The sequence below is a fragment of the Oryzias latipes genome, chromosome 16 (assembly GCF_002234675.1).
Source record: "Oryzias latipes chromosome 16, ASM223467v1".
Classification (NCBI taxonomy): domain Eukaryota; kingdom Metazoa; phylum Chordata; class Actinopteri; order Beloniformes; family Adrianichthyidae; genus Oryzias; species Oryzias latipes.
The window spans coordinates 26,263,092-26,407,270 of NC_019874.2; the positions used below are offsets into that span (position 1 = coordinate 26,263,092).

At 40.2% G+C, this 144,179-nt stretch overlaps 1 protein-coding gene and 1 non-coding gene across 12 annotated transcripts; one reads left to right on the plus strand and one right to left on the minus strand.

Moving 5' to 3' along the window:
• Positions 1–2,854: 2,854 nt before the first annotated feature.
• On the minus strand, positions 2,855–110,118 carry LOC101174373 (myocyte-specific enhancer factor 2D homolog). Of its 11 annotated transcripts, none has more exons than XM_020710361.2 (15): positions 109,896–110,118; positions 67,490–67,586; positions 67,233–67,399; positions 58,632–58,835; positions 45,989–46,114; positions 45,726–45,863; positions 40,062–40,284; positions 36,070–36,126; positions 23,468–23,646; positions 21,896–21,925; positions 18,919–19,036; positions 18,307–18,469; positions 15,984–16,052; positions 12,068–12,118; positions 2,855–7,459 (listed from the first exon to the last, which is right to left on the minus strand). In XM_020710361.2, exons 3-15 carry the CDS (start codon positions 67,284–67,286, stop codon positions 7,027–7,029), a joined length of 1,845 nt encoding a protein of 614 aa, XP_020566020.1. In that variant the 5' UTR covers positions 67,287–67,399; positions 67,490–67,586; positions 109,896–110,118; the 3' UTR covers positions 2,855–7,026. The 11 variants fall into 11 exon arrangements, with proteins under 11 accessions (XP_020566020.1, XP_020566021.1, XP_020566019.1 ...); XM_020710362.2 differs by lacking the exon at positions 109,896–110,118 and adding an exon at positions 78,460–78,630 and having other exon boundaries at positions 21,905–21,925; XM_020710360.2 differs by lacking the exon at positions 109,896–110,118 and adding an exon at positions 78,460–78,629.
• Positions 110,119–135,442: 25,324 nt separating this feature from the next.
• Positions 135,443–135,550, plus strand: mir9a-1 (microRNA 9a-1). Its single transcript, NR_107179.1, has one exon. It is a non-coding gene; the product is annotated as a microRNA 9a-1 (primary transcript).
• Positions 135,551–144,179: the final 8,629 nt, after the last annotated feature.

Here is a 144,179-nt window from a genome sequence, read left to right on the forward strand (position 1 = left end):
CTGTGTGCAATCTGTTGATGACAGCTGCAAGCTGTTTTTAGTGATCAGGATGAGAGAACGGTCAACTTTGATCCTCCATCCGAGCATTCTTAGGTCACACTCATACCGAGCAGTTGAATGTTGAAACAAAAATTCAGAGAGATCTAAAACCCAAAAAAAACTCAACCTCTTCTGCTTCGTTCTGTGCTTTGGCATTTTCCGGTCTGCAGATGCTCACGCGGTAATTCAATCAGTGCAGAAATGAGGTTAGATGCAGACGGGCCACACCCACAGGAGAGGGCAAGCAGGACGACTATATCAGCAACATCATCACATGCTGAGCTGCTTTGTCGCTAAGCAACTGCAAAACAAGCTCATAACAATCCAGTCTGTAGATTTAAGAAATAAACTACTTTCAGGGCTCACATCTTCCTACCAGAGATGACATTTTTGTCCAGTCCTAAAGTCTTAATCCACGAAAACTACAATTCCCAGAACCCCACCCATTCATATTTGGTCTCAATGAAAAACCCTAAATGTTCTGACTTGGTTCAGTAATATGTGGTGGTTGGGAGATATTCATTTGCATAAGTCAGGAGGATATGGCATTAAAGAGTTTAAATCTAATTTGTACGGAAATATAATTTGTCGGCAGCAGCCGTCCACTCTCAGTAGCAGGAAACACACTGGTTTCAGGAAGCTGTTCTCCAACCAGATGACCACGGCAGGTGACGGCGTGAGGTCGCCTCAGGCGCTCCAGGGTGGGGCTGAATGAGACGTTCCACACAGTCCTAACCAGCAACCGCACCCTGTTCCAGAAAAATCCCCACAAAACGCAAAGTCATGCAGGATGCAAACAGAAATGTTTACTTTGGTGTGTTTTGTACCACATTGTTTTTTTCTAAATTGTTAATCTGACCCAAAAAAACAAAATAAAAAAACAGCTCAAGCTCCTCTAAAGGAACATCAGATGAAGAAACGATGAAAATCTAAAATAATTATGAAATAAGAACTTCAGAGTTTTGTGACATTAATTCAGTGGAAGAATTATAAGATTTCTGTGGAAGAGGTAAAATGTCTTTTTACACTATTTTAAGGCCCCATTTTAACCCATTCATGCCTGAATTTATTTCCAATTACTGTATGAAAAATATTTTTTACGTTCACAGTGATACTAAATTAAGTGGAGTCCTGGAATAAATGGTACATTGCAAATTAGTGACATGAAGGGGTTAAAAAAATAAATCGAAGTGACTAAATGATTTTAAAGCTCAGTGCACAACAGCTGAAAGTACTCTTTTAGTTTATTCTGCTTTTTAAACAGACTTATTTTAGCAGTTTAATTTTGATTTTAATGTTTTCATTGTGATTACTTTCTTTGTGCTTTTATTTTTATGTAAAGCATCTTTAATTACCCTTTGTGTGCTCTACAAATAAATCAGCTGTGCAAAAAGTTATTAAAAATATAGAAAATTTGAAGACAAAACAAGGACACAAAAGCATTGTGGTGAGAATATTACGAAGTAAAGTTTGAATTTGAAAAAGGTCAGAATGGAAAGACCTAATGATACGGTTAGAGCAGATGATCTGCTTCAGTCTGTTCAACAGGCAGACTTTCAGAATCACCATCAGAAAATGAGGATTCTTACCATTAAAAATGGTCAAACTTCAGGACACATCCGGACTGGAAGATTTAGAGAAATCTGCTTGAAGAAATGGAAAGTAGCTAGAGGCTAAAACTGCTACATTTGCAAAGAGTCATCTGAAAACATTTACACATTAGAGCTAAAATAGATTCAACCAAATACAGACAAGATTTAAGTCAACATGACTTTTGGAAGCTTGTAAAAAAATATTTTGCTTTTGCTAGTCTGAAAAAACTTGTTTAAAGCCAATGCACAAAAATCAATCCCATTTATGAAAGTTTTAGATCAAAGATAAGTTTAGTAGAAGAAAAACATTTGAAGGCCTGTCACTTTCTGTTAAAAATAAAATAAATTGAAAGCATAAATCATAACAAACTTACATCACCATCATCCGTATCTCTGAGAAGCCTTTAGCATTATATTATTTTTTTAAACTCTAAAATGGTAAACAGATAATTTAATATTACCATCACAAGTTTGTCTAACTATAGATTCCACTTCTTTATGAAGTGTAAAAAACCAAAACAAAACTAGTAATAGGATCGAAAAACAAACAAATAAATAAAGGCAGCTTAAAAAGTGATTTGAAAATATAGTTTAAAAAAATTCTGATTACATTTAGCCCAATATAATAAAAATAGAAGTTTAAATGTCTAGAGTCAGTTTCCGCTATTCTTAATCCTTAAAAAAAGAAAACAAAAGAAATACAAATAATTAACTTTCTTTTTAGTATAATTTTTTTTCCTTTTACAAATACATTTTGAGGTTTTGGGGAAGTGAAATATTTCACACGACTTTAAAAAATATTTCATAGCTGGTTAGCAGTGTTCACCTTATTAGACAAACTTTATGTTTTTGCAGCTAACAATCCATTAATTTATAACTTTTTTAAACTGTTTTAAGTATTTACAAAAATTCAATTAGAACAGTGTTATATTTATCTATAATTAACTATTTTAACTTCTGTTGTTTTAGATAGCAGCACATAACAGTTCCTTTCAAAATAAAATACACCCAATGAATCCATTTTTTTAAATAAATATTCTTAAAGTAAGTTTATTTAATAATAATGCTAAAAAGCTATGAGGAGGTCTTAGCACCTTTTCCTTTCCACTTCCGGTACTTACTCCAGTCAGATCATTGCCTGGAGTATAGACTAAAACACTGACCTCTAGTGGTCAGACAGTGGCAGTGCTCTGAAAAGCTCACAAAAGACAAACTCGCCTTGGTTTTTCTGTAGGTCAACTGGTCTATTTAATATATAAAATACGGTAAAACATACGCAAAAGGGGGAGTAGGGTAAGAGAGGACCAATGGATACTTTGGTACAATAACAAACACTTTTTTTTTGTAAAAGCAGTATAGAATTTGTAATAACATCAGTGCATACTTTATTTATGAAAATATACACAAATTGTATATCATTCTCCAAAACAACATAAAGAAAAAATCATCTTTACAACAAACAAAAAAAAGCTGACTAGCCAAACACAATATATTAGCTATGATTTACTTAAAACTTTTTTTTCCATTTGTCATTTATTTATTTAAATGTAATCCTGTGTGACGTGTTTGTGTCAAAAGTACATTTTACTTCCTATAACATGATTCACTCTGCTGTAGTTTTGTAACGGCCATGCACTGACATCTTGGTGTCTGGTCAGAAATAAGTTAGACAAGTCACGCTGCCCCCCCCACCACCACACACTCTCTCCAGCATATGTGGATTGGGGGGGGGGGTATTAAAGTATAACAAAATTGAAGCGTATCGTCAAAGTATACCGGCTCAGCGCCTCCACCCACAGCCACACTTCCTTCATCACTCTGCTTGTGTCGTGTCAGAAAATCCTCGTGCAACATTAGTAACACTTTTTTTTTTTACATTTTGTTTTTGTTTTGAAGGAAAACAAACCCCAAGAAAGAGGGAAAAAAAAACATTATCAAATAAAATCCAAAATAAAAACAAAAAAATATCTAAAACCTACACAAAAAGAAAAAAAAAACAACGCAGATTTCTATATCATCATGACATCTACCATCAGTGAAAGCTGTGGCAATGATGATAGCAAAGATATCAGTTCTTAGAGAACAAGTAAAACAGACTTTCACCAGCACAAATTAACACTGGAAAGTGAGTGCGACTTGTACACATCATTGTACAGGATGCTTTCAGGCGGCGGTAGGATGGTGGTAGGGGAGAAGTTCCTTGAAGTCATGTCACGATTGTCTTTCTGCTTTTGTGGTCAACAGTGCCCCCTAGTGTTGATCAGTGACCACTGCAGGGCCTCATGTTTTAAAGGAATTTAATGACTTCTCGTTTTGGAAAAAGACATGGCTTGGATGTGGGCGGAGTTTAAATTTGTGTCTGTTTTGTTCAAAGCTCGGAGCACAACAGTCTTTACAGTCAGTGTTTACATTTGGAGGGACGGGGTGGAGGGGGATTTATGGTGACTCTGTCACGCGCTCAGAAGCGCTTGGCAGACTTGTCGCAGAGGGAATGAGTGTGTGAGTGACAGACAGAGATAAAAAAAAAAAAGACAACTCGCTGAGGATGAGGATGAAAGTTGGACGGAGAGGAGGCGGGTGGGCCCAAATGACCCCGTGATAATTTAGCTTCATCCCCGGACGGAAGAGTGTTCTGATTGGGTTCGAGGGGCTTTGGGATTAATAAACTGAGTGACGGGGAGAGAGGGAGGGTGATGATGGGCTGTCCATGAAGAGGAAAAATAAAAAACGGTTGAGGGGTCTGTGCCGGCTTTGGGAGGTAGTCATTAAAAGATCAAAAATGACAGAAAAACCGCTAGATGGATGACAGAGGAACACTCAAAGTGTGTCCAAAGAGCTTTTCTGAAGCAAATGGATGGCGTAAAAGAGCTTCTAGAAAAAAAAACAAAAAAAACGGGCACTTTCTTTCAACCACCTCCATTTTAAAGTCACTAAACCCTATTTGACAATTTTATAAAATACAAAAATGACATCCACATTTTTTTTCTTCTTCATATATTTTTTTTAACTTCTATTATAAAATTTCAGCCGACCCGTAACAGACGAGGGAGAGCTCCTCTAATATAGACACATGGCTTTAGATACAGGAGGGAAAACAAAAACGCAGCGTACAAATTCCCTTGGCTTGTTCAAGATTTTTCTAAGTGATATGCTTTTTAAATGTATTTTTTTTTTAAATACAAGTTATACTAAAATATTGGGAAACATTTAAATAAAAACATTTGTGGGTGACATCATCCTATAGGCTAAAATTCATTCAGAAAAATGTTTTAGCTTCTCAATAAATAAATAATTAATTATACTGTGTTTTTTGAAAACCAAATACTTTTGGAAATGTTTTCATGGATCCTTATTACGGTACATTTTTCATCTTAAATATCTATCTTAAGTTAAAATACAGGGACACAATATTTCTAAAAAGATTTTTTACTTTACTTTTTTTTTTTAAACAAATATCTGTTGGCTTAATTTTATTTGAAGAGAAACTTTAAAGGCCCACTCCAATGGAAATCATGTTTTTGGTGTTTTTAAATCTGTTCTTGCGCCCTTTTTTTTGATGGTGAAGGACATTTGCAATACTCTGGGCGGGCGACAAGCACCCTGCTGCTCCGCTCTGCAACGGCGAAGGGAAGGGGGGTGTGGTTGCTTCGCGCCAACAGTCCCACCTCAGAGGAGAATTTCTAATGAACTCCTGTCGCTTTGCAGAAACGACGTCTCAGAAAACGTCCAGTTTTTTGGGGGATTTTGGCTAAAAACGACATAATCAAGATTAAAAAACTTCTGGGAACGCTTTGAAAAAAGATCAAAAGATGATCAGAGTGGGTCTTTAAACATGACTATCAATAGACTGATGCACAGTTTAACAAAAACAATCTAAAAACAGGATTAACAAAGCCTAAAACATATTTTATGCAGATATTCCGATTGAAACCCATGTAAATCATTCTTGCCCAGGTGTGTGTGTGTGTTGACCAGATGTGCGTTGCCAGAGGTGGGAGTTCAGGTAAAGTGCGCTCCATCAGTGACAGAGTCCAAACCGTTGCTCACTCAAAACAGTCCAAGTCGCTACTACATCTCCTTTTCTGCCTCTTCATCGCCCTCTCTTGGCTCGTCCACACATTACACTTTATATACACGCATAAATAATATATATTTATATTTTAAAAAACAAAACCAAAAAAAACAGACCCATCCACAGAGAATTTTTGTTTTCTCTGTTTTGTTGAGGGATAACCTGCTGAATATATGCCTCGTATGTACAATCCCTGTTGTCTGTCTAAGTCACTTGCTCCAGATGCAGAGATGCCTCAGCGACCATCTGAAGCTGTTTAAATATATAGTTGTATATGACCTACTTTTCAGCCTTAAAAACACCTTATATCCCTGTCACACAGACGGTTACAGATTGCTTATATACATGGTAACTCAGGACTCCGACCCCTTTGAACATCAGCTTTCACAAAAAACGATTTCCGCTGCTGCCATCGGTGTTTTCCAAGATGAAATTGAGAGTGAACCATTGTCTAAATCACCTACTGTGAAGAAAAAAACAAACATTGATTGAGGTAACAAATCCATATGAACACACACCAAACCCACACACAGCTTTGTCAGCTTTTGTAGTTGACAAGATTTTGGGAGAATCGAGGCTCTGCGTCACATTTTGAGCTGCTGCAGCTCGTCCCTGATTCGGAGAAAAGCAGTTTGTTACCAATAAGGTTGTGTTTTTTAGCCCGAATGTGGGCTCTGACTGGCTCATTGCTGTTGTACCGGACCGGGCCAAATAGGCCTGATGTGAACTGCTTTAGTGTCCTCAACCAAATCCAAAATTCAAACAGTCTAGACAAAAGCGCACACTTCAGGTCATCTTCAATCAAAAAACAAGCATGACTTAAACGCAGCAAGGTACAAAGGTCATCAGTAACCACAAACCAACTGCAAGGCATGCTGGGAAACCAAGACTGGTTGTCTGCACTGCCAGGACCTGTCAGAGAGTCCACACGGCCGAAATTAGGCCTGATTTAAAAATGTTCTCATTCATGTTTGAATAGAGGCCTACGAGATATTTGGCCTGAAAGGTCACCCCTGGTTTGGTTGATCGACCTGCTGGACCCCCGTCTGTGGGGGTCTGTGTGCATTACACTTCAAATGTGAATGCACGTCACCTTACAAGTGAGGCGGGGTGTCCACACGTGCGTCCTAAGGGTGCTTGCATGCTTTTGCTGAGTAAAAAGGTGTGGACAGGAGATTACTGAGGGGATGAGGGTTAATTTGTACGTGTGTGTGCGTGTGTGAAGGAGGGACATTTGGGGAAGCGGGGCAGGTGGGGGGGGCAATTACATAAGCCACACATCTCTATCCTCAACCTGTCCATCCCTCATTCCTGTCCATCTCCTTATGTCACCCAGGCGTCCAGTCTCATCCTCTTGACGTTTGTGGCGTCCTGTTCCTGGGGCTCAGCTGAGGAGGGTCGCAGGAGGACCATGGTGGGCTGCTGGGCTCCGACTCCGGCCTGGTGGTGGAAGTCCTGACCGGGGCCCCGGCCCTGGGTGCCGTCGTCCCTGTCCTCATACGAGCTGCCGTTGCTGCTGAGGCTGTCGACAGGCGAGCGGCCCTGGCGTCCCGCATCCAAGCGCAAGTCACCGGGATAGGCGACTGACACCAGACCCGGCCCCTGCCCTTGAACCCCGCCTCCTCCTGCTGCAGCAGTGTTGACGGTGATGGGAGTGCTGCGATCGCGGTTCGGGGAGACGGGCTCGGACTTGATGTTGACGTTGGGGTTAGTGTTGACTGTCAGTGCGGTGCTCTGAGGCACCGGGCTCAACGACCTGCACAGAAAGAGAGGAGAGAGGAGGAGTTCAAAGGTCAGGCAGCTGCAAAAGGTAGGAACTGCTGCACACGACACTGGAGCAACGCCTCATGAGACTGCGATGAAAACGAGTTCAGCCAACACTGTAAAAATGATAGGATGGTCAAATGAATGCATCATATAGTTCAGAAAAGCATCTACTGGACAGTAATAATACAAAAAAAACTCAAACACAGTTAAGACACCTGTGCAAACCAGACAGACACAGGTTTGAGTCAACCTGAGCACATGAAAGCAAGGACAGACATTTAGGACCAAACAAGAGGCCACAGAAAGCAGACTCCTTCAGCCATGCAGTCCAAACATGTTGGATTTGTTGATGATATGTTTGATTTGGATCACAGACCTTTCAGCTATGACCTCCAAATCTCAGTTATCCCACATTGAGCAAGCTCCTAAATGACCTCTACCGAGTCATCTCAGACTTTTGGCAAAGTAACCTGAAAACATTTAAAGACCCACATCTATTGACCTTTTTTCATTGCGTTCCCAGTGGTCTTTTATTTACGATTATAATAACAATGACCTGTGCCGTTATCTAGGACAGAGTGTCTGCAGAGCGGTCAGGACTTCATCAGGGTGGGTCTTTAAAGCTGAAAATACCAAGTTAGATCTTGTCATTCTGATTTTCCAGGCCTTCAGAAAAGCTTTTTGCGTTTTTGTATTCTACTCAGTCGAACTTTTTTCATTCTTACTCTGGCAATTTTGATTAGTTTCCTGCAGAGGTCATTAAAAAATAACCAAGATGACCCTGGGATATCAATTCGTTTTCACCTTTGTACACATTTATGCTATTTAGCAAACAGAGCACTACATGTGAAAACACGTTTTGGTCAAAAAGAGATCGACAACTTTAAATCTGGGTAAACATCTACATTTTTTATAAAAAATAAACTTCAAAATCAATCTCCTCTACGATCAAAGAAGCTTCATAAAGTTGTCATTAAGACAAACCTACAGGTTTCATTCCACATAAAGCTTAAAAGCTGGAAAAGTGTTTGGTGCTTCAATATGAATTATGAATCAAAAGCATTTCTTGGGAGATTTTTCTCTGAGATTTCTGCTGCCTGAGGTTTAATTTAATGTAAAAGGATTTTAGATAAAATACATATTTTCTACTCATTTTAGATTAAATAAGGTTAGGAGACTCTTGCAGATGAAAAGTAGATCAGGAAACATTTTGGAACAAAGTAAACCTCAAATCTACAGCTATTAAAAATGTAAAAAAGAAAAAGGGTAAGATGCAGTCTCTGAGCTTTTCCAAGTCTAAATTTAAGGAAGTTTCTTTAGCTTGATTGAGGAAAATGTTTTCAAACAAAGTCTCCTAAGGAGGACTGATTAAAACGTGTGAATGTCTTTGGAGAAATCTGCTTTTGCCCTGGTTTGAGCTGATCTAATGATCATTTCTGTAAACGTTTCCTGAGATGATGGGGACGAAAACGATGAGCCAGAGGAGCTTTGGTTGATGTGGCGTCTGCTCCAGCGCCTGCCATGGCGCTTTGATCAGATCTTGCTCCCTCACACGCAGCCTTCACCTCCTTCACCTTAAGGGTGATTCAGATCCGTCACTGAGGCTGACACCCGCTGTTGACGCATCACTTTCGCTCTCACCTTTGACGGTGTTGACATGATTTTTCAGATTGCGCTTTTCCCCCCATCTCTTCCTCTTCCCCCAGCATGACTTGGAAGATGTACATTTAAAGCTCCCAATTACTGCGTTAAGCCCCTCAGGTGTGTTCTAACATGTCATATCATGAACTGTCTGTCTCTAATATTCGCTCAATTACTGGCAGACTGAGAGGAATTAAAGATAGCTCTCCTCTGGGCGATCCTGGGCGCTCGAATGCGCTCGCTGTGCTCCTGTGTGTGACACACACACTCCAGGTTGTGGGCTTTTGCTGTCACGCATACAAATGGCTCCCCCGACTCGGCGCACACGCGCTGCTGTGTGTCAGCGGGGTCCGCTGCGTCTCTTCCTGCGCCACTTCATCAAACCTGCGGGACAAGGCCCGGGCTGCCGAAGGTAGATGGATGAGGATGCCACCGGGGCGCCGTTGCAATGGAGAGCAAAAAGGGCCGAGTCAGCGGGCCAGTGACAGTAATGAAGGTGAGAACAGTGGGCTCACCCCCCCCTTTCTGAACATGAACGACACGGCAAGCACAGCCAGGAGAAGACGACGACGAAAGGAGAGCTGCGGTGAGCAGCAGCCAAAACCAAACTGAAACGTGTTTGTTCCATTTCATTTCAAAACAGTGTGCTGTATGTAGTTAGCTATGAAAATGACTCTTTCTTAAAGGTCAGATCACTACAATTATCATATTTTTTGGAGTATAAGTCACAGTTTATTTTGCATAATTTGACCAGGGGTGCGACTTAAACTCAGGATCAATTTACATGGGATTTTTTAAAAACTAAATATTGGCTCATATATTACTTATTTTCCAACGAACAACCAGTTGCAGTTTAGCGGTTAGTTCCCACTGACAACGCTAGAAAGCACTGTAAATCTGTGTGTATCACTATTTGTTACTTAGAGCAACGCAGAAGAAGACACACGGCGGAGAATCTGTTCATTCTCTTTAACTTTATGACGTTTTTCTTATTTGCATGTGGACTTTATTCTTCTTGTTTTTATTCTTTCCTTCCTTTGACTAATGCGAGTCATTAAACTGGGTCGCAGAGACAAGGAGGTACCGCTGAAAGCGCCATCATTCAGATGGTAAAGATCAGTAGATGGTAAAGATTTGTAGAGCTTAAATAAGCCTGAGTTGTCTGCATCACCCGTGTATTAGGCATCAGATATACAGACAAAGCTTTCATTTAGAAATTAGGCTAAAAACTTGACAGTAGCTTCCCAAAAACGATTAACTCAACGTCCATTAAAACACATTTTTAAACAAGCATTGAGCAATGAATCTGACACATGTTTAAAAAGAAGCAGCGGACACCTATTTCATGCATGAATTGCGTTCGATGTGAACACAGCATTATGCCGGGATTGGTGGATTTGTTCAGAAGCATTGCCCTATTCTCCCCTCCCCAAAAAAGCATTTTTTGGGTGCTGCGACTTATACTCCGGAGCGAATTGTATCGGTAGTCCCAAAAAAACTGTAGGGCAGCAGGTGTAGGCAGCATTGGACACTTGTTTTGACAAAAATAGGCCTAGGTTTGATCACAAATCTCTCTTGGAGAATTTCTAAAGGGCAAATATCTGGAATGGAACAGACTCAGGAGCTTTTAAGTCTATAATATGCACCGCTAAACTGCAAATTAGCTTAGAAAGATCACACAAACACTACAAGTTACTCAGCTGCACCATCAATGGATTATAATTAAAACAAGCGTAAGCATAATGATATAATTTTAGGGCCTAATTATCTCATTAATAGTCTAAGATGAATGTATGCACACACACACACTGAAAGGTAAACAGGATCTCAGTATGAGACTGGAATACATTTGCATGTGCACTTGAAAGAACCAAAAAAAAAACAAAAAAACACTGTCGTTCATATTTTGGGTTTTCAGATGCAGCATCAGTTTAAACTCTGACACTTAAAATTCAAATTTAATCAGAAAACAGACAATATTCATTTTGAGCAAGAAATCCTATTTGCAATCCTATAAGCAATCCATGAATAATGCCTAGCCAGTTTTTATTTAGTTTTAATTTTTTTATTAAAAGGCATTTTAAGAAGGACTACACTTCCAGGTTGAAGCACGTTTGAAAACAAAAGTAACCGGAGCCAGGACACATTAACAAATTACTCGAGTTCATAGCAGTCAAATTTTACAACATAAGTGATTACATTTTTGAAAACTTGCTTTAAAGGGTGTGGCTACATTTGATAACTGTAAAAAAAAACAAATAATTAAGAATGTATTTTAAAAGCGTACCCTGTGGTCTTTTAATTATAATTATGCTGTTTTTAGCCAAAATTTTTTTTTGTAAAAAGTGTCAATTCCTAGGACATAATTTTTGCAGAGCCACAGGAGTTGAATAGAAATTTGCCTCTGAGTTGTGGGTGGGTACACCGCCCTTTCCCACCCTTTTGTAGAGCTTGGAGATGGGACCTACATAATGGACAAAATAATCAACGATCTAAATATAGAAATACTCAGACATGTAATCTAGCGTTATGACCCATCCTCTCCTTTGCTGCATCTGTTTGTCGTTGGGTTTAGCTGATCATCATCAAACTGTGCCGACGTGGCCGACTTGGATTTGTGGGTAAAATCAAACAAATAACTTGTGGCGTCTTCCGCTTTTGTCATGAGTTGTCATGTGATATTTTGTCGAACTATTTAAAGTTAAGAATTAAACTCTTCTGCTTTGTTGCCTGTTGAACACTGTCATGTACCTGATCAAGGTCATAAAGTTCTCCGTTAAGTCTTCTCCATCTTTTGGCTTTCTTAAAATTACTCAACCTTGTGGTTTTTTCAGTTTATTGATACAGTATAAACCTGACGTCTGTCTGATCAAAGCATAAAAACTATTTGGCCCCTGTCAGGGTCAAACCTTTGGAAAAAAGCAGCTTTGTGTCTAAAGTGTAAAGAATACAGTACCAGCAGAGGCCCTCCTCTCTGCCAAAGACCAAGTTGGACTGAGAAGCCAAGCTGTAAAGGGAGGTGGAAAAAAAACAGAAACAAGCAGATTTAACAAAGCTGAAACAGCAGGGAAACGTTGAGACGAAGGCCAGTCATGGTCGCTCCACACATGGAAACTAGAAAAAAACAAAGAGCTCAACGGCTGCTTCAGTCAGGCAGAGATGCTGTTGGAGACAAGAAACCCGTGAAGCCTGAAACTAATTTGATGAACTCTCGTGGATTGCCTTTTTACACAATTTTGTTCAAAATATGATGATTTTTTAGTGTTTTGTTTAAGTCATTCACAAGATTGAAATTCAGACATTTCTAGACTTTTAGATCCCCTTTTGACCCATTTTCACGTGCTGATTTAACTTGAAATTGCTCATCCCATAATGGCGAATTTGGGATAAATTACTGCTATGATTGGACTGTGACTGATCCCCTACTTTGTTCTGCCAGCTTTATGGTGTTAAGCAGAGATTTCTGAGCCTTCGGGTGAGGTTTCACTTATGCGTTCTGCCTAAACCACTTTTGGAGAAGGAGAAAAGAGAGACAGATGGCAGAAAAATAAAGTAAGTAGTTGTGGGCGGAACAGTGTGAGATGAGAATGAGTTGATATCAGGCACTAGTAATCTTTTTTTTTTTTTTTAAAACAATGTCCTTGAATGCGTTTAAGAAACATCCTTCCTCTGTTGTTTTTCTTGCTCCAGTGCCTCAAATGGAAACCATGTCTGCTGATAGCACATGGAGGAAACAACTAGTGACAACATGTTCTGGAACAACTGGGAGCACCTCTACATAAGCAGACAAACATTTGGAGAGCGCGGCTCTGCTGGGAGAGGGTTTAGGGGCCAGCCAGGTCATTAACATTTAGATTGGGTAGTTGGAGGGGGGGGGGCTGACGGAGGGAAGACGAGAGTCAACAGGTGTACACCAAATTAACCGAGCTTGACGAAACGGGGCAAGAAACACGCGACGAGGCGGAAGCACTAGAAAGGCATGATTAAAGGGGGGGGGCATCAAGATGACAGGAATAATTTCCTTGTGGAGCATTTGGCGAGGAAAAGCGTAGACGACAGCAAAGCCCAGGCTCTGAGCCAGGCCGTCAATCACCATTTGATTGGAAAGTCCTGTTTACGCGCTAAGAGGGCCGCTCCGCACTGACTCTAAAAAGCAACCCCAGCAGCGGAAGCCCCCACGTTTGACTAAGCCATCCTAGGACAGCATGGCTCTTGCTATTGAGCTGGGAGAACAGTTTGGCGTGCTGGGAAGGCGTCCCACATTTCTGTGGTACTCGCTTGTTTTTAGTGACAGCGATTCTGTTTTTCTGATCCAACACAGTAAACCTGCCCGGGGCTGAAGCGCTGCCACAATCAGCATCTGGGCCGCATGATCAGGGATAAAATGTAAATCCTGTTTATTCAGTGAAATCAGGTTTGTTCTCTGTGACACAGAGAATGTTTTGACTATTTTAAAGCAACAGAGGAAAAGAAAGGAGAGACTGCTTTAAGGTCAGGCTTTTTTATGATACTTCAAAGCTTATGAAAATCCAGACCGTTTCTCTAAGGCACTGACGTCAGGGTAGAAAATGCTTTGGAAAGTGACTGATCTGGATTTCCATCTTCTATCTGGTAACAAATATAGGTGACATGTTTAGGATCTTGTCAGCAAAAAAACTCATTTCTGACTTTATTTGTATTAAACTTTATTAAAATAACAGCAAGTTTCCGTTAGCGCATATTAATGTTGGGATTTATGGTCACCTAAAGTATAAAACGGGTAAATAAAAGGGAATTTTTTTTTATTGTTACAGTCATCCCATCTTCAACTCAAACATTATTTTCAATTTCAAAATATGAGTTTCAAAAGAAAAGTTGAAGCGAATTAGGCCAAAGTCACATCCACCCCCGTACAGGGGTTTTTGGGTTGTCAAGGTCGTTGGGGAGGGTCATAGAAAGAAGAGGCTGCTTCTCAAGGGGAGGGCAGGTGTGTCATGCTGTTCCCCTTGAGGCTCGTACAGACACCTTTAAGGGACTAAATGAATAGGAACGTACCATTGTCATGATTGTGGAGGTGTATCGTGACAAATTTGTAAAGATAATGTAAGTAATACGCACTTATGATGTACGGGTGATGCTGTTATAGGGTGCCCTAACGCTACACATAATGTGGAAGTACTGGCCCCTTACTGACCGTGCACAAATGCTGCACACATGGGGTGTGCACGTGATATCCAAGTGCCCGTAGGACGCCCATTAGACGTCCACACGAACTACGTTCTGTCTAATTTCCTGAATTCTAACGGTCAGGATGCCTGCAAGGAGCACGCACTTATCACTTGAACAGCTCCAACAGGCTCCTTGCGCTGTCGTGGGTTTTGGGGGATCTGTACGACACGTCTGACACACATGAAATATCTCAATGACTTCCCCCTTGCGTGTTGAAGTGTTTACCTGTCGGTTGCTGCATGCCCGTAGAGAAAACTGTGCATGAACATGAGTGGTCCCCAATCTTGATATTTAATGGTGTGTGCCCCATATGTTTGCCCATTTTTCGCCAGCAGATACCCGTATCCACACGTGAGGGCAGACAACAGTGTTTAGGCAACAACAGCTAAAGCTACTAAAGCTAACAACCACTAAACATTTCAATAACCAGATTATTTTTAAAGCCAAACAGCGAATGTCTTTAAACAAACCTTCATTTAAACTGAGAAATATAAATGATTTCTACAGTCAGTCCGGGCGCAGAAGAAGTCATAACGAGCATAAGAAATATTAAATTTAGCAGCCTTGCTTTATAATTAGGGCAAACACTTGGGGAAAGTAAGAGTTGGCTGCGTTTTTTTTCCTTTTCTTTGGTTCTTAGTGTTTTAAGAATTCCATGCAATCTGGACTCCCATTTGTTCTCACTTCCAAGGACCTTTGTGTGTATGAAAACAGTAGTGTGTGTTAACTATACAGATGCTCAAACCACTAAAGCCGCAGCTGTTCCATACAATAACAAACAGCCCATTGTAATTCTTCCAGACAGCCCTTAGTCTCTTTTAGACTGAGAAACAAATACCTCAGGCTTTCTTTTACTGACAGGCGGCATTGTGTCTCTGCTATTGTTTCCAAACTTAAGTGATCAAGAATTTATACATTTAAGCAAATGCAGAGATGAGTCTAAACAATTAGGGCTGTTTTTAAAATGTCAGATGTGTTTGTCTGTGCACACAATAATTGAGATGAGTGTTTCTGATTATTAGCTGATTAAAAGAAGTCAATGAGAGCTTTCTGTCATCTTAACTGACTTTGACAAGCTGCTTCGGATTGGGTCTTTTAACCATGCTGCTTCGGGAACTTCAGGTTTGTGCGGATCTGGGAAGTTGGATTTCATGTCTGTCAGCAGAGAGTGACAGCTAAACAGCAGGAAAGTACAATTCTAATGCAGGCAGCGTGTCGGAGGAGCACAGCTGTGCACCGGTTTGGAGTTTAGGAGTGAAAGCTGCACCCAGAGACTCCTTTGATTTAGGAGCAGAGCAAGGTGCTGCTGCTGTCACACGGAAGTTTCTGCTCTTTCTTCCTGACACTTCTAAGGAGCTTCAGATCGAAGCTTCAGGTGGCAGAAAAACTCCCGGAACCAAACTAGTTATTCGGTAATCTGAGAGGAGAAAAAACAGAATTGAAACGACAGAACTGCAAGACCACAGGCAGAGCAAAGCAACAGGCGTGACATCCAACCGTACAAATGAAGAGTGAGGAGGCTCTGATATCATTTCTGTCAGGTTTTTGTATTTGTTTGTCACTTGTTTGGAGTTCTTTTGGTCACGCTGGTGTGAGTGAAGGAGATAATAAACGGACAGGAGAACAGGAAGCTGCATAGTCATGGATTTTATCAAGCCATTCACCTCAGGTTAGCCGCGAAATTGGAGATGCAGTTAACCATCTCCGCATTCTGTTTGTCTGCACCCCACATGCTGTGGAGAGAAGGGGGGAGGAGAGGGGAAAAAAAGCACAGTTATAAACTGCTCCTCCAGGTTACAGAGAAGCAAGCCGCTCACACAAACATTTAGCCTCTTAACATCTAGACGGAAAAGTGATGAATTTGAGCAGAGTGAAGAGAAAAGGCTTTTGCTTTTTCTCACAGAGGATTAAAGAAAGAAGCACACATTTACTGGAGAACACTAGCAAAGTTGTCAAGTAACTTGTACTTCAGGGATAGGGTGCTTAGAGCTTGACTTTACCTTCAATTTTCCTTCAGAGGTTTTAGAGACGTCATAAAAACAAAAAGAAAAATGTATTACATAAGTGTTTTTTTTAAATGTTACCTAATTAGAATAACAGAATCTTTAATGTTTTTGTTCTATTTATTCTAATGACAGTAATCCCTCACTTTATCGCTGTTGACCTTCTGAAACTTTCCTTTTTTGCAGATCTTTGTCAGTGCAATTTTGCAGGCTTTTGGGTTTTTTTGACGGGCCACTGTGATCTGCATCCTGATTGGCTGTAGACTATTGTCAATCAACTCCTCCATGCAGTGTCTTCAGTACAGAATGCGTTTAGTTTGCATAATCTACATAAATCTTCTATTGTCTTCATTCTCCAATACTGGACTTAAATTTCTGTGAAGGTTTAAACTAATTATGTTTGTTTCTGTCTGAGAACAGTGTATATAAAGTGCGTAGTTTGGGGTTTTACAACCTCATAGCATCTACTTTGCTGATTTCACCTATTGCAGGTTGTTTCTAGAACGTAACCCCAGTGATAAACGAGGGAACACTGTGAGGAAAATTTGATAAGAACAACGGTTGAACTCTGACTATAAACTTCATGATGGAACATCAAAAACATCTGTCATGAGTTGTTATTCTTCTCATAAAAAAGATGCTTTATATGGAAGAAGATGGTGAACAGTCTGGAGGACAGAGGAGGAAGGAATGAAGCAGCTCTGTGGTCATGGCAGTGGAATCACAGCAGACAAAGTGAACCTCCCCAGCTCAATAAAAACTATTAAAGCTTGTGGTTTTGAAAAGTACCCAAAATGGTGACATGTGTGATGAGCAACCAAATGAACCAAATGGAGCAGTTCTTGTCTGAAGTGCACTTCAAAAGGCAAAAATGTGTTTTTGGGGGTTTGAAACCAGGCAGATTGAAAAGTACTGGACCAATGATCAGTCATTTTGAATTTTCAAATGTATTATAATGGTTATTCCTCACAAAAAGATCCCCAAAGCTGTTTTTAAATTCCTTTATGCATTTTTGAGCATTTCTCTAAAAATCTCCGCTCTCAGCACCAGCCCCTCCCAACCCACGAAAACGAGCGGGTTCTCACGAGCTGACGTAGATAAGTGAGAACGTCCAGGAAGAGTCTGCACTGCCAGCTCCGCCCCCAGGCTAACACACACGCCCACTTTCTCTGCGGAGCTGGCGGTGATTTGCAAAAAGGCTTTCCTTTTATGTGCACAACCTGCACATCCATCTTTGCAAAAGTTTGGATGGTGTTTGTTTTCGTGAGTGAGACACAGACACGCTGCCGAGGCTAACTCTAGATTTACGTCAAGAAATGGGCGACACCCACACGGAGAGAAAGCTGGTGCCTCCAAGATCGAGTCATTTCACTTTGGCCTGGAAAAGAACTCGGGAAAATCACTTCTACTTAATAAAAATGTTGTTCTTTTGTGTCCCAAAGGTATTATGCTATCATATACATGGATATAGTTGACTATAAAAGGCTTACGAACAGCACGGTACAGGTTCTCTAACCTTTTAACACTAAAGCTTTAGCTCCAGTGTTGAGAATCTACCGTAACTCTTCAACCCATTTATGTAATTCTGAAGCAGAGAAAAGCCGCCTTGCACGGATATACAACACCTTTTAATAGTGAAGCGACTACACAATTGACATAAATCCGTTGATTCTGTCGTGGAGAAAAGCAGTTATGCGATGCTATGCAACACTTTATGTTGGTTTTATGTTGGCATATAAAAAGCCGCTCTTCGCCGCGTCAGAATCAGCTGATTCTAGCTGATTGCGTAAAAAGTCGAAGAGCTGTCAAAGAGTCCAGTAAAATAACATGTGTTATTTAGGTGTTGGAGGGTTAAATGAGGTAACTGCCAAGAGGAATCAATCTATTTTTTTGTAGAAGGGGTATCTTTTGTAAAAGGTGTTCTGAGAGGAAAATCATCTGATGAGTCTGTCAAATGTAAAGAAGCAAGTCCAGCAAAACTTACACCAAGTTACTGAGTGATGCCAAAGTCAACTGTTGCTGCTGCTGCTGTTGCTGCGAGACGGCCGGTTGCTGTTGCTGTTGCCAGGCAGCCATGTTGCTAGGCACCAGCCCTGGTGGCGTGAACGTCTGGAGCGCTGTGAGATCTGCACTCGTCAGCTGGTACTCTGGGATTAGGGGATGGAGGGAGGGGAACAAAGAGGGAGGAAGGGGGAGAGAAAGACGGTGGGGAGGAGTGGGAAGGGTGGGGGGGGGATTGTTTTACATCATGCAACTTTCTAGTGCATCAATATTAATCATGAGTAATCCATATTAATGGAGACCTTTGAAGTGGAATGATTCCAGAAGCTCTCACACAATGAACAAAGTGAATATTCATAGTGGTTTGTGGCATTACTCTGCAAGCTTTTCACATTTTTCTACATGGCTCTAACAGTTTTCCATGACACAATATAGACTGTATCTTTTAATTAGCACTTGCTCCATTTCTTTAAATAATTCAGCTCTGGCGGCTGCGGTCTCTTTCCCCATCCTCGCACTAACAGACAGATTCAGCTTAAGCTGTGAAAACGTCCCGTCTCCATGTGTGGGGCCAGAGCAGCTTTCCACGTCTCACCAGTGTTGTAAGACGTCTGCATGCCTGGGAAGGGTGCGAGAAGACTGGGCGTTGCCACGGAGACGACCGGGGTGGTGAGCGACTGTGCCACCTGCGAACCTCCTAGCCGCTGAGCATTCTGGGAAGACAGGACAAAAGGACACAATAGCTTTGAGTAGCTGAGACTGGAGAAAAAAGCTTTCCGCTACCTCTGTTTCTTTCTTTTCTCAAAGATGGGGAGGGAGACAAATTAAATCTAATAAAAAAATACAAATCTCCACAACTCTGCCGTTCACAGCTTAGTGAATTCATGCAAAAAACATTATGTCCTGGGGTGAAGTGGCACTGATGTAACTTTAGGAGAACTTTTCTGTGGAAAAAGGGATTTTCCAACACCCCCTTTTTTCCTTATTGGACTGTGACCACGAGCCGGGTTCGTGTCGTGAGAGAACCTTGTCAGGTTTTTCAGCAAATCATGCCTTTTTTGTCCTTATATGGACGAAGCGTGGAAGTTCTCAGCACATGACTTCATCCATTTTTAACAGCAATAATGATAATGACTAACACGTGCCTGCCACTGCTCAGAAACCCTGCAGTGTGACCAGAAAACAATTCTATTACTACTGTAAAACTCCTCTATAAACGAGGCCGTTCTCCTTCCAGTAAAATGCTAACAGATTGAATCCTCGGCTTCACCAAAGACGTGCAGGAACTCCTTGCATTTTCAAAGTTCAACATAACAAAAGTAAAAGAAAACAAAGAAAATCAAACCAGAACTCAGCAAATACAACTCCATATTAGTGATCTTTTCATCTGTGTGGAGCTGAGACGGATGTTTAATTCATCGTGCCACAGTCAGAGACCTCTCGCCCCCCTGCGAGAACCTCACTTCTCTCTGTGGTGTTTAACTTTTCTGCGGCACCTAAACATCAGCGTGCAAAATGAGAATTTTCTCGCATCTCAAGGTGGCGTTGGCACGGCAACGCTTGTCACCAGGGCCAGGCGTTTGTTATCTGGAGTCACGGTGGAAGGTGTTGTGAGAGGTAGTGCTGTGCTGGAGAGTCATGCTGACAAAAAAACTCATGCATCGGCAAAGCTGACAGAAGAGGGAAGAGTGGGGATGAGTCTGAGTGCGAAAGAACGTGTTTTTGTGGAATAAGAATGTGAGCAGACAAGTATGCCAGGAATGAAAACCCAGTGTGAGGTGCATGTTTGTTCTGAGGTGTGTGTGTATTTATGCAAGGAAATCTGCGTTGCTGTGTGTGTGTTTGAAGGACTGAAGGGGTAAAGGGAGCCGAGTCGAACATGCCCATCTGTGTTCCAGGTTGGAGACTTTGTGAGCTTTCCTTTCTCTGATCCTCAGCGCATCGACACTCAGATGAAACCAAACATGCACATGCTGAGCAGCTTTCACACGCAGCAGAGAGTCAGCTGGTTGCTCCAGTTCCCTCAATATTTCCCAGCAATGGCTTATTTGTGCTGCACAAATGTCACCCCAGGCTGAGCTGCACTGTATCATAAATATTTGTTGGACTTTTGATTCAATTTAAAGGATTTAACAAAAAAACAATGATTTGCTGTGCTTGTTCCTAGAAGAAAATAGGAGTGACATTCTTTCCTAACATTTTCCAGCTTTAATTTGGTGTAAAAAACGCAAGAATTACCTAAATGCTTTGAATAATTTTACAAATTAAATACAAATAAAGCCACTATAAGCACTGAAACTGTTCCCAGTGGTCTTTTAATTATGGTTATGCTGTTTTTAGCCCACATCAAAAAACCCGTGTCGTTTTCTAGAGCATAGTTTCTGTAGAGCAGCAGTAGTAGTTTATTAGAAATTCATCTCTGAGTTGTGGGTGGGATCATTGGCACGGAGCATCTGTACCCCCCCTTACCACTGCTGAGAGCTCTCTGTCCACACACTTTCCAACTAGTTTACAGACTCTCACACCCCCAAACTAACAAAACCTGTGAAACCAACCTTGGAGCTATCCAGCCGTCCGGTTTGAGCCAGATTCCAACTCGGACAAGGAAAACGAAAACGTCCATAGATCTATTTGTCTACAACTGGATGCATCCAAATTTAGAGGAGTAGGGAGCATGTGGCCCTCCCGGTGTGTTTTCTACATCACAATTATGTTTTTTGTTTCAAAAAACGTTTTTACCTCTGCTCCTGATTCGCAATGATTTGAATTAAAAAAAAAATTCTGAAATGTGAGTTTGAGCTGAATTTTTTCATTTATGTTCTCCATCCTCAGAAAAATGCCACAAGAACATGTTAAAGACACCAAAAATACAAATTTTCATTGGGGTGGGTCGTTAAATCCTGTAAAAACCTATTCCTAGAGTTTTCTTTATTCCAGCAAAACACAATGGCAAAAGAGGTCTTACTAAACTTATTGTTTCTTATCAAAGCACTGGTGGCCCCTTTTGAAAATAATTACTAAAGTATGGAAAATTACATCTTATATGCAGGAATGTTTTGGAGTTAAGTCAGGTTGTTAAAAGAAAACAAGTACATTGATCACTGCAACAGTTTATGTCAATTCTTTTGATTTATTGCTCTTATTTTGCTGTTAATTTTTGGGGTGAGTCAATCAATTTTCTATGACCCCCTTTGATACGAGAAATATTTCGATGAAATTGCTGTAATTATAGCAAAATGTGGATTTCATAATTTGATTTCATTCGCAATTGAGCCTTAAAGTAGACTGGAAGTCCACCTTTTTGTGCTAGAAACTACAGCACAAAGCTCTGCTGGAGACATTACTGTAGAGGCTTTGCTGAACATCCATACATAAAGGAGCCGGGGCGACCAGCTGACACGTCCACTTTTGGTACATTACTGCGATGCTCCAAAGGCTTTCATTTAGTTGTCATCACAGCTGAGTTAACCCCGATAGGATGCGCGCAGTGACGGTGTCACACTCATGCTCAGTGAGATCACACAGAGTTTGACACCACATCTACAAGGCTGAAACTCTAGAAGTCTATTCACCTCACTCACCAACTCCAGCTCTTCCTCTGTCTGCACGGACGGTGAAAAAGGGGGAGTAAAGAACACAGGAAGTTACATTTCTTTAAACCAAATGTAGTCAAAGTGGATGAGTAAAAAAAAAAGTCAAAACGAAATCCTCTAAGCGTCCTTAAGTTTTTCAAAACTCTGTCACAAAAAACTTCATTAAATCAAACTGCATGTGAACAAAATGATATAAATGAAGCTATTGTATATAAATGTAAACAAGTAAGCCGTGTTTTTTTTTTGTCATTGACTGTTTATGATAACAGGAATGAGTGATCCCTCCACCCTGGCCTTCCAGACAGGAAGTACCTGCGAGTTCCAGAAAGCCAAAATCCTTCTATTGAGAAAAAGCTATTATTCAGTCACTCCATTGGTCACAATAACCATTCTTGCTTTGCTACCCATTTTTTTTAACAATCTTGCTAGTCCACTTTTTTCACATTTTTCTGTAGTGCAAGTTATTTAAGTTCTAAACTGGCCAATCAGATGCATCAATAAAAGTATGAAGAATGTGGAACGTTCAAAAGGTTTGATGGTGTGTGGACTTCTAACAAGCTCATTCCTGATTGGTGGGAATGGTTGCCATGGAAATTATGAATCAGACGGATTTGGACCAAACAGTGGTCACTGATCAACGTGGCGGCATCCGCATCATATCGTCAAAAATTCTCATTTACAGTCAATGTTTTTTATCTATAAAAGTCCTAAAGCTGATGCCATTTATTTGGTTTACTTTGAAAGCAATGGACTCACTACAAAAATACACATAAACAAAAATATTTGAAATATTACAGCTTAACGTTATTCCCTCATTCTGACCTACAAATGAGCCCAAAATGATCATAAAACAACACTTTGTTTGACATGGAAGATCCTGCGTTCATACTTAGGTTAGATAGAAACCTGCACAGAAGTGCTCCACTTCCATAAATGTTCACTTTCTCTCAGTGGGTGTCCTCCTCATTAGCATGATTTATGTGCATACATTTATGTTAAATATGACCCACTCAACTTTTTGAATATATATAAAAGTCATATCTTATAACTTTTACTTTTTCAAGGTCATCCAGTGTGCTCATGAGAACACTGCTAAAAAGGATTGGATGATGCTGAAATCCAAGTGGATTATTTTATATTTTGAACGAGTTTCAATGACAAGGCATGTTTTCAGATCCAGTTTAAATTGATTTAATCAGATTTGTTCTCTTTGTAGAAAATCTAAGCAGATTTTGAAGGAGCTAAACAATCAACAAAACTCCAACATCCTGCAGAAGGCCCATCTTACAAATGTTCAGAGTTCAAGACAACCTCAGAAGTAGAAGGAAATGAAAAGAATACCAATGAAAAAGAGATGAACTGGGATTTTTTAGCTGCAGTTGGAGAATTGACGACAGCACTCTAGGACTAATTCATCCAGCTGAAAGCCTGCACCCACTTCCTCCTTTTCAGCTAAAGTGTTGCTGAGGAAACTTGCCAGACACCAGCTAATCAATGACTTAATTTGAGTTAAACTCAAGTGTTGTTCCCATTTAGCTGCCTTCTCCTCACCAGCTGCATGAGGCTCTTGCCGCCATGCGAAGTGTTGACCCTCAGGTCCGGTTTGCGGTTGTTGACCATCTGAGGACTGGGTGGAGGTGGAGACTTAGCCGGGACTACTTTCCCCAGGCTGTTGCCGTTGGATACGGAGAGGAGGCCCGGAGAGGCCCTGGCACTGATGTAGCCATTAGCTGGAGAGACACAAATAAAGAGAGGGGTTTAGTGAAGAGGGAGGACAGGAGGAGGTTTTGTCTGTTCTGATGTTTTTCAGTATGTACCTGTTAACCGTCTGCGCTCGTCTGCCTTCGTGTGTGCGCTCGTGTGTTCTCATTAGCAACTTGGATCGCACGGTCGCACCACATGCTTCTCATTTCTGAGCTCAAACAATGTTTTTTTGGCGGAGTTCTGATTCTCTACAGCTCCTTCACATCAAAACCTTGTCACGCTCCCTGCAGAACTATTTTATGTCTGCGCTCGCTCTCTCTGCATCTCTCCTCTTTTGTTTCACTCGTCTCGACTTCGGTGTAAACAAAAACACACAAATGTCTCAGGGCTGTTTCCATCTTACATTGTAAAAAAAACAAAAAACTCACCCCTTATGAAGTTCACTGTCACTGATCTCTGGAAGAGCTGTTTCTTAATGTAAAACACTACAAGTCTCTGGTGTCGTACACATAATTACTAAAGGATCAATAGTGAGGTGCACCTCCATGCATACATGTGCTGAAAGTCATTAAAGTCGTCAAGATTCAGCTTTGATTGGTTTTTTGGTAGTTTCACAAATGAAAGACAATATATTTGTGAGATATTGTATATGTGTTGGGAGATCAAAAAGAAGAAATCCTTCATTGTTTAGATGTAAATGTAGATGTAAATGTTTTTGTAAACAGTTTTAAAGATCACTCTGATGAAAAATGTGGTTTGGAAGTTTTTTACATTTTCTCGTAGCATTTTTTTCATGATGAAGGACATATTTCAAGAAAATTAGGATTTAAATTGTGTATCTGAGTATGTATTTATTTAAATCGTTGGGAATCAGGAGCAGATGAAAAACTATTTGTCTGAAAAAGCTTGTAGTTGTTGTGTACAAACTACAATCGGCAGGCCACTCCATTCCGATGCATCCACCTACAGAAAAATACATTCGTGTACGTCTTCGGGAGAGAGTGTAAACAAAGGGATCATGGGTAATGAGCTGAGGCCAACAGTTCCACCCATAACTTGGAGACAAATTTTTGATGAACTCCTGGTGCTCTTCAGAATCTGTGTCCTAGAAAACGACACATGTTTTTGGATTTTGCCTAAAAACGGCATCATCATAATTAAAAGACTACTGGACACACTTTTACAATAGATCAAAAGATGATTGGAGTTACTCCTAATATTGTAGAATTAGAATTTAGGAGTCATTTATTTAATACAAAACAAGTATCATTATTTATCCATGATTTTCCTCTGCCTTTGAGTTCAACAAATCGTAACTTTGTGATGCCTAACAAAATAGACATTTGTAAAAATAAAAAAGCAAATGTGTTTCTTTTGAAACCCTTAAAAATTCTGTACATATTTGCCAAAAACACTTGTTATGACAAACAAGGTCAAGTAAAGGTTGCTGTGGAATGAAAAAAAAAAAGATTTTTCTTTCTATTTTTGTTTTGAAAGTTTTTTTTTCTAAACTGAGAAGAGAGAAACGAACAAAGGAAAGTGCATTTGCTTGGAGCTATGTTAAGTGGTGTATGATACATATTTGATGCACTTGTGGGATTGGGATAAGTGCAGCGAACATCTGACGAACGTTTCTCATCAACAATGTCTTCAGAACAGAAGAGTAACTGGACATTGATAATAGTTCACTCCACACGTTTGACTGCATTCTTGATTTCTGAGTCAAACTACAACAAAAACGGGAGATCAAACTAATATTTTTCTGCGGCTCTATGCCGCCTAAAGTTCAATGGGGACACGTCGAACTGCATTACAGACTATTACTGAACACACCCTCCTTTGAAACCTTACAACTGTCACATTCCAGCCGTCTGCAAACAACCACTGATGCATGACCTGATCAGATGCTGGAAAGCACAACTTAGTGTCTTTAACACTGACCTATCTACTTTTCTTTGACTCATTTTCTTTAACATTTTGAGCTTCTGGATGAAACCCGAACTGTGTTCATAATTAAAACACTTTCACGTAATTCTTGCTATAATTGCAGATAAAATTGTAAGAAAGAGGTGTGGTGTTTGGGTGTTGTGACAACAACATGACAGCAGACAGCAGTAATTCTGAAGTTAAAAAGACGGATTTAAACAGAACTCTGTCCAAAGAGTGCATCAAACCAGGCAGCAGGGACTTTCCCAAAGACAGAAAAACAGAGCAGAGTTTCCCCCTGGACCCGAGGAAAGAGGGCGTGTGTGTGTGTTGACAGCAGATAGCATTTCTCCATGACGTTGCCTTCAGACAGCATTGGCATGTGACTCTGCTACATCTCAGTCACACAAACACACGTCCCATAGTGCACCACTACAACGACAAGTAAACCTAATCTCTGCTATCAGTAGAAGAGGGAAACTGGACAGGAGGATGAAGGACAGATGGACAAAAGGAAGGAGGAAAAGGGCAAAACTCTCATTTAGAGGATGCAGCAAATTAAAGATAAGTCTGGTTTAACCTTTGTGTACCTTCGACAACAAAGGATCACAAAGAGACAAAAAAATAGTTTCTGTCCATCTTAAGCTATATAATAGTGGTGTAAAGCTCCAGGCTTCGGAGGCCGGTGTCCTGCATGTTTTCCAACCCACCCGTCATCGAAGCTCCTTATTAAACACACCTGATCCAGGTTTTCAGCACCAGACAAGGCAGGATTTCTGGAAAACCAGTGGGAGGTTGGGAGTTTGACACCCTTGCTATAGCATATGGTCTTTAATAAAACTCTTTATATGAAATAAAGGAGCCATTTGATCAGTTTATCAGTTTCTTTTCTTTTCTTTTTAAGCCATTCAGTTGGAGATTCTCTGGGATGACCCAAGACCCACTTTTGGCAATGATTGAGCCATGAATGAGAATGACTTCAAGAAGCTCAGGTTCAATCAATAGGAAAACCTATTGACTTCCTGGTCAAAGTTAATTAAAAACCTGAAGTAACTGGTGACGATTCAGCTCAACAGGTTATTAAGAGGCAGCATTTTCCTCAAGCAAAGCCATCCCCTCCCATAAACTACAATTATTAAATTGTTGAACTTCACATACTTATAACTTATACCAAAGCATTTAATTTTCTTATCTGACATGGAGATCATGGAAGAAATTGGGGTGTGGTCTTTCAAATGAAAGGGAACCATCTGATCCTCAGTGCTGCAGCAGCCTGAACAGGTGTGTTCAGCGACTGTCAGTCTTGTTTAACCTGCCTACTTGTCTACTTTCAGAGAGGCGGGGTCAATAACAAAGATGACCAAAACCACAAAGCTAATGAGCAGCTTTGCATCAGCTTAATAAAAAGCGATGGATCATGGGACCATATTCAAAACCCATTTATTTTGCAGTCTTTGGGTTGAACCTAAAGCACCCAAATTCCTCTGAGCGTCATAGTTGAATGAAATCTTAGTGTGTATATGGTTTCCCTTGAGTTTCTGCTTTTGCAGATCACTGGGCTCAACTTTTCCCATATTTATTATTGTATGTGCAAATACAGTGAAGCTGCAAAGCTGTCATCTTGCTGGTAGAGAGAAAATTAATTCTAACTTAAAAAAAAAAAAAATCTAGTCTTATGTTGGTTTTTTTTGTGTGAGTAATTTTCTGACATCCCGTTGCACTTTTTGACAGAATTACCACTGGGAAGAAGAAAATCATTTCATTAAAGTAACTTTTCTCAAAGTTTGAAAATGGTTTTATAAGCCTTTTTAGAGCTACATTCTTGTTTACAAGAGTTTCTCAAATCAGCAAAATGACATAAATTCTGCTTTACAGAGACTGTTGCGATTTCTTATGAATGTTTCCAAAATGTATTTGAGTAGCACAAAATAAAACGTCTTTCAGGTCTTTAAGTCTGCCGTTAATCATTTTAGATGGAAAAATTAAGTTTTGAGCAACAGCACCATTTACTAAATTATTTCAGTTTGGTGCTCAATTAGGAGTGTATTCATTAAATATTAAGAAAATGTTATAATGAAAAGAGGGGTAAAATGACTTGGAAAAAGCTGTAAAAAATGATGCAACAGCAGAGTAGCTGCTCACATGGATTAGCTGTCCCACTGAAATGTAATTAAAGTCAAGGCCTGTTCTATTTATATATAAATAAATATGCATTAAGGTCTTGCTTAGTTTTTACTGTGGTGGCCCGCACAAATCTTTCTCAAACAGTCTGAGCAATGGAAAGCTCATATCAGCACCACAGCAGGAAATTTGAAAAATGGCATAGAAATAAACCTAAGGAGGCCAAGATGAAGTGAGTCAAACGGCTAAGAAAAGCAGAGGGGATGACAAGACAGCAGGTAGGTGGTGGCAGGTTACCCATGGCAAGATGGGAAAGTTTTGGAGAGAATACAAAGGAGAGAAAGAAAAAAAAGGAAGATTTTGAAAACATCGGAGAGACGAGGCAAAGAATGAATTACACAATTGTGGCTAATCGTTTTAAATTGCTCATTAAAATGAGGTTGGGAAGGCAAACCCTCAGAAAAACAACACAGAGAAAGAGAGTGTGGTGATGGCAGAGCGAAATGTACGGATTGGGGAATGTCACAAGAATGAAATGATGTAAGGCAGGTGGGGGAAGTAGGAATGGAAAGGAGGTGGGAGGCAGAGCTGAACTCAAAATGGGAGGGGGGCAGAGAAACAAGGACTTCAGACCAAAGAAAAAGACATACATATACAGATTCAGAGAAGAGGTAAGAAGAAAGAAAAGAGGAAAGCAGAAGCCAAAAGAATTGGCAAGATGGCAAAACAGAAGGTATTTGTGATGATACAAGCAGTACCAGAAGAGAGGGTGCAAATAAGCAGGCATGGGTGGATTAAAGCAAAAAGTTTGAGGAAGGCAAAAGATAGAAGCGTAAAAGAAGCAGCAACCACATGACACTGAATTATAATGATGAGGTATGGAGTGAAGTATAGAGAAAGGGGAAAAAAATCAGATAGGAGGAGGGGGAGGAGAAGTGAAGGCATATGCAGATGAGACTGTGGAGGGATACAGAGTTTCTCATGCTGGTGTTATTCAGAAAATAGAGGAAAGCAGAGGAGAAGAGAATGGACATGAAAAGAGAAATTGGCACAGGTTTATTGGAGGGGAAAAAGAATGACCCCAAAGAGAAAGTGGACTCCCAGCAGGCATCTGACCGATGAGATCACCTGCATCCTGTTGACGCAGAGAGATTCTCCCTTCAATTGGCCCCATTTGGCAACTCCGTTGGCCCTTCATGTGTGTGTATTTGTGTTGCTGAGAACAATTGTGTGTCGCTGATTGATGGGAATCTGTCTGTGTTTCAATAGTTTTGTCTGAATTTCCAAAGCTGCTTTTTAAAGACCCACTCCGATGATAATCATGTTTTTGGTGTTTTTTTAACGTGTTCGTGTGGCATTTTTCTGACAATGGAGGATATTTATAAAGAAAATTAAGCTCAAATATGTATTTTTGAGTATTTCTTTATTCAAATCTTTTTAAATCAGGAGCAGAAAAAGAAAAAAAATCTGTTATAGCTATAGAGAGTTTTTGTGATGTAGAAAATACGGTGGGATGGGAGCTTGGGGCCGGCGCTCCATTTGTCCGAGCTGACATCTGGATCAAAACTGTACGGCTGGATATCTCCAATATTGCTCCCCATTTTTGTTGCGCCATTAAGGTTAAGTTGTGGGTATAGGGGATAAGCTAGCGGGAGAGTGTGTAAACAGAGAGCTCTCAGCAATGAACTACAGCCGCTCTGCAGAAACTGTCCTAGAAAACAACACAGGTTCTTAAATTTTGGCTAAAAACAGCATAATCATTAATAAAAGCCCACTTGAAATGATTTTAAAATAACTCAAAAGATGATCAGAGTGAGATTTTGATTTAAATATAAATCTAAATTATTTCTTAATACAGCACATTTAACAACCATAACATTTAAAATTTCCAGAATGAAAAAAAATGATTGCAGTTGATAGAGTGATGGAACATTGATGATAATAGTCTTAAATATGTCTTTACTTAACAACAAAAAGGAATTGATTGCATTAGTGTTTATGTTATGTTTTATGCAGCACTAAACACTTCCCCTGGACAATTTTTCGGCAGGAAAAAGTCCCTAATGATTCATATTTAAACCCAAATTTTTAACCTGATTTTACTATAATATAAAAAGATGCACTTAGATGTCTGCACTGCGCCCAAAAATGTATAATACTAGTTATTCCCATTGTGATTCACATCAAATCAACCACATTTCCAATGATGTTTAGCTGACGTGTTTCCCACCATTTTTTTCTTTTACCAAGGTGAAGATTTTGTGTGTATGGCAAATTACATATGGCAGCAACAAATACCAGAAAATAAATCAATACATTTCTAGCTTCTTTGCCATTTTGCTGCATTTTTTCTGTGCGTTTGCCTTTAATAGCTGCTGCTAAGCATTTAAGCACTTGATAATTCCTCCATGTAAATCTCTCATGTGACAGGCTAACATTACGTCCTGACAGACTTTGCCCAAGTGAAGCTGTCCCTGAACACAATAGACATGATGGATCCTCACCTGTCCATCTATTCATACTCCAGGGAGATGAAAGAACATCATCTACTGCTCCTTAAAGAAAAAAAAGAAAAAAATAACAATCGCTCTGCCTGCCTCGATCTTCTATATGTTTTTCCAAGACAGTCTCTGTCTTTCTAGACTTTCCCCATCTCATTCCCTGACATTGTGTCACCTGAAAAACTGCCTTAGCACATCTTGCAGCCTCTTCTTGCTCCTATATTTCATCTGCAACCAGCTCTCTTGTCAGCTGCAGATGCTCCACACCGTGACTGCTGGGATGGGTTTAGACCAAAGCCACCTCACCCATGTTGCACCTGCTCAACAACAACCTGCTGTTTTAAGTTAGCAAACTGCTCTTTATAATTGAAGATTGGATCATACCACTTCCTCTGACTTTAAATTGGCATTCTAACACAGTTGGGAAACATTCTCCATTCATTCAAAAACTCGTATCTTACAGAAAACAGTTTAATCTAAAATCTCCTAGATTTTTGTGGCTGAACAAGCATCCTAGTCCGTTATAAATCTGAATTCAACTTCTCTAAAAGCTCTCTGGTTCTTGGTGTTGTGGTGGTAATTGTTGTCGTTTCATCCATGAATGCTCTAATCCAGAGGGTGTCACACTCAAATTCACAGTAGGCCAAAAATTAAGCAGTGAAGTTAGCTCAGCACACAAGACAAACAGGTCTGTCCTTTATATTCGTGAACAGATAATAATAATGTGGCTGGAGCATGGCTATCAATGACTGTCAACAGAAAAAAGGAGCGCTTGCATGTTTCAACTGCGCGCCAACATATTAGCAAAGCATTGTGGGATTTGTAGTATTAGCGCTAAAGGATGTTCCGCTCTACTGCACATTTGATATGATCTTGCGGGCCAATTATGATTACACTGCGGGCCAAATTTTGCCCGCGGACCTGAGTTTGACACATTTACTCTAATGGGAGGGGGTCACTCCCCAGACCGAAGCCTCTCTCCTCCTACAACCCACTTTGAAGCTCTAATAATAAAGTCCATCGCCATTGTTTAAAAAAAACTGAGTAGATATTGTGCACCTTGCCATGATCACTACTTCCAACATCTGCCAGTTTATTGTAAATTCAGATGTCCTAAAACACAAATGAATATCTAGGAAATATTTTTTTCACCAACCCACTCACTGTGCTTGGCACTTCAAAATATTCCACAGCGTCCCACAGTAGACTACGTGGTGCCGAGCCAAACACATTTGCTAAATCTAGGTAAAACTCAGATCTCGCTTTTCCATCTTTGCTGACTGGATTTGAAGCCAGATCACGCTTGTATGTTCAAGAGACCTTGAAAAAACAGGTTTTCCTGCTTTTTCAAGGGATGTATATAACATTCAGGAAAATGGGTGTAAACCAGTAAACCTCGTGCATTCTTACAAACATTGTACGGAACATTGTTTGGCCCAGGGGAGAACGCTGACCTGCTGTTGGTTGTCATTAGAGCATCTGTTCGAGTTCCGCAATCAAATCTGATTTCAATATTATTTACAATATGATTTCCTGGATTCTTTTTTTACATTTTGCCTCTTCACGGTGTACCAATGATAAACATTACAGACATAACATTCTTGCAGAACTAGTGACTAAATACGTTTTTGTCCCACGCATTTATTGCATTCACACCAGTTCTTTTGTCTCTCGTAAAACCAAAAAAATGAGAAACCTCGGTTGCTTTCTAGAATGTACAGTGTCAAACACCCCTTAAAAGTTCTGTTCTACATAAACACAAAGAAAAAAAACACTGATCTCATTGGTAAAAATGTGGTTTTATCTGCAGATGTTTGGCCTTTATCCCAACAACAGTAACAGTGGATGAAAATGCTGCTGCTTTGAGCAGTAAAGACTAAGAGTCACTCTGAGCATGTGACGCATGTGAACTCTTTTCCTGAGAGGCAACAGGATTTTTCTCTTTCCACAGTAGCCGGGTAAAATTCATCAATATTCATGATAAAAGTGCGACCTGATTGGCCACGGAATTAGGCGTCAAGTCAAGGTCAGTGTAAAAAATTATATATTGTTATTCCTTGCTGTTCTAGCACTGAAATGGTGATGCTTCAATTTCCTTGTACAACGGACAATGACAATGAAGCAAATCTAATCTAAAAACAGTAGGCAGATCTAGAAACAAAGTCTGGCAGCAAACAAATAAGGAAAAAAATAAAGAAAGGCCATGTGTTACAGAGGGCATGAACTCCAAATGTAAGCCAGAGTGACATGTATTCTTTTTTACTCTGAAAAGACTAATTTAATACTGTACTAAATTCAAGATTTTACACAAATATGGTTTAACTGATTGTGAAATTCTGAAGTACTTCTATAGACAGGAGTTCTGGGTCTTTATTGAAGCACATGTTTAAGTGAGTGATCTTAATTCGAAAATGAAAATGTATCTTCACAGACACAAAAGAGGTTTATACAAATATAGACCTTCATAACCCCTAATGTAACAGTAACATCTGTCGAACATCAGAGGCCTTCAGCTCTCATCTGTTTGCTCAGCTGCTGGACAGGACACGTTATTTCTGGATATTTCAAACCAGAATCTGTTCAAGAATTCTGTCCAGAGGTCTGGTAAATGTGTCAAACCCAGACTTGAAAAGTTTGTAAAACATTGAAAATGAAGGTTAACAAATCGCGATGAATCAAGAACAGATGAAAACCCGCGGTTTGAAAAAGTTCAGGTCTGTGACAAAGCCACTGCTATGGGCAGGCCAAGGTCCCCCTGCTCCAGTCTGACTCTAAATCCTCCACTTGAAGACAAATGGATCCATTTACGTCTTCATACTCCTCATCCGAGCTGACATCTGGCTCAAAACTGGACAGCTCAGATTTTGTTTGCTGTTTTTATTTTCTATTACGCTAATGTTAGCTTGGGTTTGTGTGGAGCTGCAAGATAGCCGGAGAGAGTGTAAACAAAGATATGACATGAAACTAGTGCAGGCGTACTCCGTACCAAAAGTCCCGCCCACAACCCAGAAGCCAATTTCTAATGAGCTCCTGCTGTGCTGCAGAAAACATGTCTTAAAAAATGACACAGGTTTTCAGATTTTTTTTCTAAAAATTGCTTATTATAATTATAATACCACTGGAAATGATTTTAGAATAGATGAAAATATAGTTGGAGTGGCACTTTAAATGGTACAGTGAGCCTGTGCTGCAGATTTGACCAGGAAACAGATACATTCTGCTGTACATCCCAGCTTCAAGCGATCTGCACATATTACTTATGCGATGAAGCTTTGAGGACGATTGTGATAAACATGAATTCACCTTGCTGTTGACAGTTTGAACAGAGTGTACACTACAATCAGAATCCCAGTCGCCTCTGCAGTCCTGCTACAGGAGGAAGAATCTGGAGGCAATTGGGTCAAAAAAGACAAATATCTGCACTGACAGATGGCACCAGTGGTATCTGAAGTACCCACATGGTTACAACACATGCCACATTACTGCATCGTCCCTGGTTTCAGCTGAACCACTGACCCGTGTTGCATGTCACACTCCTGTCTTCCCTTCACCATTTCCTAACAGCCTCATCACCAGCAAGGTAGAAGATAAAAAACTCCTTTTTAAAAGTCCCTTTGATTCTGTAAATGTCTTCGATTCTTAGCATGTGTTCCTCTCTGCTCAGGAGTGTACAGGAGTTTGTAATATCGCTTTGTGAGAGCATGTGTGCGATGTCTCCTATTACGCGAGGCTGGGCCTGGGAATGTGTGGAATGCCGGGTGACGTCAATCGTGACATTCCCGGAGCTCTAACTCCCTGGACAACAGCCGAGACCGGCAGGTTGTGGAGAGGAGGAGGGCAGAAAGTGAAAGAAAAAAAAGTAATAGGAAAAATGAGTGAAATTGATGAAACCTGACCTCCATCACAAAAGAAAGTTAGAAAGAAAAGACTGTCAAGATACAAAAAGAGGAAGAAATGTGAGAAAGAATAAGAGAAGAGCAAAGGGAGAAAAAGAAGAAACAACAATAGACAGGAGCAAGATAAAAGATAAAGAATGGAGGAGGGATGAGTTTGGTCATCTGAGGGGGTTGGGTCACCCGAGATGAGTTCTGGGTCAACAGGGTCTAATGTTTCAATAGATAAAGGAACAGTGGTATGGAAATGTTCCTCAAGCTCCACCAAAAGTCTTAGGGTGAGAAGTACACTGTATCCCCAAGTAATGATTTGATTTTAGGAAAAAAAAATTTCTTTTGTTTTAGTAAGCTAAAACAAAGAATTCTAAAAATTGGCACAATACTTCCAAACAGCAAAGAGAAGTTCATATAAATGAATCGATTCATTTTGGCTCACTTTACCCTCGGGCAATATAATTATTGATTGACTACAGAAAAAAAAGGGCTTTCAAACCATATCTATTATTATGAACTCACTGGCAGTATCTAAACCAGCTAACAGGATTTAAGGAGCGAGCTCTGGCCTGTGTCAAAGTCACCTCTGAGAAAAGTCCCGTGCCAAGACAAAGGGCGTTTTGGAGAGCGGGGGTCGGGCGGGGTGGTAGATTATTCCAGAGAGAAGACGAGGGGCGACAGCTGACAGAGACGGGATGAAAGGGGGGAGGTGTAGAGATGGCATGGAGGAGCAGTCAAAAACGGGAAAAGAGTAAAACAGGCGAGGTCAAGGTGACAAATCCATCTTCACCCAGTCTGGTGGACAGGTTATGGGTCGGCCTATGTGACGATGGTCATAAACTGCAATTATAGACCACCTACTTCTGAGTTGATGATTATGAGTATGATGATTAGTTTATTCTATGATTTATTTCTATTTCTAATAAAAAATATTGGTAACATATTTACTGGTTATGGTTCAAAGATAACCAACTATTTGATTGCATTTATAGTCAATTCTTAGTTGTCCAATGAGCTGGTAAATAAATGCCATGTTTGGCATGTGACATATATACAGAGAAAAGACCAACACGGTCACTACCAATTTTCTGAACCCATTTGATTTAGACTCAAAAAGTCACAAGTTATCGACTCATTTTCACACTTACATTCAAAACCAATTGGCTACTTTTTAAACTACCGGTAGTTGTTTTAACTAAACCAGATGGATCCTTTGTTAACTTAGTTATGAATTCTCAGGTGAGAAAGAAATAATCCCAGTGGCAGACCAACACCTTTATAGACTTTTGGACATTTGCTAGAGGGGGTTAGACTACAGCGGTTTGCTCTTCTTTGAAATACATCAAAACACAAATAGATCTGGGAATTTTCTTTGTTGAATTCTTTCTTGTATATTGTACATTTTGAGCCCTGGCTGAGTGTTTTTGTGATTGTAGATGTCATTTATTCCCTCACACCAGGCAAAGGCAGATGGCTGCCCTGCCAGGGTCTGCTTCAAGTAAAGGTCCCTTCCATTTAAGGGGAGCTCTTTCTCCCATCTGCTCAGAGGGCCGAATTAAAGGAAAAACCTGACCTTAACTGTTTGACTTTTAATATTTTTATTGAAATTGACTGAGCCACATTTTAAAGATTTCTTTCGAAGAAGTTAAAAAACAAAATCACAAACCTTAGAAGTGGTTGTAAACTATTTAATATCTGGAATTATATCAAAAAGCTGGTAAGTCTATAAGGCAAATTTTATGGTAGCTTGTTTGTTTTTTGTCTTTTTAAACCTGTGGTTGCATTTCTTCCTCATGACATGAAACCACCTCTGTTATTTGGACTGTCTACAAGCAGCTTGTTCCGTGACCTGCAGCTGTCACCAGTCAACAGGTGTGCTCGTGCTTGTGTGACGGCGAGCACGCTGGCGAACACACATATACGCAGCTTCTCGCTCTCCATGAGTCAGATTCAAATATATTTCCCTCCAAAGAATTCCAGCTGAGACGCATCAGAACTGAGAAGATTCACTTACGGACTGGACTTGAGCATGCTCCGTTGGAGTTCCCCAAATCTCCTCCTAATAGAGCGCCTAGGAGCAAAAAAAGACACAATCTTAAGCACACGAATCCTAAAAATATCACAGATCTGATACATTTAATTAAAACCAAGAGAGTCATAAAAAGTGCTTTCAATCTCAGAAGAACCATAACTGGTTTCAATTATACATTAGAGGTTCAAATTTAAGTGCGGGGTTCATCAGTTCTCAATTATACTTGTGTTGCACTTTTAGTAGTAACACGGTGAGACTAATTAAACACCAAATAAAGTGGTTAAAAATACAAAACTGTTTTTGATGAATGGATGGGTGCTTTTTAAACGCCAACAACCTCGGTTTAACTTGGAGCTTCGAGTACATTCAAGCAACCATTAGATACTGTTTCAAAAGGCTTTTAGCGACTCAACTAAAACCAATGAATTCATCACAAGCAGCACTAAAATTATCATATTAGACTGAAGGTTCATAAATAAACCAAATATCGATCATACAAATCTGACTAGATGTCATTGCTTTGTTTGTTTGCTCTTTGTGCCAAAGTTCTGTTGGAAACCTTAGAATCAGTCTCCACAAAACGAATGCATTTTACAAAAGAAAATAGATACAATTTGCATTTCCAAAGCTTCTGGTGATTCAAAAGGACATTCAAGTGAGGGATAAAAGGTGAGCTCATGAATATCTGCACATCTTTTGTCACTTTTTTCTTATCATAATCTATAGTGAAAGTGTACACTGTTCTTATGTTAGCCTTTTCTCAACAACTACTACATTTTTTTTCATGTTTGAATCAAGTGTGTAAGAGAAACTTAAAGTCCCACTCTCATCATTTTTTGATCTATTTATTGTAAATGTATTTTCAAAGCGTTCCCATTGAAATTTTTAATTAGGATCAGATTAAAATGTTGTTTTCTAGGACATAGTTTCTGCAGAGGCCGTAGTTTATTATAAATTCCCTTCTGGTGGAACAAGAATTGCAAGCAATATTGGAGCTATCCAGCCATACAGTTTTGAGCCAGATGAGGAAAACGGAGACGTGCGTGGGTCTAGTGGTCTGCAAGTAGATGCATCGTAATGAAGCAGAGCAGGGAGCTTGTGGCTTGCCGTAGTGGCTTCCACATCATATTTACAAGCTCTTTTTAAACTGCATTTTATGACAACAATTTGAATAAAGACATACTCAGTAATGAAACTTTGGGCGTAATTTTCTCTAAATATGTCCTTCATTATAAAAAAAAAATACCATGAGAAAATGACACAAAAAACACAAATTTCCTGATAGTTTAATGTTGTCTCCGTCTTGGAAAAGCAAAGTTGTCTGCCTTTTTTTTTTTTTTTTGTAATGGGACATAAAACACTGGCCTGTGCAGAAATAATTTCAAATCATTCTTCCTGACCATACAGGCAATGGTTTAGTGGCCAGCTTCTGTTATTGCACTCTTATTGTACTTGAGCTTGGAGAAAAGATATTTCATCTCGAAATAATCTTCAATTTGCTTTTAATTAAAATGTTTCATTGCCAAGACAACCTATGCAGATGGTGGTCAACAATGAATGTGTCTTCTTATAAAAAAAAAGTGCCAATTAAAGGGAAAAATCTGTCATATAAAAGTATTTAGGTGTTTCTAGCATCTTCTGTTTTCTAAACTAAAACTGCTTTGCTGCTTCCCTTTAACACAAAAACACCTCTTCACACATTACAATGACAAACATTTCTTTTTAGTCCTGCAAATGATATTTATCTGCTCAGGCGTCCCCTTTCTTTGTTTTGGTTTTATGATCAAACTGCTTCTTTGACAAGCAACAACGTGGGGTCATTTGAGGTGAATGAAAATGTTTGGCTGCAACAATCCGTGGAGGAAAAAAACCCAATAAGATAAAAATGATAGGCTCAATACATCTCTGGTAATGAGGAGTTCATGGCAGAGCGCAGCAGAATTTGTGCTGCCGAGATTATGAGGAGAGAGGAGGGGAGCAGGCGCATCCATTACCGCTACGTGAAACTCACTTGCCTCAGAGAACGGCACGTTATGAAAGATGCTGTAATGCATTTGTTGCACGTTACATCACCTAATTCTGACTTAAAATGAGATTACGCTGGTTGGAACAAAGCTTGATAAGTAACCTAGTCTGAGAAGCAAAAATGGGGCACAAATCCTTTTAGTCAGTCGGTGGAAGAGTGGCCCCGTCAAAGAAATGACGAATGTCTGTCAGTATGGAGAGCATGCACTATCCGAGCACGCAGGAAAAAACAGAGAATGACAGAGCTTGGTGAAGAGTGCATCTAAACACTCACAGAGTTAGTTCTCTGGTCATTTTGCTGCTTGTTGACTCAGAAAACTCTCTGAAAAATCCCTGCTGTTACGTAAACTGTGCCTTCGCAGAGTCCACTTCATGAAGAAGGACTTTAAGTAGCCAGATTACCATGACAACCATTTCTGCAGCTCAAATAATTTCAATTACAACAGTCATTTGGATATCAGAACTCCATGCGTGTGTGGGAGATTGGACCTGCAAACTGTTTGCTTTGGGCAAAAAATGCCAAACAGAGGCATTAAGGGAATTAAGATATCAAACTGTACACAACGAATGCCAAACAAAGGATGTATGGCCCATATTAAGAGGAGTTTTAATATAAATACTAAGATTTTGCTTGTTGACTGACAAAAAAATTATATTTCCATGGACCCAACCATCACATGGCAATATAAACAATTAGATGTTGCATTAAGTTAATTTAATTACACACAATCAAAACAGCTCAGTGACTGGCCCGTCATCATTTCTATGACAACTACTCTAGCCAATCAGGAGTTAGCTTGTTGTAAATCCACACCCCTATGACTAGAAAGCGGGCTGGAGAGAATCTGTCAATCACACATTTCAATGGTTTGATGTGAGACTGCCTACTTTTATTGAGGCATCTGATTGGTCAGTTTATATCTTGAATTATTTGCACCACAGAAAGAATATCACGAAAATTAAAATTAGGATTATCAAGAACATGTTAAAAAAGTAGCAGAGCAAGAATATTCTGTGTATTTAACAATGGAAGTCTATAGACGTTTGGCTTCTTGGAACCAGTGGGTGTTTCCTATCTGGAACCCCATGGGGGGGGGGAATCCCTCAGTCCAGTTCTCATTTTCAGTCAAGGACTGAAACCAGCTTAGGCCATAACATGTGCCGGTCTGATGTGGGGGGGGGAGATCTCATGGATTGTTTCTTTAGTTTTGTGTTGTCCTTTGGTTGTCTTCACTTACCTTTTTGTGTCTCGGGTGGTTTTATCAAACCTTAAGAATCACCTTTTTATGTCTCTGTGCATTAAGTCAGACTGTTTTTGGTGAACAGTCCGAGTCGTTGCAGTTTTGAGTACACTTGTGTTATGTTGACCTCTATTACAGGTCTAGTGTTCATATTAGGTTGTGTTGCTGTTGCGTTTTTTGGGGAACAATACCCCCAAAAATGCCTTTCTGCTTCGCCTGTAACATAATAAATGTAGTATTTTAATTGAGCTTCACATTTAAACCTTTGCAGCACAAATGTTAAGAAAAAGCAATCTGAAAAAGCAACTCTTAGTAGTGAACTGGGGTTGTTCTATTTTTGCCAAAGAAGTTCTACCTTTCTGATAAGATTGCAGTTGCTGTCAGACAGAAATGCTAAATTAATTGGTTGCAATCCGTGATAGAAATTACCTTTTTAAATAAATGCTGTTGTTAATGCATTTTTTCTAGCAGCTATTTCAGTAACTGAATCTAGCTAAATAATCTAGCTAATTAAAGATTACAGATTTGATTGAAACATTTGGTCACATTAGTTACAAAAAAAGCTACAGTGGATTTTTTAGACAGATCAACAAAGTATTGAAAATAATGTTTACCTTTGCGAAAATGTCACAGATTATTGATTAATAGAACTTCAGAAGGGTACAAAGAAGCCAAAGCGTTCCTGCTGCGTTCTGCATGGCCCCTTACCTGCGCTGGCTGGTCGCTGAGGCAACCCAGGTGACATGGTGCTCCTCTGCAAAGCTGGTTGCTGTGGCGACAGAAGGCGGGGATCTGAGAGGGTGGAGGTGACAAAGGAGGTGGTGGTGACCAGGGAACCGCCGGGGTTGTTAGTGAACTGAAGGGCCGCGGCGTTCTGATTGGATACTGGCACGGTGACTGGCATGGAGAAAGTGGGCTGTGGGACTGTAGACTGACATAAAAAGAGGAAGAGGATCCAGCTTAGTGTGGCCACGTTTCCATCCCATAATGCTAGCACACATACCCAGAATCATTGTTTTGCGATCAGCAGCAGTGCAAACAAACCTGCAAGTGACACACAATCACAACTCAACCCAGAAAGAAGAGTTTTTCCACAAGATCACCAGATTAAGTAAAAATTCACATTTCAAACTTCAGTGTTCTTTAAACCTTTGCTTTTTGGGTTTATTACCTAATAACATTATAATATGACATTATGAATAGGGTGTAGACATAGTTTCAAAAGAACTTTACAGAAATGTCTTGCATGCGATCCATGTAACTATTGAAAAATACAGAATTGTGCATATTTCAAGTTCATTTTAGTTCAGTTTACATTTTTTCCAGTATAAAAAATTGACTTTGACAAAAATATCTTTAACTTTAAGGGTTAACCAATCAAAATCATTAAAAGCAATGTCAAAGTTTTGACTTTTGAACTTGAGAAACTTGAAAAAAAAAACATTTGGAGAAGTTCTCAGAAGTGAAAGGCTTTGGAAATGAACTCTTCAAACAGACTCCACACGTGTCAAAAGTGTCTGACACTCTCACACACACAAGCTCACCTAATTTCAGCATGCAAGGTGACTTGCTGGAAAGGCCAAAAAGCTGTGTCCCCTTCCACTTCTCATGCTGGGTTAAAACACTTGACGCAGTAGCAGGTTATTGCATCAGGTTATGGTGACATTTTATTGAGTGCATGTGGCATTCCAGAAGCTTCCAGCCTCCCTCTCTGACATGTTTATAGCAGGGAACTGTGGGAATTATCCTGCTGAGGCTCACTTAACAAAATATAGACTTGACTGGATGCTGTGTCATCAAATGAAGACTTTTCTATATATAGATGATCCATTTTGATATTTAAAATAAAAAAAGAAGACAGTATATAGTTTAAAAAAAAAAATCTTTCAAGGCCAACGGCCTGACGTTGTCCATCCATCCTCACCCTGTTCAAACTCAAGCTGAAATAGGGACTTCTATATATGGAATATGGGCCAGTGCTGCTCTGTACTGTGCTCATAATGCATGGGACCCAGTTTAAAGCTGGGAAGGACAAGGGCACCTTTCCACACTTGATCTTAACCTCCTTTAAATCCGCAGTGATTCAAACTTTTATTTTATGTGGAGTGAAAAGAAAAACAGTGCAATAACACGGCGTTAATAACTTTTATAAAATATTAGTCATTAATAATTATTAACAAGGAAATAGAAAGAGCCTTCCCTCTCAAAGGAGTAAAGCAATTTGGTTCGTTTGGTTGTTTTTGCAAAAACTTTGTTCTGTAAAACTTAACAAAGTTTAGCAGTGAGCTGTGATAAGCAGTTTGGGATGGTGAACAGCATTCAACAACACTGCACTAATGCACACTGGCCGATCCATAGATAAGGGGAACGGGTAAGTAACTGAAGAGGTGAGGGGAGGGGTTAAGACAGATGCTTGCAGATGAAGATGGTCCTAGGAGAGAAAAATCCTCCCTGAACTGCAGTTTGTATTTACCTAACCCCTTACTATGTAACATTCAGACTAATGAATATATATATATATATATATATATATATATATATATATATATATATATATATATATATATATATATATATATATATATATATATATATATATATAAGTGATTTTTAATAGGTTTGAGCTTCTTTTGAACTTCATTATTTTCCCAAATTTTAGACCCATTGTTTTGTAACTGCAGGTTCTGTCCTCTCACTAATATTTTATTACAAAAAAGGAAATGCCTTAGTAAATCTTATTAAAAAAGTGTTTGCTGCTGAAAATTACCTGCAAATCTAAGTACTGTGTTGTACTATCAAGTAATGACAGACCAACAGAATATACAGACAACAATCCACTTCAAGGTTTTAGACTACGTTCACACTGCAGACTGAAACGACCCAATTTTTTTGCCCCTCTGCGACCTGTATCTGATCTTTTATTGACAGTCTGAACGACACGGATCAAAACATCAACCATGGCGGACGATGCTGCTGAGACCAGTCAGTGGAAGGGAAGCGAGGTCACCGATTGGATTCATATTTGGGGTGACAGCTGTATTCAGACCAAACTCAAGGGCTCTTATCGCAACCAGGCGATTTTTTAAAGATTTCCAGCGAAATGGCCGAGCGTGGTGTTGCACCTTTCCCGCAATTACTTTTTTCCACATTCCGACTGTGGTCAGAAGCGCGGGGGACCAAAGGCGGATCCTCCTCCGGGGTTCACTTCCCTGTTTGGACCCTCAGATTCTCGAGTTGAATTTATGAAGAGACAATTATAGCAATTTTTCTGGGGGAACTCCTTCCTCCATAACACACAACATAAATGCGCTCCCCACTGCCCACCTAATTCCCTACCTCGCTCCACGCACTCTCTCTTACACACCCGCGCGCGGCCCCAGCACATACACATCCCCATTCCACAACAGTTGGTACAGACGATCCTGGCTCCAATGCCTTCTTAAAATGAGAAGGTTGTAATTGTGCTGTCTCCTTTGTGAAAATAAATTTAATAATGCAAAAAGAGCTCCGCTGTTGAAAACACTGTTGTTGACATCCATTGTTAACATTAGCTACTTCCACAAACAACAGTGACGTTGTTCACCGTCTAGAGCTCTTCTGCGCATGCGGGTGACTTCTGGGTCATTTTACGGTCACACAGGAGATCACAAAAGTTCACATTTAATTGGAAATGTGAACAGCCTTGCAAAAAAAATCGGATTTTTCCAAAAAATCGGAATTGAGCATTAAGACTTGCAGTGTGAACGTAGCCTTAGTGGCTTTGTGGCCCATTTATATCTGTAATTTGTCGTAAGGCATTTCTCTGCAGCTCCTCTCTGACAATATCGGCTCCTGGTTGCTAGGATATGAGCGACATTGCTCCGAAACCTTAACCTGTTCAGTAAACAGGAGCTTTTAATTTATAAACCAGGCTTGTTCTGCCCCTGTGCCACAAAGAAAAGTGCTGCATGTCCTCCGCAAATTCAAGCAAATTTACTTCTTCCCACTTCAGCTCCTTTGAACGTCGATGCTTCTAACTGAGAGAAGGTTAACTGGGAGCTGTTATCCTGTGGATTGAGCAGCACGGATGGGAACTGGGTAGAATAAAAAATAATTAGAACCTGGAGGGCAAAAGAATTGACCCGGAGCTTTTCCTGAGGCTTATTTGAGGAAGCTTAAGGGTTCTTCAGCAAGAGGGAAAAAAATGTAGAAGGCTAACCTATTTTCTATCAGAGGGGCCCTCGTAACAAGGATATGCTTTTGAATGTAAATGATAACTAAATTAACAATATGGTGGAGGTTCACATTAGCTCTATAAATTCCGCTTTTTATATCTACCATCCGAACGTCCCAAAAATTGGATCCCAGTGTTTTATCTGTGTGGCTAATGGGAAAATGCTGATGGGATTTATTTTTACAATAACGTAAAACTTTATGTTGTGAATTTATATGGACATGCTGTGAGTACAGCAGCTCTAAAGGTGTGTACAAACTGTTTTAATAAAAGGAAAAAACCTTTATAAATAAGAACATACATGTGACCGTGATGATCGTCAAAGCTAAGTGTCCTAACAATCGCCGCCTTCTCGCCGCCTCAGGAGGCATTTCAGTACAAGTGGGATTAAGCATGTATATCCTGGCCCCTAGCTGTCATGCAGGGGATTATGATGAAGAGGGGGAGGCGTGATGGGTCGTGCTACATGCTTCCGTTTCCCTACTGCCTGTGAGCGGTGCTACCGTACAAAACCGGGCTGCTTTAGACACTGAGGAGCAGCGTGTGGTGGGGATGCTACCTGCCAGCCCCGTTCGACTTGAGCTCAATCGACGTGCACTAAGAGCAGCATGTCTCTAGAGGGGGTAGATTGAATTCTATTTTCCTCCAGCCGTGGCTTTCTCTTCAGAGGAAAAGCTTTTAAAAGCCATTTCAGCTCGTAGAGCGCTGAGGGGCTGGGTCGGACTCAGGAGGAGCAACGTTTGTTGAACTGAGTAAACCTGAGCTCACTTGTTTTCTTGGTTAGACTCAATCTGCATTTCTCAGAGAATGATCTGCAAACTGCCGATCAAGCGTTTGGTTTAGGCTGCTATGGTAAAACCAGACAAACGAAGAGATAAAAAGGTTTTCGTCAACTCTTGCCTCGATGCCTAGGATGGGCAGCGCTTAGGTCTGAGTCAGGGATGCTCCCATCATCTACAGCAGTTTAAAAGCCTGCTGATGGGAAATAAAAATGCAAAATGCAATCCCTACATTCACCAAACTCTTACCTCACACCTTTGTACCCTTGAAACACAGCTCAGGAATTTTCCTGCAACAGAAGCCTTTCCCAATAGAGTCCAGTCTTACAGAACTATTCTATTTGATCTTCTTCACCCCATCTTCATTTTAAAGAGCTGTGGACTATAATTAAGGAGGGTGACGGAAAAGTACTACCCATGTATTATTATTGTTTTTCATACAAGTATACCCCTGCAACCTCGATGTGGTTGTAGTTGGTTGTTCCACCGAACTCTCCTGAATCAGCACCTGAATGTGACGCGGTTTCATCCCAAGTGACCAATCAGGAGGGCAGACAGGATGAGGGACTGTATATTAAGTGCTGCTCATTAAAGTGACATTAATGGCATTATTGAGCAGAGTGGAAAAAATGAATCACACAGAAACTGGCAAGAGGGGCGGTTGGCAGAGCGCCAGTCAGAACCTGGATAATGTCAGGAGGAGCCGGAGCACATTCCGCAACTCTGGTCATCCCACACCTAAAAACTGGAACTGGCTTTCTCAATCTGACTCCACACAGTACGACCAAGTATTCTCAGTCAAGCCACCTGCTCATCAGCACTCAGATTGCTGCAATAAAAGGTTTTTTCAACTGAAGTCAGCTTTTATGAAAACAACAGTCACTGTCAACACCGCTGCAGTGGTTGAGCAAACTTGCAGAGGCATGGAGACAGTTCATTATTGAAATGATGCTCCTGAGGAAGCTCCTATCTGTGCTGACAATCTTTAGATTAACGGAGCAAAATACGTTTGTGCCGTTAGCTTTAGGACTCAAAAATACACATTTGCAGGATGATGGTTTTAATTGCACCACCTACAGTTTGGGGAAAAAGAAGTTTGTATATCTTGTGATTTTTTGTTTTGTTTTTGTTACTTCAGAACAGCCCGTGGAGCAGATGCAGTTTGAGGGCAGCGATTTCATGGATGGAGACAGGTGGTGCTGGTAAAAGGTGAAGTGCGGTAAAAACGGGTGAGGGAGTGGTGAAGGCAAGTGCTCTGTGAGTAATCAGATCGCCATCAGCATCCAGAAACCGTCCGCTCAGCGCCAGCAGCAAAGTACCGGTATGAGGTGGGAGGGGGGAGGGGGGGCAGGATTACACAGAGAGGTGGGAGGTACTCACTGACAGCCTATAGTTCTGCATCATTTTATCAAACTCCTCGTCAATTTTTTTGTATTTCTCTTCAGTGCGAGGGGTGAGGGAGAAGGGCTCCTCGGGGTCTGGGCTCTCAGAGTCCCGATGCTCTTTCTTGTTCAGAGCCTTCGTTCCCCAAACACAAGAAAAAAAAGAGGGCACAGAGAGATAGAGAGAAAGAGGGCAGATAGAGACAGAGAAGAACAGAAAGAGAAGGTTAGATAAGGTGACCAGAGTGTGACGGTACTCACGCCATAGCGTTTGAAGAGGCTGTCCAGGTCGTCGGTCTTGCGGTCATTTAGCGGGCTTTGGTCGATGGAGTCATCGTTGTCGGGCTCGGGGCTGTTGCAGCCGTTAAAGCCTTTCTTTCGCAACGTCTGAAGCAGCCAAAAAAGGGGGTAGAGGAGATAGAGGAGGCTCATTTCATTTTTTATGCACACATTTTTTATGAACACTTGTTTAAAAACCACAGCAGAAACACAGATGAACATCTTGATTGCACCATATTTGATGACTCCTACGCGGTTCATTGAATTAAAAAGAAAGCGGTTAAGGTCAGATGAACACTTCAGCCCAGATGAAGACATGAAAGAGAGCTTTTTCTTTTTCCTGGAGGCTTTTTGTACAAAAAGGAAAATAGTTTCTGATAATCCTCAATCGATTTCTCAGGTCGACCTTCGTAACATGTGCCCGCCCACACGAAAGCAAGTTATTACCACCGAATCTGCACTTGTTCACCTAGCAGGTTCTCTGTACAAGTCCTGGCTTAGAAAGGTGAAGGAATGATCGAATCCAGCGTAGAGGAAAAAGCTTTGAAATCAAAGGATGGAGCTTGTGAAAACAAGCCCCCCCCCAGTCTCCGGGGCAAACAGAATGTGGCAGTTGTGGCGATAAAATACCTGAGCTGCCCCGTCAGAGGACACAATGAGGCCTCACCTCTACATCTTTGCCTTGATCTACAGTGTCAGTGTGAAGACTTCCAATGAAGTCGGTGGCTAAAGCAAAAGGGCAAACGGGGAACGAGGAAGCTTCGTGGTCAGGTTGTTACTGCCTTTACAGACTTGAAAAGGCCAGGAAAGAAAGAGGGAGGTCAGGAGAAAGACGGATAGAGAGGCTCTTATTTTGAGAGGATTCAGCTAAACAAGATTTAATGTTAAGTAGCTTTGCCTGGTGGGTCCACACCGCAGAGCAGAGCAGACATTCTCTGAGCAAAATGGATCATAGAATGGAGCAGCAGAACCTCAGTTGGCCCAAGTCTGAGATTTAGCACAGAATGGCAGAGAAAGGAAGAAATCTTCTCACTGTGAAATCTGAGAAAATTGACAATGGTAGACTTATAAAAACGAATTGTTTTCTTCTTTAACTGAGAACAAAATTGTCAGAACAATCAGCCACAATTGGATGAGCATAAATAAATACAGTTAACAGCTAATTTGGAATAAATCTACAATATTTAAACACTAAAAAAAAAGGTAAACGCTGATTCCCCCCCCTCAAACTCTAAAGAAATTATATTTTTTCAAAGACCCACTCAGATGAAAATCGTGCTTTTAACACGTTCGTGTAACATTTTTCTGATAATGGAGGACATAAATAAAGAAAGTTAAGCTTACAATTGCATTTCTGAGTATTTCTTTATTGATATCGTGAAAAATTGTGCTAGAAAAAAGAGCACATTTGTGACGCAGAAACTATGTCGGGCGGGCCATGAGCTCACTGCTCTCAGCAACGGGGAGGGGAAGGGGAGGCGGGGTTGCTTTTCATCAAGGGTCTCGCATCGGGTCTCAGAGAGGAATTTTTGATGAACTCCTGCCACTCTACAGAAAATATGTCCCAGAAAACGACTGTTTTTTTTTGTCTGGATACAATCGTAGCTAAAAGACCACTGGGACCGCTTTAAAAATAGATCAAAAAATGATCAGAGTGGGTATTTAATGTACCTGTTAGGTCATTTTATTTTATCATACAAAAGCAACATTTAAAACCACTGACGATCCAAACAAAGCAAACACAAACAGCTTTTGATGAAAACCACCTAATAGCCCATCTGTACAACATTCTGCAATCGTATTGAATCCTTCACACCCTTTATTTTCTTTAATTAAAAGCCACCCGCTGAGTCAGGTGTGACTGCAGAGTAGTGGCAGTCTGATTAAAACAAAAGCACATGTTCCGTGACTCCCGCTGTGCACAATCACTGCTAAGTGAGGATGACTCAACTGCGAGCAACTCAGCCCGCCGGAAACTCGTACCTTGGAGATCCGCCGAAGAAACCCAGAGGAGGCAAAGATTCGATGAATTAGCCTTAGGACCTTAAAAACCGGTGAGGACAAGAGGCTAATGATGGCATCTAGATCGAAGGGTGAAGAGACTTTCAATGCTAATAACAATGGAGTTCCTTGATATGAGTCTCATTAAAACTCCAGGCCGTTGTTATCACAGCAGAGTCAAAGCTACATTTTATCTTCCCACAGAAACAGGTTATTAGAAAGATTTGTTCCCCGCACAGAGACGCTTCCCTGATGCAGCGGTTCAGTCTCAGCAGAACAAGACGGCACTCTGATCTGCAATTTTGACACACAAAAGCTGCCACCACACACTTTGTTGTCCACGTTTCACAGGGAACACGCTCTGCAGCGCCGCTGATTGTGCTCTGACCTAAAATTTCAGAGAATAAACGATTACGTTAAAAGAAAGAGTGCACTGAAATAAAAGAACTCTCAACATGACAGAGCTAGCATGTGACACAGGGCTGCACTGAAGACGTGATCGAGTCGTGGACCTCGTGCTCCGTCTGACGTGACACAAAGAGACAGAGAGCCCGCCATTCAACGTTGACGTGTGCTCGCTCACATACGTACCTGGATCACCTGCATTTCCAAAAATCTTTCTAAATCCTTTCATTTGGATCCTCAGAGTAGATTTCTGGTCAAATTCTTCTCTGAACCCACCAAAATGCATCAAAAAAATGCAGCAAAAATGTTAAATATGCAATAAAACATAAACACCTTTGAAGGTCAGAATAAATAGCGTCTTATAAGCCTCTGGTGAAGCCGGGCCTCGTGGAAGCTCAAAAAAAATGAACCCTCAAACTCCGCTGAGCTGCAGCGCGGCTCTAATGTGTTCCCTGCTTATTAGCTAAATTAAAAGTGTGTTGAGAAGAATATTAAATTAAAAAAAGAAAACTCCCAAATGGATTCATCAGTTATGTAAAGTTGTGTCATAAAAGACAGAAATAACCAGCAGAGTAAAGGAAATCCCAAAACAGACCTCTATGCATCGTTAATAGTTTGAATTTAAATCAAATATTTCTAGATTTCCATTAAAGACCGAACCTTAAGGTTAGGCGTGCTGTGGTGCAATTTCTGAATTTACTTTAATTAAAAAAAAAAAAAAGGTTTCTCTTTCCATGAATATAAATGCTCACATAAACACTGAACTGTCATATTTCTGGATGTATATATCTGGAGATTTATCTTCTTGTAATTTTTCCAACAAGTCCCAATTATTCAGCCAATGTTTGACCCATCTATAACAATTTTTATTGTTTGTCTTTTTTTGGATATTTTGTTTTGATAGCTTGATATAAACCAATTCCAAATTCAGAATGATAAAAAATAATAATAATAAATAAACAATAACATTGTATACAAGTATTTAAATAAAATGACTAGTATTATAGAATGGGCTAGTTTTTTTTGCCCATACCTGTTATTCAAAGGTGTCATTTAAAGCAATAAACAAATAAAAAGCAGGAAGTCAGTTCACACATTTGTCATGTATAATAAACTGATATCTAAAAATGTCTGCTCGTTTATTTCAAAGTTTTACAATTGTAGTCCTTGATATACAGAAGTTTTGGATTTTAATATAAGAAAAGAAAAACAAACTGAAGGACTTCTTCATTAGCTCAAAAATTAAAGATTTGACTCTATTTTCTATATTGATTAGATTAGGAAACAAATTATGTGCTGGAAAAAGGATTTTCATTTAACTACACACTAAGCACTAAATGCTATATATATATATATTTATTTATTTGAATTTTCAAACTTCAAGAAAATATCAGTAAAAATAAATCTTATAGCCTTGTGTTTTAATGATTTCTTTGTCTTGACTTTTTGAATGAGTAAAGGTTGAAATAATATCAAAAATGTGATCAAAATAAATAAAGGAAAGTTCAATAAAGGCTTTGGTTTGTGTTAAATGCTGAGGATGACGACTGTTTTCTAACACTCACATATGGATGTAAACATTTGAACCTCCTGTTATTTTAGCCTTCCTGCAAATTCTTCTTCTCCTTTCTCCCTCTTGGAAAGTCCTTTCTCTGTCACTGTCAGGGTTTTTGTTTCTGTTAACATTACAGTGCAAACACGGGCGACTTGCCCTCCGAGTTTCTCTGTTTCTCTTCCCACTTTCTCTCAGCGAGCACTTTAGGTTGCACTACAGTTCGTGCAAATTCCTCCTCTTTCTCTCTCTGTGAAGCCCTGATCAGCTCGTCTCTCGTCAAGTCAGCCATCTGTCTACCTGTCCACCCCCCCTCCCGTGTTGCCAGGGTAAGATTTGCCCAGCAGAGCAGCATCCTGTCCTCCAACTGGCTGCAGCTCCAAATGAGTCCCGCCCCTCCTCCCCCCCGATGAAATCCCTCTGGACCACTTTATCGCCCACCCGCACGTTGGCCCGCCTTCCGTTTTCAGCCTTTCATGAGACCCATAACCGCTCTCTACTATCTGTTTTTTTTGGTACCTTCAGAGTCGCCCTTTTAACTCAACTCTTAGAAAAGTGCAAAGTCTCACACTTGTCATTCTGAGTTTAGCCACAATGTCTCTCTTTACCTAGTCTTCCTCTAACTACCTGCTATCACGTCCTTCTATCCATATTTTTGGTCTCTCCCCTGCGTTCAGTTTTTTCCCCAACATCACTCCACCTCTCATAGTCCTCACTACGTATAATTCTATAATATTTAATATAAGTTCTGATTGAAGTTGAATGGAGTCCTTAAAGAATGACTTTTAATTGCTGTGTTTGACGGTCAACTTTTTTCCATTCAATAATTGCACTCAACCACTTTTTTTGTCACTTTGAACACACAGTCCCATTTATTATATAATTATGCAGATTTTACCGTGGTTGAAGAAATGGATGAAAACAACAAACAAACAAAAACAGAACAAAAAATATGAATGCCCTTTTTATATTCAGCCTGGTAGTTGTTGCTGTGTTGGCAGGTTATGATGTCACCAAACCCCAGCTATTCTGGAATCAGTCCAATTGGCTGGAAAACACCTAGGAGAGTGACTGATGACAACCAGACTTTTATTTTCTTTCAATTTCTATTTCAAGGTTGTAAGAAATTGAAAGTGATATCAAAATATGCATGTCTGGTACAGTCTGCACAGGCTTTTAATCTTGCTAGAGAAGTGAAAACAAGCCTTTAAAGAGACATTGAGTATAGTTTTTCATTAGAATGAAAACTAAAAAGGATCCATGTTTTTAGAAGATGCCTCAATCCTTCAAAAATGATTAAATCAAACGTAAGTAATTAAACTATTGAGGACTACATTTCCCAGATGGAGCAAAGACTTCCACATTTTTCTTGGGAGTTTTTTTGGATTATGATTATATTATTTACAAAAATTAGGCTTAGTTTGCAGGAATATTGCCCTTTTTCTCTCAGGTCGGTGCAAAAAGCAGGATGTAATGTCACTGCCTATTGTGGTTGTCACATCCAGCCCTGCAGAAGCAAGTCATGCACTGACACGCACTTATGCTCGCATGGGACATCATGTCCACAGAAGCAGCTGCCAGACTCCTCAGTTGTTGTATTATAGATCAGCAGACCTTTTTCTCATATCACAAGATAACAAGCCTCGAGATGGAAAGATCACCTGCTAATGTGAAAAACTGCAAAAGAAAGGCTATCTGTCAAGTCACGCTCCCCGTCAATTATTCATTATGATTAGTCACACTCTGCTTCTTCTTGTGCTTCCTAGTGTGAACAATCAATGGCTAACTCCATTCAAGAGCAAAAACAAACTCACTTTTGTACAAAAGAAAAAAAAAATCAACAGTTCAGGTTCTACTATTGTGTATTTGTATCATGAAATTTCATTATTCAGATTTGTGGACATTAATTTTACACATTTAGCTGAATAATAGATTTTGTAACTAATCATCCCTTAATTTGCCTTTAACCTGTCAGCTCTGAGGGCAATATTTGTTTCCTAATCTGAGTGAATTTTTTTGCCAGCTATGTGTTTGGTGGATCATATCTTCTGCGGATGCTTAGTCACCTTTAATCGACATCAGCTGAAGTCTAATGTGAGCACCGATTAAAGTTGGACTAAAATTCAAATGTTGTGAATCTGTAACAGGATTAGTTTTGCTCCTCTGGTTTCTGCATGTCTTACGCTTGTCAGGCTTCAGCAGTGAAAGCCCACCTAAACTTTTCGATCAGTTTGTGCCGTCAGGTGTTTATGACATAAAACATTTATTATTCAAGATAGGGTTGCCTCTTTACAGGTCAATTGTTGTGACAAAACCTAGCAGCGCCTTGCAAATCCTTTCAAGTGCTCTCATAGCAAATGAAGGAGGCTTCAAAGCCTCAGTATAGAGCGAACAGGTCTGAGAACACCTGTCATGTGGACTGGCATCCTTGTGACCTCATCTAGCCCAGATTAGGACTTGAGGATATGACAGGTCTTAGCTGGAAGTCCTAAGAGTTCATGTAGCAAAGACGGATTATCTGAGGAGGAGCATCTCCAGGACAGAAAAGGAAGCACCTGCGACCTGAGAGAGTTGGGAGTAGAGGGGTCTGTTTTGAAAATCAAACTTGAGAGTTCATGGTTGCAGCTAGGAGAATCCATTTGCCATTTTTGAGATCCTCCCCTGGCATAAAGCGGCCCATCAGGGCGGTACACCCAAGAGTCCCTCAGCTCCAGCAGTGAGGCTTGCCTGTGAAATCTGCCTTGCTTGAGCCGCTTAAAGAAAAAAAAAGGGGCATCCTCACTTCTCCACCCATCTTACTTTCTCTCCTCGGCCATTCATCGGCACTCTTTCAGCATTTTGCTTGCTCGTGTTCCCTCTGTCTCCGGCTCTCCTCCTTTCTTTGCCCTGATTGGGATCTGCAGTCAAGCGGATTAACACATTCTGACAGGAGAGGCAGGCTGCCCACACACAAACACTTTCAAGCAGCACGTGCATCTCAGAGAGAGGCTGTGTGCGCATATGTATGGCCTCTCAAGCTTGCATTGGAGTGAAGGCATGTCTAACCGTGTGATGAATACTGAATCTATGCTTGCACGCGCGCACACTCAAGCAATGAAATGAACTTAAGTGCTTTTAAGCAGTAAGGGACAAGCAGTGTGACATCAAGGGAGTATGTGTGTGTGTGTGTGTGTGTGTGGATGTATATGTGCAAATGGGTCCCTGCGTGACTACATCCACACTCCATAATTTATACTCAAAAGCACTTGCTCAGAGAGACCAACAGAGGCACAGCAGCAAATGGGCACATTTTCTGACTATACATCCATTTCCTCTCTGTTTCCGTCTCTTTTCTACTCATTTCATCTAAGCTCAGTTCAGCAGAAATTTCAGATCCAAAGCAGATCATTTTTAACTATTGTTGTAATGTGTATTTCCTTCTGTCACTTAGGTCGGGACAGTGCTTCAAGTTTCCTTAAACATACAGTATGTCTCTGTAATCTGCTAAATTATTGCACAAAGCAATCACAAAAGTGAAGAACGTGGACCAAAACATTGCATTAATTTAAAGTCCCACTCAGATCATCTTTTGAGCTTTCTTAAAATTGTTCCCAGATGTATTTTAATCATGATTATGCCAATCAAAAGCCTGTTATATTTAAGGACAGTTTTTGCTGAACCGCATTAGAAATTCAGCTCTGAGTTGTGGGTAACACTCCCCCCCCCCCCTTCCCGTCACTCATAACAGAGTCCTCTGTTTACAAGCTTCCTGCTAGCGTCCAGCCCCCCAGACCCCCAACTTAATATTAATGGTGCAACAAAAAAGTTGTGCAATACTGGAGCAAACCAGCTGTTTTGAGCCAGATGCCCGCTCGGATGAGGAAAACAAAGACAAAAATGGAGCTGGTGGATGCATCAGAATGGAGCAGAACAGGTAGCTTAAGGCCCGCCCATCGTGTTCTCTACGACACAAATAATCTCTTTCTCCTAGGCCATTTTTCCGTTTGCTTCTGATTCACAATATTTCAACTAAAGAAACACTCAAACATTCAATTTTAAGATGAAATGTCTTTATATATGTGTCCTCCATCATCAGAAATATGCCACAAGAGCATGTAAAAATAAAAAAATTATTAGAGTGTGTCTTTAAATCTATTTGGTACGAGTGAAGTAGATGTGAAATATCATTCAAACCTTTTTTCTTTAATGTTAAAATCCATTTGTGACATTCTGTGCTTGCCAACAAAAGTCTTTTCAGACATGTCAATATTCTGCACTAATAAAACTAGGAAGGCATTCTATGGGAAGAAAGAAAGAAAGAAAAGAAAAATCAGGTGAAATCTCAAGAGGCCATTTTTATATCAGTAGATGGAGCCGTTTTTAACCAATCAGAACATCTCCTGTTAGATTCTCACTTTCTCCGGTTCATAAATCAAGGTGTCATTTGGAAAAACAAAAACACACACAAACCACAGAGTAAGTCAATTCAAGTGGACTCTTCAACCAAAGGAAACAAATCTATTGTAAACACAGATACTAATAACGGATGGGTTTGATTTGCAGGTTAATTTGACCTGGATTTCTAACCTTAACATGTTTTTCATCCTCTTTACTACAGAAATAAATGATTACTTCAAGGAAAACATGGATGTCACTACATTGTTTTTAAATCATAGAGAGATTTCTAAAAACCCTCTTTTCAGGATTTTCTACATCCCAGGAAAATGAACGAGAAAGGATTAATGCAAAATAGCAGCACGGACAATGCTAACACCCACATAACACACATAACAAGGAGGCGTGTGCTGCGGCGGCGTGCTGAGTGAAGGGGACAGCTGAGGACAAATGCTGGAGAGGGTTCCTAAATGCCTGCTGGCCTGCAGAGAGAATAGGTGCAATAAAGGAAGGGGAAGTTGGAAAAGGGAAGATAAAGGCCGGTAAAGGAGGGAAGCTCCCAGGACACAAACCCGCACTGCTACACAACAGAGAGCCTCACCGAGGCTGAATATTGTATGAGGTGTTCTCATGGGCCACTGCAGAGCATGCATGCGGAGAGGACGGGTGTGCACATGTACACACACACACAGACTAATGAAAGAGACACGTCAACACACACAAACACATGTAGGCACACAAACAGAGCCAGTGGAGCTTGAGTTGATGTGGCCTGGAGCTGCCCAACGCCTTGCCTCAACACACACACACTGTAGCGTGTGCATAAGAGCCATCTGCAGTTCCAGACACAACCAACAGAAAAAGCTCAACTGCTGACACTTCGAGACAGTCAGAAGGAGAAGGAAAAGGAAAAAAAAAAGACATAAACTGTCACGAACGAGCACAGGAAGAGATGAGGAGACAGAGAAGTCGGGAAGAAAGGAAAGGGAAACAACAGCGTGACAGAGAGGTGGAGGGGAACTCTGGTCTCAAACTCTGACATGTTGGCTTTACCTTGAGCCCACTTAACAACAAAACTGCTTTAACAAGTTTACTGAGCCTCAGTTATAAGTGGACTAAATGGTGGGCTTGTCAGATGGCATTTCCAGACAGAGGAAACACTTTCATGCAATTTTGTCAATATTTGTCCAAATTCCCCTACTTATCCCCATGAATACAAAAGCCTCTTTCGTCCAAGCTTTAGAAAAATCATTTTCACGTTTAGTTCATATGAATGTAATGCAGCCTTGATTTAGAAATGCTTAAAAGGTCAACAGGCTTTGACTTTTTTAAATTACTGGTCACACCATCCCTGTAAAAACAAATGCCCTGGTGATAAACTTTTATCGCATGTCACAATAAATACTAGAACTATTAGTAGAATAATTGTGCATTTTGTGGTTCAAGCACCAAATTCGGCACAGATGTGTGCCTTAGCATCCACTCTTTCAGAATAGCGCGTTTGCCAAAAGAAAATCCCAGATTCCATTAAAATATACATATCAGACTTCATTTTGTGCACGAACAACCCGTATTGTTTAGACTGAGGCAAATAGAAATCAAATATTTTTGCAGCCGCCATCTTGGTTGAGATCCTTGGATACATCCATGGCAAATTTGGTGCCTGTACGACAAAATGTACAATTTGCCTCAAACATAAACAGCAACTGGCTTTGCCAAAACACACGACAGGAGGGGAACTGCTGTTTTCTCCCAGGACTCCCTTAGCAAAAAGTTTATTTTATTAAGTAGACATAAGTACAAGTATAGCAAGTATACTTTAGACCATGTAGGTTTGGTGTAGGAAGTATAATAACTGAGTAAATTCAGACAAAATTGGAACCTTTTAAGTTTAAAACATTTAGATAGTGTATAAAAAGTTAATTGCACTACAAATACACTAGTACTATAGACTAAGTATACTTGTAGTACACCTAAATAGACTACATTCTGCTAAGGGTTTCTTGCTCCTGGATTAAAACATTGATCACCATTGAAGCTCTTTTATGGCTTTTATTTACATGGAAATATTTGATTAAAATGTTCTACAATAATAATAATAATTTTACAGTAACCGTCTTTGTTCAAAATTGTATATCAGCATAAAAATCCTATGATTTCTATCATGTAGACTGACCCGCACAAACTGTGTTGAGAGGAAAATATTACGATGTTTTAGCTTTTGGGCTTCCTAAAACATATCTATTTTGGAAAACGGCTTTGAGTTGTATCGGAAACATGTCCACCCCACCAATAACTGGTGATTCATTTAGATGTTTGTGAACAGCGTCTGCACTATTGGAAAAGAATGATGCCTGAAAGCAGCAGTCAAAGGTCATATGAGCCTTCAAGAGATCATGAGATGAATCCAACCATGTTTAAAGCCTCTAGGCTTCTAACAGTAACTCATTTGAAGGAGTAGTCTGAAAGCAGAAGTTAATAATTATTATTTGTTGACAAAGTTCACCACTCCTGGGACACAGGATGGTAAGTTAACTCCATAAAAGCTTCGTTTCAAAACAATAAATGGCTGCGAGTGAGATTTTTTCCTCTGAGATGGTTGTGAGTTTTCAGGTTTTTTTTGCAGGTTGTCATTTGGCCCCAAACAGTAGAAGCAGATGATAAAAGCTGTCATAGCAAATAACTCCCACTCTATTATTTTCTATTTTCATTTAGTCATCGCCAACCAGCATGTTCCTTACAAAAATGATGAAGCCAATGTGAAGAAAACAGGGATGCTAAAACCTGTAAGGTGATGTCATTGTTCAACCTCCACAACCTGGATTCATTTGAGAGGAGCCCATCTCGGCTGCTGGAAGCTCTTAGTTCTGCTGTGTGCATTTTTGCGGAGTTCTACTTTAACCTGTGCAGCCGATATGATAGGAAAGGAAGAAAAAAAAGTGGTGACTTCATGTTGACACCGTTTGCGGTTGACTGATCACCAAGTCCTGCAGCAATCTGCGTAAAAGCAAGTGAGAATAATATTCAAAGACAAGCCACATCCAGCTTTAAGTCAGGGCTCCATGGGAAGTGGAAGTGCTGCACTGCAGTATAAATGGCTGGCTGAATCAAACCTAACCATCTCGTGTTCAATTCATGAGAGGGCCGTAATGTATAAAGAGGTCAGCTAAGCATGCAAATGTGCTCCGTGTTCGCCTGAAAAACTCCAGCGGAGCGTTTTCCCACAGGGACAAAACGCACACAGAAACAAATTAATTCTTTTTTTTTTTAAGAATTGGAAGGAAAAAAAACGAAACGTAATTCTGTAAATTGGTGATTGGATTAGCACCTTTCCCCTAAGCTAATGTATGACCTCTCTGCTAGTCAGCATGCAAATGAACCATCATTTCTTGGAAGATTCTTCGTCTATGCGGTGACGGTGTTGGGCCAAGGCAGTATCCGAGTGTGTGTTGATGTTGTTGGAAAGGTCTCTGCATAAAATTAAAGCCAACAACAGAGGAGCGTGCGACTCCAGCTGACTGACTGAACTCAGCCACTCCAACCTCGAGGATGTGCATGGAAAGACATGAAATATGGGATATTCAAATAAAGTAGGAATAAAAAATATGTCTGGCTTTAACCCAGAATGCGATCGCATCTAATTCCAGGCTTGAAAGCAAGATCCCTCCGTACAGCTGATCTTGTTTTATTTCCTCTAAAAAGGTCATCTTCAAGCCACTCTGGTCAAATGACAGCAGAAAGAGTTGAACAGAGTCGACTGCAATGACCTGGACTGATCTTAATAAACTGGACAAGACTTAATTATGTCTGAATGGGGGTCTAGAGAGGGCTAGATTAGATTAGTTAGGATTAAATCTTAATGATCTCACAGGAGAACAAACAAAGTACTGGAAGGATGCATCAAGACTGACACACAAACAAAAAAACAGCCTCTGTACTTGGCCACCGATTGGTTTGTCACGTCGAGGTCAAACTCAGCGGTCCCCAACCCCTGCACCGCAGACCGGTGCCGGTCCGGGGAACAGTCAGTACCATGCCGCAGAGAAATAAAACACGACCTACATGTGCATGATGGCACATTGTTGTTGGCTCTTAACGAACCCCACAAGACTAAAATATTTGAGCTTTTCCTTCTCGCGAATTTTAAACTAATGGTGACACAAGAATGATTAAAAGAACAATATGCTTTATTTGTTGAGTTCATTGTAAAAGAAAAAGGGAAGGAAATGAAAAGATGCAGCTCTTTCCCCGGTGTAAAACCCGCTGCCCCTCCCACCCGTCTCCACATTTTACCTCGATGATGTCAGCATTGGTCCGGCTCTCGTGGGGCTCGTTGTACTCCGTGTACTTGAGCAGGACTTTGTCCATGTCGGTGCTGGCGTACTGGAACAGCTTGTTGGAGTGGTTGAAGATGATGAGAGCAATCTCACAGTCGCACAGGACGCTCAGCTCATACGCCTTCTTCATCAAACCAAACTTCCGCTTGGTGAACGTTACCTGTTGGGGAGAAAGGGGGGAAACATCAATTGATTCACAAAATAGGTAATTAAACAAAGAAAAAGCACAACAAACTGTCCTATAACAACAAGAATCAACATTTAAGTGTACCTTTATGATATAAACACAATGAATTAGCATTCTGACAGGTTATTTTTCTTTCTACAGTTAAATATCTCTAAATTCAACTTGAATTAGCATGGTTTAAAGAAAAGGCCACTTCAACCAAACTGGGAGCCACTTTCCATTTCATTCATTAGCACCAAAGGAGAAAAAAGCCTTTCTGTCATGCTGAAGCTTAGTTTTGTGGTTGCTCCTCCAGTCTGTTAACTCATTCTCATCCAACTCATTATTTATTCAGAAACAAATGGATTATGACGCTCAAAACACTTTGATTCTAGTCGGCTTCAATTATCTTTGCTAAAAATTGCATAAGGATTGATTATTCAGTCAGCACAGTCAGCAAACTCTTAAAAAATATGCTTTGGACAAGGCAGAGATCACTGTCAAAAAAAAGAATTGAATTAAAAAATATATTTTATGCAGATGTTTAAAAAAACTAGATCAACACATTTGGGGGAATCTGTTTTGCTTTGACAACTCTGTAAAATTCCTCATATTTTCACTTTATTTGTAATATGTTACACTGGTTTCTTAAGCTTTACGATTCTTTTCTTTAGACATCTCCTTTCAAACTACAGCTTAAATGCAAAACTTGTGTCACATTAAGTTTAAAAGATGTTCTTTTGTGTCTGTTGAGCCTTCTGAAACAGAATCAAAACCTATTTAAATATCAAAGGCACTTGGTTTGACTCGTCTAGTTTCCAAATCCCTCCTAAACATGACGCAGTAATCTAACTTCACGAACGTTTTTAGCCACCGGATTGAACCTTGTAGGGGCTAAAATAGAGTTTGTGCGTCCGTTTCCTTGCAGATGCCAACAAAAGAAAGTGAAGCTGTGTTTTAAGGAGGCTGCTGCCAGGAACTCAAATTTACAGCAGGAACCTGCTGTAAATGCTGGAGATTCGGTGTAAAACGGCTTCTTCTGTTAATTTCCCTTTTCATTGTTTGAGTTATAGGTAAGTGTTCAGTAGCTTAAAATAAGCTTTTTTTTCTCTGAAGTAAAAAAAAGTCTGAAGTAAAAAAAAGTTTTGACAGAAAATGGGGAAAACTTGAGAGAAACACAATATAGAGGTTATATTTCATCTGAGTTTGTTAATAGAAAAAAAAATTATCGAGGACCTAAAACATTGTTCAGAAACCCTTTTAAAATTAATATTAATGGTTATTTAAATAATAGCAGAATAATAGAGCCTGTTTTCATGAGTAAATCTAAGTTTGTACAGCCAATACTTGTCTAAACCACTTTTAAGGCTCATTATTTTTTATTTACAGTATGTCCAGTTTCCAAGAGAAAAAGTGATGAGCTGTAGGTTTCAGCTGTCAGACATCACTGTGATGCCAGTTTTGGCAGGAAAGTAAAAGAAAAAAAAGAAAGCTCATTTCCCTAAAAATGCTGAAGCGCTCCCCTGAGGCTCAACATCCTCAAACAGAGCTGCTCACCCAGAGTAAGACAGAAACTAGAGATTTTAGTGGAAATCCATTTCGTCAACATTCGAGCTCAAGAATTTGCAATTAGAAACAAAACAAAAGCTTAAAACATATCAAAACAGACAATTTCTTTAATGAAAAAAGGGCTCTGTCGATCCATAACCCCTCCACACAATGTTTGGTTTCTACTTTGCACGTACACGGGCTTTCACTTCCCTCCACATCGCATGCCCCCTCCCAGTCGTTTTCACACTCCGTTATGCTCTTTTCCATGCTCTCCTTCTATGTCACACATGCTCTTGTGCTCTTTTCCGCACTCTCCTTCTGTCCCACATTATTCCCCTCTTTCCCACACACCAGCAGAAACCAGGCTGTTGAACAAGCCCCTTCGGTCGTGTACATGCAGTGCAGGTCTGGGAGTGTTGCGGAGGTCCCTCGTTGTGTGCCGATTGGCTTTAGAAGTGCTTTTCTGCTTTAACTAACTGGTATTTACGATCCTGGGAGATTCGGCTTTGTTTGGATTAAACACAAAGCACTGGACAAACACAGACCCAAAGAGAGAGGAAACAGATTAGCAGAGGCACACGAAGAAAAGCCTTCAGGTACCACCAACATAAAAGGTAAACGTGCGTGCAGGAAGGCTGCAAACATGCTGCACTTCAGGCCACGCCCATGAGTGGCATCACGTTTTCCATCGGATGGTAAACCCGAAAAATGTGACATCACAAATTGAGGTCATGACCTGAAAAAGCAGCATGCCAAAAGGTGGTGTGGTTGTCAGGAACCACACCATGATCCAATTTCTGTTAAGCTACTTCAATTTAAATATCACATTCTGCTTTGTTAACTTTATTTCATTTTTGTTCTGCATTTGAAAAAAAGTCATAAATTGGTACTTTAGAGAAGAAGAAAAACAAACAAATAAAACCCTAACCAATCCAACCCAACAACATATTACTTACTGAATATTTAGATTGTTTTGATTTAAAGACCTACTCTACTGACAATTGTGGTTTTGGTATTTTTAACATGCTTTTGTGGCATTTTCTGATGATGGAGGACATTAAGAAAGTTCTGCATGTATGAGTATTTCTTTATTCAAAGCATTGTGAGCAGAAGCTGATGAAAAAATGCTGTTTTTTTCAAAAAAAAGGGGTATTTGTGTTGTAAAAAAAAAAAAAAAAAAGGCTGGGCGGGCCACAATCTCTCTGCTCCGCTTAAATTAATAGCTCTCGGCAATGGGAAGGGAAAAGTTAGGTTGAAAGTTGCGGAGGAGAATTTCTAATGAACTCCAGCCGCTCTGCAGAAACTATGTCCTAGAAAACCACACAGGTTTGAGGATTTTGGCTAAAGACAGCTCAGTCATACTTTAAAGACCACCGGAAACGTTTTTAGAATAGTTCAAAAGATGATCAGAGTGAGTCTTTAAGATAATAATAATAAAACTGAGCTTTTTTTGGGATAGTTTTTGCTCTTTTCATTAATAATCTCATCCAGTTAATATATGGAAAGTGATGAGGGTTTACCTGGAATGGCATTCAGGCTCAGTGTGGCTGCAGGCTACTCTCTTGACAGCCCCCCATCTGAGCTGCCAGTCTAATTAAGATGAATTGAAGGAGGAAAGAAAAGTAGAAAAAGTTGGATGTGGAGATAGGATGGAAACATTTAGAAGGAAAGCAAGAAAATCAGCCGTTTGGACTTTCAATCTCTTCATTTTTCTCCATCATCTGTCCTCTCGGCTCAGGCACCTGCCATGTTTAAGACCCGCTCATCACTTGTCTCCTTTGCTCCTCTCATTTCCTCTCCCTCGTTTTCTCTTCCACTGTTCTGTCGCTCTTCCCCACATCCTCTCTACCCCCTCCTGCCCTCATGCATCCACCCCCCCCCCCCTCCTTCCTTTTGTGGTCCCTCACTCATTGCTTCCTGCTGCCACAAATCAAATTATATCGGGGTTGTCTCCACGGGCAACCGATCCCCTCCACACACACACCCCCCCTGCTCTCCTGCCTCCCCCACCACATCCCACCTCATCACACGTTGCTAGCATCATCGTCTTAACCTCCTCCCCCCCCCGCCAACACACCAATGCAAGCAGAGTCATCTTTATCTTGGTGCCCATCTACATATCCCCCTCCTTCCTCTTCCTCTTCCTCACTCTCTCGCACAGAAAATGAACAGATAAATTATGTGGCGATGCTGGAAAGGGAGGAAATTAAGGCTGTGCAGGGTGACAAGGAGGGCCGGTGATGAGGAGGAAAGCCCATGCAAACAACCACTGCTTTCCTAACAAATTACAAGGTCATCAATGGAAAACAAACCCAAACGTCCTGGAAAAGCATCGACTTTTCCTTCATCTTGGGAAAAAAAATGGGCCCACGCTGCAATCCTATTGTTTACCACAAAGAATAAACAAGCTGGAGGTAATTGACATTAAGAGCAGAATTGCAAGGTAACCAATGGCAACTGAGAAATAAGACATCCTCAGCGAGGAGGGGAATAAAAAGAACAGAAACTGGGTGAGTGGTTTGATTTGTGTGTGTGTGTGTGTGTGTGTGTGTGTGTGTGCGTGCGTGTGCTTCCATTTGATTCTGTTTTTCTTGGCCAGGTTTTGGTTGTGTGGCAGATGGATGAGGAAACCATCACTGACAACCGCAACCTTCTCTCGCCGTTTCCTGAAGCCAAAATCTCTCTTTAATTGCCAGATTGTTCATAAAATCAAGGCTGGACAGTCGAACCGACAGAGTTTTACCCGCCTCCTTTTGTTTATTTAAGTTTCAAACAATAACTTTTTGAAAATAAATTGTCTCACTGTTGTCTAAAATTCCACACAGTTTTGGATTGAGGGGACTTAGAAGGTTGAGAAAGCAGAATTAGTCACTTTTTAATTTGTCATTTGAAGATTTTCTTTTAATGACTCTCTCAACATTGCAGGAGATGAGGTTAGAGCAGTTATTTCTAGCAGCGAGGCCTTTGAGAAGTGAAGTCCACACCTTTATATAGCATTTTTAAAGGTCAGGTGCTTGTTAAGATTCCTGTGATGGTATCATCAACACATAACACAAAAGAAAACTTGTTAAAACATCTGGTTCTTATGTAGAAAATGAATGTAAGTGAACCGCGGCAATAAAAAGTGAAGGAGAGAAGTTGAAAAGTGCATTTCAGCGAGACACATCCCATCACAGAGATTAAAATTCTTCTGTGTGCTTGATTTACAACAGACAGAAACTACTTTCTTTAAAGTTCTTTTACAATCTGAGGATGAAATCAGTTCATGTGCAGGTTGTGGGTCAATTTTGAAGGAATTCAGCCACAATCCCAAAAATGGGAAGTAAAGAGAAAACAGGAGCTAAAAGTTTGACCAAAACTAAGCCAGAATATTAAGAACAAGTACCCAATAAACGCCAGCAGGATCAGCTCCTATCTTTCACTTTGAGTCAAAAATAAGAAGAATAGTCATTAGACCTTCCAAACCGAAATGTTCCTCAAAAGTTGATGTCTTTAGCAGACAACCATTTGCTTGCATTGCCGCGCTCTTATGGGGACAGATCAGCACATTGAAGGTTTAGGTTTTAGTCGTGTGTTTTCCTTTTAGACTTCGAGGAGACAGGAGAATATCAAAATGAAACACTGACTGTGATTCACTGCCATGTGCACGGCTGCAGCTTCCTTAAAGAAATGTTCCAAGAACTTTAGTGTGGCAAAGCTACGCCAACTACTGCAAAGAAGAGACAGCACTGTTCACACAAAAAGGCCAGAATTGTTTTGTCATTCAAACTGATTTAGAAAAACGACAAAGCAAAAATAACGTTATAAGTAGAAATTGGAATTACTTTTTTTTGCAGGAAGCGGAGGAGAGCCAACTTTAATTATTTTTTTGTCTTTTTAAAGTCCCATAAACTACTCTGGCTCTCATTTTTTGTTCAAAGGATTTATATATATATGTATATTATTCTGGTTCAATTTTCAGTCCAGATTTGCTTTGCAAACAAGCACTTTTGTGCCGTTTTTGGTGCATATGGTTGAGATCCAAACCCTTTCTACCTCCTTGAATGATCTGCAGCAACAGAGCTTTGTGCTTGAAGCCTTTTAGGCTCATCGTGTGACCATCAACCATCTGCTGTTGCCATTAAAATGAAATGTGCTTGCTTATCATCAGTTCTGCCTGCTTTAATACCCTCACGCTAATTTAGACTGCTCCTGGTGGGTAGATCTGAAAGCGTCTGAGTCCAAAAAGCAAGCTAAACAACACCAGATCACAAACCAAATTATTTACACCCGTTTTTTTCTGACTTGCAATCAAATGCAGTCATTCCAATTCAGTAATTTGGTTTCAATATATCCACAGGCTTATGCTTTAAAGTTCTTTTCCAATGAAAAAAGATACTTAGCATCCTTTTTGGCATGTTTGAGATGGTCTACAGCTGTTTCTCGGCATAAATATGATTAGTGATTCAAGATTCTTTCATTTCTGGGAGGAAATCTTGCCTCCTCTCCTCACATCTTCAGCTAAAATAGGTCACAGTAATAATAAAAAGTCAACTCTTTCGGTTTTATCTTTGATGTGACAAATGCTGCTCATAAATTAAAAAAAAAAAAAAATGAAGTGCATTCCAACGTTTCCAGTCCTTTTTTTCTGTGTTCTTCCTTGTGAGTCTTTGTTTCAATAAGAAATGTGGTAATTGAGATGCTGTCATGTTTCCAGCTGGGGCCCACACTCTGAACACTGTTTATTTTGCGAAGCTTATGGCAGCATCTCTGAATCAACATGTAGGAGGTTGACAGAGGGTGCATGTATTCCAAAATTCATTTGATTTCCTTTTAGAGGCTGCACTGTATTAGCTGATCCAACACAGAGACAGTCTGCAAAAAAGCAACAACACATTTCTTCAGCAGCGTTCCACTTCAAACTAAAATGTTGCAGGGTTTTTTATTTCATTTCATTTTACTGTGTAGGTAGTTGGAAAAGCATGAATAACAATATCTGTACTTTTCCCTCAGAAGAGGCATCAAACTATCACGTCGACCAGATTGCCAAGGTGATGAAATAAAACATTTCCGCTAATTAAATCTCTGATTGTGAACTATTTGCGTCGTTTGACTTTGACACAACGACCGTGTTTTACCAAAGAGGGCATCACCTTATTGACAAACAGCTCAACACTTGTTCAATACAAATGCAGACACCATTAACTAAACCCGGTCCGGACTATAACCAACCCCCCAAAACCTGCTTTTTCTATAATTGTGTGCTGACAAATAATGAGCCATCACACTTTGCTGACCCCTGCAGAATCCATTTAATCTCCAATAAAGTAATGAAACCTGCAAAGATTGACGAGGAGAAAACGGAGGATAATTTCAAACCCTACAGCTACCTCGCTCTTTAGGTCTTATTTAGCGAAGCACTTTGGCTCTCTCCTTCTGTCTCTTTTTTTCCATACTCATCTCTATCCCTCTCTGCTTTTGAATGTGGGCACGTCAAATCCATTACTCAATCTGCTCAATGGAGCGAAGCCCATTTACCAGTTGACTCATTTTAGATGGATCATTTATCCTTTCATCCTCTGACAATAGCTCTGATGCAATCAACAGGATTTATTATTTTATTTTAACAAAAAGATGGTATCTCGCAGGAAAATTCACCACTTCATCTGTTTTTTTGGGTTGTTTTATTCCCCCCACCTTAGCTTTTGAGAATAAAACTTTATGGCTTGATCCAAGACTAGAAATGATTTCTCATTAATTTTTTCTGTGGTTAGTCAATATAAAACAATTCACACAAAAATCATGTTATTGTTAATCTGATTGAATGAAATAAGATTGTAAGACCATAAATAAAAGTCAGTGCCAACACCATTTGTAGTCATCAACTCAATCTTGATCTTCACAGCTGTCAGTTGATATGTAGGTCATGAGTTTTTTTTTTCACACCCAATGTCAAAACTTTACCCCTTTATCCTGAGCAAAGGTCAATAGGTCATCTGCTAGTAATTACCTCTAGTTGTAAACTCCCAAGTCTTCACAGTATGAATATCAATTATTGATTGGAAAAATTTATCTTATGTAACCAAATAAATAAAAAGATTTTATTTGTTTATTTTAATAAATAAAAATGTAGTAGCGTATACCAACACTATGGGATGCACTTAAAAGCCTTACTATTTTTCATTTAAAAAATGACAGTGCTCCTTATAATCCAGATCACATTAGATAGGGATTATTTTGGTTTTGCTTATTACTGTTGTTCAAGTGATTTTGAGAGGTACATGGATCTACGTCAAAATGTCTGGTTTGTGTTTTTTACAAGTATCAAAGCAGTTTGATATCATATATCAGTGCTGGACTGTGTTTTTTTTTACTTGTTACCACTGGCTGTTTAAGAAAACTGACTGAGCGTCTTTGTAGATGAAATGTGCTAGACAAGTAAAATTGCTTTGCCAAACTTGTCTTTTCAGGGTGTTGTGAAAACAGATTTTCAATTTCAAATGTTCAAAAACTGATATCTCACAAATGAACAGATCTCCAACTGCATCACTTAAAGGATTTGTAAACTGAAATCAAAACAAATCAGCCCTTTGGCAATGATACCAGCAGATTAAACTTAACCGCAATAACACTGTAGATGATCTTTTACTTTCTGTGTGGTGTTCATTGACTCTGAGCAGCATGCATGAATTGGAACGATGCTTTTCTTTAAAGCTAATTAGACTTTCCTCGTTCAGAATCAGCACAGAAGCAGCCTGTGCTTAATTGCTTCCTGAGCGGAGAGAAGAGGAGCTTTGAGTTGATCCCCTTGTATGTATGTGGGACCCTAACGGCCACATATATCTCCTCACTCCCGCTAACCTGTCTGTTGCGTTCATCAGTGATCCGTTGAATCTGGATCTTTTTCCTCCCCATGGTTTTGGCGTTGCAATGGGAGGAGCCGGGAAACGGAGGTCAAGGATGGCTGTTTTGGGATTTCTTCCTCTTTGGGGCGTTCAGTTCTCTCTGTGTTGCTCCACCAGAAGCACCTGAGTGGTTTTGTGACACAATGTTTAGAAAAAATGGATAAATAAAAAAAAGAGGGAGAAGGACAAATGGAAGAATGGGGTGTGCAGCACCCTCTTCAGATCATGATCCTGTTGCTGAGGGCAGGTCATCCACACTCAGACTCCGCTGGGATCTTCTGCCCTCCCCTTCACCTCTGCTGGGCAGCTCCTGGAAAGATACAGAGGCATTCATCAGACTGAAAAGGGCACAGAGAGAGAGGCTTTGTTTGCATACTGTGACCCAATTCAGCCACTACAAACACTGTCCTTCACCCAACACTAAGACAATAAATGACACAGCAAAACATTTGAAGCACGTTCAAATCAGAAGCACATTTGGCTTAAACTTGGTGGAGATTGGGGTGGAGGGGTGTTTGTGTCGCTCCATGCAAAGCCAGAGGCCCTTAGGGGTCTTCTGAGGAGGGAGGCTGTGCTGTGTCAGCTTCATTAGAGGCATCACCGCCACATCACTGATCTGCAGGTCGCCTACGGCAACCGGCTGCCCAGCCTGGGCCGCCTGGCATGCCGAATGTGATCCCCAATCAGAGGCACAACAGAAACGAGCCACTTAGTTTGTGGATTCTTCCCGTTCAAAACACTGTCTCGTCTTATGAGCATTTCTCTGCAGGAAACTGGGTCTGTGTTTAACCTCATTTGCATCAACTCGACAGTCAGTGCTAGTCAGATGAAAATTACGCTGTTTTTAACGATGTTGACTTGATTTTCTAAGCTATTCGGACAGAAACCAAACATATCTGCAAAGCAGCACGAGCGGAACGATTTTCCAAGGCGCCTCTGACTAATGAAACACAAGTTGACCAATATTACGCCTGCAGATCCGGCTGAAGCTAGTTCTAAAAAAAAAACATGAAATAAAAGTTGTCTATAATGCTTTGACACCCAATCAAATGATATGCAAAAAGATCTACATTTCCCAAGGAATCACAAGAGCCTGAGATCTTCTGCAAAGTCACAAAAAAATATGAATGAGAAAAAATGGCGCTGCAACAGAGGCAGGGACGGATTTAGGCCCTCTTACTACTATTTGTGGATTTGCTTTAAAAATAGTACTCTATATATACATCCAGACAGTGCTTACACACCACACACACACACACAAACAGCCGTGGCCAAGTGGCGGCACAACAGAGCTGAAGCATCTGGAAAGCCTTGAGTACAGACACAACACCGGCTTCTGAGGGTTGTTTGCATTCCTCCTACCTGGGGGAGCAGCAGCAGAAGAAGGCCTTTCATTTGCATCCATTCTTACGAAACAAAGAGCTGGAATCTGTCTGTCATGAGACTGACATTCCTTTTGTGCTGCTGCGAGCGAAGCAGCGAATGCTCATTTAGAGAGAATGCAATTGGTTTTCCTTTGGAGTTAAGTTGCTTATGAATTATGCACCGAGGGAGAAGAATGGAGGCAGGGGGGGTGAAGGAAAAGGGCTGTTATGAGAGTCATAATTGCTTGGTAAAAAGACTTGATGGAGAACTGGAGGCTGCCTAAGCCTGGTTCTTGCGGGGAGCATCCAGCGTGAGCTGCAGGAGCCGAATGTGCCGCATTTGTCACAAATAAGCTTTTCCAACCCCTTCAGCAAAACAATTGTCCAAAAAAGCCACCTTTAACTCCTCTGCTTCTGTTGATCTAGCTGCTATTGACTCACACAGATTTACCGGGAACTTTTCAACAAAGGAGGAGAGTGAATTGTGTCTGGATGCCCTCATTAGTGTCCCTCCGGAGCGAGCAGACATTTCTACCATGCTGCGCATTCACCGCTTTCCTTTAACTTTAAATGACAGAGAATAAAGGAGGTGATAGTTTAACACAAAAAAATTATAATAACAAGGTGTGTGTGTCTCCCTACATTTTCACAGACCTTGTTAGCCACATAGTTTGTGAGAGATTCGCTCCAGTTGCGGTGAAGTTCAAAGGCAGTGAACGGAGGGATTTGTCTTTCGGCTGTGAGCCGATCACACATGAAAAGGCTGCTTTATCTGCCCGGGGTGGTCAAGTCTCGACCTTTTACCCTTCATGCTGCCGCGGCTTGCTTCCCATGTCTGATGTCAGGCAGAATCTCTGCTCTCACATGAGAAGCAAAGGGCCTGGAGTGTGTCTGCTGCCTTGATGAACAGGAGGGAGCGATACAGAGACTCTGGACAATGAAAGGATAGACACCAATGATTAGAAATCCACAGCCAAACTAAATTACGAAGCTGGGGAACACCTACACATTTGATTCCACCAAGGAAATGTTCCTGGAGTGCAACTTTTGAGGGAATGATGGAAGCTGTGCAGCTTCTTCATGCAGTGTGTTTTATAAGTCTAGAATAATTGCTTTATTAGTGAGACTCCCTGTACCCTAAGAAAAAGCCTTCAAAACATTTCTTTTCTCTAAACAATTCTCACCAAAGTTGTGCTAAATAACATCTGGATTCTCATTAGAAAAATACTTTCTATACATAAATATAAATTTAAAAAAAGCATAGTTTTGAGAGAAATTTGTTCCGAGGGTGAACGCGGTAAACGTGACTCGCTAAAGGGCATGTCAGCCAGATTTTCCCTGCCAGTTGTAGTTTGTGAACTAGTTACCTTCCCTCTGACAACCTGCCTCGCCGTCCTCCGGGCTGAAGCTGCCCTTAATATTACTGAGAAGTTGCCACCAATGTTTCTGCTGCAGGCTGAATGCATCACCGCCCGCAGGGAAGGGGCACAGCCCTGTGACTGAGTCATGACATACACACACAAAAAAAAACCACCAAACACTTCCACGCCACGAAATCCAGCAGGAGAACAGGGTGTTTGGCCTAGACGCGCTCTGCGTCATAGAGCAGTTGGCTTTTATTGTGGGGGGACGGGATCTAATGAACAGATGATGAACCCTATGTGAGCGCTGACACACAGCTAACAGGGCACTGGCCGAGGCCGTAATGAGTGGCAATTAAAGCAAGCCAAAATGTAAGAGCTTAAATAACAAATACATCAAACATTAATAAATGGGCATGCATGCTGTCTGTACTCTATACTGTGCGTGTATACATGTCTGGAAGTCGTTTGTGAATGACAGTCAGCCAGCAGGAGGTAGAAGTTGTGGAGGGGACGCAGTGCAGCACAGAAGATGGGTTTGGGCCGGTGGAGCCATGCCAGAAGACAGCTGACAAAGAAATCCGTCACTTTTCCCCGAGTCAGCACTGAACACCAACATCTGTCAAATCTAACCACAGCCAGATCCACTGCTGACACCCACTGCATGGTGCCTAAACTGTGATTACTCAAACCCAGACAAATCTGCCTCTTCACAGCTGGAATAAAGAAACTGTTAGTCATGGAAGTTTAGTAAATTTAGACAACATGCATTCTGTCATATTTGCATGAGTTTATTTTAGTTTTGTGTGCTTATGGAACAGGTTTAAATTAAAATATTAAGTGAAAGTGTAAATAATAATAGAAAAGTGGGTGAAAAAGGAGTTCATTTCACAAAAATGGCTCCAATTGGACAAACATTTCATCTTTTTATTTTTACATATATATTCCAAGTCATGGGCGATATGTTTAACTTTCAGAAAAAGCATTTTCCCATGTCAAGCATAAGTTTTATTTTACTATTGATCAATATTTCTGCAGGTCGTTATGGTCATTTTTAAACACCATCACGAACACCATCACGAACATTATGGTAATTCTCTGAATATTATCAGAAAATTCACTGACATTAAATGACATATTTTTGTTCATTTATGTGCAAATAGATAAAAGACAGCGACTCAAATTTGTACCATTTCCATAGAGCAGTGCTTCTCAATTATGTCTTGCCAGGGCCCCCCTAGGAAAAAGAAAATGTTTCGCGCCCTCCCTAACCCCCTACCTCTAACCCCACACACACACACACTCGCGCAGTGACAATATATTAAGTTAGTATCTATTAAAATTGGGTAAGTATACCTAAAATTGTGTTTTCTAACATTAACAAAAGAAAACAGCAACATAAATCCACTTCCAACAAACATTAACTTTATTTTGCCACACAGAAACCCTGTTCTAGTCTAAAACAGAAAAGAAGCTTAAAGTGCCTGAAATAAAACAATCTGTCAGTCCTTATTTAAACTAGAAACATTTTGACCAACTGAACCATTTGATGCTGAGAAAAATAATTCAATCAATAATTAATATTAAATGTAAATTGATCTGAAACATTAACACAGCAGCACCAATACATTTAACATTTTTAGTCTGTAGATATAGGTAAAAACTTTGTGCTGATTTTTTTTCTAAATGATGGATTGTTTTTTTATGATCTCATCAAGTGTAGCTGTTTTACTGCATTCCCTGCTGTCTTTCTGTTAAATACTGATACCAACTAAACAACAGGTAGACAAAGAAAACATTTATGGAAAATAAAGACACGTCATCAAAATGTCTACAATAGTTCATAAAGAATGACATTATTAGCATGAGCTGAGTAATCTAAAGGCAAGTGATGATCCTGCCCGTGTGCGCGTTCCACCTGGCAGCCTGAGCCCACTATCCCTTCCCTTTCATTCTCACACACGCGTGTGACAGGAGACAGGAGCAGCTGCAGGGACGGCACTTCACAGGTTTCTGTTACAAACTCTATGATAGAACAGAAAATAGGAAACCAACAGTGGCGCAGACTGAGCCGCTGTCACCCCCCCCCCCCCCCCCCCCATTAAATTTGCGCCCCGGACACTTGCCGTTTTTGCCTGTGCCTAAAACCGCCACTACTGCGCGCCCCCTAGCATCGCATGGGCCCCACTATTGGAGAAGCACTGCCATATTGTGACTCCTGTTCTAATGCGGAGGTAAAGGACAACCAGACAGCTGGCAACAACCACAAGAGCACAGGAAACCTCACGTCAAAGAAAATACTGAAGCACCTGTTATTTAAAGAAATGCAGCCATTAAAGTCTTGAACATTTGACCCAGATCCTTAACTTGAATGCACAATCGCACCGTTAATTAAGAAGCACTTTAGAAAGTTAGTTAGTTTATATATCTCTGTGTGTCTGCTTGTGTTTTCACTTTAGGTAACCCTGCCATTACAGCCTTCACCTTAAAGTAAAGTAAAGTAAAGTAGTGCATAAATGCTAAAATGTTCTATTTATCTTCAACAGTACATTTAATCAATTAATGCTAACAATAATAATAAAATTATGTGTGAAATGTGTGCGAGTCAAGCAGTTCATTATAAGCCCAGTTTGCATGTCTAACTAAAAGTTTGGCATCTTGCTAATTGAGCTCTTCCTCAAATGTCTTACAGCTTTGTGGCTCCTCATGGTGATGCTGAACTTTAATTTGAGGAAAACATGGTTAGGAGTTATCAGAAGAAAAAAAGTCAAAGCTGCGAAAGCTGAGGGGAACAGTTAAGAAGTGGAAAAAGCATTGCAAAAAATACATCATCATTCAAAAACAATTTTCCCTGTGACAATAGCATTCAATCTGCTCCTCAACAGCTTACTGCATCCATCATAATACAGAAAGTAACCTAATTATGGTCTCACAGTTTGACTTATGGTAATTTTACAAAGAAGAGCAAGGGCTTGAAGGGAGGTGATGATCCCATTTCTGCCTGAAGTCCTTTCATGTATTCATTTTATTACTGGCTTTTATACGCTCCTCGTTCTAATAACTGGTTAACATCAGGAGTTAAAAATACAAAGTTCAGAAAATCCCAAAGGAACCACGTACCACTGACACCACTGCGTTTAAAGATGTTGAATCTCACACCAAAGCAAGCTGAGAAAAATACCTTCAATTATGTGACTTGATCTGCTGCTTCTTTGAAATTTGTGAAAAATGTCTGGATAACTTAACACGTCTGCTGGAAAATTAACACACAAGTTAGTTAACAGCTTGCAGAGATGATTTAGGGCTTTGAGTTTTCAAAAGGAGGCCTTCTGGCAGCAGCTGGAATGATGCTCTCCGCGGCTGCCCGTGAAAATGACGGATCTGTGCTTCTGTTTGAGGTAGGAATGATCAATATTTAACCAATATTTGTTCCCTCACGTGCTCAATCACAAAGGTCTGACACGATGGAACAAACAAAGGATGACAAATGATCCTATCACATTCTCTGCACAACTGGGAGTCACGTGAGATCAAATCCACAGGTGTCGCTCTGTTTTATGGAGAAACAAAGAAATGGTGTAAAAAGTACAAACTCCAACGAACTGCAGAATGCTAACAGCCTTACCTATCCTTCAACCTTTCAATTAGAGGTATGATAAGAGTTTTCTTCAATGCAGTTATGAAATAATCCACATACCAGGGATGCTCACAAGTCTTGTTTTGCAAGTTCAAGTCAAGTTTTAAATTACTTTTTAGACAGTTGGTGCCTCTGCATTCCTGAAGCAAAACCATTAGAAAGGGAGCTTTTATTTCTAGACATAACAGCGATGTCCTGGTGCTAAAACATAGGAACAAACAATGGAACATTGTTCACAAGTCCCTAACCACAAAACTCAAGAACTTGACATAGAGTCCATTGCCTGTATATGAGACCTGGAGTGTGACATCACCTATAGAAAATGGATAACTTCCAGTTCCAACCAAATTAAGTCAACTCAGTCGCCATTATTTTGCAATACACACGCTGCTTTATTGGAACCAGACGACATCAGCAAGTTGGTCCAAGTCCAAGTCAACATTTCTACAGAAACTACTCTTGCAAATCAGGAGTGAGCTTGTTGGAAGTCCACACCCTCACCATTTGATGGTGGTCTGCACGAAAGCTGTCAAATCAAAATTATTCAAGCCTTTGATTGATTCGTCTACAACTTGTCTACAACTTGTCTACAACAAGTCTACAACTTCTTTAACTTTCACTACAAAAAATTTAAAAAGGAAAATTGGATTAGGAAGACCATTAAAAACCGGTATTAGAGGAAGTATGGTTATTCTGACAAATTGAATGACTGAGTAATGGCTGTTGATATCTTAATAGGAAGTATATAGAATTCTAGCTGCTTGGAGCCAGTGGGTACTTCATATCCGGAATGTGAAGGAGGAAGGGTCACAAAAGCCTCGTTTCCAGTGAACGGTATGGAACAGTACGGTCCGGTAGGGTTCAGGGAATTCAGGTGAGTGTTTCCACTTAAAGTTGGACCATCACAGGGCATATGGGGTGAAGCTAACAACAACAACAACAAGTGGAGGTAATCTATCAGCTTGGCTTTTGGTAATTCCTAAATACGCAGAATTTAATATTGTTTGAGAGAAGATTGCGGACGGCAAAGTTAAAGTGAACCAGAGTTCAGAGCCATCTCAGACCCATCTTTTGAGGTAGTCTCAATTACTTTCCAATTGGTCTGAGCTTCAGTTCGCTCTGAGATTCCTCAGTCTAAATACAATCCGTTCTCGGAGCAGAACAACTGGACCAAAACGGCCACCATAGCCAGTGGTCACGTGATCTAAACACACTCAGAATGTAGCAACAGTTAAGCCGTGGCAACAAAAAGCAACGATTGTCGTGTTATCAAAGAGGACATTTAGGTCCAACTCCTTGTTACAACGTTTATTTTAACACAGTTGAAAATGCGTCTTACACGCTTTTTTCCTTAACAGAATTCTCTTAAAATAAGACCATAACACCACAACAATAAGACACAGCAATTCATTAAAATATGGTCAGATGAATGCAGGCTCATCAAAACAATTTTTAACATGATCCACATTGCTTCTTACTGTTTTCCCCAAAATCTATATGCCATAAACACTTCTCAGCATTCATTTTTAGACGTCTTCTTGTCGGTAACCGCCCTGCAGCATGCCTCCATTGGACCAAAAAAGTGAGTAAAAAGTGTTGAGCCTGACGTTGATACAGACATACAAAATTGGTCAGCGAAATATAAAGTTTGAATAACCTACACAACCTTTAATAATTTCTGCCTCTAGTTGTTTTGCCCCGCCCTTGTAATTCTTGACCAATGAGTGAACAGATTTGTATTCATGTGGTTTTGTTTACTAGCTTTGGTTCGAATCAGGAAAGGTCACTTGACGGCAGTTTGAATAAAAACCAAACGCAAAGTTCAGACCTCGATCCGGACCAAATTGAGCGGACTGGGTCCGGAACAAACGGTTTTCCCAGTCTGAATGGATCACAAGTTTCAGGTCCAAGTCCAAATCTATGCCACATGGCAGATGTCAATCTCACAGCAAAGCCAACCGAGAAAAATTACCTCTAACGATCAAAAGATATCTCGGATATTTTGGAGCGACTAAAGCAAACTTTAGACGAAGCATTCACTAGTGTTGTCATGAAAATTATTCTCAAAACAGGGAAGAAATTAATACTTCGATCTGACCCAGAAAGACCCACAGTCCGGGCTGACGGATTCGGGGGGAGATCGGTGTGTATTTGGGTCACTGAAAATCCCTCATCTGCCCTGACGAGGGTAGCTCTGCGGCCCAACCTTGAGGCTGTCCTGCCAACACCAGCTGTGTGATATTTACAGCCTGTTGCCTCATGTTCCCGAGCAACCATTGGACACAGCTACCACCACACTCATGCCTCAGGTCACCAAGCAGGCATCTTTGCAGTATCAACAAAATGCTGAGGCCGTCTCGGTGGTCGGAGCTTCAGCAGGTGGAGCAAACGCAGGACACTCTGACAAACGGTGGAGGGGGAAGCGGTGCTGCTGGCCTCACATCTGAGGCCTGGCTCATGATCGTGCCCGTATGTCCAGGTTGCCAACTCTGGCAGTGGAATACGATCTCCCTCTTCGCTCCTCTCCTTCTAACCAATCATGGGTGAGATTTTGGAGAGGTGGGGGAGAGTTGGGGGGGCTGATGCACTGCAAGGGCAGCACTTCAGAGGTGGTGGTGTGGGGGAAGGGATGAGATGCGACAGGAGGGGTAGTAACGAGATCTGCGCCTCTTGGCTCATGAATCACGCCTGCGCTGCCAGGCCGCTATCAATACTACTAAGCCAGCAAACACACACAGCGCATATGTAAAAACAATTGCACATACTCACAAAAGAGAAAAACAACAACAAAAAAAACACACCTACGCATTTAACACAGGGTGCCCTAACTGTCACTGATCTACTGTTTGCATTCATTGCCTTTGGCATGAATACAATAAAAAGTACCTAGCTAATACTCATAATCCACTCGTGCATGCAAGTACACACACAGACACAAGTGGGTCTTTTGTCCAGAGGCTCAGAAATTGTGTTACTTTGGCAGCCAAGGATTACTTTTGGTACACTAGCTGACTAAGACTTGTCACTGCTTCACCAGCATGGAATATGCAGTTTAACCTGTCAGGTTACAACCCAGCCAAAGGTGAACACCATGCTAAAGGGCACACCCATCTCAGAGAGATGTAAAGAAAGCCTACGCAAGCTGAAACCACCATAAAACATCAGGTTCTAGTTTAAAGATTGTTACATTTCTTCAAAATTCACAAGCAATCATCAGTAAAATGATTGTACTGTTGACCGTTTCATCTTTTTAGTTGCAAACTCACCTGGAAAAACGTCTCACATACAAAAGTTCACAAGCTACCTGTCATTTGGCTAACAGGTGGGATCCTTACCAACTTTTTTTTTCAGCAAAAATACTTTTGCCTTACTGGGTATTTACAGAATTCCAAACAGTTTTTCTCATGTCAAACTAGCTGTGGCACAACGACAAAAGCTCAGTGACGTATGAAAATGACTTCAAGGCAAAAACACTGGTTACGTCAATGTGACACATAAAAAAAAGGGTGAGAACACCCGTACAAAAGCTTGTCATCCCTGGTCAAACATGTTCTTGCAAAAGGATGGCTCTTACACAATCCAGACAGGCAAGATCAGGACGACCGATTGACACAAAATAATAATCCTTTATCTACAAAGCCATCAGGCTTATTTTTGTGAATGCAGGTGAGTGGGAGGAGAAAAAATGTGCTTGTTTTGGCTGGAATAAAACCTGAAATGTTTGAACTACAACTATGAAAAGTGGGCACAGTATGCAAAGGGCACTCAACAATAACAATAATACTAATAATAATAACAATAATAATAATAATAATAATAATAATAATAAAACAGAGAATGATAAATATGGGAAGAAAAACCATTACAAATATAAACAATATAAACACATTTTAAAACATGTTTTAAGACAAACTGAATATTCGGATTTATATTTCAGACTCATTTCTGGAGTGATATTCCATGAAGTTCAAAATCTCCCAGCTCAGAGAGTTTCTTTTTTTTTTTTTAAAGACTCAGCCGCAGTGCCTTTGTTGTCAAGATAACCTTCAAAACAAGTGTTAAGCAGCTGCTAGGAGACTCGAAATCTGCCCAGTCTGTTTCATGCTGGTTTAAAAATATCAACAGGAAACTATACAGCTTGTTTTTTAAATTCAGGAATAAAAGAAAGCTAGAAAGCTTTGTTTGGTTACACAATCCTAAAAAGCAAAAGTAAAAAAAAAACTGAAAATATTTTACCTTATTAGAATAAGGAAAAAAGACAACCTTAAGTCTAAAATAGAAACACGGATCAAACTGTAAACTTGAAAATTACAAAACAGTATAAACAAGCGCTGAAAACATGAGCGTCCCAACTCTTGCTCAACATGGAGATGGACATGAAGAAAGAAAAAGAACAGGTGTGATGTTAGGGAGCTGAATAACAACACAAGCTATTCACCATATATCACCACAACTGCTCTCCTTCACTTTTGATCCTCTCTCGGTGGATTTGAGGCAGGGAGAGGTGTCAGCATGGTGGCTGACGATGTACAACAGGCCACACTGAAAGTCACCTCACACTCCTCGCTATCTACCTCGTAAAGTCCTTAGAGGCGCCAGCAGTGGAGCCCCACTGACGTCTTCCCGGACTGATTAGAGAATGAACAACTTTCAACACTTCCAAAACTGTCCTCCCAGCATTTCGCCAAAATTAAACAAAAACTTGAGATATTTAAACAGTGTATAAAATCTGAATTCTTCCAACGATTTCACATTTTCCACTTTCTGTCCCAAAGGTTATGCAAGTTCCCCGCAAACACAGAACTGTCATTACCATCTTACCGTTAAAGTTAGAAGGCGCAATAAGAAGGAAAACCAAAAACAATATTCCGGTCTCAGCGATCACAGAGGGATACAGTCCTGAGGAGACGGCCCGTCTAACTCTGAGCAGCACATGTGCCACTCTGCCATCCACCGCTGAGGTGACAACTGCTGCTGGAACGCCTCACTCTGGACGCCCCAAATTACCCCTCTCACCGGACACCCCACGTCACCCTTAGCGCCCCCCCCTGCTGTTGCTGCTTCTTGTCACAACCCCCCCCCCCCAAACCCCCCACAGTCACATAGTGTTTTAATCTTCTCCCTCCTCACCCCTAAGCCCCTCCTAGGTCACCCTTTGCCCTAATATGTCTTCAGCAACTGCCACCAATTCATCAGTGTCCATGTTGGCAATGAGGAGCCTACTGACTGATTCTTCATAAGACTTTTCAGGCCATTTACTTCAAGCCATGCGATCTTAAAAGCTACAAATAATTGCTTAAGCTATTTTATTATTTCGTCTATAAATTGTTTGTTTAATGAAGTTCCCACAGTTCTGAGTTTTTATTAAAATATTTGAAGTTCTTCCATTTCGAAGTTATGCAACTCCTTGAAATGATTCCTCAAACTTCAGATTTTCAGACTTGATTGAACACAAACTGGAAGTTTAATGAAGTGTGCCACGCGGATGAGGGAGTCACTTGCTGCCTTGCTGTCTGTCAGATCTTTGGTGCACACCAATCTGTCCCCTGTGCACATGTGTGAGTGTACATCTTCCATTTGGATCATAAGCTGCTGCCAACAGGATGGCAGCTGCCAGCATACTTTTTGTTCCACTGGAAGCTTAGCCCCCCCCCAACAAGCTACCTCTTAAATCTTTACACACACACACACACACACACAGAAAGGTTTCACAACATACACTTTCATGCTCAGCTGTTGGAGGGTTTACCACACCGGTAACGTCTCGTGCCACAACGCCGGAATTTTTGATGTTCGGTTTTAAAGTGACTCCACTGCTGTCAGACTTCAACAATGGTGCCACCACCCTGTCAGCTCCAATGCAGTCCTGCTGCTGACACTTCTGTTCTGATAAAATGTCCAAAAGTGTGGAAATCAAAACAAAAAAAAGTCTTCCTGGTGGGCCACCGTTGGATGACTGTGGAACGGACTGTAAAAGGAGAGACTTGTTCTGTGTGACTGTTTGCGATGGAGATGCTGCTTCCCAAGAAATGAATCCCTGCCGGAGCCCTTTCCCGACCTTGAAATCTCCGAGGAGGCCTGGAGGGTGTGGGAAACGGGAGGCCAGGAGTCTGCTAAACAGTTGTGTCACTGAGTTTCCACACAACTCGGCACATGAATGTTCGGGTGCAGGCACGTATGTACCCGTAGCTTGATGGGTTAAACAACAGGCTAAAATTCCAACGGCGGATTCCATCCCCAAGCACAAACTTGTATGGAAAAATCAGATCAACAGAATAGAAAAAGAAGTAACTTCTCCTAATTCGTCTGGGGCACAAAGTCCATCAATGAACAGTTTGGAAAAAGTTCTAATTTTACTCTGCTGGGGACAAAATAAGCTTCAAAACAAGTCCTCAAACTACCTTCACCATCTGCCGGGCGTCAGGTTTTTCTCCCCCTTCTTTGGCATTCACATTTGTCGTTCACGTGCACGACTGCCTGGGGCCCACCATGTTAAACACACAACCTTGGCCTGGAGCCTAAAATGGAGATCTACAAGGCTACCTCCGGTCTTCCTGCCACAACCTCAATGCTGGCCAAGACTGTGTGGTGCAAGCTCCATGTGGTGGGGATCCGGCAGTGAGAAGAGGCAGGGGAGGCACAAAAGGGATATCTATTCTTTCTTTTTAAACCAAACTGAGAGCAAGCAGCTTCTTTGCCGACAGCCACGTGTATTTATGATGAAAGGAAACACAAAAGCAATAATCCACAGCTCTTGCAGAGATAAACATCCATCCATGTAGCTGTGCTGAAAAAAAATCCTTTGGAATGGTTGTGGAAAAAGCAAATAAAAATATGTTTTTTGTCTATTTTCTCTGGTGAAAGACATTTTACCTGAGGGATATACAATGCTAAAGCAAAACTCAAAGGCTTTAGTTGAAGATAAGCTTATTTGGTACTTTGTCTTTGTACCAAATGACTAATAGGTTAGTGAATAAACATGATATGCTTTCAAGGGTTTGACAGTGAATACCCTGATTATGCAAATCTGCCTCCCTCTCGAGGATGAGGTAAATTAAAAAAAAAACAAGACAAAGCCTTTTTATTGGTGAAGCAATAGAGTTTTGTATTTCTTGTGTAAGTGACCCACATTATTCGATGAGTTCCTGTTTCCCCCATCTTGTTGAAAACTCTTTTTTTTGTGTATTAAAGCTAAACAGATGAACAATTCAAAAGGCAGAATGGAGATAAGCGTTATTACCCCAAAGTATCCATCATGAAATTATAAGCATTTCATCTTAGAAATCTGGTGAATTCCTCCCCAAAGAGCCTTTAGTGAATTTAACCAACTTACCATTCAATTATCGCCCACTGATTTCCATTTATGTCAACATACTAAAGAATTCCATTAAGACGAACAAAGGTCCTCCCATGTGGTCTAGAAATTAGTAAGTGGGTCAAAAATGGCCAATTTCTCTGAAAGAAATTCCATTAAATTGGTGAAGTTTCATTTAACAACGGAGAATCTAATGCCTGACGGTCATGAGGGTCAAAAGCTGTTATTGGCGACACAATTCTAAATCGCTTACTTAACAAAATTCCATGAAGATCCCATAGTATTGAGAGAATTGAGATTGATTTTTCTCCTAAGGTCAATGTGGCTCAAAGAACAAGCATGTGGAGGGAGGGGGTGAGACAAGGCTGTATGTGTTTTGTTGTTTCATGAGCCTCGCTCTGACTCTCCACAGAGGTTCACCTCCTGAAGACCCAACTGAAGGAAAAAAGGAGCTTTTATCCCTGAATCCAATTTGTTTTTAAGAGTTGGCTGCTGATAAATGTCTGTCTCAACTTAATTAGTAAAATTATTTTGACTATTTCTTTTCTTTTTTCCCCCCATCTTAAATCTCCTAGGGACTACATATCAAACATTTTTAATTAAATGTAAAAAAAATAATCAACTCAGATTTTTACAAGGATTGCCAAATTTTAAAGTCCTAATTGTTCTCCTCTGAGAAACTACAGATACGTAGGAAAAGAAGATGGAAAATAATAATTTTTCTTCCACAATATAACAATCCATTTCTAAATTTTCTCGAGTCTTTAGCTCTTGTATAATCAATGAATAAATAGCTTTATATTCAAGTTTCCATACAATTATAGTTATGCATGAATTAAAAAGCCAATTCAGGATCTGCTTTTACAGACATTGGTGACATCTACTGAAATGCCATTTACCATAATCACATTCAAACACACTGATTCCTTTATTGTAACCTTACAAAACTTTATTTAGGCAGTGACCAGCGCTGAACTTAAGTCCTCAGTCTCTTAGTCTGTCAGAATTTTGTGCCTCCAAGCCCTTAAAGCTGTCACAGCGGAAGGCTAAAGGTCGTAAGCAGCAAGACAAGCCTCAACAGAAGAATAAACCTGTTCCCTTCAACTGCCTGCCTCAATCAACCGCTTCACCCTTTGCCCCCAAAGAACTCAATGAGGTTTCCTGTTTTTCAGAACATCAATGTCCCGTCAGCATCCTCCTCTTCATCAAATTCCCATTCCAGTACTTGATAATTAGAGTCTGATAATTGTAAGATCAATAACGCACCGCTGCCTTCATAAGCAAAGGCAATCTCTGCGGACTAAAATAATAAAGGAGCGGCTTCTTGTGTACTGTACAACTTTTTAAAGGTGTTACTTTTGTGGTAAAAGCTTCCTCTCTCGGGGCCAAGTCAGTTAAAATAGAATAACAACTAGCCGCGCTCTCCTAATTAATGCTCCGCGCTTGTTTCCACATTATATTTTAATCTATCAGGTAAATTAAAGCCATAAATCACTCAACACCTGTGACTCCCACGCCTGTTTAAAGGATGCCCGACATTTAGCTTACGCCCAGAAAAATAAGAGCAGACGTCTGTAATCAGATGCTCATCAATGTCAAAACCATGGAGGTTTCTGGAGTGAGGGGCTTTGAATAGGAATATCTCTATGAAATGATCATTATTGTTAACAATTAAAGTAGATTTGACTCCTTTCCTAAGCTTTTTGTCTTAAAATCATTGATAATAATATTCATGGTTGCCAATAATGCTGGTTAAGACATGAAGAATTCATGTCTTACGTGTAAGAATTAATGTAAACAGAAAAACGTGACGGTTTAGTCGCAGACAAGAACCAGTGCTTGGTTTTTAAAAGTGCTGAAGTGAAAGATTGGAAAGAAATACTTCGATGTTAGGATTTACTTTAGAGATTCAGAGAATCCCCACTTAAAAAAAAGTCAAATTTAAAGATGGCGTTGTAATTTCACAAATTATGAACAATTTTGCTTTGGCTTGTTTTCAGAACCCATTAGAAACAGTAAACACTTGTTTGAAAAGTAAAGTTAGTAGGGGTGTAACGATACATGTAGTAGAATCGAACCGTTTCGGCACGGCATTCTCGCTTCGGTTCACTTTTGTACCGTTTCGGTACGTTTTTTCTTATTTTTCCCGCATATGCATTGTAACGACCCAGCGGCTTTGTCACTCGTAGAAACAAGAGGCGAGCTGCTAATGAAGTAGCTGTGTTGACTGTCCTTGCCCCATACTCCACACACCCTCTAACAGTCTCAGATAGAGTAGACAGAGAAATAGATTGCGCCATCTCCTTTCCAGCATTAAATCCTATTTATTATGAACACACACAAACAGCGCAACAACATCAACCTCGCTTCTCTTCATAGCTCTCTCAGTGAAGGTAAAGGATTAAACACACAAGATTTCACACTTCCCATGAGTCTTAGTGGCTATAGGCGGGGCTAACCCCCAGGTCGCCACTGTATTAACTTTGCGCCGAGGCAGAAGTAATGTTATCCGTGAGCTTCCTACGAGACGCTATTAGGTGATGGACAGTAAGCATGTCAACATATGGCTAATGCAGACGCAAGGCCAGAGATGAGGACCCCCCCCATCTCCTTACATCTCCTTACGCTCTCCTGTGTGGGGGGGGGACACTTCGGCTTTGTTGTCAGCATGAAGGGAAAAGACAGTTGGATAAGTCCAATGCTGTGTGTTGACATTGTTGGACAAACATAGCGTATGCCACAATAACACATCTAATCTGTTAACGAATTTCAACCGGCATCACCCGACAATAACAATTGGTGGCAATCAACAAAAATGTGCAAGTTAAAAAAAAATTTTCAGGCCAGTGTTAAGTATCCAAAGTTTTTGGTTCCTGGCAGCTAATAGTTTTTCTTATTTTACTAAGCAGATCATCTACATAGATGAATTTGATTTATTGCTATGTAAAACCAATAAATGCATTTTGCAAGTAATTTTTTTCCGCCTTTTTTGTACCGAAAAAATACCAAAAATAGATAGATAAAAACGTTATTATTCTCCCAAGGGAGAAATTCAGGTGGCAGGCAGCAAAATACACAAAATAAATAACAAAAAAATAATAGTTCATAAAATAGCAGTTCATATCAGGCACATATGTTAAACAGCAGTACTCAACCGAAATGTACCGAACCGAGCCCTATGAAATTCTTAATCGAACCGAATTGAGATTTTAGCGTACCGTTACACCCCTAAAAGTTAGAAACTTTATGTGATGTTTTAGAACCAAACAGAGATGCGATTAAGCTAAGAGTTTACTTTGCCTTTGCCCCAAAAAAAAAGTAATCAGTTAAATTGCACACACAGAGACAAAAATCTGTCTCTGTATGTGCCAATTTTACTTGATTATTATATAAATAAGTTTGAAATTTAAGCCATGCCTAAATGCCACTCCTTGTTCACGGAAAGCCGGATGGGTTGATTACTTTCTGTCAAATGTGAAAAGAGCTATTTGGAAGTAATTTTTAAGATTTATACACCCTGAGAGTAAACATTTTTCGTCACAAAATATGCTAAAGAGACAGGAAATTTAACAAAAATGACAGATTAATTTGCACAAATGTTTAGGTTTACTGATCACTTTGGGTGCAGCTTATTAGGACACAGATGAAGATCTAGGCTACTTAGAGCAGGAAATAGCCAAAGTAAGAGCAGGACATCATGGTGCTGGATGCTGGCATAAAGCGATGTGTTGTGCACGCGCAAATCCCCAAAGGCGACAAGGCATTTGATGTGCAAAGGGAGCACAGCCTGCCCCCCCCCCCATAACTTCTGCAAGCCCCCTGACTTTGACTAACATACGGACACACACTTCTCCTCAGAAACAGCTGACGTTTAACAGGCTCACAACAGCTGACAGGCTACAGGTGGGGCAGAGGGGACTCTTCATAAGCACTCCGGCTCTCCGCCTCCCTTTAGTGCCCAGCTCATAATTCCCCTCAGCAATTCACACACACACACACACACACATGCACACCTGTTGTGACTCCTGAGGAATAGTCCTCTGTGAAATGCCTTCCACCATACTCTATCAGCCACCTACTCACACAAACACCGTCTCCCTCTCAGTATATTAATGTAAGATTTTATGATCCTTCCTGTCAGACAAGAGCATGTCTTCTTTAAAAAAAAAAAAAAGGATTTTTCCCCTTTACTAATCTTTTTGTAATCTAACAGTTATTTTAAAATGTAAAAAAAATATTTATCAGTTTAATGGACTAAAAGTACCACAAAGTTAACTATCAGTTAACTTAAAAATTAAGTCGATTAGCAGCGACTTCTGTTTATTGGCTTAATTTTTTTTTAGCTTTAAAACTATGGACACTGAATAAAGAACTGCAAATACTACAGGACAAGACAGGCTGTGGCTGTCTTGTCCTGCAAAAATACTGAATTATTTAAAAAAAATGTCCTAGTATTAATTCACAATATATTAAAGTGAACCTTTCATTGATAAAAATGTAATTCTTACATTTAGTATATGTTTGATTCCTGAAAAAACTAAAATTGCAACTAAAGAAAATCAATAAATGAATATTGCATATATTAAGTTAACCCAGCCCTATGAAAGTGTGAAAAAGTAGCTTGTTGCTAAGGGACTGAACGCTCTGTAACCTTCTCCAACTAAATGAAAAAATTATGATTCAGAGTCTTATTGTCACGACTGAGAAGCGGATTTGGTGCACGTCTTTATTGTGGCAACACAGCAGAGGTTCAGGCTTCCACAAAAATAAAGCATATAGCTTTGCTCTTTAGGTCCATGCAGACCAAGAGCTAGAAGGTCTGAGCTCTGGACAGGCAGATCAGTTTAATTAGTTTGACTTTATGTCCTGCTTTGTTTGTGTTTCTATCCTGATTTTGCAATTATTCGAATTGCTAGTGAAAAGAAAAGTGGGCAAAACAACCCCTGTGAGTTCCTGAACCCAGTGACTTCACTGCTGGGCATAGAAAGCAATTGACTGGGTTTGTGTGGTGTTGACATAAGGGCAGTGACGGCATGGTCAGTGCCTTTGATATTCTCTCTTATGACTTTATGAATGCATAATATGTAATATTGTTCGATATTATTTTATAGCACCAGTATTATTTTTAAAAATGAAAAAAAGTTCACCTAATAAAAAGTATAAATTAAAATGATGCAAAAAAATAAATAAATAAATACTGTCTTTATTATTTTTGAGCCACAACAAAGGGTAAAAAGAGTAAAGCCCTTTGCCCGTCACTGAAGTGAGCAGAAAAACTATACATTTGAATCCATAATCACCAACCTAGTATTCACTTCAAATTCCACGAATGTAACAACAGTTCCAAAACGTGGATCTTCTAATCCAGAGCTCATATTTACAGTCTCACTCCGATCATCTTTTGACCTATTTTAAAAGCATTCCCAGTGGTCTTTTAATTATGCTGTTTTTAGCCAAAAAAAATGTAATTTTTAGGACATAGTTTCTGCAGAGTGGCAGTAGTTTGTTAGAAAACCCCCTGAGTTGTAGGCAGGACTGCTGGCACTGAGCCATCCCACACCCCTTCCCATCCCTGTTGCAGAGCAGAGCAAGCAGGGAGCTTTTTCATCTGCGCCTGATTCACAAAGATTTAAATAAATTAATTCTCAGAAATGCAATTTTAAGCTTAATTTTCTTTAAATATGCCCATCATCAGAAAAAAACACACCAAAAACATGATTTTCATCAGTGTGTCTCTAAGTCAACTGTTCAAAATGGGACTTGACGTCTTTTTAGTATCTCAGAGTTTGAACAATTCTTCCTCAACTGTTAAGAGAGAAACTTTTCTGCTGCTCAGGCCTTCCAGCAGCACAGTGATAGAACTCCTTTGATGGAGAAAGAAAGGCTCCATCAAAGGAGCCTCATACACAAATCTGGAGATACCAGGAGCGACTAAAACATTTGGCAAATGCTTTTGTCAGAAAAAGTTCTTAGCAAAATGAAAATGCATGATATTTAGGACAGGCAGTATCTTTGTGCAAAAAAGAAAGAAAAAAAAGAAGAGCTGGATAGAAGGAGAGGATTTTAAAGCAAAGTACTTTTTTGGGTTTGATCAGAAAAAAAAAGACAAGAAAATCAAGAGACATTTTATTTCCCTGGGCATTTAAAATGGCATACGTTTCTTAATATTTTAGTAAAGAGGTTTTTTTAATGAATACCTGGACAGAACACAAAATGCAAATACCATGTACTGGTATCAGGACAGGCCAACTGATTTGAAAGCTTGTCTGTCAAAAATCTTGGACTTGGAGTGGGGGTCTTTGCTGTTTTCTGTCAGCTATCACACAAACCAGGGTGTCTACGAGTTAAGACTCATTAAGATCGTTTTTGCAACATATTCCCAAATTTTGATTTTATTTTATTTAATTTTTTTAATATGCGCAGGGAAAACACCCAGGTCAAAGTTTGACTCACCTTTTCCTTTATTTCTTTTCACTTACATGCATTAGGTAATTAGCTACCTGTTAAGAAATGATTCACAACCAGTTTACAACCTTTGATATCGCATCCCGAAAACTTTTTTTTTTTGGTAAAAGAAAGACTGGAAGTTTATTTGAGCTGAGACACAAAATGAGACATTACAACAGAATGCATTGGTTTTTAAACTCTTATTTAGATCCTTTATGTTGAATTCTTTAGAGTATTGGCGGCTGCCCTGCCACATGTTTTATCAGAGCACAGTAAAAATAAAGACTTCCTCCTCGTCTGTAGTTTGATTGGAAAACTGTTCAATTACTGTCACAGTGTGAATTCAGCTCTATAAAACTGCACATAATTCACTTACAATAAGACAACCGCTTCATGTTTTACATTTACAATATTTTCCAGCTTTTCCCAACATATCAAAACCACAGTGGATCTGTTATGTGTACCTAAAGTATGGATATGAGTTTTTTCGGGGACAAAAGACTAAGATGTAATGCTACGTTCACATGGGGCTTTGAAAAGTGGGTTTCAGCAACCACTTCCAATGAAAAGTCTATTCAATGTGAACATTTCGGGCTTCCGCATTCAAAATTATCGCGGTTTTTAAGTCAGTTTCTGGGCTCTATGTACAAATTGTGTGGCCATTGAACGCATGTTGAAAGTTATACAGTTGAACTTTGACCAATTAAGAGACTCAGATTTGGTAGTGACAAATGAGTAGCGTCCTTTAAAAAAAAAAAGGAATCCCAACCGTTTGAAAATTGATCATGAAGGAGAAATGAATAAATGCGGTTTTTGCCCAGCTGGAATTACTTGACACCGAGTCTTTCACATATCGGTATAGAGGTGTGAAAGAAAAAGCCTGGAGCAAGATTCACAGGATTTGCACCAGTTCCACATTTCGCACCAAGCCTCTTCCAACTCTGAGCGAGTATCGGAAAGCGACAGTCCAGAGTGAACAGCGTATGCTAAAAGCGCTTTCAAAAATGCACTGAACGCGGGTTCTGCATTACATGTCCAGAGGGTACATAGCACGAGACAAAGAAACATTAAGTGTACTTGTTGATTTGGTTAAAGCTTCATGTATTTTTGTGCCGAAAAAAAAGGAAAAAGAAAAAAAATCAAAGGTGTTTTTTTTTTAAATATTCTTATCTAGTCTCCCTGCTGCATTTGCTTTTCTTTCGCACTCACTGCTTCTCTTTTCTTTCTTGGGAGAGCAGGAGGACTCTCTCTTTGAGCCTGGTGATGTTCCAGCTGTAATGTGATAACCAGTTCAATAACATAAACAACTGCTAGAATCCTCCAGAGGAAGGATGGAGAGAGTGTGTGTTTCTGATTGTGTGTGTGTGAGTCAGTGGGTGGATGTCTGTGTGCATTTGGTTTTACATGGGAGCGCGTGTGGGCTGGAGAGCAGGAGAGGCTTGGGCGAGAGGTGAGGACGAGTCAGCCATTGAACACCATCAAATAAAACGTTATCTAATGCCTGCCCTGACAAGGCCCGCCAGAAAATAAGAACACTTTATCGACCGAAAGCCCGGCTGTGTTTTTGACTGTGGAAGACGCTCTGCTGATGCAGGGAGCTGGGTTTCAACGTTAAGGCAGAGAAATGGATTTCAGCTGCACTTTTAAGAGCCGCCAGGATATCAACACTTTGAGGACAAATTTAGCGTCTTCTAAAAGCTTTTAATGGGTTCTACATGTACCAATAATGTTTTCTTGATATATTTTGTGCCTAAAATTAATTCAATGAATCAGTTTTCTTTTAAATCCTAAATCGGGATTAGTTTCAATAGAAAAGAAACCAGACAGTTTATTTTTCCTGCTTCTACAAACTGTGGGAGGGTTGGAGAGAGGACAATCATCCCTCTTTTCCAGTAAACCTTGATGTGTCAGATATGCATCTAAGAGACAGACTAGTAAAGTTATGCCTTTTAAAGGAGGCAAGTCAAGTATTTGATGACTTAATGAAGTAATGTCAGCATCAAAATGCTTTTTAACATTATCTTTCCCTGTTAAAAATACTTCTTGGCATAAAAAAAACCTTTGTAGAGCTGAAAACCATCTTTCTTTTACCTTTTACATGGTGCCATATTTTCAAAGAGCCTGCATTGGATCAATGAGCAGGAGAGCTAAGCATGTGGAATAAGTCCATGAACAATTTGTCAAATATTTTCTGCCAAGTAGTTTGTGGAAGAACAACACACAGGCATAACAGCCGTACAAACCTTGTTGTGTTGGATAAGTAACAAAAATGTACTAAACGGATTGTGTTCAAGACCCCTATGGAATTTTATTAATGCTAGCATTCATATTTTGGAGATAATCTCTACTAAATAACTGAAATGTGCAACTCTGACAATCCATCTTTGAGCATAGCGTTCTTTGTGTCGACTTTAAACTTTGAAACAATCCAACTTTTATTGGCATATTCTTTACTCACTGGTGAACATTACGTTCCTCCGCATGTTCAGGTTCTACTGCATTTGCTGCCAATACTAGTGCAGACGGGTCTCATTGCAAAGGCCAGTCGTGGTAGCCTTCCTGGCAGTCCTACGAGGTCAGAGATTAACTGCGTGCAGTCTGTTCCAGATTGTCTGGACAAAGAGAAGTCCCCCACATTGTCCTGCAGAGCTTGTCAACGAATCTGTAGGAGATTCCCAACGGTTTTTGAGTGTTTCAAAGAGTGAGGGAAATATCTTCTATAAAAGTAGTCTTCTAGGGAAGCCCACTTTGCAAATTACCCTTGACATCCCATTTACATGGAACGAGCCCACAGTTTCAAGATGGTACTTGAGCTCTCCATCTTTTCCAGAAATCGTTTTAGTGAAGACTTTACAGGCGGAGCAAATCTAACATACCAATCCATGGAGTGAACACCAACTGCAGCAGGGGCTATGATTGAGTGTCAGCCCCTGTAAATTCCAGAGGCTTAAAACAAAAGCCAACTGCTACATTGAAGAAGATGTTTAGCATGGGCAGAAAAGATTTTGAAAAATGTCATGGGTGCAAATCACAGATTTAGTTCAATTGCTGATTCCATATATGCATGTTTCTTACATGTCTTGGTATAAGCAAATGTTTTAATGTTATAGGCATCTTTGACAGAAAAAACATTGTTGCAACAAAGAAATAATATACCAAACGCAGATTTTTCTGCTTTTTACTGGTTAACTGGTTTTCAAGATTTTACTTCAACACCACATATATGGAAACCATTTTTCAAAGTATAAAAAGTTAAAAAGGACAAACTAGCTAGCACAGAAAAAGCAACACTTCCCATTAGTAAAGTGTTTACGTAATTGACGTTAACTTTGATGCTGAGAAAAGCAGCTTTATAGTAGTAAAGTGTAGCATCTTGACACAAAGCTCCTTTTCTTAGCTTCAGAGTTCGTCAGAATTACATTAATTGCATAAATGGTCAAAGTGTTATAGTAATTCAGAGAACATCAACCAAGATTTAGCCAATAGAGCATGAAAAACACACGAAGAAGAAAACAAGCTTAGTCTTTATTTGTAGTAAGAAGGGCATCTCGCTCTGATCTACATATCATTTATGCCCTAAAACCTAAACATTTTTCTTTTTTCCATGAGTTAGTATTTTTCTACTGCGGGCTGTTTTTTCCCCTTCAACCAGCTTAGGTCATTTCCTCTCCTTTCTGCACCAGAGTTTAGGTAAACTTACATATTAGCCAAATGAAGAAGACTACCCAAAAAAAGGAGTCCTGTTGTGAATCAAACTTGTACGTGTGACTGAACTTCAGTTTTTTTTATAATGAATAAAAACATTAACAAGCAAGTCTCAGTTCTGCAGCCTTTCGGTCGTACCGTAAGTTATAAATGTCTAAAATCCTGTCCTCCTCTCCCTTAAACCTTCAACTAATTATTTTCATTGTACAACAGTAGAAGAACAGTGATTATCAAGCCTTCTCCTTATTACACCTTCCTCCCTTCAGCCCCACAAGGTCCTTCCACATTAGTTTTTGGCTGTTTTAATGAGCTTTGAGCAGAGGGTCCCATTGCATCACCACGGATGCACAACCGTAAAATGATGCCACGCCCCAGCAGAGGACATTCTTAAAACCTTCAAATAATCAAATGAGACCTTAACCTTTGGTCGTACTTTACAAGAAGGGCATAAAAGCTGAGGGAGAAAATTAATGGTGTGAAGGCAGCAGATTACAGAAAAAGAAAGAGGTCTTTATAATAGATTTAAAAGAATTTGTACAGTTGAGATAAAATCCAGGGAAAGTTGGAGGTGAGAAGGCAAGAAAGAAAGAGTTTAGAGCAGGGGTCGGGAACCTTTTTGGCCAAGAGAGCCATAAACGCCACATATTTTGAAATGTAATTTCGAAAGAGCCATACAATAATGTAGTGTCCCTTTCCCACACTGAGGCACGGAGACTTAACCTCTTTTAAGGTTCTTTATTCGGGTTACTGCAGACCGCGACAAACGCCGAACAATTAATTCAGCAACTCCTGAGTCTCTCCCGCCGAGACGAGACGAGAGCGCGTCTCCCAACTTTATATTCCCCTGCTCCCGCTGCAGCCCTCCCATTTCCCTTATTCGGCCCATAGCTGAACCCCATTGGTCCAAACTACCCAACAACAGGCTGAGCGACAGAACTGAGAGCCAATCAGCTCTCTGCTTGATGCGGTCAATGAACTCCAGAACTTTTAACGCGGCCCAACAGCCACCCAACTCAGTCCGCGACAATATGTTTAAAACTAAAATACAAGTGAATGTGTGCATTTGATGTAATTTCAACCTTTTTAAAGTACAATAAGTCTGTGGATTCTTTTTAATAACATTGTTATGCTGTTTCTAATAAATGATGAGTATTTCTCGTGGTAGTTTTGCTGATGGTCTAGTCTGGTTTACGTGGTGAGTTTCTGCTTCATGCAGGCGTTGAGACTTTAAACGTGATCGTAGGTCTGAATGTTCTTTAGATGTAACGGACTGATCACATGCAGACGGGGAGCCAAACACACACTCACACGCTGCAGTGAGTGACGGATAGCGGGTTTTACGTATTTACAATCCCTGCGCGATTCACCTGCTGCCTGTCCCCACAACACCTCAGCCCCACCCTCTGCTTTCTCCCTCACACATCCCGTCCCCGCAACTGCGCGCTCTTTCTCAGAGACGGGAGCGCGCAGTTTTAGGCACGGCAATTCACAGGTTTCCGGGTGGTACAAACTCTGTGAATTAATAGACAATTTTAAACTTATACTAGTGCTGGCGCAGATTTGTCTCTCTAAGCACCGCTACTACTGCGCGCCTCTGCCATCGCATCGCGCACGAGAAGGACTGGTCTAATGAAGAAAAAAAATTTGAATTAAAGATTTGTCTGCGAGCCACATGTGACCATCAAAAGAGCCATATATGGCTCGCGAGCCTTAGGTTCCCGACCCCTGGTTTAGAGGGTACAGTAGGAGTCAGGGAGGCTGTGAGCAGCCTGGATATAAAGTTTCTGCTCCTGGCTCCTCTCCTTGCTATTTCAGCTGTGCTGGAGTGCTGGCCAGCAGGCCCTGCTCTCACGCCATCATAACCCTGTTCGCATTGTGACATTGCAGTGGGGCTGAATTCTCCAGATTCATATTACTTTCACCCCACAAAGTCCACATCTATTGGAGTTGGCAATCCCAAAAGGGCTTTTAGAAAGTAAAATTTCCTTTTAACCTAATCTTGACCACATAAATCTCTTCATCTTCTTTTATGAGACTTGTTTTGTCCCAAATAGTCAAAAGCACTGTGGTGGTGGGACAAAGTTTTTCTTTTCAAAACTTTACTTTAGTCAAATTATTTTTAAACCATTTAAGTACTGTTTAAGGATCAGCTGCTATCCTATAGTATAAACTCATAATACTGTGTCTAATCAGAGGGTCATAAATAGAACATTTTCATCTTTTGTGGTTCAATAGTCATTGGCAAAATACTTGCATTGTGAATGATTAAATATAATCACAAATCAATTAGAATAAGACGAATAATATTTTTTTTGTATTAAAGATATTTTCTATCTTATGCCTGATGTCTGAAAACCACCTGGCACTCACATTCTATATCTCTGCTGGTGACCATACATTTCGGCAGCATGGATGAGCAAAGAAAAGGAGCAGGACCAATTCCTAAGCCAACCATGGCCTGCATCCGAATGTCAACTGGCGGAATAGTTCCAAGAAAGAAATGGTTTTTGTGAGTGTGCAGCCATCAGCATATGAATATACCAAATGAATCACACATACACAAAAAAAGAAAAATGTACAAAAGCAAAAGACATTAGTTTGGATTAATCTTTTATTGCACTTTAATGAAGGTAGTTCATCATGCAAGTTCAAATGTAAATGTTTAGCCTGCAAAGTGATTCTGATTTGAATTTTTTCTACTTGTCAAGAAAGATCAATCCATGGGTTTTTCGGTACTGGATGATGTAACAGAGCTTATTCACCGTTATAAGCAAATGCATGGTCTTAAAAAAAATAAAGAAACATATCTTTATTTCTCTTGAAACCTGCTGTGGTCTTGTAGGTGTGCAGTGCTCCTTGATCCGTGCTCCGACTTCTTTTCTCTGCTCATATCTTGGTTTTTAATCGCGGTGAATCAGTGCTCTCTGGCAACAATACAAGCATGACCTCCTATGAAACCTTCTGTGTGCAGAGTGTGGACAGCAGCTTGAGTCATCGAACAGAGGAGCCTTAATCTAAGATGAATATAATGCAGCCGATTCGGATTCCCTAATCCCCTTGGTATTGGCAGCTCTCGCTGGATTTCTGGCTATGTCAGTAATCTTAGAGTCCTGCTGTGCCATAAATGATCACATTTATGGTTATGAAATATATCACATTTAACAGAAGGAGCTAAAGAAGACGCTTTTGTCAGGATATATATCAAAATAAGGACAGTTAATGTGTTTCAAAAAAGTTTAAAGAGGGCACTTCATAAAGCAGAAGAGATTCAAGCATAAGATTTTGAATTAAGTGACGAGCTTTTAAGGATGTTTTGTTCAAGAGAGATTAAACATTTGTAGTCTTCTCAAAATGTGCATTTTTGTGCTACAACATGTGCAACTAATAGCTTTTTTGTTCATATGTAAATATTAGTTGCAGAATACTCCATTTTTAGACACACCCTAATGAAGATGTCAACAACTTTCCATTGGAGGATTTACAGCCCACATCAAACTGTAGTTTTATTGCTTTAGTACAGCAATGAAAGTAGATGGTTAGCAAGGTCTGTGCTGTTTGTGCTGCTCAGTCAACACAAAACAATAAGATGAATAACAGAAACTTAGGAGGGTATTTTAAATTGTGGGGATTTTGTATTACCACTGGTCGTTTTTAACGTCTCACTGTCCAATCAATTGACTGTTCTGCGTCATCTTTTCTAAAATAATAAGCTGCTTCGACGGCCACCATAATCATGCTCCTAAAGCTTTAGTCACGGCTACCTTTACGGGTGGATGTGGGCTGTCTGCAGGCAAAGAAATGGGCTAAAACTTGTACTGGCATCCCGATGGCCCACATAAGATATCACGGTCTCAAACCACTCTGAGAGCCCGTAGAGCAAAAATGTTCACGTATATTACTTTCTACGGGTATGCTGTGAGCAACAAGTCCTACTGAACCCTCATACAACATGCAAGGCCTATGAGGGACCCAGACAAAAAGAGGCAGCACCCGTTCAGGTCAGCTCCAGTTTGGGTGAATGTGACTAAGGTTTAAGGAGGGATATGACTGAGGAAAACACAGATAACTCATGCGTAACAATTCCGGAAAAAAAAATGCATGCAGTGTGTGAAAGCTTTATTATGGATGAAATGTAAACATTTGGCAGAGAAGCTCTTAAGGAGCCACGAAAGCCTGCCAAATGATGAAAAGAAATGTATCAGTGTGCCAAAACTTCAAAATTATTTTTCATTAATAAAAATGTCTACAGTATTATGTTGAGAAATTCCATTTCCTTCAGGTTTTAAAGACCACACACCTATTTAGACAAGTGTAAAGTTTGTTGTAGAAGTATTAGGAAGCAGTGACACTCTAGACAACTCCTATGACTATTTTCCACAAAAGACCATATTTCTGGATTAATATTGGGCACAAGTAGATTTTACTGCCACAGCCACATCAGCGTTTGTGTAGAGCCGTGTCCCTGAGATTGCAGCAGCGACTAGCTGGTAAAGTACTATTTATTAAAAGCTAATCCTGCAAATTGTGTTGGGTTTAGATTGAATTTAGCCTACATTACAGCGGAAGGTTGTGTCTTTGATCCAGATACCCTGACTTTTGATCCTTCGACATAGCCGGCACAATGTCCATCCTGCCAGCTTTAAATCGACTGACCTCTTTGGCTGCTAAAGATTATATTAAAAGAAGAAAAATGCAACTTAATCTGGATAAAATGCAGCAGCCACCACACAGACAGGAAATCAGAAAGCATCACAAAACCCCGGAGATGAAATGTTACGAGAGCAGCAGATTCCTGCAGATTTTACAATTTCTAACCAAAATAAATGTTACATAAACTCAGTCTTTTCATTTGCTAATCTGTTTCCAGCTAGTAGTCAAAAAGGGGTCAGTGCAGATTTCCATTTCAGCTCAAAAGCTGTTTTTTTCCAACTATTTTTTTCAAGGAAAAGGGTGTATTTTAGTCTTCTAAGAAGGTATTTTTAGAAATTTAAAAAAACAAAAACAACAGAGGGATTTACTACTCATTCTTTTCTGTATCGGTTTAACTTTTATGTAACAAATCCTCACTGAATGCTAGAAAGCTCATCAACAGACCTGGAGAGCTCGCTGTTGTTGGGCTTTCAGAGGGAATGATTCCACATGTTGGACACCCTGATCAGAGCTCCACGTTTCAAGTGAATTTTTTAAAAAATGTGGGTGTTCTGCTTAAAATTTAACAACACATTATGGCACTTCACATTACATGACAGACCCTCAAAACTAAGACCTCCCAGTTATTCAACACTGAGAGACTCCATCACGTAGAGAAGAAATGAAGGAATATTTATGTTGCTTTGTGAAATTGGACTTTTGTGGAAAGTCCATTCTAATTTAGATTTACGGTTGACTTTCTTTGAAGGGACAGAGATTTGAGATCGAACTTTTTCCTGCAGATTGGAGGCTGTCTTTAGAAGAAGTGCTGATTAATCTAAGACCAACATTTACCACACAAGTTAGCCACAACTCGGCAGCATTACTTGAGTTCAACAGCCCTCCTTCCTCCTATAGAGAGACATGAAGAACTGTTTGCAAAAGGCAACAAAATAAACTTAGTTCCATATCATTAGAGCCTACTTTCACATGTTAACTGCCACGCTATGAACTAGTGAGTCATGCCAATTTTGAAAGTTTAGAGACTCTTCCATAAAGACCCACTCTGGTCATCATTTGAGCCATTTCAAAAGCATTCCCAATGGTATTTTGTTCATGATAATGCAGTATTTTTCCCCCAAATAAGAAAAACCTGAGTCGTTTTCTAGAATATAATTTCTGCAGAACTATAGCAGTATTTTTTAGAAATTAGCCTTGGAGTTGTGGGTGTGACCATTGGCATGGAGCAACTCCGCCCCCCTTCCCCTCTCCGTTACAGAGAGCTCCGAGCAGGAAGCTTTTGCCCCCACCCCCCCATGCCATCCATTCTGTCTGCTCCCGATTCACCTGGATTTGAATACAGAGACACAACAAAATGCAATTCTATGCTTTATTTTCTTAGTGTATGCCCTCCATCACGAGAAAAATGCTACAAGAACATGTAAAAAACACCAAAAATACCATTTGTGGGTCTTTAACTTTGCAGAGAAAAAGGATGCATCACTAATTCTGACTTAGAGAAAAGTTAAGTGATCATTTCTAAGGGTATGTCATTTTATGCAGGTAGGAGTCCTAGACAAAGCCATGGATCTTTGGTTCACAAGTTTTTTTGGTTAGCTCACATGAATTACGCTGAATTTAAAAACCCCATTAAAGCCAGAAGCATTTATGATGTTAGTAAACCACTGCATCCTCTCAACAGCACCGTTTCTGACACAGCTGTGAATCATATCTATTTGTTAAACACTCAATAGCTTTAATGAATACTTGTTGAAATTTGACCTCAAACTGATCTGTCGCACAATGAAACAGCACGTCATCTCACAAGTCAGCCAGATGAAGACCAGCAGAAAGACAAATTGAAGCCATATCAGCGCCTAAACCGGTTAAGTTGGTATTACTCTCACATAACAATGTTTGATGACAGAGCAATAACTTAAGACTGGTGCCAAAATTTACTGAAGACAGAAATAAGTCCCTGTCTCAGAATCAAAGTTTAAGTAAACTCTCACTATGGCACATGACAGTATTCAAATCCCTGCAGTTTACAGCATCCTGTCGAAGCAACATAAATACCAGGATTCATGCAAAATTTCCATAAAAGCTTTGAGCAAAGACAAATATGATGAAAAAGGAGGTTTAATTTATCTCGATATCTTCTCCATCTTTGAATCTCAGCACTCGGGGTTGCGACTCTGCACTCTGATAGATTACCTGTCAGTCAAACTGTAGGTGGCAAAGATGTCAGCTCCAAGCCAGAGCTTTTTTTTTCTGATGAACTAAAAGTTTATTTAATTGCTGCAGTTTTGATTCTCTTTTTTTGTTTGTTTTAATAGTAAACTATTTAAGCAGATTTTTCAAATCAAATTCAGATACAATCTTTTATAATATCTGAGATTAAAATATGATCAGTTTAACATGCAAAACCACATGAACACATGTAGAGATTAAGAACACTAATATATTGAAAATAACAAAATAATCAGTTATTACATGCAAGTGTTAAACTGGAGTTTTTGAATTAAACATGTTTCTAACAAAGTTTACATTCTTGCAGAATTAGACAACTAATAACATTTTTGTAGTACAACATTTAACAGAACTGCAATGTCCTCTCCTATATATTATTTTGAGAACTTAACAGTGATAAAATACATTACTGTTTTTATTTATAGTTTAAAGACGTAATCTCTTTTTTTTAGTAGTCTTTAAGACTGCTATAAAACAAACAAAAAAGTCTTAACTACCTTTAAAAGACTTCTTTCAGGGCCAATAGTCATAGACATTTCTGTCTATGTTACACTTTCACACTACTCCAGCCTTTTCTGCTACGGTATATATGCCTTTTATTGTGAAAATCAAGTTATAACCATGACATAAAGAACACTTTGGGAAACGACAATGATTCCTAATTCAAGCCTCTGTATGAACCTCTTTTTGTCTGATTGGCAAAGCCATGTGATCAGTAACGGAGACCCTTTAGCCCGTTGCTAACTTTGACCTTTGATCTTTGTGTGATTAAACACTGTTGGGCAACACGGTTGTGTTTACGTGCGCAGCAGCAGAGTTTTAATACATGATGCTATCCAATAGAACGGGGGGAGGGTTCTCCTCCCCGTAGAGTGAGTAATATTGGGAAGGACATAAAAATCTAGGGGTAAACGGGCAAGGCATGCGTTGACAAGATTTCTTGACCTTCAGGACCTATTTGAGTCGCCCCTACTCTTTTTACATCACATCCATTTATGCGTGGATGTTGGCATCTGCAGCGGAACACTGCTTCTTGATTCACTTTACAGTAGTAAATATGAGATTTCTGAAATTTGACTGACTTTTTAAGTAATGACTTGCATTAACAATGGCAAAAATATATATATAGAGGAATTTTAGATCCTTTTTAGATAATGTATAGTTTTTCTGTTCCTAAGTGCAAAAACAGGAGGTGAAGTTGCAAATCCCACCATATAAGGTTTAAAATTAGCTTTTTAACTGGCACAAATTCTTCAGAAAGTAGTCTGGTTCTACATAATCAGATGAGGAGCTTGTCCAACACAAACAGAAAAAAAAAACAAAAAAGTGGAGCAAAGCCTTTTTTTCAGCACAGCCTTACTATAAATGCCTCATAAATCACTAAAATTATCACAAAAAAAAGCACTTTCACTAAATACACAAACGTCTCTCTTAAAACTCATCGGTTGATCTTTATCACCTTTGGCCTGAAGACTCCTCTCTGTGAACACTTTGCCTTAAACGCGGGTTAACCCCTAAATCAGCAACTGATGATGGCTTCATTAAGAGCTTGCTTTACTGAAGGGATTAGTTGTGTGCAAGTAAGGCAGTGCTTTGGCATCCACCCATTTATTATTCTTCACTTTGACTTCAACGGTCAAACTAGAGAAGCCATAATTACAATTATATACAATTAAATGTTTGTAGCAGGAAAAGAACTATTGGTATAAAAAGGTATATATAATCAAGTCCAAACCTCCTATTTTCTTGATATGACACAAACCACAAGTACCAACTGTTGTAGTTCCGCCAAAAACCACTGGGGACTGGTTGCAGATGGAGTAAATTCCCACTGACTCCCACGTGAAATCATCTGATTTTACACTAAAAAATAAAAGTATGTGCAGAATAGTTTCAAGAATGGTCCCTCGCTATATTGCGATTCACTTTTTGCAGTCTCGCCGTTTAGCGTTTTTTTTTTTTTTACAGCACACTGATTCTGTGTGTTTTGCATCCTGATTAGCTGTTGACATTGTCCATTGAACTCCTTTGTGCCACGTCTCCGGTAAATTATGCGTTCAACTTATAACATCTACAAAAACGGTATACTTCAATCGCAAGCAGATCTTTGTTTCCATTCTGCAACACTGGACCTATTTTTATCTGAAGGTTTGAACTTTGAGAGTTTCAACAAGAGGGAAAAGAGTGAAAATGATCATATCTGTCTGATACACAAGCATAGTGTTCCAGCCTTAAAACATCTATAATCCTACTTTGTGGATTTCACCTATGGCAGGTGATTTTTAGAACGCAACACCATTGATGAATGAGGGAACACTGTATTCCTTTATTTCTTATTCAGGGCATTAAATCTTTTTTAAATTACCCTTTTAATTATCCAACCATTAAAAAAAGGTCAACAAAATGTCATCATACCTCAGAAAAATTGCAACTTCATCTCTTTAGAAGCTACAGACATCCATTAGGGCAGACTGGGACTCTTTGAACGTCTAGCAGACGAAAAGCTTATCATAAGCTGGATTGATGCTTGAATTGAATATATATTTTTTTTCTTTTCTCCAAGTGTTCCCAGCTGGTTTGAAAATAAAAGCTGGTAAAATTATAGCTGAGCTCAGAGTACATACGGTTCATCCAGTGCCAGAAATATCACAAAAAGGAAGAGATTGGCTCTCCCTGATTCCTTATTCTGCCAACAGCTCAGGTCTGCATAGGAAAAAGAATCTTGAAAAGCAAAGATTGTGTTTCAGTTGATTGAATGAATACAGTATTTCCAAGAAATAATTAAAATGGTTTCATTTTCATGACCACCTGATAATTATGAAAAAAATAGGCTTCTTGGTCCTCTGAAGAACACATAATGGTGAAAGAAGGAGATACTTATACTGGGGGCTAAAGAATAAAGAACTTTCTTTGAGGCAACAGTAAAAACTTTTTTTGTGCAACAAATATTAGATTTAAAATATTAAATTCAAAATTATTTGAAAGCAATAACACAATGTTTTAGTTTTTGAAGTAAAAAAAATATTCACTAATGATATACCAGTTTAAATGCTTTTTTGTTGTTGTTTTCTGCTTTTTCTATGAAAAGTTACAGTTTGATTTTGAAGTATTCTGACAAATACACATAATTTATGTACAATTGCTTTTGCTTTGTATGTATTGGAGTGTTTGGTTTTAGAGAATAGAAAATCTTAGGATTTTCACACTAAGACTTCATTAAAAAATACCAGGATTTGTATTTAGAACATCAGATTCTGAACGTCTATTGGCTTTTGTCAAAGTGAGAGCTGATTACAGCAAAGATTATAATAATGCTGCTACCTTCATTAAAGACCTACTCCAATAAAAATAGATTTTTTTGGCGTTTTTAACATGTTTTTGTAGCATTTTTCTCACGATTGATGACACATATAAATAACATTTATCTTAAAACTGTGTTTCTGGTTTTTTTATTCAAATCATTGTGAATCAGAAGCAAATAAAAAAATGCAGTTTGAAAAAAGATTGTATTTACTACTAAGAAAATACGGTGGGTGGGCCACAAACACATGCAGAGGCCTCGTCTGAGCTGGCATCTGGCTCAAAAATGTACGGCTGGATAGCTTCAATATAGCCATTTTTGTTGCACCAGCGATGTTAGGTTGGGGGTGTGAGGGGCTGTAAGCTACCAGAGGAGGATATAGACAGAGAACTACCAGATATGGGTGATGGGGGGGCATGGTTCCCCAACTCAGAGATGAATTTCTAATTAACTACTGCTGTTCTGCAGAAATTATGTCCTAGGAAATGAAACAGTCAACTGGATGTTGGCTAAAAACGCCATAATCATCATGGGAATGCTTTTATAATAGACCAAGTGTGTATCTTACCATTCTTTTTACATTCCCAAGTGTGAAGATGCTTGGTTACTTGGTAAAAACACGAGGGTCAGTGCTACATAATCTGACAAGCTGTCAACGCCTCGTCTTGGATTATCCAGTCACACCTGTAATTGGTGAAACACCTTCAACACTTTAGGCATTGCTGCAGGAAGATGTAGCAGCTTCCTCTGTTGTCTTTGAGAGAGCTTCTTCACCCACACACAGAAGCAAAGACAACGGCAATGAGATCACCTACCACTTCTCTCAGAGAAGTTATATGAACACTGAGCTACTTTGTTTGAGAGAAGGGATCACACATCACAGCAAACGCCTTTGAATTGCCAATGCAAGTGCTTTGAAAAGTAATAAAGCCAGTCTGAATAATGTGTACCCAGCGCTTCTTTCAATCATGGAAGAACAACAATAAGTTTGGATTGTTTTTAGTTTTATTTATTTATTTTTTTTTATCTCAGCACTTCATTTTGTTAAGATACAGAAAGCTGTAACTTAAGTCAATCTGCCTCCCTCTGCCTCTTTTCCTGGGGATATGAAATTGGAAATGAATCAAACCCAAGAATGTAACGCTGTGAACTTTTCCACTCTGGCTCAGGGGAGCCCCGGGAGACCCTGCCTGGTCACTAGGAGGACTTTCTTAGGCTGCAGGCACAAAAGGGAAGACATTTTGAAATCACAGCAGGGGGAGACCAGATTGTGAGGTGAGGCTGGCTGCTGCTGCTTCTCACATGAAGTGGCTGATGGTCTCCTCTTTGTGCAGAAACACCTTTGGCTTTAAGTTCCATTAACAGAGAAGAGCCGAGGACGTTTTTTTTCTCCCCTATCTCAGTGTGCTGGGGTAAAGTGTTGCCCTGCAATGATTGAATCATAGCCATAATAGCAGAAGGCAGAGGCCTGCTGTGAGACTGAGTTCTTCCTGTTCTCCTCGCGCAGCGTGGGAACAGCCGTTCGCTCGGCACATAAAAGAGGCCATGAAAGCAACACGAGCAAAGCAGGTAGTAATTGCTCCTTTCTGCTCCTTTTTCTTTCCATCTATTTAAAAAGTAGCACGGCTTGTGTGAGGCTTTTGGTTTGACAGAAGTAAATGTGTTGTGCTCGTCTCACCTGTCCTTTTTTTTCTGCCATCACGAGACAAAAACATGCTTCCACAGCAGGTGAATGCACAAAAGAATAAAAAATAAAATCATATCCAGCACTACAGCTGTTCTACGGGACAAGGCTAAGGCCAAGATGGAAAGGTAACAGGTAAATCAAAGAAGGTTGTAGACGTCTGCCTCCATAACATCGATTCAGCAGCTAAAGAGATTGGTCCTTTATAGAGCCTAAACTACTGATTTCCTTTTATTCCTGTGAACCTGAAGTCAGTCAACATTGAATCTGATTACCAAAGAAATCAAAGACACAGCTCTGCAAAATACAATTAGAGTTTTTGCTTAACAAACCCAATTATGGATTTAAATGTATAATACTGATAAATAGTGTCTTAGCACCATCAACACAAGTTAACAGTAAGATTTTATAGTGAACCAAGATCATGATTATATGTAATCTGCTTTGTTATTTTTCTTACAGATAAAACTATAACAGATAAAAACAGCATATTATGTAGATATTTCTTAAAGTAACACAAAGAGTCAGGATGAAAAAAGAAAATCAGTCTACAGGTAAATTGACATTAGAGACCCACTCTGATCAAAACCGCGTTTTGGTGATTTCAACATGTTCTTGTGGCATTTTTTTTAATGAAAATTACATTTCTGAGTATTTCCGTAATTCAATTCAATATCATTTATATCGCCCAATATTACAACAATAGTCGGCTCAATGGGCTTCATAGCGGTAATTGTATAATAACATGAAATCATAAAGATCATGAAGTCATAGACTTCAAAAGGTAATAAACTAAACTAAACCGACTAGGATAAACTGGGCATCCCTGCCCTTAGACACTCCTTCTCTGTAAGGAAAAACGCCTAAAAGTAGTGTAACAAAGTGGCACTTGTTACTTGTTTATCTACTTGTGTCCACCTAAGTTTACCTGTTTTTCTGCTTACTTACTTCCTCACCAGCGCATGATTGGACCAGTGTTTGTTAAGCTGCTTGGCAGCCATTTTGAATGTTCAGCTGAAACCCATTTTTTGAAAGGGGTGTTTCGTTGATGTTAACCCCTGCATTCCTTCTGCAGTGGTTTGAACCAATTGTGGCGAGGCTATAAAACCAGAGCTCAATGAAAAGAGAGGTGGATGGAGTTCAATATTGAGAAGATGTTGGACGGTGAAAATAAAACCCTTTACCTCCAATAAAGACTCAGGTCACTTAAGCACAGCTGCTTCTGCCACTCCCTTCCACTATATCTAAATTCTTGTAAATGAAGTCATAGCATTTGAAAAAAGTTTATGTGTGACTTAGAAATTACGCTAGGTTGACCACAAGCTCCCTGCTCTGATTTCTTATCAACGAGGAGAGTGAGAGGGGGCGGGGTTTGCTCTGCACTTATGGTCCCGCCCACAACTCTATGGCAAATTTCGAATGAACCAATGCCGCTCTGGAGAAACTATGTCTTAGAAAACAACACCGTTTTTTTTTTTAGTTTGGCTAAAAACAGCATAATCGTAATTTAAAGACCACTTGGAACACTTTGAAAATAGATGAAAAGATGACCGGAGAGTTTTCTAAAGCACTTGGGTCGTAATGAGGCAAAGCAGTCAGAGCAAAAAATTCTGTCAGGTGATATGAGATTAGTTATTGTGCTTAAAAACACTGACATAACAGTATGTCCAATCAATCCATTTTAACTTGTAAACATTATCTTTGTAGCTTTTTTTTTTTACTCTCAGCATATAAAAGTCAAAGGGCACTGTAAAATGAATGAGTAATGTCACCCAGCAGACGCACAACAACATTTGCTGTGCTCCTTTTATTACTTTCTGTAATAACTCTGCAAGTGTAAGCTGCTGTGGTTTGAAGAAGAAAAAAACTTTTGGCACAACAGCTGCTAGACTCTGGCAAGTCCCTCCCAAAGTTACTGCTTACTTCATTACCACGGTTACTTGCTTTTGCTAAGACAGTGGTAAGTACAGTTATGACTTTCAGGAGCTGTGAGCAGCTTGAAAGTCTGCATTTTGACATTACCATGGAGTCACACGTGTTTCAGAATGGAAACAGGGTCTGCAGCTTTATCAGTTTTTCACAAACACACCAGATCAGTACTGATGCCATTGTTGAACATTTCTTTTGAGAAGAATTGGGACCCAGCCTAAGAGAACATAATATATCACATACAGTATGTAGTTATCAGACCATGAGCTCATCGCAAATGGATGGAGAAGACACATAACTCAGTGCTGTACCCTGCAAAAACTGACTTTTACAAATCAAAAGGTTACAAGGTAAAATAAGTTGAAATAAAGCAAGAATTTTTAAAACATGGTAGCAGCAAATACATTGTTTTTCAGCATTGTAGTAAACCAATGTTAAAAAAACTGTCCTGCATAACATTCCATTTGGACATGAGCTAGACAGAGAAATATTCATTTCATCTTCTGCAAGAATTTGATGATCTTCCTCAACATCCTGCATACAGAGACTTGGATAAACATGGAGGGGGAAAAAAACACTCAACACAAATTATTACAAAACAGGCCATCCTTCCAAAACAGGTACTGTAGTCAACTGTAATCTTTGGCTTTTAGATCTATTTGCCCCACAGGTCTAATTAGAAAATATGAATATTTTCAAACCTGGTATAATTTCCTGACTCCCAGAGTTTTTTAATCCACAAAAACTACAATCTCTAGAGCCCCACTCCTTCATATTTGGTATCATTAAGAAGCCCCAAATGTCCTCTGCAGATACCAAAAATGCGTTATTCAGTAGAATGCAGAGGTCAGGAGATATTCAGGTTTAGAAATGTCCTCTACAGATTTGCATTGCTGGTCATCAGGAAGTTAACCTACTCTTTTCTTTTTAAAAACCTTCAAGAAACAGATCAGAGCAGGACAGATGCCACTGTTTTTATTTAATTTTTTGATAAAACAGAAGGTTTAATCATCTACTAAAAGCTTCTACGTTTACTTTCTGTAACAAAAATAAAACAAAGGAGAATTCCAGATTTGCAGAGCCAAATTTCATCGGCATAAAGAGCTGGTTTTATTACCGAGATATAATTTAAAGAGTTAATATATCTTCCACTAATGTGTTATTTCAGCTTCAACTCTTTTATGTAACTACACTAAATACTGTTTAAATACTATTTTGGATTTATCCAAAGATGATGTAAAAATATTGTAATAAAAATTACTGGTTCACTTTGAAAAATAAGACTTGACTTTGCAAGTCAAGACTTATGAAGGCTGCGTCATTTAAGGTCTTCTTAGGACAATCTGAAAATCTTTCAGGTTATTAAGAGTAAATTATTAAGCAAAGGAAAATAACAAAGGCTGCAACATCAGATATAGGTCCCATTGCAGCTGTTCATGCATTTAAAGCCTTAATCACATGCACCTGGACAGCGGTTGACCATGAAAATGGAACGTGTCATTGTTGTGGATTTTGGAAGTGTATCGTGTAGCATTTGTAAGGCTAATGCACACACAACCACGTTTGGGTGATGCCTGTACGCCACACTCTATTCAATGGCGAGGAGCGAGTTCTGGCTCCTTACGGACCGTGTGCAGATCCCTCGTACAGGGTGTGCAGTTGATACACAAGTGCCTGAAGGATTCTTGTAGAATGCCCACAAAATCTATGCTCCGATTGTCCACTTTCCTAAATTCCAATAATCAGACTGCACACAAAAGCCTGCACTTATCACCCGAACAGCCCTAACAAGCCCCGGGCACAGTCTGCAGGATTTAGGGAAGCTAAACAAATGAAAAATTCATTTGACACGCCTGCGTCTCACCTACGTCCCTTTTACTTACCCTTGCGTGTTCACTACGACGCGACCTATGGGCCGCAGCATGCTCGTAAAAAAAATGTGCATGAACGTTTTCCCTGTGCAGGCTCACCGAACGGTTTACGACCTTGATATTTCCTGGCGGCCACCTGCATGCCCTGTACAGGTACACCTATTTTCTGCCCGCAAACAGCCCTTGTCTACCCATAAAGGCAGTTGTGACTAAGGGCTTAGCCGGTTCCAAAGACTTCAAAAGTAATGATAACTTCTTGAGAATGAACTTGGAAGAGCAGGCAGATGTGCGTTTGGACACGGTCAGTCACCGACAGCCCCTTTTGATTTCAAATATCTTGAGAAGGAGGGGAAAAAATTGTATTTTGACAGAAACCTCTAAGGTTTTGGTCTGCTCCCTCACCAGATATTTGACCATTTTAATTGGAAGATTGTTTTCACGAGAAAAGAAAATGTCTCCTCCAGTTTCACACAGCATCGAGCCTCCTTCTGTCAATGAGAGCAGGCTGCAGCTTCGCCTGCGGTCACGGTTCTCAGGGACACAAAAGCCCATTACTTGAGCTGAGCCCATAAGTTATCTGGAGCTTAAGCCTCCTTTCATTGAACAAGTCCAGCTACAATACTTTGTTCAATATTTGGATTCTGATACTGTGTAAGTACAAACATGAAACAGAGAGTGGTCCAGAGATTTCTGTTGCATGAATGTAATTTAAAAGTCAGGTGTCAGGTTGCAAACCTAAGTGCAGGATGAGCTTGTCTGCCAACCTCCAGACATGAGCAGAGCAGCGGAATCTGAGGAAGACGATGATCGTGATGCCCATTGATAATGCCAGGTTTGGGTCAATACACAGGAGCGTCTGCACAGCCGTGTCTCAATGGAAAGAAAAGAGCAGATAAGCACAAGCTTTGGTATCTTGACAATGTCAGAAACAGCAGAGCTGGTTTAAATCAGCCAAACTCCAGATAATGCTCACACCTCAAAGGACAAAAGGAAGGCCTTAGAGTGGCTGACTAAAACCCAACGTTTCCTGCCTGCTGGGTATCAGTTCCCCATTTATGCCGTCATGTGAAAAAGTTCTGGAATGACTTGCAACACATTCCTGAGAGAGGTCTCTGGTCACTGCCTGAATCTAGCACCCCCTGCAGGTTTGTCCATGTTTGGTGGGATCATTTTTAAAATATAGGAAAAGCAAGAACAAGGTAGATGTTTGGTGGTTTTCTTTTAACCCAAGAGCAAAGTGAAGCAGAGGGTGCCCGAGACTTTGGATTAACTTCCAGATCAGCTTCTCACAGACAAATGTTTTATCCACACTGGTCAACTCAGATCAAACAGGTTTATCTTCACATAAGAAGGTTTCCCTCACGTCTACAAACGGATATCAAGTTATACATCTTGTAATTTAATCCTGTTGGAACTGAGAAATTGTGCTTCAGTTGACCCCAAGGTCAGCTCTAAGCATGGCTGTGGGTGAGTGGTGGGGGGCACTGCTCGCATTAATGCTGTGACTGCTCCCCCAAATGTGATGGCCCCAATCAACTCAAGAAATCAAAATTACACAACAATAAACACACACACACAAACAAGATACAACAAAAAATAAATAAATAAGATTAAAAAAATTAAATAATCGTGAGGCTGGACAGACGGACAAATAGACAGACAGAAATAAAAAGATAAATGCAGCCCCGACATGGTAAAAACCAGAGTTCTACTTGTGCTCGTCCCAAGCCCGGCAATGCAGAGAGTGGTGTCAAAGAGCATTCAACATAAAACACATAAGACATACTAAATAGATCAAAGGAGAAGAAAAATACATAGATAGATGAGCTGATATGATGATACTATGGTTTTATTTTAACTTTATGGGCTCAGAAGGATATGACGCCCTCTCAGCACACCTAGCCTGATGTTCTACCTGCACCCCACAGTGGGGCAGGCTAAATCTAGGCCTGGTTGACCCCGATTCTTTCCATGATCCATCTCAAGTGTTTGAGGTAACAGAAAAAGACACAGCTACAGTGCTCTACCCTAAAAGCTGGGCTGTTTCATCATCCACTCAGCATCTGCACCATCAGAGATGCCTTTTCCTTTGGAAACCTGGACCTGACCTGCAAATTGCGGCGCCAACTCTCATCCATCAGTGTTGCAGCAAAACCCTTTGCAGCGTTGGATAATGATGTCACAGATTACTGTTCTTCATGCTTCTAGTTCTAGACATGTCAGAGGCCTCTTCAGAGGCATACACCTTAAATTGTCTCCATGCCTCCCAATTCCCCAGTCACCTGTCTATACCTGAGGGGCTGTGGAGGAAGGCAGAAAGGACCCCAGACAACCTCAGTCCTGACTGCACAGGAGCTCTAGAGATGTCATCATTACAGCCTGCTTCCAGGAGTGAAATGGTTTCCGGGTTTGAGGAGGAAATTAGAAGTTTGATGGCACTCTTTTCCCGGGAGATGTGCAATTACGCACGGCAATGAGAGCACAATTGCTGGAAATGGGCTCACGAGAGAGACGGAATCATTCAAACAGACACAATAGCTTCAAGGATATGAGGAAAAGCACGCAACGAGCTTCTGATCTGTGTCACGCAGCTTTTCTGAGGTGAAAGCCAGCACCTTCCCCCACCTGTCATGCAAAGCCACACGAAAAAATTGATGGCGCAATAAAAGTTGCCAATAAAGTGCACGTGCGTCTTTCCAGCGTGAAGTCAGTTGTCAACAAAATGAAGAGGAATCGCGGCCAAAGCTGGACGGCAGCTTTCCCGTAAACTGCCTCTGACAGCTCCTAATGGGGTGTTTCGCGCAGAGCTCACACACACCGGCGACGAGATGTTCTGGATAAAGGTTGCAGGATGCAAAGGTGCGGGCGTAAGGTGGGAAAGGGGTGTTTGTGGCACTAAAATCAACTTGGGAAAGTGGACGAAGCCTTGTCTTCCTGCTCTTTTAGTTTAAAACTGGTTAAGCTTTCCCAAGCGGGGGAGCACAGAGTTACCGGAACCACGGCGGTTCAAACTACGAGACAAAAACAAAAAAAAGGTCCTAATATTCCAACAACACAGATGTTCGCCAGGAAAAGCAGCAAAAACAAGAACAAGGTGAACTGTGGGCTCTAAGGAGAGAGACTTACCCGAGCTCTGTATCCACATCTGTTTTGACAGCACCGGGGTTTGAAACGTCACACTTTCTTGCATTCACAACGTGGAAAATAATTTCACGAAGAGCCGATGTTACTCTCCACCTACCGCGGTGGCCGCCAATAAAAATAATTCTTGCTACTTGATGTACAATGTAACTATTTAGTTATGGCAAATGGTGCCTAATCTTTCCTGAGTGGCATTGCTTTTTTGACTGACAGACGAGCAGCCAATCAGCGCCGGCCGTCCGCGCTGCTTCAGCCAATCAGATCGTCAGTGTGGAGTTGGTGGAAGGTGAGCTGAGAAGTAGGAAGGGCCGTTGGCGACATCATGTGTTAATAGTTTGTATCCCTCCGCCTGTCATATTTTGGAAGCAAAGACTTTCACCGCTGCTGCTTCTTCTTCTTCTTATATCAAAATGTAACAATTAAATGGAAATAAACATTTACCAATGCTTTATAATTGCATTTTATTATATTACTGTGTACTTTAAATGTGTCAACAATTCAAAAATATCTATAATGCGTAAACAATCCAGGTTATTTTTCATATAAATCACTCAGATCGTTTTATTTTGAAAAGTTTTGCTCCAAGTCAAGTTTTACTGTATATTTAAAGGACGAATTTGCTACTATAAAAGCTTTCATTTTAATTCCAGCTCGAAATCTGAAATGTCAGATGCTGCTGTTTTTTTATTGTTTACTTTAGATGTAGCTAAACATAAACGTCTGGCAAATTAAGAAGATTTTAAGACTCCGAAAACTAACCGGATGTTATAGTGGGAAATTCTCTGCTGCCCTAATTTATGAGTTGACGGCGGAGGAACACTGTGTTTACAGTGAGTGCGTGTGTGAGTGTTCGGGGCGGGGGGTTGAAGGAGTGACGTTCTGCGCATGGGACAGTCTGCGAGCGAAAACACCTGTGCAGAAAAATGCGTGGCGCGAGCTCGACTCTTCTTGCTGACGGCAGCGCGCAGACCGCGCAGGGAACGGACTCTCAAGCGCAGCACTTGGCCTATTTCCATTTTTTTAATGGAATGTGCGTTTGCCTGCGTCATGCTACGTCAAGAAGAGAGAGCGGCTCTAGATTTAAAGTAATAAGACACCACCGTGAAATTAGATTTTTTTTTTTTTGCATTTATTTCAAAGGCACATGAATGTATAGTAGAACTCCAGATGTAAACATACCAGGTAGCAGCTTACGAGAAAACAATTCACATCAAAATGGAATAAACACAAAATAATCAGAAAACTATAAATCTGACCAAAAGTGTTCACAAGAATGGTGAAAAACCCTTAAACTAAACTAAGGCACCCCACAGACACCCTCTCTACGTTTTCTTCCTGGTGCCACCTTTTTTCCTCTACTTTAAAAATCCATAAACTTAAAAGTGAAATTGTAATCAGGTTTTTTTTTGCACAATTGTGGTTTGCCAAGTCTGTTTTATAGATGCATTTTGGTTTGCCAAATAAAAGTAAAATTATTAAACAAAATTGTGACAACATTTTTTATTTATTTTACTTCTTGACCACGTAATTGTATCTTAATTCTGGTTAGACCTTCAAATAAAGAATCAGAACTAAATTAAAGGAAAAAGTAAACTCACTCATAATTTTAATGCACAACTCAATTTTATCATAGTTGAAATGTTATAGAAAAACTAAAATCTATGAAGAAGTTCCAACTCAGTAAAAACGAAGCTATTTTAATTTTTACAACAGTGAAGTTGTAAAACAATGTCAGAATAATTCTGTTAAGTCTTCCTCTAAGCTCTGTACAGCTGATTTCATGATGGTTTCCATGCCTAACATAGAAATGGGTGAAGTGGCAGCTTCAGCTGTTCAGAGACATTTATTAGACGTGACCTGAGGTCAGACCTGAGGGACAACTGCACTTCTACACTTGAATGTCTGCATGCATAGGAAAAGTTGTTACTTCCTGTAAATTTACAGACAAGAACACACCAGGGTGCAAGACAATAAGTACACTAACAGCTATAGAATAAATGCAAATGAATCTTTGCATTAAAGACCCACTCTGATTATCTTTTGATCTATAATAAAAGCAGTCCCAGTGGTCTTTTACGTTTACTATGCTGTTTTTAGCTAAATTGTGTCGTTTTCCGGATAGGACAGTTTCTTCAGAGCAGCTGTAGAAATTTCTGGGCAGGACTGTTGGTTACCATTACTCATAACTGAGGGCTATCCGTTTACATGCTTTCCAGCTATAGCTAACAGCCTCTCTACCCCCAACCTAACATTACCAGTGTAACAAAAATGGCAAGCAGTATTGGAGCTATCCAGCCGAACAGTTAAGCCAGATGCCAGCTCGAACGAGAAAAATAACAAATGGATCTAGTCGTCAACAAGTGGATGTGTCAGAATGGGAGCTTGTGGCCTGTCCAGTGTTTTTTTCTTTTTAACAAACACAATCTTTTCAAAATGCATCTTTAAGTCTCCTCCTGATTCAGGACAATTGAAAAATAACAAATCAGAAATGCTATTCTGAGGTTAATTTTCTTTATATACGTCCTCCATTATGTGACAAATGCCAGAAGAATAAGTTAAAAGCACTAAAAACACGATTTTCATCAGAGCGGGTTTATATGTGAAAACAGCCACACGTCCTGTAGGGGGCGCATGTCTGCCCTCAAACCCATTCTATAACAGGGACATGAATTTTTTTGCTCAATAAGCTCAGTCCATTATGATTCAGTCCATTGAAAACCCTGAGGTATAGAGTTCCAGGAAAAACAAAGAAGGATAAACTCCTTTACCATTGTTTGACACATTTTCTTTCAAAAAATCTGGTCATTGTGTCTCTGAAAACATTGCAAGTCTCAATCAACTTTCTGATAAATCAGAAGACCCAAACTAACCCACATTGACAGATTAACTAGCAGCAGCAGTAGCAGTGGTAGTAGTAGTAGTAGTAGTAGTAGTAGTAGTAGTAGTAACAGCTCACACTCACACTCACACACAGAGTGAGGAAGCATCAGAGAGAGATTACACTGTTTCCTGCTTCACATAAGAAGATTATGCGATAGGGTTTTTCGTTGGAGAATTGCAGGCGTCAGATGGACGTCCTGCTGTTCCCCTCTCACTGCTGGGTTGTCAAAGGGTCAGCCACTTGACCGGAGGTCAGGAAAAATACCACGTGGAAGATGGTGCCAAATTAACTGATCAGTTTAGTGAAAACAAAACAGATTTCCTGACTACACATGTCACTTTTAAGGTTTCTGAATTTGCTTTGAATAAAAAGACTGATTAAAGTCCTACTTTTTACTGAAGACTGTTACAAATGCTTGTAAAAACAAAATTAAATATGTTTGTACAAAGTTTTAAAAAATTCACACATCCAAGTCAACAACTACTGTTTGGCGCCCCCTGTTGAAGAGCAACAATTTTTTTAAACACAAAAGCACAAAGAGGTGACTTGACGTGGAATTTGTTGGGCTTTTAATGACGCCATCCAAATGCAGCGCAGTCATGGTTAAAAAAAATTCTGTTCAGATCCTATTGAGCGTGTTTCAGAACACACTTTTATGTATTTAAAAACACAAACGTGTTTTCTCACAATAAAACCTTTAATTGAACATTCTCGGCTCTGTGATTCCCATCATGAGGTGCATCATATAAGACTACAATCTGGTTTTGCGTAATATTAAGATGTCAAAAAGTAAATATATTTTGACACAATTCTTGATTCAAAGCAGCCTTTTGATAACAGCATTTATCCCAATTTATACTTTAAAGACATTTCAAAGAATCCAAAAACACAAATACACATGTGCTTCACACAAGCAGGGTTTTGAGAAAACATGAATCAAAGGCTTCCAGCAATTAGCTATTTTGTATAATGGTTTCTCCATGTCATGTGAGGAGCTGTGTTAGACAACAGAAACTCCAGGCCTCTCAAGTCTCTCACGTCTACAACCCTACATGGCAGACAGGAAAACTCCCTGTTCCATGGGAGAAAACATTCCCAATGGAGGTGAAAATGGTCAGAGAGGCGAAGGACAGGCCTGTTTTACAGAGAATATTTTCTATTGTATATAGAGCTGGGATTGTGGGTGGGGAGTGGGGAGGCACTTAGATGGAAATACCACTAGAAATCTGAGATTTTATTGGTGTTTAATGCTGTTTGACACATTTAACAGAGAAAGTGTGAGAGGTGGAAAAATGTGGTTTAGAATTTCAGTCACTTATTTTATTTGCTTTTTCTAATGATTTTTGTTCTTAACTGAGGTCATACTTGGTATCACAAAGTAAGTAATGAAGGAATTAATTATCCCTCCTACAAAAATACTGTATACTTAGTAGCTATTTTTCATCATCACACGTCTTTTATGGGGCTGCAGGATGCTTTTGCCCCTGGTTTGGCTCACGGCTGGGACCTTCTTGCGTGGAGTTTGCATGCTCTCCTCGTGCATGTGTGGGTTTTTTCCAGGCACACCGGCTTCCTTCCACGATCCAAAAACATGCTTCATAGGTTAATTGGTTACTCTGACCTGTCGCTAGGTGTGAGTGATTGTGTGGCCCTGTGGCGAACTGGCAACCTGAACCCCGCCTTCAGCTGACAGTAGCTGGGACAGGCTCTGGGAACCCAGTGACCCCAAAAAGGATAAAGGCAAGTTAGGAAATGGATGGACTCACCAACTTGATCAGATAATTAATTCTCTTTCGGCTTTTCCCATCAGGGGTCGCCACAGCGAATCATCCTTTTCCACCTCACTCTATCATGAACATCTTCTACCCTAAAATTAGCCAAATTAGACAACTAGATTAACTTGATCAGATAATTAATTCTTCGTAATTTGCACACTTATATAATAGTCCAGTGTCAGTTTTCTAGGTATATCCACTACACTGAGTGTGACGTCACCCAACGATTTACTTGCGACTCCAACGAAATAAATTAAATTCTGTTGTCATTTTTTCACATTACAAACACCGTCATGTTGGAACCAGATAATGTCAGTAAATAGTGACTGGTCCGAGTCTGTCTGAGTCAACATTTCTACAGTTACCACTATCACCAATCAGGAGTGAGCTCGTTGGAAGTCCACACCCCTTCCACTTGATAGAGGGCTCAGGAGAATCTGTCAATCAAAGGTTTCAAATGTTTGACCTGAGACTGTATGCTTTTATTTAGGCTCTGGATTTATCAGATTTATCTATTTATTTTACTTTATAATTTGAATAACATGCATTACATACAAAACTTTAGTAGAATTAGCAAGAACATGTTGAAAAAAGGTAAAGGCCCGTTCACACCGGGACGAATTTCGCCGGCGATTTTCGCCGACGTTTAACGCCTCGTGACTAAACAAAGGGCACCAATGAGAGTGTGCACACCGACGCGAAAAAACGCCACGCGTCAAAGCGTCAAAAAAAAAACGCCTCGGGTACGGTTTTTTTTTTTGACGCCTCGCGTCGAAATCTATTCGACCAATGAGAATGGCGCTTTTGCACACGTGTCTGGAGCTTCTGAAGTTACAGTAAAACACAACTTGGGGGCGCTCAAACACTAAACTGCCTTGCTGAGCACACATACCAGCGAAGAAGATAGACGCCAAGTAGCGTCTACACTGCCGCGAAGAAATAATGACGGACATTCTAAAATATCCCCGAACGAAGCACCAGTTGGAGCTACTGGTGCTTGAAATATTCATGTTTTCTTTGTATTATTCTGACAAGTGCGTAAATACATGCTCTCTTCTTCTGAGTGAAAAGCGACTTTAAGAAGCGTAAAGTTGCGCAGCGCCACCTTGTGTACAGGAGTATTTCTTTTTACATTAAGCGCCATCTAATGTCAGGGAATGAAATTGCATGTTCGCTCGGCTCATCATCAGCGAAAATCGCCTGGGTGTGAACACAAAAAATGTGGCGAAAAACGTGGCGAAAAATGCTGGCGAATAACACCTGGCGAATATTCGTCCCGGTGTGTACGGGCCTTTATTATTATTATTACTTTGTTTATTTAACAGGGACAGTGCACATTAAAAGCATCACTGCAATGCGCCAGAATTAGCCCAAAGGCTATTTTTCATCCGTAGTCCCCGGACAGGTGTTAAAAATTGTCAACCTAAAAACCTAAAAACATCAATACATTAATTAAAAATATACATTTACAATTAAATTATCATCTAAAATACATAAACTAATAAAAACATGCACATAGAGAAAAACATAGAAAACAAGTATAAAAAACACAAAGGTGAAAGAGGGGAGGAGGAAGGGCAGGTGTTAATCCAGTTCAATGTGAACATGTTTGCTGTGATATGAGCCAGTTTTTTAGGTTCTTTTTAAACAGAGTGTATGTGGTGATGTGTCTTATGATGTGAGGGACAGAGTTCCATTCTTGTGCTGCTGTTACAGAGAAGGCGCTTTGGCTGAAGGCACTTCTCCTCAGAGGAACTATACAGTCTTGTTGACCCGACCCTCGAGTCACTCTTTGGGATGATCTTATTTTAACAAACTGACTGAGTGGAGGGGATGATAGACCGTAAATGATTTTATAGAATAGGCATAGTTTTGTATACTTAATGAAATTCTCCCAGCTTAACAGTTTGTGTTTTTGTAAAATGTCACAGTGATGATGTCTTATTGGTTTTCTATCCAGTACTTTAATTGTTTGTTTGTAAAGTGACTCCAGAGGTTTTAATGCTGATTTGTTTGCCTGTGACCATGTAGTGAGACAGTATGTCATGTGGGATAAAATCATTGCATGCATGAACATTGTGGCAGCTTGCAGTGACAAATTTGCCCTAATAAATCTAAAATTGGACAGGTTATACCTCACACGGTTACAAACTTTTTGAATTTGTGATTTAAAATTGAATGTTGTATCAATTAAAATCCCAAGGTATTCAAACTTTTCAACAATGTCTATTTTCTTTCCTGCCACAAAAACATCAGCCAGAATATTTTTACGGTTTGTTTTGGAAAAGAACATTGCAACTGTTTTGTTTACATTGAGACATAGACTTGACTGCTCCAACCATTCTGCCACATGTCCCATCGTTTCAGTGAGCTTCTCTGCCACATCAGATGTGTTATTGCCATGTGAATAAATGACAGTATCATCAGCATACATCTGAGTGTAGACATTTGAACAAACAGAGGGCAGATCATTGATGTATAGTGAAAAAAGTAAAGGCCCTAGAATAGAACCTTGCGGGACACCTGTAGAGATAGGGAGAGGCGAGGAATGACAGTGATTTATCCTAACTGACTGGGATCTATTTGACAAATATGATTCTATCCATTTTATGGTACTAAAGGAGAAATTGAATTTGGTTAGTTTAGTCAGTAGCTTTTTATGATTTATAGTGTCAAATGCTTTTTTTAGATCCTTAACAGAGGATGGTTATTGTGACAAATAGAAGACGACAGAGTAATTGCTGTTTATTTTTCAATGGAAGTCTGTGGAATTTTGGCTCCTTGGAACCACCCCGTACTTCCTGTTAGAAATGCGAGGGGGTATGGGTCACTCAGTCCAGTTCTCATTAACAGTCAATGAGTATAACCCAGCCCCTGCTCCAGCCCCTAATCTGAGTATGTGAATTAAGCGTGGAACATATTTCACCATTCCAAGAAACAAAAAATAGCATTTAACAGTTCTGACTCCGTTTAGCCTCCAATTTCACTGATGGGTCAAATTGGCCCACCAATACATTTTTGAAATACAAACTTGCAGGGCCATGACATTTTTCATGACATTTTTTACTGATATGAGCAGAAAAATGTAAAGAATTGTCCGAAAAGCCAACAACTCAAAACTGAAGTACTAAGAAGTGAGAAGGAAAATCTACTATATGTAAAAAAATAGATGTTTGTGCTTAACCCCTTGTGCTATTCTAGGCACTTTAACACTGGGAGTGGGGTCATCTAGACCCCACAAGACAGTGCGCCAAACCTTTTTTCTTTCTTCTTGATTTGTGATCTTCACTTGTTTCCATGGATTATATGAAATCCTCTTCACCTTTGTCATGGTAGGAATAACACGTGAATGTACGGATCGGGTCATCTGGACCCCATAGGATAGCACAAGGGTTCTCCCCAATTTTTTTTGCTTTCTGTCTTGTGTGTTGCATGTTTTCTGGTTCAAACATTCACTGAATTTTCTCAAAAAGACAGAAGAATAAAGAACAGCTTAGTTCAATCCCAACACAGCTGGGTACTGGATGCTTCAAACTAAACATCACACAAACAGATGGAAATGATCCATTTGAAGGGAGCTGCTTCACTGGAAGACAATTCCACATTTGGTGCACTAGCGAGTATTGATAGCAACATGGGTGTGAACACTAACATAGTACCATTCTTCCATCTTTAACACACAAAGTGAAACATCATAACCTCAGGAGTCTCAGCAGGACCCGGAAGAGAACAAATCAATTTTGCTGTGGGCAACTGGATGGGGCCTTTAGTAGCCTTTGTTTGCTCATGGAAATAATGCATCACGAATTCTATGTTTAAGCTTCACATAATGGTTGTAACTTCACTGTTATGATTCACTTTAGTAACAATTAGATTTTAGTTTTTAGCAGGAAAATCTCCCAACCCCTGCATACCACTGAATTAACTTCAAAAGGCATTATTGTGGACAAAACATTCATCTGTTTCTATTTAAAAGGTATTTTTAATACTCTTTGTAAACTGTCTGTAACCATTCCAAATAGTTCTAGCTATTCTAAGTTATTCAAACTACTATGATAAATCGGAAATGGGCGTTTTATGTACTCAACAGGTAAAAAACAGCAGTCTTTACACTTGGTTTGTGGACAGCCATGACCTGGACAAAGGTGCTGTGGCTCCACAGTGTGGCTGCTCCCAAGTCAAGAAAAGGCTGTAGATGAAATCTAAATGTATTCAAGTTCCAGTGGCAACAGTGCAAAGTTAAAAAAAATATTGTGTTTTTCTGTATCTGATTATTTGGTTTAAACAACAACCAATACACTGTTTGCGGTGATTTTGACCAAATAAGGTGAGGTAATACTGTAAAAGCAGAAAGGGGGGGGGGGGGGGGGTATGTGAATGGAGTTGAATGCTGGACACAGTGGCTGGTGGAAATAAAGCCCTTTTGACTCCAAAAAGACTCAGACTGGTCACTTTAGCACAGCTGCTTTATGCCATTCTCTTACATGGCTTCTCTATAAACTATTGGGAAGGATGTTCAAATGTTAAAACTTTATTGAAGATAAATGGCTAATCTCTACTATTTTTGATTTAGTTATAAATTTGAGTAATGAATTAATGCTAGCAGACTCTGAAATTTTAAATGCCGTTACATGCGTTGTTGTTATGATTGAAGCTGAACTACAGTATGTATTCAAAACTTACCACTAGGTGATAACAATCTTTTATGCAACAGCCATCAATTCATAAAATCAGCCCATTGTAGCTGAGTAAGTGAAGTGGTTTCATCAAAAATCTACTTATGTAAAAGAGACAGTGAACTTCCTTTAGGAACAGCAATTTAAAAAAAGTTATAACTAAGTAAATACAACCTTTGAGAAGAACCGTGCGTTTGAAGCAGAGGAGGAAGAACATGTCTTATGATGAACGATTGCTGAGGATGTGAAGAAAGATGGTGAATGCCGATGTTTATCTGAAAGTTCAAGCAAGCGTCAAACTCTAGTCTGACAGCTTCTTATCGCCGCACCTGAGTAAGGTCATCAAAACCAAGTAGGATAGGAATGTTGGTAAAACTAGAGGTATGTTGGTCCAACGTGTAAAAAACAGACCACACAGAGTGCCTCTCCTCTCAGCTAAGAACAGGAACCTGAGGCTACAATTGAAAAAAGCCTCACCAAAACTGGACAATTTTGAAAAACATTGTCTGGTTTGATGACTCTCCATTTCTGCTATCACATTCGGATGGTAGGGTCTGAAGTTTGGCGTCAAGAGCATCAAAGCGTGGATCCATCCTGCCTTGTATCAACGGTTCAGGCTGGTGGTGGTGGTGTAATGGTGTGGGGGATATTTTCTTGGCACACTTTGGACCCCTTTGTACCAACTGAGCATGTATAAACATGCCTGAAAAGGATTTCTGACATAGTGAACTTGTACTGCAACCAATTGCTTATTTTAAGAAACGTCCTTTAGGCGTTTGCATTGGAAGGCATTTGTTGTTAAAGACTGAGAAAATAAAGAAGTGGTCACTGAAGGAGGATGAAAGTCTTGGTGTAGGCAATAACAGAGTAGGATCCAGAGTGAACACATCATAGTGTCGTCAAGTAGAGATTAAGAGGACATGGAGTTCACAGCAGATGATCGATTGATGCAGAGTTCTCCTTCGGCCCCTCTCCTCTCTTCTGGTTTGTTGCTTAGTTCTCTCAGTTTGTCTCCAACCATCTCCTATAAGTCTGCCTGCGTGTGAGAAATGTGTGGGTGCACGTCCCTCTCTTCAAAGTGACCCATTGCTCTTCTTCTTCAGCATCCCACCCGCTGCCTAGCAACACTTAGTGTCCATGGCAACAGTGCCAACAAACACCCACACACCTATGTTGCCTACGTCGCTTAATTAGGCCTATAAAGTGAGGAAATCAAGACAGATGATTAGCAGAACACATCAGCAGAACAGCTCAGGAGTTACGCAGATGTGCCGGTCGAGAAAAGAACAAAAACCAAAACACTCATGCATTCTGCAGACAAAACGGCGCTCATGCCAAATCTGGTTTTGGTTGGTCTCATTTAGAGGTGACAGCTGGAAGAGAGTGAGATTCAAACACAAGCAATAGGTGGATGTGAACAGCTGTGGAGCAATGTGTTGCTGTGGTTCAGAGTCTAACAGCTTCAATCTTCAAACCAACGACTAGTGTCTAAGAAAAATGAATAAATAATGCAAGAAAAAGTCAGCATAATGTGGATGTAGAGAAAACATGACTGCAAACAAGGTTAGACAACAGGCTGACAAATGCTGCTGCGTCACCTATTTTGACCTTTTTGTAAGTATCATAAAAACATGCAACTTTTTAGCCACAATTTAACTGAATACAACCTAGCTATTTTGCCTGTTAAGTCAGAATTACCTCTATTATCTGACTAAACTTTCAGGGTTTAAAAAACAGATTTGCAACAGATGTTGCATATCACACACGTGCACACAACACACGCACATATGGAACACCCATAAATAATTCAGTCTCAAAAGGAAAACAAGACTTGTGTTTATATCTCACACATGTTTCATTCTTTTCTCTCTAAAATGTTTGCTATTGTACAACAACTGAATTAGAACTTCTTTTTTAGGAATATAAAATCTCGCCTATGTTTTTAATGCCTCATCCTAACATTTGGATCTGTTTAACCTGTTTCTTTTGGTTTAGTCAAGCATTTCCATTCAGAAAGCATTTATGGATCAATTTAAAGCACCCAGTCTCAAAAAGTAAACCAGGCTACTTTTGTGATGAAAATTTGTTTAAAATTCCATTTGTGGTTAAATGATCTAAAGGCCAATCTTAGTTAGAAAAAAAAACTATTGCAAGAAAGAAGAAAGAAAAGTAAGATCAAATAGGATCAACAACTTCCTAATTTCTTTTAGTTTTTTTTTTTAATTATTATGATCTAATCTATTAAATGCACTGCGAATAAAAGAAGAAGCAAAATTTGTATGTAATTCTCTCAAGGTTGAAGACATGTTCATTTTATTCTTATTGGACTTGTACTATTTTAAAATTCCTATTTATTTGTAATCTTTTACTTTTATTTTCTCTTACTTTTTTATTTGTATATATTGCATCTTTGCACACTGATTTATTTTCCTTGTACCTCCCAATCTCGAGCTTCTCTAATTTTGTTGCAACATACTATTGTAATGGCAATACAAGGATTTTGATACTGACATTTTAACTGCTGAGAACAGACCATCATAACTGAGGGCAAGCTAACATGATGATGGAAAGGCTGCAAATGGTAAACATTATCTGAGAGCTGATTGAGTTAGGCTTTAGTCGAGATTGATACACTGTTAATCTACCTAATAGTGTAGTTACAATTCCATTTATGACCAAACATAATTGATAATACAAATGTTATGTGCAGTTTGTGGCTAAAATGAATTTTTCCCTTTACTTACCATGTTAAACCCATTTAGGATCATTTCTTAGATGCTTTCTTCTCATGTGCTGTTATCTTTAAACCATCATTTCCATCTTTTTAATCTTGTGAGGTCCTTTCATTTTAGATTTACTAGTTTATATCCATCTATAAGTTTATTATTATGGTTGATCGTATAGTTGCTTTACTGTGAGGTCCATTTTTTTAAATAGAGCTTTCACTGCATGAGTGTTGGGCCTGCAAGGGGGTTTCTTTTTCTGTTGCTTTTGTTCTGTTTTAGCTTTATACATGTATTGCTTTTTTCCTGGTGCCTGCGGCACTGCTGTATGCAATCAAAGCGAGACGAAAGATCAAAGTGACGGGGGAATAAGAGAAAAATCCATGACTCTGGGAAGCGTGGGAGTGTGCATTGTTGTTGGGTTCTATTTGTATTGCAATAGATTGATAACTTGCAGAGGAGCTGTTCAACCTCTCATCCCAGGACCACTGAGGTGGGTTTCACCTACCCATGAGGGGAGGGGTTTAGAAAGGAAGAGGATGCATGGCATTACATGGAAGACAATCATGACTGATAAAGTGCATTTTCTTTTATTTTTTTTAAAGCATCATAACGGCAAAATAAAAATAAAACTTTAATAGTAAGTGATTTGCATGTGGTTAATTTGGGTATTTTGGAAATCTCAGATTCCACAACTATACAAATAAAAAATAAGATAACATATAAACTCAATATAGGTATTATTACATGTTTGCTTTGTAACATTGAATTGTGGGTGATGAGAGTGAGCTGAGAGGAGCAATTCCTCAAGTGTAATGACAGAAATAACCAGCAGATGGAGACAGAGGTGACAATGTGTTTACCAAGCAATGACAGTATTTGCCCGGCAGAGGGCGCCATGAACACACTTTTGACCTCCCTACAAGGCTTCGTCTTCAAGAAACGTTGCTTTTTTCTAGCTTGTGATTCATTCATAAACTCTTTAGATCCTTTCATCAGGTTCAGATAAGAAATAACTGCTGGGAAGAAATTAAATATTGTACATCCACAAAAAAAAGCCATTCTAATGGATGACATAAAAAACATATATAAGGAGTCAAGATTAATTGAGATGTACTTCTTTCTAAATACTTTTGATCATAATTGATGGTTTTCAGTGATAGTTTCTTCTAATTCTGTAAAAATACAGTTTAAACTAACTGTATTTTTACAAACTGTATTATGTAAAAATACAATGTATCTCAATTTAATTTGGATTGAAATAAAGAAAAAAAACGTTGTTAATCTTCATCCAAAGCTCTTTTTAAACTCTGAATATTGTCATTCATCGCTGTACTTCTGTTTATAATGTTTTCTTATTTATTTTATTTGTTAAGAAAAATGAAATGAAGTTAAAGATGAAACATGATGCCTTCATTATTATGGCTGTTTGAGATTATGGTTTGATATGATGCTATTTTAAATTCACGCGACCAACTAAAACAACTCATTTAATTAAAGAGAAAATTTGTGCAACACATTCTTCTTTTTTCCCCACCGTCACTTAGTTTATGAACTTATTTATAAGCTTCAAAAAGCACACATCTCAGTTCCCTTGATGTACAGTTTATGAAGTGGCTGCCACTGATTTATTGAGGCTATTCAAGGAGTCATGAACCACTGAAGAGTAAGATGCCTATTTTTTAAAACTGTGTGAGAGACATCGAGTCCCATTTGTGAGATTTTACCATCACATATATTCCAACACACTGGTGAATCCAAAACTCAATTTTAAATTCTAGATTTTTCAAATTTTATAAGGATGAGATTGAGGCAAAAGGATTAGAAATATTAAAACAGAGAAAAAAAATCTAACTAGATTCCTAAAAATTACAAAAAATTTTAATTCATTTAATTTTTATTAAAAAAACATACATCTCTAATAAAATTGCTTTTTAAAAATAACAATTTTAATATTGAGCAACGCTGGCATTGCATTCGCTCAATTCTGATCCAAAAACCCTTTAACAAAATTTTCCTACATGATCATTAATGATTAATTGATTAATGATTAATTTAAAAAATGTACGTTTTAATAAATCATTTCACTTATTGTAGAAGAAATTATTGGAGTCAAATGTAAAAAACATCTCATATATATATATATATATATATATATAAACATCTAACATTCACTGTAGATCTTTATGCGGTAGCAAACAAAAAGAATGGTAAAAGTAGAAAACATTTGCAGAACATGTTTTTGTGGTTCCCAGTATGTTCCCAGGCAGAAGCAGAGAAAGACACACAACTTTATGGTGCCGCACAAGCAGAATATCATTAAAATATTAAAAAATGAACAGTGAATTATTAGAAAACATACTTCTCTCTACCATAGACATATTGAATTAACATCTGTCTTTTTATTGTTGACTTCATGCATGTTTCTGCAATTTCCTCCATTTGTGTCTCCTCTTGAGGCCTTTTTTCTCTCCATCTTGTCTTCCCCTGGTGTGTTTTTTTAATTCTCCATCCCTACTGTCTTTCTTCTCCCATCCCTCCATCTTCCCTGTCCTCCTGCTCTCCCTCTGCCTGCTGCTGTCCCGTGTGAACAGAGGCTCTTTTCTCTGCTCTCTCCTCCTCTTTGGATGGCCGCCTGTTCCTGGAATTCACAAACCCCTCTCGCTTTTAATTTATGCGCATATTAATTGCTCTCCATTGTAATTTCCACCGTGGGATACAGCATGCAAATGTGCCATGCATTTGCGCGTGCGTGCGTGTCTAATTGCGTCTGCTTGTGTGCGCGTGCGTGCCTGGGTTTTCTTTTACTCCTCGGTCATAATCCCAGCAGCCTCGCGGGAATCTCATTTTAGAATTTTTACAGCCATTTAATGTAACATCAGATTCTTCCGAGAAGATTATCGGATTTAAGAAATTCTATTTAAAATAAGACTTCTATTTTTTTTAAATGTATTAACGTGTTTGTTTTATTTTTGCAGGCGAAAGTTGAAATTAAAGTAAAAAGGAACTTGGTCAAAAATAAAATGTCTTTATTCGATTTTTCATAAATTGAAAAAAGAAATTAAGCACTTTTGAGACATTACGCTTTTATCATTTAAATTTATTTTTGTGTTTCTATTATTTTAGAGGGTTCTACTGTAAAAAGGTAGAAAATGGCACAAAAAATCGGAACATAAAGGGTTTTCATTTGTATTTTAAAAAATCGAATTTTTCCGCAATTTTTTTTTTACTTGCAGTATTTTGTGAGACTTTTAGATCAGAAGTGACATTCCTGGAAGGGAATGACACTTATTTTTAGTGTTTTTGTTCTAATTTTCCTCACGCGATATTATGAAAACTGTGCTGAAATGCAACCTTTAACCTCGTTGCTTTCATTCCCTTCGGTCGTGGAAAACACCGGAATGTGAACAGAAATGACTGATCTGTTTGACAGCCACATCTCATATATCAGTCTTCACGCGCTGCTGCAATAACCAGTCTGCAAAATCAGTACCAGTGGGTTCAATTTCAGGATTTTGCAGATCTCTTTGTCCAAGTTAACCATTTTTGGAGCCTCTGCTGGTCCAAAAATCAAACAGTCATAAATGGAACTCAATCAAGTCTTCAGGTCATTACAAACTTTACAAAAATCACATTTTAATTCGATTTGTCTGCTTCTAATGCTTTTTAAAAATCTGTTCCATCACAGCAAATCTTGTATCTTAACTTGAATTTAATCCCACAATCTATTAAATTTTTTTATTCCCAATTTTTTTATTTGATCAATAAATTAGATGTAATTTCAGAGAAAATGCAGTTGTTCACCATTTGTTGAAATGAAAACCACATATTCTGGATTAGATTTGTCTTTGGGAACCAGAACGGGTTAAAACGTCAATCCCCTTCCGATAAGGTGTCAATTTCATGCTGAAAAACAAGATGATTATTGATAATGTATGACAGATGATGTGAGAGAGAAAAATATGAAGAAAAAGACTAATTACTCCTCAAGCTCCTTCATTTCGCCTCATGCGGATCATTCACAACCCCACTGCGCATGCTCACATTATGAAGCATCCAAGCTATTGATTTGTCATTAAGAATAATTTGATCATTGGTGCCAGAAATCCCATGAACGAGAATTTCAACACAGAATCTGCCCTGGTGATGCTGCAGATGAAGATTATTGTGCGCCTTCATCATCAGCAGCAGCAGCAGCAGCAGTTTAAGGTGGAATTGTTGAGTTAGTTGCGAAAACTGTGAAACTCAAATGCAGTCGAGAAGTTTGACATTACGCAAACATTCACCTACGACTCCTGCCACGCCTCAGCCAGCTTTAGTCAAGGATTGGTGGAAAATTATTGGTAATAATGGCTAAGATATATACTTTATGTTGACAAACATTATAAATGAAGAATAAAGTCCTAGCCATGACGCTAATTTCCTGTCTGACGGAGCACTGTGGTAGAAAATCATTTATTAGATGGCTGAAAAGTGAAATTCCCCCTGAAAATGTTGGAATAACTTCCGCCGTGAGGATTTGTCACGATCTGATAACCCTATTGTTTACTTTTAACTTTGAGTTGAAGCTGGAAGAAATGGTTTATTGACCTTTAATGAAGCAATGCTGAAATAAATAGAATTAAACATAAAATAAAAAAGAAAGCCATACACAATAAAACAGATGTTCTTTTTTTCTTTGCAGCAAAAATGCGTCACATTTATTTATTTGCAAATGTGGACCATTCGGTGCATTTTATTTCAAAGCAAAATATGCTATTTTTCATGCATGCACTCTGCAGGTGAGGAAAAAAAATGTTACAAAATGAGAGTTTTCTCATTTTAATGACAACAGAGTCAAACTCCATACTAACAATTAAAATTTCTGGATGACAGTGCATCACACGAGGAGAGGGTTCATCTTTCCTGCAGCACAGCAAACAGGATCAGTGCTTCTTTATTAAAATAAATCAAAAGTGGTGCAATATCTGCCTTAATAAAATACTTTTAACACAAAGATGCAGGCGTTTGTCTTAAAAAGGGGGCAAATTGGAATAAAAGCCTCCTCAGGCCTTCCTGAAAAAAACCTTTGCTTTTCGAAACCCAAAGAAAGACAAACAGAGGAAAGAAAGCCCACGTTTGCCTCCACCGCAGACATGCATTCTGACTCATTAGCATTTATGCAAATGACTTTCTAATTGCAGCCGTAATGACTCTGCCGTGGGAGATTTTTCAATCCGCCATGTTTTTTGTTTCTGCATGCTTTACAGGGATGCATGTTTTTTTCTGTATTTCTCAAAAACAAAAGCGGACCTTTTCTAATGTCCATCCACATCTCTGACAGAAAACCTGCAGGAGCTTTATTGCGCATTCAGAAAGAGTGGAGGACTTTTTTTTCTTCTCTTCCCTGTTATTTTCCTCCAAACAGGCCGTGTTTTCCTGTGGCACCGACAGCAGCCCTTTCTTCTTCTCCGTGCGCAGCGCGGCCGTCAAAACCCCGCTGCTCCTCTTTGAAGATGGAGAAGATGCGCAACTGTTGGAGAAATTCCAACTTGGAGGTGAGTGTGCTGAGGATGTGAGGCTGCTGCTCCTCTTTAAAGCACAATGCAGAAAATGGCAGGACATAAAGGAAGCAGTTTGAGGATCTGTGCGGCTCAGAAAGGGGCGATTTAGAGACTTTGATTTCTTTCATTTCAAAAAAGAAAACCTCAGTTTTTAAAAAGAGCATTTGAAACGTCCTACATAAATATGTAATTTTCTGGGTTTAATACTTTAAAAAGGTTAAAATAATTACATTGAGCTTTTTCTCAACTCCGAATAACTGTCCAAATCATTTCTTCTTTTTTTTTTAGGAAAAAGCAGTGATGATGTATGTCTGCAGGTTTGTGTGTGTGTGTGTTGTGTGTAGTGGGGGCTGTCTGTCTGCTTTGGCACAAGGAGGCTGTTTGGCCCCCACAGAGCTGCAACAATATGGGCAGATTTTGAGGGACAAAAGATCTGGAGCTTTGAGTTGCTGAGCACGTCTCTGACACAGGGACACTGCTGCACTGGGGATGCTGGGGCGTCACAGGAGCTCCAACAAGCTCACATTTTGCTGCTGCACAACAGGTAGCAAGACCTGAGAAATGAAGGTCTGCCTCCAGAGGGTCAGGGATGGGTGCTGCAGCATCAGATGTTAAAATGCTACATGCAAGGAGGCAAAAATGTGGCTTTCTTTTGTACAAAAAGATCCATCAGACTGAATAAAAAGGACAGCAGCTCCTCTGCTTATGCCAGAATCAATTACTTAAAGATGATTACCAGTTTCTGCCATTAAACATTGTCTTTAGTGTTGCTTTTAAACATCAGCTTCCCTTTTTCTGGCGCATGCTAAATAATTAGAGGCCAAATCCTAAAATAAAAAGGCTAAAATATGGAAAAAGGAGATTTATCCTGGAGGTTTGAGGATTTTGCTTTAAAAAAATGCTGTTGGATTTAAAAAGAATTAAAAAAAGAAGAAGAAAAATGGCGTAGTTCATGGTATTCCTTGTACAACACAATAAGTGAAAACACAACATAATTAGATTTAAACTGGCTAAATGAACAATTCTGTAACTTGTGAGGACCTTCTTGTTGGAGGATAAGAGGATGATGAACAGACAATCTTATGTTCCAAAATCAGCATTTGTTCTCGTCTCTTCATCCTCCCTCTGCTGTCATTCAGGGAAGTCAGTGTCTGCAGCTGAACTGGATCGCAGCGCAGCTTTCTGAGCTGAGTGCTTCCTGTCTGTGTGTGTGGGCTGTAAGCACCACTCTTCTTTAAACACACACCGGAGAGCCAAATGTAAACAAACCAGTAGAGGAAGGTGTTCAAACGCACAACACAAAGATGCTGATCTGCTTTTTTTCCTCTTGTAAACCTGAAAGTCTTTTTAAAGAGGAAACAAAGTGGTGAAAAAATTCTGCAGTGTTATTTTTGCTGCAAAACAGAGTGACAGATGTCGATTCAAAACTGTAGTGGTTTGAAAACCCTGTTTTACTGTTGGTAATATTATATTTAACGTTTTTACAATAAATAATAATAAAGGGCAAACTTTTACATTTACCTCCTAATCTCATTTTAAATAAGGGGGCTTCAAATCATGTAAATGCATTTCTAAAGAACACATTTGTTAATCTAAAAGGTTTATTTGCAGTCATATCAGAAAGGTGCCTGCAGCCATTTTGACATATTTTGTTGTTTGGGGCAAATGATCATTTTCTTAATTGTGAATTATTCAGATAGTGTTTCTCTTCTATGTTTACTTTTGAAATGCTACTGGAAAATTACAAAGTGATTGTTTTTCCAAATAAGTCATTATTCTGGCTGAACATTAATGCACACCTTAACAGACACATGATGATGATTTTCAGAGGACTTTTTTAAATATTGAGACACTTAAATGCAATGTATTTTAATTTATTTCTGATTCAATCAACATTGCCAAAAATGTATTTTTTTATACATGCATAGCATAAAATCCTCACACGAAAGAAAAACCGGAACTATCAGATGTCTAAATTGCATAATTTGCATTATTTGAGCATCTATTCATTCTTTTGCATGGACCTAATTAATTTTACTTAAACATTTCAAGATAAACATATACATTTTTTGTTTGCAGTAGCTTTATGCTATTCTCCTGCATATACAGAAATCCTAAGTGTTTGTGTTTTGGTTGTAATGCATATTCATTAGAGACTTCTAATTAGCAATTCTAATTTGAGAAAAGAAGCACTTTCATTTTTTATAAAACAGGTTAATTCCTTTTTGTTAGTAAATGAAAATGACAGTTTTGTCCAGTTGTGGTATCTGGAGTGGTAATCTGATTACACGATAGATTAAACTGAAAGTGTCATCTTTCAGCATCTTCTTGTTTGATTTAAAGGAAATAAATAGAAATATAAGGCTTTGAGATATTTTTTGTATTAGAGTGGGGGAGTTGTTGCCGCCACGGCCTCGCAGGAAAGGCATGGTGGGTGCTAATGAACTTGGGATGTGCCAGCACAATGCTGAACGGCCCCTGTAGTGAAGATCGGAGCCAGGGTTCCCATGCAGACGACGGAGAGAGGGTTGTTTAGGGGAGGAGGAGGAGGAGAGGTGATGAGGAGGATGGAGGTGAAGGGGGGGTGGGCTCGATCAGTCCATTGTGCCCGCTCCTTAGCCCATTAGCCACCACCAACCACTCCGCTTTCCCAAGAGGAGATGGAGGACCTGCCCGCCCGCCCGACTGCCTGCCTGCCGGCCCGGAGTCGGTAACCAGGCATCAGGAAGGGTGAGAGGAGGGGAGGAGAGAAACCGTATTTAGGGTTTGATCTCCAGGAAAGCGCCCAATTTTGAAGAGAAAGAAAAGGGGAGCCCGCGACACTGAAGGCAGAGAGAGCCCCCCGACAAACTGGGGGCTGACAAAGTTGTCTCTTTGGCAGTCGCGCCTCCTATTCAAGCAGTAATTTATTCAAAGGAGATTTTTATCCCCGCGATCTGATTATTATGATAATGAACTGACCCAGACCCCCTTTCTTGGCTCCTGTCTGCGGACTTGGGGCTCGGCGGTGACAGTAAAAACTGATTTTGCACGGTCTTCACCCCCTGCACGCATTCCTGGACTCCTCTATATCAGACTCGGACATTAAGAGCGCTGGATGCGCGCACTTGAGCCAGGCGCAGGAACGGAGGCCGCAGTCTACGCCTGGGGGGCTTTGTGTCAAACGAATACTAATAGCCAGACAAGATTACAAGAAACTTTTTATAATCCCACATGGGCCAAAACGGCTCACAAAAAATTGACACGCCTCGCAGAGTGATATTCTCAGACAGGGAGTAAGGCAGCAGAAGTGAGCACGATGCACGTTAATTAGGAAATCAATTATGACTTTTATCCTGAAGTTTCATTGATATAATGCTAAAAAATGACCATACCGTCCCCAAAAACTAGATTAAAATAAAGATTCAGAGCTTTATATGAGCGTCCATGTCTCTCAGTGTATGCGTAATTTTTTTTCTTAGAGGGTGGAGACAAAAAAACCAGACCTGCATCGTGTCATAACGGGGAGGGCCTTGGTGGTGCCGCTATATGCTTTTAAAGCAAGCTGTTTTAAGTTCATAATGCATCTGACGCAAGGAATAGAGAGTGCGATGAACGGCGCGGAGGGGGGAGGCGAGATCCACCTCTGAGAGGAATAATGGGGATGATAAAGCGGGGGGGAAAACCCGTTGGAGGGAAGCTGAATGGATGGAGCTAGAGAGACGTCACTGCCAGCAGCAGCCATGAAGACAGTCCGGTCCAGCCTCCGGCGAGTCAGTTGCTCTCAATCTCCCGAGACGCTCGCTTCTCGGTTCGGGAGAGCAGATGCCGCAGAGGCTTGCAAGCGATGGCGTGAGTATGACACACAATGCTTGGTTTTCTTGGAGGTAATTCGTTGGATTCTTTTTTTTGTGTATGGCTAAAATCAAGGAGGGACGTTTGAATCCGCGGGCTCCAGCGCCTGTCTGTACACAGGAGCAGGATGCACCCACAGTCTGGATGAGGCGAACATCATGGGCGCCGTTTGAGTTCGCTTTACGCTTGATATTTTTTCTCGATTCTGCGTCTGTTCATCCGGATGCGTTCAAGGGAGAAGTAAAAGATGCCATTTCTGTCACAACAGCAGCGGATCAGAGGCGTCAGTTGTACATTTTACCCACGTTTGATTACCTTTCCCCTCTCTCCAGTCTGCATGTAATGCTGCAGATGCAAAATAGGTGGAAGGGATTCATTTCTTCAGGGTGAGCGGCGAGGTGCGAAGGTGCTGCAAAGGTCACAGTCGAGTCTGTACTGTCTGGATGCAACAAGAAGCACATCCACGAAAGAACAACTTCCAATTGGTGCGTTTCAGCTCTGAAAGAAACGCGCTCCTTTTCACAGCCTCAGTGACGCAGTGTGCGCGGCTTCATTTGCGCCATTCACATGGAGTCATGACGGCGCGCGCAGCTCTGATTTCATTTTCACACCTCCATGCAGCAGAGAAGGGTCAATTATCCACCTAGTCCAGTGACAACTAGAGAGCCCGACAAGATTTCATTACAAAAAACAAAACAAAAACAACAACCAATCTGAAACTATCGTAGAAAAAAACACTAAACCTTTTGAGTTCTGTTATTTTTAATCAAAAACAGAGCTCTGAGTGACTATACGGCTTAAATATGAGGATTAGTGCCACATAGACCTGCAGTTCATGCGTAATGAGAGAGCTGTGGCTTTTAACGTCCATGTAGTTGGTGGATAACGGGATCACAAGGCCAGATATCCACAGCACACGTGTGCGCCTAAAGGGCCTGCACCACGAACACGTGTGCGCTCCGGTCTCGCCATGCAACGCGGAGCCCTGACAGGCTGCTCAGAAATTCAAAAGGAAAAAATCGGATTTAGGCTACATGCGGGGTTTTTACGCAGATGGATGAGGAAAAAGGGTATAGATTCAGAAAAAAAATGTTTAATTATTCATATCTGGTCCAGTTGAAGACACTGATTTGTGCATTTTTAGGCTGGTTTTGACCCAGATTTTTCTGATATTAATGCTATTGCAAACCTCCATAATTCAGAGATGTATGTTGTAACAACGCTGCGTTTTCACGGTTGGAGCTCTGATTTAGCGTCATTCTCAGTGCGTTTTTGTCCACCACATCAACACAGGCGCTGCAGCACGAAGTCTACGCCTTTCCAACCCTTGTATGCTTACAACTTTTGGCCATTGTTGAAGGCTGTTAATAACAGCATTCGTGCGCGGCAATAGCTATCCGTTTCTTTTGGAATTTAAAATGATGTCTTTTTACCAGGGGTCCCCGGAGAGACATGCTGCGGCCTGAAAAAAAGTGGCTTACTCCATATAGGTGACCACAGCAGATCTTACTGTTACATCATTTGCAGCCTTCAGCCGACACACCTATAAGAAAACAGCCAAGTTTTGAAAATGGACTGAAGGGATTTATTGACGCATAGACATTTGATTTGGAAAATGTGGAATATATTATAACGTTTTTGGTCAAGTGAGAAATTAAACTGTAAAAAAAACAGTTTTTTACAGACAAATGAAAGCAGGGCTATATTAAAGAATTGCACACTCATTAAAACCGCAGTTTAATACAATTGTGCAGCAAAAAACAATTTGTTTTTATTAGAAGTTACAAACCTTTACTGAAAATGATTAAATTACAGAGCTTTAACTCACATACTCAGCCCAGAATCCGTCTTCTTATTTTCTTTTTTACTATTGATTCTCACAACACCATGACGTCAATGTGTGCGTTTACTTTTAACAGAGCTCAAAATGCAGCATCTGAATTTCAGCCTGCTCCATAAAATGGCGTAAAATAAATTCAAACAAAAACCACTGGCTTTAATCAGACGAGAACAAGTGACACTTCATAATTGGAACCCATTTCCTGCTAATCAGCTCTGCCTCTTTGCATGGATTTGGTTGTTTTTAATTCTCCAATTAGAGGTGACGGATTAGAGTGACGTCATGCGCGCCGTGGCCAACGGCAGAGGCTGATGAGCTTTGTTTAAATGAAGGAGAGCCCACCTCCACTGATGCTTGAAGTGTATTTTTGGACTTTGATCTGGGGGGGGGGGGGGGGGGGGGGGGGTCAAAGGAAAAGAGACCCCCCCAACTGGGTTTCTTTAGAGGTTTATTGGCTGTAAAGGTCAGGGATACTTCAGACACCAACCTTTATTTATTTGATTTGATTTTATGTGTCTGTAATGACAAGAACAAGGTAGTTGTAAAAATAAAAAAGCAATACAAAAGAATCAAACTAAATGGCTTTTAATGCAAACAGCACGCCTATAAACAAAACAAGCTTTTAAGGTCAATAAGGAAATAATCAAAACATCTTCAATTTTTTTTAAATTGTGAAAATGTTTCATAAAATGGCCTTAATGCATTTTTCCAGACTTCCAAATGTTCTGTGAAATTAAAATTAATTCTTAAATTAATTGTAAATAGGCTCATGTCATTTCTAAAAGAATAAATATAAATGAAATATCTAAATGAATAGTGTACTCTCCTGAGGTATTTATGAAGCTAATATTCTGCAGCAGAGAGTGTGTGTGAGGCTGCACATGGTGCACATTTAAGCTTAAGCCTCCTCCACTGTGTATACTCTGATTCTGTATGTAATTATGTGCTAAACATGTGAACAGTCACCTGATGACGTGTGAGGATGTTTGTATGATTCAGTCAGAGCTCTGTGACTTGAGACGCGGTTTTGCTCTGAAATGGGCCTGGCTCCAGACATGCGGATGGAGACAAAGCATCTCGAGCGGGAAGATCTGTGCCATGGCAAAAGGCAAAACACCTTTTTGTAAAACTGAGAAGAGCAGCTGTTAGTTGTAACCTTGAGGGAGAACAATGCAGGGAGACGTGCTGCTCACTGACGTGGATGCAGTCGCCTCTGCGTGCTGCCAGTTGAGTCATGAGTGTTGGGGTTTGTGTGATGGTGGATGAAAACGCTCCGCGCCTCGCCCTGCGCTGTCACCCTCTCCCTCAGTATCTTCTCCATCTCTGCCTCTGCGTTCAGTCGGAGAGCTTTTACTTGGCAGTGGCGTTTGTGGGGGAGGAGACTGCAACAACAGGGATGTGGGCACACAGAGCAGCTTTAATTAGATGGGGCCTCATGCCGTGTGCCACTACTGCTTATGTGAGGAGGAGTGTGTTGCAGCTTTGTCTAGCTTTCGAAGATGGGAAGATGGATTTTTGTGCGTTTACCTCAATTTGTGCATCTTTTGGACATATTTAAATGCTAAAAAGGAACAATGAAAGTGGGTTCTCGTCATTTTTTCTCGTTTTATGTATGTACGTGTACATCTTAATACCCTGGTTTTGGCACCAGTGGCGACTGCTTTGGCATCAGATAATGCAAATGAAGACAAACCAGTTTTCCTTTGTAGTCAAACACCCAGGATCTTCTTTTAATTCAAAAATGCATTTGGGTCATGGCGGGGGTTGGCGTTTGAAGACATCAACCTCCCACAGAGCGAGTCAGCGGGCAAGGCGGGTATGCTACAGGGATGGACGCCAGGCCTCAGGAGGGAAGGCTGGCGCTGCAGGTTTGGACTGGTTTGCCAACTTTTAGAGATTGTTTTTTTCTATTGGTTTATCTTGCAAATCATTTGTCCTGTGGAGTTTCTAAAACGCAACCATTACTCATAGGACAATCAAAGCTATTAGCAGACAAAGGGTGGGCCCTGATTGGTTATCGCGACACTGAGCGGGGTATCTGTGGCGTCAGAAAACGAAGGGCTGGGTTATTTAGAAGTTCCTTTGAGTTTGGTTTAAAGTATGAACATAAATCAGGTCAAGTTTTTTTCTGTACATTTTATTGTATCCAAAATGGATACCTTAAATAAGCGCTGAACTTGACGGATGATATTTGTGATTCTTTTGTCTATCTATAGGTCATAATTTGGCCCATGTTTCTATACCTGCTTTTTAAGAAGATGGGAAGCCTTCGGGGTTGATTGTTATCTTTGGTTATCTAGCTGTATGAGTGATGTACATTCTTCATAAAGCTAGATAACCGAAAGTAACAAGAATCCCATTACACTCCTGTAAAGGCATCGTGACATCTCCCTCAGAAAAAAGACAAAAAGGAAATCCCTAAGACAAGAGTGGACAACAGTCTAAAGAAGATGGAATGAAAAAGCTGCCGTAGGTAAGTTACACTACTTTTACTGCAAATATTTTGAATAAATGCCTATTTTTAACTATTATGAGCAATTAACAACTAGAAGTAGTGAACATTTTCTGCAGCTCAGTGATTCATAAAAGTAAGGTTGGTGCAACAGGATCACTTTTAATCTAATAAGCTCCATGATCCCTGTGTGTGGCTGCATGCAGGGGCTTAGTATCACATGGCCAGTTGGAAAAAAAAAAGACCCACACTGATTCGCTAAAGCCAGCGGACAGGTCGTTTAATACGTCTGTGTTGGCAAACCAGTTTCACTAACCAGTTGGGCCAGCAATCTGTTTCGTCCTCATAAATGTCAGGTTTTATCTTTGGCATCAAAAGAACTAAAAAAAAAAAGGAAAGCTTCTTATCCATGCATGTAGCTATGAATAATACATTTATTCTAGATTGGAGGTAACCGTGTGAGTTAAGAAAGCTCCTTTTGAGTTAATCTGGAATCCCATGGCGGTATCTAAAGTGAAGTGGCACGATTTTTCAGTCTAGTTTTGTTAACTTCTCTGCTGTTGATTTCTTCCCCCTCATTCCCACCTACCCCTTTCACACTTTTGCATGAAAAGATGTTTAGTTTGGGGTCGTGGGTGTTGTTTGATTTGATGTGACAGTTGGCTTGGTTTTGAATGGGCCGTAGCAAAGCCTTTATTGCTCGTGGTGCTTCCATGTGGAAAGGCCTTATGGGATCTCACTGAATGCTGATGTGTGTGCATGCAAAGCTCAGAGGGGGTGTGGTCCAGGAGCAATCAAGCAGAAAAAAACCCCAGTGACAAGATCCATGAGCGGGAGAAGGAGAACAATCTCAGCTTTTAGGGTCTTTACCGGAGCTCACGGTGAGGCGTAATTGGTCAATCAGATCTTCAACCTCAAGGCCTCCGATGGCTGATTGAAGGTGTGATTTTTGTCCTGCCCATCAAAGCCAAAGGGTCGCTCCTGCTGAGTTAGGCCGCTCAGGATTGTTCTCAAGGTCCCAAGGCTGTAGCTCTATAATGTTAGCAGGGAACTCCAATTGCGAAACATATTCCACTTGGTTTCCCCACAGTTTTGCTGAAAGATCTCCCCCTTGGGTGTAAATATATTCAGCTTGACACCAAACAGTTGTGTGAGGCTGAGGTGAAATTCCAGAGCTTGTGTGGCAGCCGTAACTGGCAATACTTCTTCAGGCCCTGCAGCCTTTCTTCCTGCTGCATTGCAGGTGCTGAGTGTGACATTTGGGTTTAAGGCTTGGCTGGGAGAGGAGAGGAACCAAGGTCTTGACAGGAAGTGGCAGCTAGACATGTCATCGTCTTTGATGGCAAAGCAACACCTGGTTTCCTCTTTAGATGTGTTGCTGTTTGGTTCTTCACAGACACGTCTGAATGGGTGCAAAAAGAAAATAAAAGGTTGCATCAAAGAAATAGGTTGACATTTTTTTGTGTCACTAACGATGTAGGTCTGAGTGAGAGCTAAAGCCAAGAACAGAATGTGTTTATACCCTAAGCAGTGCCCCGGGAGATGCATGTCGTGGTCCAAATGCTTTGTTCCGTCTTTGTGTGTGGCACAGTTATATCGCTAAAACTTCTCGCTGGGGAGCACAGAAAAGGGACCGTCTTGGCTCTCGCCTGCCTGAAAATGAGTTCCTAAAAACACCTTAGGGTCTTTGCTCTCAGTCCCTCTTTTTGTATGTCCCTTGGCAGTGTCTGAAATAGAAAGAAGGCTCATGGAGAAATGATGGAGAAGGAAAGAAGCCAGAAAGAGGAAGGAGAGGGAGGAGGGCGGTGGATTTGTCTTAGCTTTCATGCACTAGGAAAGCAGATTTAGACTCTTAGTGTTAAATAGAAAACAGCCATTGTGGTTAGATCCTGCTTGCCCCCCCTACCAGTAGACTTTACAGTCAATAGAGCTAGTCCACTTGTCACCAAGGGACAATGCGCTCCTTTTCCTCTTCTTTTAGGGCTGTCGAGTCCGAGCAGTCAGACACTTTTCTGAATAAGACCCAGTGATTCTTGCCCCCTTTTCTCTGCCTCTCTTTCTTTTGACAGAACACACCAACAGGGATTGGAAAATGGCTTCTCTGTTGGGCCAGAGGGCAAAGCCAGACCTTGTTATTTTCTACAACACATGCAGTCCTTTCACCCTCCCTTTGCTCACACAGAAATGAATGTATCTTAGACAGTTGCAAAGTCAATGGGCCTCTGCAAACAAAGGAGATTAAGTTTGGCAACTTAGCAGTAACAGGTGTACTTTGAGTACGCTCAGACCACACGGAGGGCCGATACTGGTCCCCGACCCGCTGCTCTATTTGCCCCCCTGAGGGTTTCAGTTTAGTTAAACAAAACTTAAATTTGAATTATTTTTTAATAATCATTATGTCCTGATTGTGCTGATTTTTGGAGGAAAATGTGTTATAAGCAGCACTCAGAGCTAACTAGCTTGTTATCACTTTTGTGAAAACTATACTGGAGTTTTCTAACAATTTTCTGTCTCGATTTGTCCCACGGGGAGTTTTCTCAAGAAATATTTAAATCTCGAAGAGTTTTCAGTAAACAATGTAGACACACAGAGAAGAAACGAGGGGCTTGCAGCTCCGTTTTGAAGCCTAAATGTATTCTCTCATTTAGAATTGAGTGAAGTTGTAGGTGGAAAGTAGTCTTTTAGAGAATGACAGAGCTTTTTTCTGTCTGCAGATTTTTCTATGGTTTCAACAATTAGACTATTGAGCAACAGTGCAAACAGAGAAAATGGTGCATAAAACACACATTTGTTTCCGTTATTGATAAGCTTTGCACAGAACCTCTGCATTTAGAAAAAGTCAATATGACTTGGCAAAACATCCCATAGAGGGTTTGTTCAGACTGAAGCTGCTTTGGCGGCCATTGTCTAGACCGTTCTCTCACACACCTACATGTCCAGAGCAAAGCACGTAATTTCATTGTTGTGTGAGCTGTTAATATCAGCCGCTTCACAATGGCGTCCATTCGTTGTATTTGCATAAGGCACTTTTCCAACAAGGACCCAGAGAGGGCTTGAAAGCTGGCCCACTCCAGTGCCAGTGGCAAAAAAAATGTCAAGTGCCAATTAGGAGAGGTTTGCAACCATTCAGCTGTACCCCACCCCTGTAGACCTTCCCCTCCATGCTCACCTACCCCAACTCTCTCACACTCCAAGTCACCCCTAGTTTTATCGTCTTATTTGAGTTTCAGACGCAGCTTTCCCCTCCTGACACCCAGAGACAAAAGCTGGCTCCCTCCTCTGCTGGCTAATGAAGGATCCTTTCTGCTGGGCTGGGGTGTGGGTGAAATCAGACTGCGTGCTCCCTCCACTGATTAGTCAGCTTTCTTTGTTGATTACTCTGAATGGAAAGATTTAGGAACGGTGTAGCTAGACCAGCAAACCAGCATCACTTGCTTTGGAATACCGAACAAAAAACACAAAAGTTTGTATGAAGTTGGTTTAACTGCTGTTGTTGATATTTGAGAGCTGTAAATTCTGTAAAGACTAATTTTTAATTTCAAACTATTATCTTTTCATTGGCAGCAACACCGCTACAGATGTCAAAAATGCAGTATTATTCACAGGAACTGCATCTGTCAGGTGTGGAGAAGGCAATGAGAGGACTCACGAGCTTTATCCATGCTCTTGAATTTAAGTGACGTAATTTTTGTGCCGGGAAAGCCCTCGACACCAAATACATAAACACACTTTTGTCCTTTAAAAAAAAAAAAAAAAGCAAGCATGGAGTAAAAATGAAATAAAAAAAGATGAAGTCACTGGCAAAACAAAACAGTCACTGATGTTATTCACAGAGCGTTTACCTAACTCGCACCCTCCTGCCACTCAAAAGGATTGTTCTCTTATCCCTTTTTTCTTTCATTCAATCTTTGTGTCGAGTTTTTTTTCCCGTTCCCACCCTTGATTCTCAGATGGTCGGACCTGATTTGCATGCATTTGCATAATGAAAGTCATTTGCATGCTCAGGGGCAGACTGTACCATGAGAACAGACATGAAAAGGAACCTGAATGGGGGAAAAAAACGTGTGTGTATACTTTCTTCCCTGTGTATGAATGGCACGATTTAAACGTTTCTATAAACTTCTCCTGTGTGTTTTGATTTTAAAACCCCAGTTTAAAAATTTTACCTCTAACCTCCTGATTTCTGTGTCCCTCTTTTCTGTGCAGGGCATCACACCAGTAACTGACAACTGGCACAAAAAAAGAAGACAGAAAAACAGAAAAGAAGGAGGAGGAGGGGTTGCTGTTGATTCTGCCCTCCCTTTCTCCTCGCCCTTCGCTGCATCGCCTCTTCCCTCCTCCACTCCATCCTGAGTAGGCTGCCCCTTTTTCCTGTACAGCGAAATGCAGCCCGCTCCACCATCTTAGAGAAACACTGGCATGAAATGGCAGTGGGAAGACCAGTGAGTGCAGGTAACTCGCCGAACCTACTGTGCCCACCGAACGCAGTCATTTCACCGGCGCCATCCTGACTCTTCATCCTCATCCTCCATCTCCCTGGTTAAACGCTGTCCTCTCCGACGGCGGGATGCAGTCCTTGCTTTTAATCACTTCAGATATGATTGTTAATTACGTGATTCTCGAGATGCGGCAACGGGAGGGAGGGTAGGGAGGGTGAGTTGGTGAGGGTGGAGCGTGTTTTGTATGTGTTCACAATAATTCACCGCACTCTCGCCGCATCTCTCAGAAGGCTTTCAGTGGGCATCTGTCCTTGAAGCGCCAATTTTTATTTCCCTTTTAGGAATTCTGATGCCATGCTCACATCCTGACATGGCGGCGGATGCCATTTTGGAGACAGGAACAGAGCCTCAATGCATGAACCCGTACATAGTTGAGCAGCTTAGGGGTTTGGAAATATGTTTAAGTCCCACACCATCATGGAATACGATTAGATTAATCTTTTGCGGTGTGTTGAAACTGCTAATAGGTTAATTCTGAAAACCTTTTCAGTTTTTCGTTTATCTCCTTACTCGAGATCAGCAGAAGGATCAAGGGGTGGAATGCGTCTCTAAACCGCAAAACCAAAGCGACCTTTGAGGGAAACGATGGAACAATTGAAAACCTGATAAACGAAGTGTCTGTGCCTGAAACCCTCTCCTGAAGCAAATGGCCAGCGTCAGAGGGCCATCGACTGGGAAATAATTGAGCATTGTTTTCCCTTGATGAGCTTGCTGTAGTGCAACATTATTTCAAGTTGGAAAACCGCTTAAACCAAAACACCAATTAGCGTTTACTGCGATTGATTAAGCAAAGCAGCTGGTAACAATGTCTGCTATTGTCCTCGTTACAGAGAGACCTGTCTTTGTTTTTTGTCTGTGCTTTAAGGGAGACTGTGCTAATGCTAGATTCTACACAGGTTCTGGTCTTATAGAGGAGGGATCTGGCACCTGTACGCTAAGATTTATAATAAATTTCTGAGAAGGTCATTAACCTCTGGCGTCCTCATTTCACATTTTGGGATCTATTATTGCAGTTAATTCTACCGAGCTAGAGCCCTGTGAGTCCATGTTTGGAGTGTTGGCTGAAATATCAGCTTAGGTCTTCAGTGGTTTAAAAAAAACAAAACTTTATTTTATCAAATATTAAATGACCACTCTTCCTGAAATTTTATCAAACTATCATGGCATGCAACTCCACAAATTAGGTCAAGATTTCAGCGTCTGAATTTTGGGACGACGCAGCTTGTAGAAAGCGTCGTTTGGCTTCAACGATAAGTTTTCTGGTAAGTGTGTCAAACCCAAAGTGCACTAATCACCCCTGGGCTTCCATAAACAGGTGGTAGATTGAGCAAAAAAAAAAAAAAACATGGGGGGGGCAATTCTCAATTTACGGTGTAAATTATGCAGAGCCCCAAAACAATGCAAACAGTAGACAGTGGAGTGGCTGGCGTGGGTTAATGAGATGATGAGAAGCCTGGGAGGGTCGGGAGCTGATAGAGCAGAGAGGGGGTTGGCACGGCGAGCAGCTTGTGTCTGGATCGCTGCATGTGTGTGTGTGAGGGTCTGGAGGAGCTTTGGCAGGGGTGCAGACACTCTTCCGTCTGCACAAACCCCAGCGTCAGCACCCCTCCTGACCAGACTGAGTGCTGCAGAGGGAGGGGAGGGCTAGCAGGCAGCTGGGGCACCCTACCCCCATCGCTCCTGTAAGTGCACCAGCCTTGGGAAACTCTGTGTCAGGGATCCCCCAAACACTGGCACTAGGAGGCCCCCCAAAAGTCTGGCTTCAACCTCCCCCTGATTACTACTGTCCCCTCCTTCCTCTTGTCTCCCTAAACACCCCCCCCCCCCCACCTCCCCACTACTGCCACCACCTCTTTCTCAACCTAATGTGAGACTGGGGGCCTGGGAAGGACTTCAAGTTCACGGCCAGACCTCCTATTGAGCTGACAGCCTGACTGTTTGCTCAATTCGGCTCCCTTTTCAGAGTCCACGCTCGAAGGGGGGGGGGGGGGGGGGGGGGCATTGAGAAAAGGCAGGAGGATGGGGGGGTTAGATGGGACACCCCAGCACTGTGATAGCTATTCATTCAGCCAGGGGAGACAAGTAAAAAGGGTAGCGAGAGTGAAGAGGAATGGGGGTGGGGGGTGCCGTATAAAGAAAAAGCGAGGAATCCAGGCACAAAGTTTGCTTTGAGGGGTGTGCGCCTCTCTCACACTCTTTTAGACTCTTAATTACCGGCGCCTTCCACGTTTTCTTCCCTTTCTCTAACTACATCCCCCTCCTCATCCTCACGGCACAAACAGTCCCGAACACACAGAAAACAGTGATGGCAATCATTCTCATCATCCTCTCCATCCCATGCTTTATTAGGCCGCATGCTGGGGCTGTAAATTTACCATTAACAAGCTTATTCACTGTAGTCCCCTCCACAAAACAAGACCATCATGCCAATAACTCAAACCGACACCAATACCCAAAACTGCCTTTTATGCCACCAACCTTTTGCAGTCACAGACCCCCCCCCCCACAAAACCCCCCACTGTTTCTTCTACGGCTGCGCTCTCAGAAGCACCGTGTCGCTAAATGCCAACTCGAATGCGATGCCTGCTAATGGCTCAGGTAATGCTAATTAAAATGAGGATTTTTTTCTTTTTGCTGCTAAGCAGAGCCACCGCATCGTTGCTGCATTCTGAACTGAGTGACCCGCTGTAATATTTAGAGTTGCTTGTCTGAGCTGCATAATATTTCTATTTAAAAAAAAATTAAAAAAGGAGTGGGAGCCTTCTGAAGTCTGAGTGACTCTAGCTTAGGGTGTGTCACATGCTTCCTCTTTGTATTAGCAGCTTGCAGCGTACCAGGCTCCTGATCAGGCCTTTCAACTTGAGCCTCAATCCGCTCAGCTGGTACACGGAGCTGTGCTTACCTCCGACATGTTTAGGTCACGCACCGAACGGAAAGAAAAAAAGAAAGTCCAATAAGTGATTTTTCCTGCTAAAAGAGCGACGAAGACAAGCCCTCTTTTGATACTCCCAAATTGGAATTCTCTATCCAGCGTCTGAAATAATTGTTTTGACATTCTCATGATTGGCCTCACGTAGCGTTTTGACTCACTCGGCATAATCAAAGCTGTATCCTAATGTCATTTTTCTTTCACAGATAAATGTTGGCATTCCGGACGGGGGGGGAGGAGGACTCCAGAATGGACAGAGCACACAATCGGCGGACAGCAAGACTTCTTTGTCGCCTTTCAGCAGGGGAAAACAAGTATGAAAGCGCTGCTGTCTGCACACAAGTCACCAGGGATCCTTTCCTCGGCTGTGGGTGGCTGTGCATTATTTGACACGACCGTCAACCTGGACTGATGTGAACACCTCCTGGTGTTTTAACTGAGTAAACATCTTTGTGGATTGCAGGAATATGCGGTCTTGTGCAGATGATGGGCAGCTTGAAGGGTTGGACACGCTGCTCTATAATTGTGACTTTTTTTTCTATTGGAGGTACATCCCTGCATGGTGTTGCTTTTGTCTTATGTACCCGTATGCAATAAATCAAGAAGCAGAAACTAATACGCAGGCTCCGCTTACTGTAGGCTTTATTGGATTTAAGTTGTAGCCCAAGTTTGGTTCCGCTTTTGTTGTTGTTTTTGTTCTAGTTGCTAGGATTCAAAAGACACGCGAATGTGAGACTCACGACAGCAGCGAATAATACTGCACTGCGATTGGACAGCTCCGTGTGTCAGATGACACAATGGCGAAGGAGTGAGCTGTCGTCTTTATACTCTATGCAACTGTTCTTTCTTATTACCCCTTATTCTCAATCTTGCTTTGGGTTTGCATTTTTAATTGTATTTTTGTTTGTTTTTGGGGCTAATAGTTTTTTTTAGATACTTCTCCCAATTTTTTTTATTACATTTTTTTCTTGCTGGAGCCTACTTTGTCAAGGTATGGAAAATCCTAGTGTGTGTGTGTGTGTGTGTAACAGATATTCCAGTACAGCTTAGGTTTATCAGTGCTGAACGTCACATTTGCAGCTCGTTGATTTATCAAGACGGAGTAAATGTGGACTGG

Coding starts and splice junctions, on each gene's coding strand:
- LOC101174373 (XM_020710361.2), bottom strand. CDS start 67,286: ATGGGGAGGAAAAAGATCCAGATTCAACGGATCACTGATGAACGCAAC. Junction 46,115..58,631: donor CCAATGCTGACATCATCGAG/GTAAAATGTGGA, acceptor TGGCTGCTTCAG/ACGTTGCGAAAGAAAGGCTT. Junction 12,119..15,983: donor AATTTCGCGGCTAACCTGAG/GTGAATGGCTTG, acceptor CTCCCTTTACAG/CTTGGCTTCTCAGTCCAACT.